Raw genomic sequence first — 144,179 nt, 5'->3', positions numbered from 1 at the left:
GGGGAGCCAAAGCCAAAACAGCCAGAATGTATCTGCAGCCTCGACTTCTTTTTAAAAAATGCTTTACTTACTGTTTGTTTATTTATATATGCACACACACACAAGCCTCTGTGTGTGTGTTTGTGTGTGTGTTCATGTATGTACATGTGTGTATGCCTCAGTGTCAGCATAGAAAGTAGAGAAAGCTTGTGGGAGTTGACTAATCTACCATATGGGCCTTAGGATTGAACTCAGGTCGTGAGTCTTGGCAGCAAGCGCCTTTACCTAGTGAGCCAACTAGCCAGCCCTGCCATCATATTTTTTTATTCTACTCTAATCCTATAGAATTTGAGTTTTAAGATTTTTTTCAACATCGTCATCGTATATTGGTGATCATAACACCGTGTGTTAATAATATATCGTATTAATATTTATTGATATAGTTTATTAATGAAGTGTTTTAATATTACTTGATATGTTATATTCATTAAAGCACACGGAGCCATGAGACTGCATCACAGAGGTCCCAAAAGATGGACCGGGCTTCCGTGTCTGCTGGAAATTTGCTTCTCTATTCTCTTGGGGACTATATTTCCCAGTGTCTTTGTAGTACAGCGGGGCTGACCCCTCTGAAATCATGGCTGGTCACATGACCTACTCCTGACTAATATGTGAATATTTTCTTTTTTGTTTAACTTTTCTAAAGGATGAATATTTTCTTATGACCACAGTGATTGATTCAAAAACATCCCATGCAACTCAAGCTAGGCCAATGAGAGAAAGTCAGAAATCACAGAGCAGAAGGAATCACTTCTGCAGAAGTCCAGCTGAAACAGCTAGTTTCAGTCCCTCGTGGGACTGAGCAACTACTAGATCCTTGACTCCCCATCCTCAGCTGACCATTGTTGGGGTAGTTGGACTACAGACTGCAAGTCATCAGAACAAATTTCCTCAAGGTAGAGAGACATTCCATAAGTTCTGCGACTCTAGGAGTTCCAGGTCATCCTTGGCCACATAAAAAGTTAGACTGACCCAAAAAAAAAAAAAAAAAAAATGAGTTCGGTCCCCAGCTCCAGAAAAAAAGAAAAAAGAGAGAAAAAAAAGAAAAGAAAAGAAAGTCTGTGAACATATTCATGGGCACTATCAGGAAAGGGCGTAAGAGCGTTAGTGCTCTTCTGGGGAGCTTGGCTCTAATTACCTAGGTTAGGCGCTCACAACGCCCTGTTAGTCTGCTTTCTATTCTGGCCTCTGTGGGCAGCCACACATAGCATACACTCACACAAACACGTAAACAAAGTGTTATTTGAATATGATACTAATCTTAAAATTGTAGATGTGAGAAAGCACCCTAGAGAGGGGGAGAGGGGGGAGGGAGGGGGAGAGAGGGAGAGAGAGGGAGAGGCAGAACAGGGTGTCAAATGCTTGAGGAAACTGTCCTTGAGGCCTGAACCTGACCTGGACTCTTAACAAGCTACAGCGCCGGAGTTGCAGTCGGCTACCCTGCTGAGTCTCTACGGCCTTCCCTGGAGGCCTGCAGCACCTTCCTGCTCACCGTTAGCCTGGTCACCTTCTCCTTATCCCTGGGATGTCTCTCGATGGTTTCTGTGAAAAGCAGGATGACGTGGAGGCATCCGGCCTGCCAGGGCCTGCCTGCTTGCTGGGCATGGAGGTCTCACCCACCACCTCTTTATCTCTCTCAGACACACTTAGAGAAGAAGCTGCTGGAAGGGAGTTTGCTCTGCCACCTCACAGGAGGCCCTTGGCCCGGTGCACCCTGGGAGCCAGCCCAAGCCCACAGCCAAGGCAGAGAGCCGGGGAGGAGAAACTTGAAAGGAACTGGGATGTGGTTCAAGGGTGGAGTGTGGGCTTATGTGTGAGGGTCCCTGCTCAATTTCAGTACAAAAGAAAAAGAAAGGGAGAGAGAGGGAGAAAGGGAGGGAGAGGAGGAGGGGGAGGGGGAGGGGGAGAGGGACAGGGACAGGGAGAGGGAGAGGGAGAGAAACTAAGGAAAGAGAAAGAAAGAAAGAAAAGAAAGAAAGGACAAAGGGAAGAAAAAGAAAGAAAGAAGAAGGGACAAAGGAAAGAAATTAAAGAGGAATGAAGGAATTAAGGAAAGGAAGAATGGAAGAAAGAAAAGGAAGGAAGGAAGGAAGGAAGGAAGGATTAGGCAAGCAAGGCCAGTTTGCAAATCTTCCCTGGTACCAAGTTAATTTTCTGAAATCATCACAGACACACGTAAGTTATTTAGTGTAACCAAAATAGACTGAGCTCGCTTTTAAATTCACGGCACTAGTTTATATTCTCTCACTATTCAGTAATTACTACCTCCTTTCCCACCCAACACAACCACGGTCCCCCGACTTATTCTTTCACTGAATTTATGTTACAGAGTAAACATAATTAATGTGGATTTGACACATTTCTTCTGGTGTTTGTAGGAACAGCTATAAATGTAGAAGAAAATGGTAGATAATGGATATAGAACCCTCTCCAGGCTGAGTGTTCCAGAAATAAAACCCCTGATGGAAATTAGTACCCAGAATCTTTACCAGGGGTCTCAGGACTAACACCTGAGGGAGACTAGGGGGGAAGCAGGAGACACCCAGCAGCCATACAGGGTCTCAAATTGACCCTACAAGTGGCCCTTCAGGGAGGTGGCTGTCAGGGTTGTCCAGAGCTGAAGACTGAGAGGAGAGCCTAGACTTTATCTTCTAACATTTGTCAGTCACTGGCTGCAAGCCAACTCAAAAAGGACAGGGACTTGAGAGATACAGTTTTTTCCAGAAGCCAGGGGTCATACAGAGGTCAACCTCAAGGTTCTCGGCAGTCAGGGGGATCACAGAGGTGGCTAAGACCTTCATTCCTGACACAGGATGTAGGCGGAACATGCCTGTCCCCCGACTGCAGCTCCAGGCACAGTGTGACTGTCCTCGACAGCAGCTCCTTAAATGTAACTTGTCTAAAGTGTAAGAAAGGTCCCCTCCCTTCCTCACCATATTTCACTGTTCAAGTCAGGAGAATTCCCCCGAAACCCCCAAATCCCTATTTAATTATCCTGAGATTCCGGCAGGGTGGAGCTCATCCCTGAAGCAGAAGGAAATGCATTTAGCTGTTATGTTTAACGTATGGCCACCGCATGAGACATAGAAGGGTAGACCAACGTGCAGAAGGACAGAAGACAGGACTGGACAGACGCTGCACCAGTCAGCTTGGGCTGCCACAGCAAAGGTGAACTGCAGTTCCGGAAAGAAGCTGACTCCACATCAAAGACCCGGCAGGCCTTACCTGAGAGGGACACCAAGCCCCCAGAACAGCAGTCCTCAACCTCTAATACAGGTCCCATGCAGTGGTGACCCCACCCCCACCACCATAAAGTTATTTTCATTGCTACTCCATAACTGTAATTTTGTCACTGTCATGAATTATAATGTAAATATCTGATGTGTGCCCCCCCCCCAAAAAAAGAGGTCACAACGCACAGGAGAGCCGCTGTTTGACAGAAATGGAGTATTTTGGTTGAGAACCAAAATGATCTTGGACTATCCTAGGCATTTTAAAAACCATTTATCTTAACTTTTACACATGATTTAATGGTCTCCTGACTTCTCAGATTTCATTAGGCTTAGCAAATCTGTGGTCTCCAACCCCCAAGCTAAAAGACGCAGTATGGGTGTAGTTTGGGAGGTGGTTCAGTGGTTAGAGCTCCTATTGCTCTTGCAAAGGACCCAAGTTTGGTGGCCAGAATGGATATGACACCTCACAACCATTCATAACTCCAGTTCCAGGGCATCCGACACCTTCTTCTGGTCTTCTTGGGGACTGTATACATGCAGACTAGCACTCAGATACATAAAATTTAAAATAAAAAATATCCCAAAAGTCAGTAAAGCCCCTAAAAGAGATGTCCTCACCCAGCCATAGCCTACCTACCTGTCTGATGCTCTCACCAAGTAACCGGGTAAGTATATGGATTTACAGCTTTGTCACATGACAATAAATATCCCACAGTCTCTTCCCGGCGACACACATCAGTAAGGGCGCCTGGGCCGTGCTCCCTCATACCTGGCTTAGAATGAACCATGCTCTTCCTTAAGGAAGAACTATTTTACGTTACTATAAAATCCTACACAGGGAGATGTGGAGAGATGGGTCAGTGGCTAAAAGCACACACTGCCCTTCCAGAGGACCTGGGCTTGATTCCCAGCACCCTCACGGCAGCTCCCGTTTGTCTATACCTGTCGTTCCAGGAAATTCGATGTCCTCTTCTGCCTTCCATGGGCACCAGACTCATGGACAGAACCCACACTTCCCTACATGCAAGGGAAACACTCACACACATAAAACAATAGATAGGTCTTTTATAAAATTCTACAGAACTTGATCACTTGGTGTGGATGAGGGGAGGTGCCTCCTTCTGTGTTCCCCCTGATTCCAACCTGAGGAATGACCTAGGTTTTAATGGAGTGGGAATCAAACCAAGGCAAGGGCAGAGTGAGCAAATGGCCAAAGTGTTTGTGGTGTGTTCGTGTGTGTGTGTGTGTGTGTGTATACACACGTGCACCCTCGGAGGCCCGAGGAAAACAAGTGTCTATCATATCTCACCCCTTGAGACAGGGTCTGCCATTAAACATAGTGCTTCCTTTGTAGTTAAGCTGATTGGCCACAGAGCTCTTGGGATCTGCCTCCTCCCTCCACTCCGTGCCCAGCACTAGGGTTCTGGCATGAGAGGCCATGCCTGGCGTTTTGTGACATGAGCTCTGAAGCTTCTAACTCAGGCAAGCCTCATGTTTGCCTAGCAAGAGTTCTTACCTACTGAGCCATGTCCCTAGCCCCTCAAGTTTAAGTCTTAGTGGGCATCAAAACATGCTGAAAGGTCAGACTGAGCAGAGCCTACGTGGACTCCCACCCCCAAGGCAGTCCAGGATCTTCTACCTGGAATGGGTGGAGGCCTTCTCAGACGCTGTTCCTACCCACAATTTAGCCTGTTGTAATGAGAAACACTGCATGCAAGAATATGTGTAAAGGTGTAACTCCCTATAAAGTTCACAAGTTGACTAGGAGAAAGGGCAAAGTTGCTGTTCAGTGAGGGTCGGTCTGTGGAAAACAGTGTGGTTGTTTTCCAGAAGTCCTGTCCCTCCTCTTATCTGGCTATCTTGTACCCAGCTGCAAGCCCTCCTATCTGCCCCTGTGTTCCCAACCTTGCCCTTTTAATTTACACTTTAACACACAACCCGAATAGCCGAGTCTTAGTTTTCACAGTTCTGGATGCCAGAAGGCTGAGATCAGAACGGGGAGGCTCTCCTTCGGAGGCGCCTGTCGTTGGCTTGTAGGCAGCCTTCTCTTTGGATCTTCATATCACCTCTACATCGGAGCCCAAGCCTCCTCTTCTGATAAGGGCATCAGCCATGTTGGATTGGGGCCTATCCTAAAGACTCCATTTCAATTTAGTCACTGCTTTAAAAATCCTGTATCCACAATTATGTTCTATGGTGTTAGTAGCTAGGAATTCAGGCGGGTATGTTTGGTTGAGACAGGGACCTAGGATTCAAGGCATAGCTGAGGATTGCCTAGAATTAATTCTTTCCTTCCTTCTCTCGGGTTTCTCTGGGTAGCCTGGGCCTCCTGGGGCTTGCTTTGTAGATCAGAGATATTCACTTGCCTCTGCCTCCTGAGTGCCAGGATTAAAGGTGTACTCCAACACTGCCTGGCACCCTAGAATTTATCTTTCGGGCTTCTCTGTCCTTCCTGAGTGCTGGGATTAAAGGCACCGCAGATTTACCAGGTGCTAGGATGAAACCCATGATCTGCGCATGCTCCACAAGCATTCCACCAAGGAGCTACGTTCTCACCCCGTTTCCTGGGTTTCGTTTTTGCTTTTTAAAACAAGGTTTCAAGCAGCCCCGGCTGGCCTCAAATTTGATAGTACCTGGACTAGCCTTGAAGTCCTAATCCTCCAGCCTCCACTTCCTAAGTGCTGGGATTACAAGATGGCGCCACCACACCCAGCCATGCATACATTTCGTGGGAGCACAGTTCATCCTTTAACAGTGGCTTTAACCCGGTCTTTTTCAAAATGTGACTTTTTGGTATGTTGGTATGCTGAGGTGGAGAAGTAAGTCTTAGAATCGAGGTCTGCCTGACCTCGTCCCTGACCTACCTGCTCTCAAGTGTTTTTTTTTTCTTTTTTAAATTTTTTTTTTACATTAAAAACATATATGTATATATGTGTGTATTTACTTTTTGTTTTCCCAAAACAAGTTTTCACTGTGTACTCCCTGGCTATCCTGGAACTCACTCTGCAGACCAGGCTGATCTTGAACTCACAGATATCTGCCTGCCTTTGCCTCCCAAGTGCTGGGATTAAAAGTGTGAGCCATGGGGCTGGACGGACAATTTAGTGGTTAAGAGCACTCACTGCTCTTCCAGAGGTCCTGAGTTCAATTCCCAGCAACCACATGGTGACTCACAAACCATCTGTAATGGGATCAAATGCCCTCTTCTGGTGTGTCTGAAGACAGCTACAGTATACTCATAAATAAAAATAGTTCTTTAAAAAAAAAAAAGCACACGCCACCACTGGCTCAATTGTCTTCTATCATATATATGCAGAGAATATATATTGTATAAATATATTGTATTCAAATACAAAAGATACATTCTCTACCTCTCTTTGTTTCTCTTTCTGTCTTTCTTCCAAAGGTGGTCTTACACTGTGGCCAAAGCTAGCCTTGAACTCATGGTGATTCTCCTGCCTTGTTTTCTGGAGTGTTGGTATTAGAGGTGTGAGTTCTCATGCTGACTGCTTTTTTTCTCTTCTATAACTGAGAAAACGCTGCCCATGATCAACCTCAGAGTGAGAACACCACAATGCCTGGCAGACTCTTCAGAGACCCCTTTCATTTGGAACACATTATAAATGTACAGTGGCTGTAATTATAACTACCGTTTGTCCTCTGGGGGGTCCTCTCCCTCATTATCACTGGAATACAGCTGTTAGGCGGGAATCCCTGCTCATGCCCTGCACAAGCTGGGAAGCACCTGCCCTCCTTCCCCAAGCCCCGCCCACTTGGAGACAACCCCCCTCCCAACATGACGTCATTCCTCGTGTTCCTGTTTCCGGCAACCCACCAAGTGTGCCCTTCACAAGGGCACCATCCCAGCCCCTAGCCCGCACGTCATCACTCCTCGCCTAAACTCTGTAAGACCCCCTTGCTTTAGTCCGGATTTTACTGTCTGACTTCACCGAGCTCCGTCTGTGAGAACCGTGAGCCCACCTGAGAGCTGCCTCCTAATAAACCTGCCTTTATCTACTTTAAATCTGGTCTAGTCTGGCCTATATCTGTGTCGCCAGGAAAGAGAAAACACCTATCAGAAACAGCTGCCTGCAACTGGGCTGGAGCAATGGCCCGCTGGTTAACAGCAGTACTGCTCTTACAGAGGGCGGACCCCACTTCAGTTGCCCTCCACTAGTGCTTCATAACTGCTTGGCACGCCAACTCCAGGGGACCTCTTCAGAACTTTTCTAACTCCTGCACCTACATGTGCACACATATATTGGCAAACATAATGTCTTAGGGTTTCATTGAAGAGACACGGCCAGGGTTCTAACTCCTGCACCTACATGTGCACACATATATTGGCAAACATAATGTCTTAGGGTTTCATTGAAGAGACACGGCCAGGGCAACTCTTTTTTTTTTTTTTTTTTTTTTTGGTTCTTTTTTTCGGAGCTGGGGACCGAACCCAGGGCCTTGCGCTTCCTAGGCAAGCGCTCTACCACTGAGCTAAATCCCCAGCCCCCAGGGCAACTCTTATAAACGAAAACATTTCATTGGGGCTGACTCACAGTTTTAGAAGTTCAGTCCACTATCATCATGGCGGGATGCATGGCAGCATCAGGCAGACATGGTGATGTGGGAGCCAAGAGTTCCACATCTCGATCTGCAGGCAGCAAGGAGAGACTTTCACACTGCGTGGAGGTCAAGCATAAAAGACTTCAAAGCCCGCCCCCACAGTGACGTTCTTCCTCCAAAAAGGCCAAACCTACTCCAACAAGGTCCTAATAGAGCTACTCCTCATGGGCCAAGCCTTCAAGCACGCGAGTCTGTGGAAGTTATACCTATTCAAACCATCACACATAAGCACATAACTTAAAAATAAAAGTGGGAATGAACACAAACTTGTGAGGATACATGTTGTGACTTTTTTTTCCTTATTAATTTTATCTATTGTCAGTTCATCACAGTGACTTTTCAGAAGGGAAAGGAGAAGTTGTCCCTTTGCCTTCACAGCAGAAACAAGTTTATCTAATGTCAGGGAGCAACAGTACACAGGCAAAGGTGGGGTAAATTGCTATGTAAAGACTGGGGAAAGCCCGGGAGGATTTTGGGTTTCAACCTAGGACATTCTGTCTTTCCACAATCACGATGCTCTGGGCAGCCAAGGACAATAATCTGCACGTTACTTAAAACAAATGCAGCTTCACCTCGAAACTTTGGATCATAGCAGAATCCCAAGATACCTATTTTTTTAAGGGTTAATTTTATTATTATTAATTATGTGTATATACATATACATGCATACATTTATGTATACACATGCATGTTATATACATATACAATTAAATATATTACAGTCTGCCTGTGGTATGTGCATACAATATGAGTGTCTATGAAAGCCAAGATCCCCTGGAGTTAGATTTCTAGATGGTGCCACCTGAGTCACACTCACGTCCTCTGAAAGACCCACATGTGCTCTTAACAGCTGAGCCATCTCTCCAGCCCCAAACCCCTAGTTTTCAGTGACAAATACAGCTTCCAAATGGAAAAGGTATGAAAAACTGCCTTGACCAGAGTATGCTGGATTTTTTTTTCCTCTTTTCGGAGCTGGGGACTGAACCCAGGGCCTTGCGCTCGCTAGGCAAGTGCTCTACCGCTGAGCTAAATCCCCAACCCCGAGTATGCTGGATCTTAAAAAAAAATACATCTGTATGAGTTAAATCAGAAATTAACGGTGAATGAGGAACTAGAGCAGGAGACATTAGCTAGCTTTAAACGGTAGTCCCATCTTTAAAAAAAAAAAAAAAAAAGGCACGTGTCTATCAAAGGCACAAGCAGCTATCTGAATTCTACAGGTCCCCTCTGTGAGGTGTGCCCTTTTAGATGCTCAGATATGATAGCACAGTACCCATGTTAGTCACTAAGGAGACAGTGATGTCCACATCCTAGCCCAGTAGCCATGTCTGGGCGTTTTTCCCACTTAGACAATTGCTATCTAATAGTCAAGCATTTCAACCCACTCGGACCTTAGCCGCCTGGCATTTTCCTTGGGTCCTGGCGATCTGGACTCAAGTCCTCTGATGTGTGCCCCCCACTTCGCCCATGCCACCATCCCCTCATCCTTTACACGTGTACTTCTTTTATGTGTTTGAGTGTTTCATCTGCATGCATGTATGTGCACCACATGCATGGTTGGTGTCTGGGAGGCCAGAAGACATCGGATCCCCAGAACTAGAGTTGTACAAGCTTTTTAAGCCATCGTGTGAGTGCAAGGCACCAAACCCGGTTCTCTGCAAGGCAGGCAGGCGCTCCTAACCATTAGGCTCTCTCTAGCCCCCTCTACTCATTAAAATCTTCCACTACGCAGAACGGAGAAGGGCTGTATAGTGAGAAACTGGGCACAGCCAGATGTCAACATTTTGCTCATCCTTGCATTTTGCATTATTTACTTTTTTAAAAAAAATCTCCTGATTTTTAAACTTTAGTGTGTACCCGTGTCCCTGTCTTGTCTGTGTCTGTGTGTGCATGCCCGTTCACACCGTGACACTGGTATGGAGGTCAGAGAGCCAGTTCTTGGGATCAGTTCTCTCCTTCCAGCTTTACATGGGTTCAGGCTTGCAAAAGAGCCACCCTTACCCTCTGAGCCATCTTGCCGGCCCTGCGGGTAGTATTTTAAATATTTGAATTAATTACTCCTAATTAAATGTGAGGAAATTTTTTAAAATTTCGTATTTAAGGAAACATACCCAACTGGTCGAAGGGATAGGAAGTGACTGTTGAAATGGGGTATCTACATCATTCCCTCTAAGACTCAGGGAGCATCATTAAAGGGGGCAGAAGGAATTGGAGAGAAAGAGAGTCGTACATGCAACACTGTCTTCCGGTAATGACATAGAACTGTGGCACTCCCAGGGACGCTGATAAAGCCTACTCAAGATGGCAGCACATTGGTATCCTGTCATAGAGTGAGGGGATTCAAGAGGCCCCATATGTGCCTGCTGTAGTCAGTTAAGATGGTGGAGGGAGAGACATTTTCTTCAGTGTAGCAACTGAAATATGCCCATGCAGCTGTAAACCACCTCTCTCCCATGTCTGTCACACCACGGCTTAACCAAGCCTAAAAAAGCCAACTAGGGCATTAAAAACAGTGATGAGAAGACATGAAACATAAAGACACAGAAAGGAGATTATCTGGGAAGAAAATGGATGAAGGGTACAAGAGAAAGCGATGGGAGTCGAATATGATAAAAATACATTATATAAACCAGGTTGGGGGCGGGGCACACCCTTAATCCCAGCATTCAGGAGGCAGAAGCTGGCAGATCTCAGCAAATTCCAGGCCAGCCTGGTCTACAGAGTGAGCTCCAAGGCAGCCAGGGTTACACAGAGAAACGCTGTCTCAAAAAATGAAACAAACAAACAAAAATATTATATACATGTGTGAAAATAAAAGCCATTTTGTATAACTAATGCATGTTAAAAACATGTGAACCCGTACACCCATGAGGCAATTATTTGTGGGACTAAGAAACTTCCGGCAGCTCAGCTAATGCCTAAATCTGACTCTTCCCTAAGCTCCCCCTTTGCTTCTTTCCACGGAAGTTGAGGGATGGGCCCTGTTATCAGCAATCAACACCAGGCGTTCATCAAAGAACTCTAGGTATGGGCTCACTCAGTGAGAACATGATAAGAACATGATAAGCTCTTCAGAGCATAGTGATGGCACAGATTATGGAAGGGAGAGCTGTCAAGGATGACAGTGGGCACGTCTCAACAGTGTTTCTATGGCTGTGACAAAACGCCATGACCAAAAGCAAGTTGGGGAGGAAAGGATTTATTTGGCTTCTACTTCACATCACTGTCATCACTGAAGGAAGTCAGGACAGGAACTCGAACTGAGGAGGAACCTGGAGGCAGGAGCTGATGCAGAGGCCATGGAAGGGTGCTGCTTCCTGGCTTGCTCTCCATGGCTTGCTCAGCCTGCTTTCTTGTAGACCCCAGGACTGCCAGCCCAGGGGATGACCCCAGTCATGATCTGCACCAATCACTAATTAAGAAAATACCCTACTGGCTTCCCTGTAGCCTAATCTTAGGAAGGCATTTTCTGAATTAATGCTCTCTCCTCGACAGTATGTCATCATACTTGTATCAAGTTGACACAAAACCAGCCAGCATGGGACATGAGTGAGAGACGGCAAGGACTTCAGACTGCAGCCTGAGGTCTCTTCTATGAGGTCTAAAGGAGGTGGGGCTGGCTACTAAAGGGTAGAGTTTTGATGAGTCCCTATTTTGATTGATAAAGCAGGTCATAATCATTTTACCTATTGTTCCTGTCCTTTCCCATAATGCATCCGTGCCTTAATCAAAGGCACTCCGAATTATGCACAGACAAAGTATGGCAAATAAGATATTCCAGGCTAGAGAGATGGCTCAGTGGTTAAGAGCACTGACTGCTCTTCCAGAGGTTCTGAGTTCAATTCCCAGCAACCACACGGTGACTCACAACCATCTGTAATGAGATCCGATGCCCTCTGCTGGTGTGTCTGAAGACAGCTACAGTGTACTTAGATATAATAAATAGAAAAAATCTTTTAAAAAAATTCATCCTGGAAGTTGACTAAAGATTTAATTTTTGTTTCTTGGGCATTGCCCCAAACCAGTTCAGGTCAGATAGCCCCCTCTATTTTTTACATCAGAATACACCTAAATGGAAACTGTCTACATTTGATTGCCACTAGGGTCAAGGAAACTCTTACTGGTTCATAGATAGAGTGTGTGTACCCTGATGCAGGTCGGAGTTTAAGGGAGTTCTACTGCAATCTGTGCAGGTGAAAGTACTAGGCTGTCCTGTATGTTGTTACAAGGCGGGCATTCATAACCCAAACCGAATGGGCCCCTGTGTTGTACTATCTCCCTGTGTTGAATTGTCTCCTTTGTCTGTTTTCCTCACTATTGTGTATATATGGTGGTGGGGTTTTTGTTTTAAGATTTACTTATTTTATGTATGAGAGAAAGACAGAGACAGACACTGATATAATTATTTTTTGTTTTGTTTTTCAAGAGGGAATTTCTCTGCATAACCTGGGCTATCACTCACTCTGTGGTCCAGGCTAGCCTTCAGTTCACAGAGATCTGCCTTCTGGTGCTGGGACTAAAGGTACATACACCACCATCTGCCTAGCAATTTTTACTTTTTGAACTCTCGTGATGGCCTCAGTCTCTTAAGTGATCAGATGAAAATCATCACCTGATAGCCAGCTTGTTTTTAATTGTGATAAAATGTACATAGCATAAATGTAACCATTTTAACCTTTAAAAATTTTTTTAACTTTTATCTTATTTTCAATGTATAAATACCTTGCCTGTGTGTATGTGTGCACATGTGAACCTGGGTCCTTTGGAAAAGCAACCAGTTCTCTTAACCACTGAATCTTTTCTTCAGTTCCTTGACTTCGTTCTAACCAGGCTGACTTTGAATTCATTCTGTAGCTAAAGATGACTTTGAACTTCTGATCCTCCTACCTCCTCTATCTCTCCTTCAAGTGCTGGAAACACTCTTGACTGCTTCTGGTTCTAGGGCCACATGCATGCCAAGCATGAGCTATAAAGATAGATTCTTTGTCCCATCATTTGTATAAATGGCATGGCCAGCCTCATCTGCGACATTTTGAATCTGCCTGATTTCATTTCTCCTTGAACTTGAACTTCTTGCTATACCTGTGTAACTTTGGCATCACTCACTCTTACCAGTTCTTTCTCCTCCTCCTCTCCCTCCCCCTCCTCCTCCTCCTCCTTCATCCCCTCCCCCTCCCTCTCCTTCACCCCCTCCTCCTTCTCCCACCCCTTCCTCCTCCTTCTCCCTCTCCCTCCTCCTCCCCCTCTTCTTCCTCCTCCTCTTCCACATATCTCTAAAGCCACACTCAAATCCTGTCACTCGTGTAATACCCGATTGTTTGCATCTGTTACTTTTCTAATTTTTAACTTAGAAATTTTAAATGCAGTTATAAATGGGTCTGGAGCTATGGCTCAGCAGCTAAGCACACTGGCTGCTGTAGCAGAGGACACAGGTTCAATTCCCTGAACCACACAGTGACTGACAAGCATCTGTAACTCCAGTCCCAGAGCACTTGATGCCCTCTTCTGACCTCCACAGTCAGCAGGACACAGAGACAGACATGCTATCGAAGCACTAATACACACAAAATGAAAATATATTTAAAGTCAGGCTTAGTGGCTTGTACCTTTGGTCCTACTGCTCCAGGGGCCAATGCCGTCCACATAGCAAGATCCAGCCTAGCCAGAGTTACATGGTAAGACCTTGACTCAAAACAAACTTGTAAATTCCTGGGTTGGGTGACGCACCTTTAATCCCAGCATTTAGGAGACAGAGGCAGGTGGATCTCTGTGAAAGTCAGGCTGGCCCGGTCTACATCCTGAGTTCCAGGACACCTGGGGCTATAAAGAGATCCTATCTCATATGTGTGTGTATCGTGTGTATGTACATGCATATACATGCATGCATGTATGTATGTATGTATGTATACATGTGTACATGTATACATATACATGTGTATACATATATACATATGCATCATATACACATACACTGTAACCAGTCAAATTAATAACTTTTAAAGTCTATTTTAGTTATTATGTATACAACGTTCTGCCTGCATATATGCCTGCAGGCCAGAAGAGGGCAACCAAATCTTATTAGAGATGGTTGTGAGCCACCCTCTGGTTGCTGGGAATTGAACTCAGGACCTCTGGAAGAACATCCAGTGCTTTTAACCTCTGAGCCATCTTTCCAGCCCCAGTAATAAAAATGTTAATAGACATGTGTGTGTGTGTGTGTGTGTGTGTGTGTGTGTGTGTGTGTTGTGTAGAGAAAGCAAGAAAGAGCTAAAAATCAGAGAGACCCCTGATCAAAGAATGGTCTCACCCACAATTAAGATGAGTCTTCTTCCTATGTCAATTAACTTAGTCAAAACAATCTGTGTTAGATTTTCTCAGACGCCAACCTCGATCTAGACAATCTCTCACCTGGAACCCTGCCTCTCGGGTGTCACGCTGAAAATTCTGTCATATACTCCACCTATTCCTTCTGAGGCAGGGTCAGCCCTGGACCTGGGGCTGGCATTTTCTCAGCTAAACTGGCACTAAACTGTGCTCCTCCTGCCTCTGTCCTTCTTTGACATAGTATTACAGTCATTTGTGGGATCTGAACTCAGGTCTTCATGATTACATACCAATCAGAGGCAAAGTTAAATGCACAGTGGAAACAGGCCATCAACTGATAGAACTGTGTCAGCTTTTGGTGCTGCCTTTTCTCTTCAGAATAAAGATGGTTGGGCTATCTTCTCTGTTGAAGTCATAGATACGTGCATTACATACGGCACTGAGCTGCAGAGCAATATATTTAAAAGACAGCAGGGAGCCAAGAATGATTTAAAAAGATAACAAAGGAAAGCAACTAAATGGATCTCATAAGACATACTTGGGCTGTCTCTCTTAATTGCGACAACAAAGGCATATAAACTTTGGGTCACTAGACAAATCAGTCTTTAGAACTAAATTTCAGACATCAAACTTCAAGATCTCTTTCTCCTTAGAGGGGGAAAGGACCCTCTTAGAAGCACCCTAGATACCATCATAGCACTTGCATTCAGGGTTGAGTTCAAATGAAGGTCTTAGGGACCCAAAGAATCTCACTGAGTCTCCAGGCAAGTCACGCTTCCTCAAAGTCAGGCCAGACTTTGGAATGCTCACTTTAGGCTGGCTCGTGATCCTCTCTATCCGGCAGTCAACTAACTCCTTAGCATTTTACAGAGACCATATTTTGATACTGGAGATGCTGATGTTGTCCTTTCCAGGTCAGGACCTGTCAGCATCCCTTAAAATATGTTAGACAGATAGACAGACAGACGGACAGATAAATGGATGAAGCTGAGTGTGGTGGTACACACCATTAAACCCAGCACTCTGAAGACAGAGACAGGTAGATCTTCCTGAGTTCAAGGCTAGACTAATCTACACAGTTAGTTCCAGGGCAGCCACTGTCTCCGATGGCCAATGATGGCATGTGCCTTCAGTTACAGCAGTCAGAAGGTAGAGGCCGGCAGATCTCTGAGTTTGAGGCCAGCCTGGTCTAGAGAGGGAGTTTCAGGATAGTCAGGGCTACACAGAGAAACCCTGTCTTGAAAAGAAAGAAAGAGAGAGAGGGGGGGGGGAGGGAGGGAGGAAAGGAGGAAGAAAGAAAAAGAAAGAAAGAAAGAAAGAAAGAAGGAAAGAAAGAAAGGAAAGTCAGAAAACTCATATGTGAATTAAATACCCTTCCGTCTGAGTTAAAGTATTCCCACACCTCAGTGCATGCATTTTTTCAGATTCTGTTAACCAATATGAAATCCTGATTTACTCATGTTTCTGACTTTGTTAGGAGACCAAATCTCTTAGAAGCATCGTGGGATTCTTTCCTACCAACTAGCTTCTTCTGCTTGGAGAATGGATATGCGCTACCTTTTCGGAGGTCATGGCTTAAGGTCTAGGGCTCATACACACCTGGTTTCGGATTCTGTTCAGTTATTGACAGCTCCTGTGACCTGGGGCACGTTACTTAACCAGTGTGAGACTTGGAGTCTCCTCTGTAAACCTGGACTAGAAATGATCCCTGCTCCACAAATCTGCGAGTGGAATTTTAATTATTTAATTATAAGTGACCGCATGACAAAGCTGCAAACCTAGTGACTCAAAACAATGTATTTGCTCGCAATTCTGTGTTCTGGGCTGGTCTAGGTTGGGTGGTTCCACTCATTGCGGGGTTCCCAGGAAGCTGCAATGGCTGGATGGTCCTGGTTTGTTCAAGCTGAGATGGCCAAAATACCAGGGGGCTGGCCTGGTATTCTCTCTTTCCAGCTGGTTTCTCCAGTGGGGTAGCATAGCAGATGAGGGTTCCCATGAGCGGAAGCAGAAGCTGCTGGGTGTTCGAGGTCTGACTCTGGAATTTTACACATTAGTTTTGTTATAATTTATTATCCATCACAGGGTCATAGCTTTCTCAGACTTCCTGTCTGTTGAAACGACTGAGTGCATTGGCCACCACGCTCATCCTTGTGATACAGAATTGCGGTCATCCACAGTGACACAGCCAAAGGGCACCTCCGCCTGGCACTGCACCGTGATCTTCGGACTTTCGGACTTCAAATTTCAAGTTAAAAAAAATCTTTTCTTTATTAAAAAAATGTTTTGGGTTGGGGATTTAGCTCAGTGGCAGAGCGCTTGCCTAGCAAGCGCAAGGGCCTGGGTTCGGTCCCCAGCTCCGAAAAACAAAAATGTTTTAATGTCAGGCTGAAAGGTCAGCCCAAGTTCAGAGGAGATCTCACATACTATGCATGTATTATTATTTTAAGGATTCATATAATTTTAATCGTATGTGTGTGTGTGTGTATGATCCTGTACAGGTGGGGTTAGGTGCCCTCAGAGGTCAGAGGGGTTTGACCCCCGGGAGTTGGAGTTACCTGTGGTTGTGAGTGCCTGGCCTGCATGCTGGGAACTGGAATCCAGTCCTCTGCAGGAGCAGCCAGTGTTCTTAACCTCTGAGCCATCTCTAGACCCTTACCTGTTATTTCTTCTAGAAGAGGGTCTCATGTAGCCCAAGATGGCCTTCTTTCCATGTCACCAAGAGGGACCAGAACTTCTGACCCTCCTACCTCCACCTCCCAAGGGCTGAGACTGCAAGCCTGTGTGTGCCACCATACCCAAGGCCTTAGGTTTTCAAGGTCTTTGTTTCGTTTTGTTTTGAACCATTGTCTGCCATTGTCTGTGACTTTTTATCATCTTTTCAAGGACAGATGCTGAAAGGACAGGAGGTGCTTCTCTCACTGATTCTGTCTTTTCTCCTTTCACAGGAAATCTCAGTAACTGAAACGGCAGTTAACGGTGTCTCACAGTTCAGTGCACACCGGCTGGTTAACTTTGTAATGGCCATCATTAGTTTATTTAAAACCTTTTTTTTTTGTTTGTTTCTCAAAGTAGACACGGGAGAACTGCTGTGTTCTGTATGAAGCATAACCCCCATTCTAGTCCTGCTTTTTTCTCCTTACTCTGGTGAATCTGACACGTGTTATAAAATACTTGTGCGTTGTTCAAGTGAGGGTCTGGCTCCTGAGTGCAATCCTAGGACCCATGGGTTGGAAGGCAAGAACTGACTGTCAAATTATCTTCTGACCACACAAAAGCTCGAGGTAACACACACACACACACACACACACACACACACACACACACACTAAACTAGTAAATGTGATTTTTTTTTTCAAATGGTGGATAACCAGCCTTGTGAAGCATGCAGGGTCTCTGTTTCATTGTTTGTTATTTTGATATGGTATCTCATGGAATCCAAGCAGGCCCCACACTTGCTTTGTCACTGAGGCTAACCTTGAACTGTGGAGTCTCCTGTTTCCACATCCTGAGTTCTGAGATTACACATAGCTTTGTACTGTGTTCTTAGGTATTTTAAGTTATTCAAATGACATTTCCTACGTGTTCCATGGATATACAGCACTCAGAATATGTACCTGTGTGTTCTGCTTTCTTTTCCCCCAGAACCCCGTGTGCATGTGCGTGTGCGTGCGCATGTGCGTGCGTGTGTGCGTGTGTTGGCTCTATCTGAGTAGCACTCCACAGCACAGATACCAATTTTATATGTCTATCCCTTCAATAATGGATACCTGGTTTGCCTACGGCTCACCATTACGATGAACAGGAGTGACTAACCTTGTGTGATTTTCCTTCAGGCTATACAAGAAGCTCTCTAGCATCTATAAATAAGTCAGAGCTATGCACTAGCTTTCACTGACTCTGGCCAGAGCGTCCACCAGAACCCATACACCAGTCCCTCTCCTTCCTGTATCCTTACCACACTCAAGCACACCACTTTTCGAATTTTTGATAATCTGACAAGTGACAAATGGCACACATTCTGAAGGCAGAGGCAGGTAGATCTTCTTGGGTTCAAAGCTAGCCTAATCTACACAATGAGTTCCGGGCCAGCCAGGGCTACACATCAAGATCCTGTCTTTACTGGCCAGTGATGGCACATGCCTTCAGTTCCAGCAGTCAGAAGGTGAGGCCGGCAGATCTATGGGTTTGAGGCCAACCTCCTGGTCTATTGAGGGAGTTTCAGGTCAGACAGAGCTACACAGAGAAACCCTGCCTCAAAAAGAAGAGGAGAGAGAGAGAGAGAGAGAGAGAGAGAGAGAGAGAGAGAGAGAGAGAGAGAGAGAGAGAGAGAGAAAAGAGAAGAGAAGAGAAGAGAAGAGAAGAGAAGAGAAGAGAAGAGAAGAGAAGAGAAGAGAAGAGAGAAAAGAGGGAGGAGAAAAGCAGTTTTCAATTTGGGCTGGACAGATGGCTCTGTGGTTAAGAGCACTGACTGTTCTTCCAGATGATCCTGAGTTCAAATCCCAGTAACCACATGGTGGCTCACAACCATCTGTAATGAGATCTGATGCCCTCTTCTGGTGTGACTGAAGACTGCTACATTGTACTTATATAGAATAGATAAATAAATCTTTTTTTAAAAGAATTTTCGATTCCTATCTTTGTACTAGTTTTTTTCTAATTGATTTCCAATTCTATTCTTATTGATTTTCAAGCGTTCTTTGTATATTGCACATCTAGCATCCCATGAGTTTACTCATTGCCAGTACTCTCCCAGGCAGTTATTGAGTCTTTATGTTGTCCTGTTGAATGGAAAATGTTCCTCACTTTTCATTTATTGTTGCTATTTTATTTAGTAGTTTTAGGAAGTTTGGCCCCGGGTTCAGAAGGGTGGATTCTATACTGTCATGAGCAGTACAGTCTGCATTGAGACTGCTCTGCAGATGATAAAAATGCCAGGATCCAGCTTGCTTTTTCTCAATAAAACTGTAAGGGAGTGGTGGTGCAAGCACTTAAATCCCAGCACTCGGGAGGGAGCCAGAGACAGGTGGACCTCTAAGTTCAAGGCCAGCCTGGTCTACAGAATGCATTTCAGTTCAGTCAGCACTATACGGACTGTCTCAAAAGACAAAAACAAGCCAGCCATATTTCTCATGCTATGAAACAATGAAATTCGAAGTTCCTCTGCACGTCTGAATTCTTTCTGTTGCACTGGACTACAGGACTTCCACCATAAACTCTTCATTTTCAATGGTTTATTAATTATTTTCAAGATAAAGTTTCTCTATGTAGCTGGGTATCCTGGTATTTGCTCTGTAGACCAGGCTGGCCTTGAACTCAGATCTGCATGCCTCGGTTAAGAGCACTGACTGCTCTTCCAGAGGTCCTGAGTTCAATTCGCAGCGACCACATGGTGGCTCACAACCATCTGAATGGGGTCTGATGCCCTCTTCTGGTGAGTCTAAGACAGCGACAGTGTACTCACATACATACATAAATGAATAATTCTTTTTTTAAAAAAGGCATGCGCCACCACAGCCTGCTTTATTATTATTATTATTATTATTATTATTATTATTATTGTTGTTATTATTATTATTATTATTATTATCATCGTCGTCATCATCATCATCATCATCATCACTTTCACTGTGACTTTGGACCAGTGTGCTTAGCTTTACATTTGTATTGTGTCTGATTACTCTTGCACATTTCTCTTTACATTTGTATTGTGTCTGATTACTCTTGCACATTTCTCTTTACATTTGTATTGTGTCTGATTACTCTTGCACATTTCTCTTTACATTTGTATTGTGTCTGATTACTCTTGCACATTTCTCTGTAAAGTTTTTTTTACAGATTTCCTTTTCACCTTTGCGGTATGAACAGGTCACCTTATGCACAGGGGCACATGATTATCAGCAAGATTTCTGTAAGAACTGTAGTGGCAAGGTTCACTATGTCTAGGTATGGATCAGGCTTTCTCTTAGGATTCTGGGTGGAAGCTCAAGCCACACTTCCCTCAGGTTCCACGAAGTCCTGTGAACCTCTGAGGTGAGAGCTGAGCCTGGGCTTGAGCCCACGGCAGCCCCAACATTCATACATTGGCCATCGCCTTCCGGAAGCCAGGCCTGACGGCCTAGCTGCAAACGCTGCAGCCCGTGTGCCTGAGTGCTCTGTACTGGGACACACACTGGGCCATGCCATGACTGGAGGCTTCAATGAAGGCAGGAATGCAGAGTCTACAAAACTGCTGTCACTTACCAAGAAGCCGAGCAAGCTGGGGCAGTACAATAGTGTCAGTGAGGCTAACCCTTGCATTTATGAGATAAAACAGTGTTCAAGTGTGTGCAAGCCCAACGTGACACTAAGCTCTGTCAGGGTTTTGGTAAAGTGCTCAAGCATGCAGACATGCAGATAGATTTGCCTAAATGAGAAATTCAGATTGAAAACATGGAAAATTGTGGCTGGCAGGACGGCTCAGCAGGTAAAGCACTGACGACCGGAGTTTGATCCCTGGGATCCTTGTGAGTGAGAGGAGATGTGCTGGTTTGAACAGGTAGGGTCCCCCACAATGAAGGAGGGGCCCCACAGTGAGGAGAGCCCAAACGGGCTCATCATAAGTTTGAACGCTTGGTCCCCAGTCGGTGAAACTTTTTAGGTAGGATTAGGAGGTGTGGCTTTGTTGGAGGATGTGTCACAGGGGATGGGATTTGAGGCTTCCAACATTCACATTCTCTGCCTCCTCCTTGTGGACCAGGATTTGAGATCACAGTGTTACAGATCACAGTACGGTGCACTTTCTCTGCCATCATGGACTCCAACCCTCTGGAACTGTAAACCAATGAAGCACTTCCTTTTATAAGTTGCCTTGGCCGTGGTGTCTAATCACAGCAATAGAAAAGTAAGAAGATGAAAAGGAATCAACCCTGTAAACTGTCCTTTGACCTCCATACACATACATGTGGCACATGCACACTTACATGTACACCACGGACACATATGTAATACATTTTTAAAAGCACTTTCTTTAAAGTTTGTAGGTGTTTTGAGTTTGTTTTGTTTTGCATTTTAGATTCTCTATCTAATTATGTGCATGGGGGTGGAGGTGAGGCCCACGCATGTGAGTACTGGTGTTGGTGAAGTCCAGACAAGGCCTCAGATCTCATATTGCTGGACTGACAGGCAGTTTCGAGCCACCTGACGTGGGTGTTGGGAACCAAACCCAACTCTTCTGCAAGAGCAGCGTGCACTCTTAGCCACGGCCTTTTTGTCTCGTTAAAAAGTACTTCCTGGGCTGGAGAGATGGCTCAGAGGTTAAGAGCACTGTCTGCTCTTCCAGAGGTCCTGAGTTCAATTCCCAGCAACCACATGGTGGCTCACAACCATCTATAATCAGGTCTGGTGCCCTCTTCTGGCCTGCAGGCATACATGCAGGCAGAAAGCTGTATGATGTATACATAATAAATAAATGTTTAAAAAAAAAAGTACTTCCTACTCATTGTGCTTTCTCACTGGCCCCAAATTCCCTTTATATTATTATTTTTTTATATCTGTGGTTCTGGGAATCAAATCTAAGGCTTTGTGTGCTGGATCATTGTTCTACTGCTGAGCAAAGTCCTTCAAATAATACAAATTCTTATTCCTTATATAAAACATAGTAGTTCTTATTGTAGCCTATTTCCATGCTAAAGTCCAGATCCGTGTTTTCATATTCAAATCCAACCAAATGTTCCATAGGACAAAAAAAGTGTTTTTCTCAGTCTCTATACACACATCTTCAAAAGACATTGTGATTGGCAGCTTCAGGCTAATGAACTTGAGGTAGGGCTCAATAGTAAAGTATATGTGAAGGCCTATGTTGGACACACACACACACACACACACACACACACACACACACAACCCTTCAATGTACAAGTCGATAGAGAAAGTGAGATTTATAGGAAGTTACTCTGAGGAACACAAACTGGAGAGTAGGGCATCCCAAGGCAAGGGGTTCACCTTCGTAGATCACGTGTCTTAAGGAACATGGTAGTTTCAGGCTGGGGGCTTCAAACTGAGATAAATCTAGTTTGTAAGGGATGAGGCACACTGAAAACGAGCACTGGGAAGGAGAATGTGCTGCTGTTCCTGTTTCTATGACCCAGTGAAAGGAGAAAGAGTTCAGTTTGGATCACGGTCTCAGACGCTCCCGTCCAGGGTTGTTTGGTGCCACCTCTCTGGGCCTGAAGTCGACAAAGTATGTCATGGCTGTGTTACAGTAAAGAGTGCAATCTGCCTCTAGGTGGAGACATGCCGTTGTCTCCTCTTAAAAATTCATCCTGGGCTAGAGAGATGGCTCAGTGGTTAAGAACATATACTGTTTTTTATTTTTTGTTTTTTGTTTTGCAGGGGACCAGAGTTCAATTCCCAGAACCCACAGCATCAGGCAGCTTACAACTGCTTTTAAATCCAGTTTCATGGGACGCCCCTACCTCACACACGTATATGGGGGGCGGGGGTGATGTATACCTTTAATCCCAACTCTCTGGAGGCAAAGGCAGGTGGATCTCTGCGAGCTCAAGACCAACCTTGCACTATGGGGTGCTCACAAAAAGGGGCCTTTCATGATTGCCGTTCAAAAGACCCAACAAGCAGCTGAAAGAGTCAGATGCAGATATTTGTACCTAACCAATGAACAGAAGCTGCTGATCCCTGTGGTTGAATTAGGGGAAAGCTGGAAGAAGCTGAGGAGGAGGGCAACCCTGTAGGAGGACCAGCTGTCTCAACTAACCTGGACCCCAGGATCTCCCAGATACTGGACCACCAACCAGGCAGCATACACCAGCTGAGATGAGGCCCCCAACACATATACAGCAGAGGATTCCCAGGTCTGGGTTCAGTCAAGAAGATGCACCTAACCCTCAAGAGACTGGAGGCCCCAGGAAGTGGGGAGGTCTGGTGGGGTGGATGGGGTTGGGACATCCTTGTGGAGACTAGGGGTGGGGGGATGGAGGAGGTATGGGATGTGGGGTAATTGGGAGGTGGACGGGGAGGGGAATAAAATCTGGAATGTAAAAATTAAAAAAAAAAAAAACAAAAACAAAAAAAACAGCATCATCTGCAGAGCTAGTTCCAAGACAGCCAGGGCTACACAGAGAAACCCTGTCTCAAAAAAACAAAAAATAAAAAACCACCACCAACAAAAAGAACTAACCCAGTTTGACAAGTTAATCACCTGTCCCATAGGACACCTCTCTCAGGGAGCCAAGTCCACCTTAAGCTACGGTACAGAGATGAGAGAACTCATTAGCCTTTTAACAAGACAATTACTTCCCAGAATCCCCAGCCCCAGCACAATCTCTCCAAACCTGCTTGCTCCCCCCTCCCTCCGTCTGTCTGTCTGTCTGTCTGTCTGCCAGCCTGCCTGTCTGGCCTGGAAAATATCCCGCTCTTCTTTTTTTTTTTTTTTTTTTTTTTTTTTTCCGGAGCTGGGGACCGAACCCAGGGCCTTGCACTTGCTAGGCAAGCGCTCTACCACTGAGCTAAGTCCCCAACCCCAATATCCCCCTTTTCTATTTCTTCTCTTTTGGCCTTTTCTTTGGGGCTCTGGCCAGAGCTTAGGCATGCTTTCCCCACACCATGGTTTCTTCCCTCCTTTCTTAAGGACTCCCCCATGTGACTGCTTTTGCTCCCTGTGGCTGCTCCCACTCCCGCTTAACTCAAATGGCAGGCCAATTTCTCTCCCTTATATCCATGTTCCTCCTTTAAGCAGCTGCTGAGACTTATGGCTTGCTGCCCTGGGGGTTTTCTTCTTAATTTTAATTTTATTTTATTTTATGTGTATGGGTGTTTTGCCTGCGTTTTCTATCTGTGCAGCACCCGCATGCCTGGTGCCCACAGAGGTCAGAAGAAGGCTTGGTATCCCGAAATTGGATTTACAGACCTTCCCCCACCCCTTTCTCTCTCCCTCCCTGTCTTCCTTCCTTTTTTTTTTTTTTTTTTTCACTTTTCATTTTATTTGTATGAGTGCTTTGCCTGCATGTATGTCTGTGTGCCACTTGCTTGCTTGCCTGATAATCTGCAGAGGCCAGAACAGAGCATTGTCTCCTCAGGTACTGGAGTTAGATGGTTGTGAGCCACCCTTTCCTGTACTCTCACTCTCCCTCCTCTCCCTCTCCCTCCTCTCCCTCTTCTCTCTCTCCCTCCTCTCCCTCCCCTCTCCCTCCTCTCCCTCACCCCTCCCCCACACGGTACATGTGCACTGGACACTCAACAATGGCTTTAGAGATTAAGCTTCACCTTAGTCTCCGCACACTAGCCAACCGGCTGCTGACTACTTCCAGTAACTTTCACGCCCCCTCTAGTCAAGTGTGACTTCTTCAAACCCCACACTGGTCTCTCTGGGACTCTCCTAATAGGCAAGGCACCCTCCCATGATCACGCTTGACTCCGCTGAGGCTTTTCTCAACGGTTCAGGCAGCTCTTGGCTGCCCTCTTCTGGGGTTAGGTCCCCAAGCCACCCATTCCTGTAGATCAGCCACCCACCCTCACCCCCCAGCCCCCCTCCCTCACCCCTACCCCCAGTCCAGGCTCCAAGGGAGGAGGCTGGTGTAGTGAGTAGAGCTGTTTTTTACTTTCTGCAGCTATAGGGTCCAGGCAGGCCTATTTTACCCTGTTCTCTGTTGGTTTATATCTGCGTTTTTGTTTATCTGTGTTTGGAGACAGAGTCTTTTGTCTCTAACCAGGACTAGCCTCAAAACTCTCCATCCCTCTGTCTCAGACTCCTGGGGGGGTGGGGGGTGAGGCTGGGATTAGTTTTTTTGTTTTGTTTTGTTTTGTTCTGTTCTTTTGTTTTTTGTTTTTTGGTTTTTTTAAAATCTCATACTGTAGCTATTTTTACCCACAAGGAAGGCTGGAGGAGGGAAGCCGTGCTAAGGCCTTTCAGATAACAAAACTTGAAGTGGATTCAATGAAAACAGATAGGGCCCGGAATACACAGCCATTAACCCAGGAAAGCCAGGGCTGCAGTAGGAGGTAAGAGTTGAGGCCAGCCTTGGATACAAAGTCAATTAAAGAACAGCCTAGGAAGAAACTTCATGATAAAAACAGAAACAAAGGCCACAGAACTGCAGCAGCAAAAAGAGAACAGATAACATTGTTTGGCGCTGTCTGTTAAATTGCCTTTCCTAAAATGTGAAGAAATTAAATGAGCTGACTCGGGCACTCGGGAGATGAAGGCGGCAAGACCAGGATCTCAAGGCCTCATCAATCTTCACCACCAGGACCCTAAAAAAAGATGAAAGAAAGAAGGAAGGAAGGGAAGGAGGGAGAGAGGGAGGGAGGGAGAGAGGAAAAGAAAGAAAAGAAAAAGTCGAGAAAACACTTCATATTGGGGAGATGGAAAAAAGAGAAAGAGGGTTTTTTGTTTGTTTGTTTGTTTTATGTGTTTGTTTATTTTGTTTTGTTTTGAGACAGGATCCCTCTCTACGTAGCCCTGGCTGTCCTAGAATTTGCTATGTAAACCAAGATGGCCTCAAAACCAGAGATCCTCCTTCGTCTGCCACCCAGTGCTGTGATTAAAGGCATGTATCTACATGCCTGGCCTTAGTATCATTAATAAAAGAGTAATGACACAGAAGAAACCTCAAGGACAACCTTCAATGCCAGGGGAGGCAGGCTCTCCATCGTACCGGCTGCCCAGAGGAGGAAAATGGGGAGGGCAAGGAAAAAAGTCCATGCTGTTCTAGTGAAGCTGGTAGGGAGGTCAGCCACCAGGCAGACAAGCAATCACACAGCGGAGGAGAGCATTAGAGAGGGAGTGAAAAGGCCCAGGGAAAGCATACTGAGGTGTGGCCAGCATCTGAAAGAAAAAGACAAGAGAGAAGGGAGCGGAAGTTATTCTCTCTAAGTCAGGACCTAGAAAGGCGGGTGGGACTAATAGAACTTGCTGGCAGCATGTGGGATTCACGGGACAGGAAAGCACGTGATCACATCACAGGGCTAACTGTTGCTCCTGTCTCTTTAGGGTGGCTTAAGCTGAACAGGCATTTGAAGGAGGGTGGTCCCTTAGCCAGGGCATCGATCTGTCTAACTAGACGATTAGGTTCCCAGCTGTAAGCCAGAGCACAGAGAAACCACCAAACTGCACCACTCTATGAGTAAAAAGAAAGGTTCGTTCTATTGAGGGTCAAACCACCAAGGCTTTGGAGGAGGGCAGAGAGAACATCAAAATGGCAGAAAAGCAGGCGGCGGATTTTATATGACGGTTAACAACAGGATGGAGGTCTCTGAGCTGATTCAAGCTTTCTGGAGCAAGGTTCTCTTGCTCAGTGTGGATGACCTTTGAGTTTGGATTAAGGAAGGCTCCTGGTAAACAGAAACCCACCGTAGGCCGTTTCCCAGTAACAATTCTTCTGTTTACCAAGCCAAAGTCCTGTTGTAGACATTGTCACCAGCACTGCCATTCGGGAGACCTCTTTGGACCTAGCATCAGCCAGACCATCCTCGTGATCAGTAGAGTTCTCCCTTCGTAGGTCTTTACTGCTACTATAATACGGTGTCAAAACCACGACAGAGAAAAAAAAGAAGATTAAATATTCCCAGATACGTTGCATTCCTTAACCATTAATAAATAGCTCAAACAACTATGTAGGGGTTGGAGGGGTTGGAGAGATGGCTCAGCAGCTAAGAGCACTTGCTGCTCTTACAGAGGGTTGGGGTCCAGTTCCTAGTACCCATGTCAAGTGGTTCCCAAACCCCTGTAATGCAAGCTCCAGGGATCTGACACTCTCTTCTGGCCTCCTTAGAGAGCCTCATGCTTCTACATGCGCGCACACACACACACACACACACACACATACACACACACAATTGTATTATTAAAATGTTGTTTGAGACAGGGTCTCATGCAGTGCAAGCTGTCCTTAAACAGAGGCTGGCCTTGAACTCCTGACTTTCCTATCTCTAACTCCCAAGGTCTAAGATTACAGGAGTAGGCTACCGAGCCTAACTCTAAGTTCTTTTTGAAAAATAAGTTCTGGGGCTGGAGAGATGGCTCAGTGGTTAAGAGCACCGACTGCTCTTCCAGAGGTCCTGAGTTCAAATCCCAGCAACCACATGGTGGCTCACAACCATCTGTAATGAGATCTGATGCCCTCTTCTGGTATGTCTGAAGACAGCTACAGTGTACTCATATACAATACATAAATCTTTAAAAAAAAAAAAAGAAAAATAAGTTCTAATATTATTCCAAAATGAGCAGACAGTATTTCTCCGTGTAACAGCCCCAGATGTCCTGGAACTTTCTTTGTAGACCAGGCTGGCCTCGAACTCACAGAGATCCACCTGCCTCTGTCTCTTGAGGACTGGGATTAAAGCTTCTGTACCTTCACACCGGTGGAATAGATGCTTTTAAAGTGCTTAAAGTCTCTAGTCTCCAGAAAATAAAATTAAAATGACTTTGAGATGTTAGCTCATGCCAGTGAGAATGGCTACCATCAAGAAAACAATCAACAACCAAGGTTGGCGAGGATGTGGGGAGAGAAGGCTCTTTGCTCACTACCTCTGGTAGTGTGAACTGGTGCAGCCACTATGGGTATCAGTGCAGAGGTTCAAAAGCCAGGGGGTGTGGCCCACACCTTTAATCCCAGCATTTGGGAAGCAGAGACAGGGGTATCTCTGACTTTAAGCCCAGCCTGGTCTACAGAGCAAGTTCCAGGACAGCCAGGGCTACACAGAAAACCTTGTTTTTAAAAAAGGAAGGAAAAAACAGGAGGAAGGGAGGGAGGTGCCCAGCCATACTACTCCTGGGCCTATGCTCAAAGGACCATGTATCTACTATGGAGACATCCTTGTTGGACGTTCACGCTCATGCCGCTCTATTTATAGTAATAAGGAAATGTAATTCATCTAAATGCCCTTAAGAGATGCGCGAGTTTGTGATAAACCACCACAGAATTTCATCCAGCCACAAAGAAAAAGAAAATTATGAAAATTTCAGAAAAATGGGCGTGGAAATGATACTGTGAAGTAACCTGATTCAGAAGGACAAATCTGATGTCCCTCAGAGACTTTAAATCTCATATATACCTATATGTGGGTGTCAGTGTGGGCATCAGTCATGAAATCAAATCGTAGAACCGGAAAACGGATGATCAAACCGGAGAAAGAAATATTGAGGGAAAGGTTCTAGAGCACAGTCTGACTTGAGGTGGAAAACCTTGCCAGGAGTAGAGGTGTACAGGGAGATGAGGAAAGGACCAACAAAAATAAATTATACGTGAAAAACAGCCACAGGGAAGCCTATTACTTTACATAATTAGAATGTACGGAGCCAGCCAGGTGGGGAGGGTACAGGGATGGTGGCCAGCGAACTGCTCTCTGGGTAAGCATAAAGGCTGGTTTTTGATTCCCAAGGACCCACATAAAGAAGCTGGGCACAGCAGTTCATGTCTGCCGTTTCAGTGCCATACGGCTGGGGGCGGGTCCCTGGGGCTCGCTACTCAGCCGGGCTAGGCAAATCCCTGAGCTCCAGGCTCAAGGAGAGAGAGAGAGAGACCTATCTCAAAGAAATAAAGTAAGGAATGAAACAAAGGGAGGAAGGAAAGGAAAGGAAAAGGGAAGAGAATAATTGATGCAGATACCTAGCTTCAACATCAGGCCTCTATACCTGTGCTCACATATGCGCATGTACACACATGCACAGAAGCACCCTCACATGCGTGCGTGCCACGCACACCCACACACACACACGCACACAAACATGTATATAAACACTAAACAAACAAACAATGAATAAATAAATAATCATGAAATGAAATAAATAATTATTAAAAGGATTTTGGATCAAGATTAGGACAAAAATTCCAACTATTTAAAAAAATGAGCCTAAATGTGCTTCTGCATTTTGGGCTTATTTACGTAAGGTGGCACTCTTAGCACTAAAAATTACAAAGTCAAAATATCAGCAAATATGGGGGTGGGGCTGCAGAAATGGCCCAGTGGTTAATGGCACTTGCTGTTCTTACATAGGATCCTGGTCCTAGCATCCCCAGATGGTGGCTCACAACCTTCTATAACTCCAGTTCCAGGGGATCCCTCCAATGCCCTCTTCTAAACTCTAAAGGCACCAGGCATACAGGCAATGCACACACATATATACACACACGCGCACACACACACACACACACACACATATACACACACATACATACATATATACACACACACATATACACACACACATACACATTCACACACACAGACACATACACTTACATACACACACATACACACACACTCACACACACATATGCACACACATACACACACATATACACACACACGCACACATACATAGACACACACATACACACACATTCACACACACACTCACACACACATACGCACACACATACACACACATACAGACACATTCACACACACATACAGACACATTCACACACACACACATTCACACATACACTCACACATACACTCACACATACACACACATATACACACGTACACACACACACACACATTCACACACACACTCACACACACACACACACACAGAGGCAACATTTTTTTAAAGATTTATTTATTTACTATATATAAGTACACTGTAGCTATCTTCAGACACCAGAAGAGGGCGTCAGATCCCATTACAGATGGTTGTGAGCCACCATGTGGTTGCTGGGAATTGAACTCAGGACCTCTGGAAGACCAGTCAGTGCTGGAGTGAGCCATCTCTCCAGCCCAAAAAAAATTTTTTTTTTTTTTGTTTTTCCGGAGCTGGGGACCGAACCCAGGGCCAAAATTTTTTAATTAAAAGTTGTAAGTTAAATTAAAAAGAATACTAAAGATGTGTTATGTTCTGTGTTAGTTAATATTTAGTCAATATTTTTTTCTGCCTCTCTCTTTAGTGTGTAAATGGTAAAGTTATAACACTGTTTTAAGGGGACGGGGATGAGATAGGAAGTTTATGGATGGGAAACCGGGAAAGGGGATAACATTTGAAATGTAAATAAATAAAAAAAAAATCCAACAAAAAAGGAAAAAAGTTATATATAAAAAAAGATATGAGCCATAACAACTGAGTATCTCTGAAGACATATCAGCCTTTCTCTATGCTTCATTAGAGAAGAGAGCAATAGCTCTTTTATAAAGAAACAAAACAAAACAAAAAGCATCGTTTTCTTGGGGATAGGGCGATTGCTCAGTGGTTAAGGTTAAAAGCATTGAGAGCGCTTCCTACTCTCATAGAGGACTGCAGCTCAATTCCCAGGGCCCACAGTGGGTGACTCATAACTACCTGTAACTATCTGCAAGTGCTCTGACACGCTCCTCTGGCCTCCTTGGCCACCTGCACACAAGCGTCACCCACACACAAATAAAAATAAAGCCAATCATTTAAATACAATGTGGTTTTATTTGCAATGCTATTCATAATAGATTTGTAAGTAAAGTTTAAAATATCCATAAAATGCATTTTTAAAGTACTTATTTTTATTTTACATGTATGAGTATTTGCCCGCATGTTAGTGTGTGTAACCACAGGCAAGCCTCATATTCATGAAGGCCAGAAGAGGAGTCAAATGCCTGGGACCTGGAGATGGCCAATTCCTGAGGAATGACACCTGAGGTTGTCCTCTGGCACCCACACGCTCATTTACACGTAAACATCTGCACCATTCACACGCCTGTACACAGACAAAAGCACACACACATGCCCTTACAACACAACAAGATTACTTTAAACTGAAGACACTTGATAAGCAATAGATACAGAAAAAAAGCTGCCTGTGACTAGGTTCTGCCGTAGAGCCCAGGCTGGCCTTTACCAGCGTGATTCTCCTGCCTCGATGCTGAGATTATCATCGTGCTAAGAAGTAAGGACTGCCACCAGACTGCTCTGCAGAGAATCTACTGCAGTAGGAGAAAGGTCAGAGTAAAACCAGGGAGTTTCAGGGCTCTGAAGGGAACAGAAACAGTACCCATACCTGCATGCTGTTAGCTAAAGCCGCTGGGCCGTGGTATGACCTATGTTGGCTCATTTCAGAAGCCTTAGTTTACAGTGAGGGAGAGCGAGGTTGTTGTGGAGCAGAGACGTTCACGTCATAGCAGCCAGGAAGCAAGGAAAGAGGTGGCTTCGGTGGGCTGTCTGTCTGCTTTAATTCCCTTTGGGATGAGAGCTGCCTAAATTCAGAGTGTGTCTCCCTTAACTGATGCCCTGATGCACTGTCCCCACAGAGATGCCTATAAAAATGTCACAGTATCTAAATCCATTGACGTTAACAATCAAAGCTCTCAGCACAGACATCTTCCTAGTCTTTTCTAATTGTCACTTGACCTGTGTGACTTGCTCTTGAGGCAGAGGACGTGAGCTTAGCCAGAAGGTTGAGAAGAGGAGCAATGGTTAGAGTTGCAGGCAGGCACCACTAGCCTTAGCTAAGAAGTTTTAGGTTTTATTTGTGATAGGCTGGCTTGCCACCACTTGGCTATACTAGCCCTGTATTTACTCAGCAGTATCAAGAGGCTAGAATGCGGCTCATTGGTCAAGTGCTTGATAGGTTACTGACATACAAAAATACCACCCTCCGTCTGTCTGTCTTCTAAACACACATAAATATACACGCACTCAAGCAACATGTTTAATGTAAAGATATCTACTTTTACTTCTTACCCTAGAATTAGGTTCACACCATTCTACCAAAGACTGTGATAGCTATGTTTATCCTGCTAAAGCTGGTCTGTTGGGCAAAAACCTTTAATCCCGTTACCCAGGAGGCTGAGGCAGGAAGATCACAACAAGTTCAAGGCCAACCTGACCTACACAGAGATTCAGGTCAGTGACAGCTACACATGAATATCTTGTGTCAAAAAGAAAAAAGAAAGCAGTACCTGATCTATGAGAACTGAAATTAGAGACCATATTTGTTTGTGGGCCAGCTGGCATGATTCTGGAATTTTCTACAGAAAAGTCCCCAAAGGTAGATAGAGATTCCCCTGAAAGCAAATCAAAGAATGGTTGGAAACCTTCTCATAGAAAATTGTTTTCCTTTTGATGCTGAGAACACAGCTCAGCGGTAGAAGCTTCCTAGCCCTAAGTCCATACCTGCTGGGACACTGTTGGGACTCCGGCCCTTGGGAGGTAGAGGCAGAAAGGTTAGAAATTCAAGGTCATTTTAGACTCTGTAGTGAGTTGGAGGCTAGCCTAAGACACCTGAGGCTGTCTCAGAATCAAAGAAACAGTAGAAACCCACCTGTAGAAATATTCTTTTTCAGCCACATTTAATCCCAGTGGCGCTTAGGAGGCAGAGACAGGAAGGTCTGTGAGTTGGAGGCCAGCCTGTCTACATAGTGAGTTCAGTCAGAGTTACACAGTGAGCTCCCATCTCAGGAGAAAAAGAATTAAAAAGCCAGCATTCCTCTCTCTGACTCATCAATATGGGAGCTCTCGCTCTCCCTGCCACCATGGACTCCGACTCTTTTATACTATAAGACCCAATTTTTAAAGAGAGAGAGAGAGAGAGAGGGGGGGGGGGAAGAAGAAGAAGAAGAAGAAGAAGAAGAAGAAGAAGAAGAAGAAGAAGAAGAAGAAGAAGAAGAAGAAGAAGAAGAAGAAGAAGAAGAAGAAAACGCTCTTTTTCTTTTCAGTCTCATAGACCAGGCTGGCCTGGAACTCCACGTATGTCTTGGAACTCAGTGTATATATAGCCCAGGCTGGCCTGGTATTTGTGATACTCTTGCTTCAGCTTCCAACATGTTGGAATTACAGGTTTGCCCCACCGCTCTACCCCTCTTTCTGAAAACAGTAACTTATAAAAGTGGGTATGTGGGGGTTGGGGATTTAGCTCAGTGGTAGAGCGCTTGCCTAGGAAGCGCAAGGCCCTGGGTTAGGTCCCCAGCTCCGAAAAAAAGAACCAAAAAAAAAAAAAAAAAAAAAGTGGGTATGTGAGTGGCCAGAGATGTTAGAGCATCTGAAATTCAGTCAAGACTTGGTTCCATGAGGAGGTGATCAATTTTCCTCTTCCTCCTCTTCCTCCCCCTCCTCCTCTTCCTCCCCCTCTTCCTCTTCCTCCTCCCCCCTTCCCCCTCTTCCTTCTTCTTCTTCTTCTTCGTTCTTTTGCCTTTGGTTTTGTGAGAAAGGGTTTCTCTGTGTAACAGTCCCGACTGTCTTGGAACTCACTCTGAAGACCAGGCTGGCCTTAAACTCACAGAGATTCACCTGCCTCTGCCTCCTGAGTGCTAGGCTGTGCCGCCACTCCTGTCCTGAGGTGGTCTGATTTAGTGATCTCAATTCACTAACATTTTCAAAGATGTATATAACCCAAAGTTTCCTTCAGCCCCAGGGATCTCCAGAAGTCTGAGAGGAAGAGATGGGTAGGAAGGAGAGATGTGAGGAAGAAGTGGGGGACCCCATGAGCCATAGTCCTACCTATTTCTAACCCTAATCCACTGCCCAAGAGCGATCTGGGAATTTTCGAGGGCGTTTCTGATTGTTACACAGATAGCATTTAGGGAGCCTAAACTCCCAGTGTTTCTTACAGGTTTCAATACTAAGAGCAGAAATTCTGATAAACTATAAGACTGTGCTTCCTTGTGAGGGAAACTTTACCAAGACACTCGCAGAGCTGGGAAAACAAAACAAAAACCAAAAACTCCACCAATAATACGTCAGCTAGTTTTACTTGGGTCAATACTTTATATCAGCTGCTTTTCAATGATCCCTACTATGATCTCAAGAGGACTGGAGGGATGGCTCAGTGGTTAAGAGCACTGACTGCTCTTCCAGAGGTCCTGAGTTCAAATCTCAGCAACCACATGGTGGCTTACAACCATCTGTAATGGGATCTGACGCCCTCTGCTGGTGTGTCTGAAGACAGCTACAGTGTACTCATATATAAGTAAGTCTTTAAAAAAAAGCAGCCCCGGTGTCCATGTGCTTTCCAGTGAGACTGGCAAAGCGTTTCCATGCTAGCTGAGTTTGCCAGCCAGCTCCAGTCTATTGTACTGAAGGAGTAGAGTCACACTGATCTAGAGTAAGGCCTTCTAGAGCCAGCCTAGGAGTACGTACCTGGAAACCCTACCCTCTGGAGGAGGACTGTGAGTTTGAGGCTAGCCTGTACTACATAGTGAAACCCTGTTTAATGAAGGAAGCTAGCAAACATACAAAAACAAAACAAAATGGGTTTCGATTTTGCTTTTGTTTGATTTTTTGAGACAATATTGTATACACCTCCCTGATATTGGCCTTGAGCTCCAGATACAGTCATTTAATCCAGGCTTACATTAAAGCTCTTTTCATTTCATCTCCACCTGCTGAGAGCTACTGTGACCTGTTCTGATTATTCTGGGAATGGCTCTCAAGGGCTTCAGCAATGACAGGCAATCCCTTTACCAACTGATCTACGTCCCAGGAATACCTCCTTTTATACAGAATTGTACATATTTTCTTTTCTTTTCTTTTTTTTTTTGTTCTTTTTTTCGGAGCTGGGGACCGAACCCAGGGCCTTGCGCTTCTTAGGCAAGCGCTCTACCACTGAGCTAAATCCCCAGCCCCTGTACATATTTTCATAAGCAGCCTGTGCTTCTTCTGAATGTGGGTTCACTCAGGAAGGCTAAGTAAAAGATGAGGTCAGCATTACCCTTCCTGATTGTGGCTCTTTAACCCCTGTGTGTAGAATGGCTCTTGTCTGCCTGGGACAAGCTCCTAGGCATGGTCCACAGTAGATTTGCTGTGAGATCATGAGATCCGCCAGGTGGGTGATCTCTATTCTGAAGGCCCACCATCTCCCATTCTCTCTTTTGAGTCAAGAAACCTATTTCAGGCTTTGTTTGTTTGTTGAGATAGGTTTTTTTCTGTATAACCCTGGCTGTCCAGCAAGTTGCTCTGTAGACCAGGCTGGCCTTCTGCTGCCTCTGCCTCCTAAGTGCTGAGTGATGAAAAGCACGTGCCACCTGTTTCTGGGTTTTAAAGCACGATATGGGAAAGAGATTTTTACCTATTTTTCTGCCCCAACCTCACTTCCAAATTCAAGGTCATATTTGTCTCCTGGTGTCTTACTGGGGAGGAGGGGAGAGAAAGAGGAGGGAGAGAGAGGAGGCAGGGAGGACATCGAGAAGGGACATAAAGGCTTACACAGCTGTAATCTGGTACAGATGCCCTCCAAATTGGACAGATTCCAAATGCTGATTCTTTTCTAGGGAGTGTGGGCTAGACACTCTTTCACTTGGAGACTTCCTGGTCCTAAGGATCTCTTTGGAGTCAGACGTGTGATGCTGCCCAGTTGTAATCCCAGCACTGAGAATCAAAGTAGAATTCGGCCAAGGACAAGTTGACACTCCACACAAGACCCTTTCTCCAAAAGCCAAAACCAAGCAGCAGAGAAATGCTATTTGTGCTGCACAGGCTTTGAGAACTGCCTGTCTGGTCTTTCATTGGCTCCTGGTCTTCAGGAGTTCCAGTGTCTCAGGCTATGCTGGAATCTTTACACCCTGGCAATCTTGGGGTTAAATTAAAAACTCATATCAAAAACTAAAACAAAATGACTAATTAAAAGGAAAACAAAACAGCAGGCATCCCTAACCCAACTTCTCCATGTAGGCCAAGCTTAAAACGAATCACTACAGTCTTGAGAATTCCAGGAATGATTTAGGCATCTCCTGTTCTCAAGGCTCCAGAAACAAAAGTGAGTCTGGGTTGTTCTGTTTATGCCCTTTGCATGGGTTTGAAGCTGACTCAGGGAGTTTTATTCCTTATGGACTGCCAAGAATAGATGTCTGGGTAGAAGAGAGGCGATCAAGGTATTAGCCACTTTTCTACTGCTGTGATGAAAGTCTCATAACCAGAAGCATTTTAAAGAAGAAAGTTTTCTTTTGCTTACAGTCCCGGAGGGAGAGTCCATAACGACTGGAAATAGCTTGCAGTAGCCGGCTGGAGTGGAATCTGAGATCAGATCGCAACCTGGTTTAGGAAGTAGAGAGTAGAACCGAAGAACCGGACGGAAATGGGACAAAGCTATAGACACTCAAATATAGCCCCACCCTCCACTCCCCACTCTCCGTGACATGCTTCCCCCAGCAAGGCTCCACACCCAAGAGGCTCCCTGCCCTGCCCCAAACAGCATCACCAACAGGTTCGAAGATGCGAACCTGTGGGAGATGTTCCTCATTCAAGCCGCCATCCGAATACCATTGCTGACAATTAATAGTTCTGTCTCTTCGCGCCCCCGCTAGAATGAGACTTTGACTTTCGTAATACAGTTGGAGACGTCTCCTTCATTCCCTGTTGAATTCTGAGCATTTCGCGTCTGGTTCCGATGAGTCGGTCTAATGGGTAGATGGATGGCTACACCATCACTGAATGAGCCATCTACATATTAAGGGAAAGCAAAGCAAAACAAACCAACCCCACAGAGAATCCCAGGTAAGATCGTTTGTTGGTGTTTACGCTTCTCTTCCTAATCCTTCCAGTTTTATTTCCCATTCCTGCTTTTCTCTCAGTCTCTAATCCAACAACTTCTTTTGCCATCAGCCTTGTTGTACCTTTTCACCTGTTGATTTTTCACGTCTAGAAGTTCCGCTGAACTTTTCCTGTACGGCAAAGAAGGATGTGGGGTACAGGGAGATTTCTGGGGTCTCACTCAGATTCCTTCCTGATTCTGCTAATGTGAAAGACTCGTGCCCTGGATAAATGGGGAAAATTGTGGAGGAGAAATTGTTTCTCGATTTACTTCCCACAAAAGGCATCCTGCTTTGAGGGGAAACTTCTTTACACACAAAATAAGTGAAATAATTGGCTTCTTCTTTCAAGTCACCATGCAGCTGAGACAAAAAGAAGAGAAAACAGAAGCATTGTACCCGCTTTCTGTTGTCTGAAATGACCAGGTCTGTTACCAGAGGCTCAAGGTCATCACGGATGAGAGAAGACATCACACAGTGTCAGCCACCTTCAGACAGAAGCTCTGTGCTCACAGGCTCTCCCTGAAAGGAGGATGACAGAAACTCACCGTGACGTCAGCAGATTTTATTTGCTTGGGTCCCTGTGAAAGTCCAGAGGCCATAGCTTCAGGAGGGACTGGATCCAGTAGCTCAAAAGATGTTAAGGTCTGATGGTGTCTGCGAACTGCGCAATGGCAGAAAGAGAACTCCAATGGGTTTTTCTATTAAAATTTTCACATTTGTATGGCTTTTATTTCAATTAGAGTGAGCCGGGTAGAAAAAGAATGGCCCCTCAGTGGCCTATCTGGCAATGCAATAGAGACAGCTCTAATTGGTGTAGCTCAGGTCACGTGCCTCCAAGAATGGCTCCTCAGCAGCCTATCAGGCAATGCAGTAGAGATGGCTCTAATTGGTGTAGCTCAGGTCACGTGCCTCAAGTCAACAGTGACCTGGAGAGAAGTCCTATTCGTGCTACATGTTCAAATACCCCTTACTACAGCTGGCGCCCAGGTAAGAGAAGTGGTCAGTCAGATGTGCTCAGTCCCACTTACCACATACAAATAAGTTCCTCAAGAAATTAGCATGTTACCTGGGCGTGGTGGCTCATTCATTTTTCATCTCAGCACTTGGGAGGCAGAGGCAGGTGGATCTCTTGAGTTTGAGGCCAGCCTGGTCTACAAAGTGAGTTCCGGGACAGCCAGGGCTACACAGAGAAAACAAAAATACAACAACAGCAACATCAACAAAAAGAAAAAAGAAAGAAGGAAGGTAGGAAGGAAGGGAAGAAAGGAACAAAGAAAGAAATTAATTTGCATGCTAGGTGCTAGGTGCTGGAGAGATTTTCAGTGGTTAAGAGATCCTTCTCGAGGATTTAGCTCAGTGGTAGACCGCTTGCCTAGCAACCGCAAGGCCCTGGGTTCGGTCCCCAGCTCCGAAAAAAAGAAAAGGAAAAAAAAAAAAAAAAAAAGAGAGAGATCCTTCTCTCTGACCTTCCAGAAGACCTGGGTTTTGTTCCTAACACCCAGTCAGAGCTCACAACTGCTAGCAATTCCAACACCCATTCATGTGCAGACACACACACACACACACACACACACACACACTTACATACACACTCACACTCATGCGTTAACTTAATAGAAAAATAAAAATAAATCTTAAAAAATTGGCACTCTAGGCTGGGGATTTAGCTCAGTGGTAGAGCGCTTACCTAGGAAGCGCAAGGCCCTGGGTTCGGTCCCCAGCTCCGAAAAAAAAAAAAATGTTTGGGATCTGCCATGTAGGTGTTTGGAACCAAACCAAATCAAGAACAGTACGTGTTCTTAACCTCCAAGCTATTTCTCTAATCTACAAAAAATTGGCACTCTAAAGCCCAGAGGCTCCCCACAAAATCATATCTGAGGTCTCATGGTACAGCTTAGTGGTAGAGAGCTTGCTTAACACATGTGAAGCCCCTGGGCTTTATATATATGCATATATATACACACATATATATAATATAATTTATATATATAGAGAGAGAGAGGAAGAGAGAGAGACTGTTTTTTATTTATAATAAAAAAACCTCTCGGGGTTGGGGATTTAGCTCAGTGGTAGAGCGCTTGCCTAGAAAGCACAAGGCCCTGGGTTCGGTCCTCAGCGCTGAAAAAAAGAAAGAAAAACAAAAAAACAAAAACCCCTCTCATACATTTCTTTTAGTTGATAGGATTATAGAGATATCAAACTTTTTATCTGCTTTCCTTTGATACAGATGTTACACTTTGCTTTAATAATATTCTGGCTTTAAAAGAGAGCAAACTAGAGAGAACAGGGACTAAACACAAGAGAGAAAAGGACACAAATAATTAGATACGAAATAGCTGTGCAAATGAAGGGTGCTTCTAAGACAGTGAAGAACGCCGGCTGTCACGGGGTGGACACGGAGTCCTGCTGATGAGCCATGAGACAGCACCTAGTTACTCTGGGAAACGAGAAACCAGATGCTGGACAGATGAAGAAAGCATTTCAGTATCGTCAGCCGTCAGCCTTCCTACTCCTTTCCCAAGCCTTTTAATCAACGTTGTTGAGAAGTAGTAAAATATTCTGTCTCAGTTCAACTCCTGTTCTTTCACCTGCCAATTCTGAAACAATTCCTGATAAAACTTGAAGTGTCTGCAATTGTAATAAACAAAGCAAGTAAAACCCAAGGAGTTTAAGTGTCCATCCAACAGCTCACGGTTGAAAGAAAGAACTACACAGAGAGAGGTCAGGTGGCTGGGAAAAGCTGCTGCTAAAGTGGGATCTACTCTACAGTTGTCTGACACATGACCAGGTAGGAGTGTTGTGCATACAACATGTATGAGAGTGTGCATGCTAAAAGAGTGGTCTTTTTACATTCTATTTTGCATGGTTGGGAGAGGAGATGGGAGTGGCTGAGGATGTGTGTACCAGGTATGTGGATCAGAGGACAACTTGTGAGACTTGGTTCTCTCCCTCCCCTCTTCGGGTTTCTGAGATTGAACTCAAGTCTTCCGACTTGGTGGCAAGCACCTTTACCCACTAGGCCATCTCGCTGGCCCCTAATTAGCTTTAATAACAGAAGATTGAAGACAATCTTTGTAATGATGGATAGCATAAATCATTTAAGTAAAATCAGAATACAATTGGATTACTGACCAAGTGGCTATTATATGTAATGCAGACTTGCCATTCCCAACCTGAAAAGGTAATCATAATTGCTAAGTTAATTTTTTTTTTTTTTTTTTTTTGGCCAAGCAATGGTGGTTTATCCCAGCACTAGGGAGGCAGAGGCAGGTGGCTCTTGAGTTTGAGGCTAGCCGTGTCTATAGATCAAGTCCTAGGACAGCCAAGGCTACAGAGAGAATTCCTGTCTTGAAAAACCACGCAGACAGACAGACAAACAGACAGAATACTAGACAGTGGGACATGGGCAGATGACCTAACACACAAGTAAAGTCTAATCTCTAGAACCCAAGTAAAAGCAGGCTGGGGAAGTGTAGGTAGCTACAATCCCAGCGCTGTTCTAGGGAGATGGGAATCAGACAGAAGCTCAGGACCAGTCAGCTAGAGTGCACAGAGGAAAGATAACACAGACAGTGTGGTGCTTTGAGTAGGAATGGCCACTCAGACTCATGTGTTCTGAGGGTTCGAACTCAGACCATCAGGCTTACGCGGCAAGTACCTTTATCCAATGAGCCGTCCCTCCAGGCCTTTTTTGTTTGTTTTGTTTTGTCTTGTTTTGTTTGCTTATTTGTTTTAATATAGCATCTCACTATGTAGTTCTGACAGGCTGGAACTCATTGTAGAGACCAGGCTAGCTTTCAGCTCACAGAGATCCAATACTTGGAATACTGTCTGGACCACCCCCCCCAACACCCTCCCCCCATTTTTGACTCAGAGCTACTCCAGGCTTGTCTTGAATTTGGTTTGTAGCTGAGAATGACCTTGAACCTTGATTCCTTATGCCTACACCTCCCAAGTGTGCCCCATGCTTAGCTCTTGTGGGCTGCTTATAATTCAGTCCATATGGGTTCCCTTGCTTTTTATTTATTCACTCATTCATTCCTCATGAAACCCAGAGTCCAACTAATAAGGTAGATATCAAGTAAATACATTTACACTCAACTTTTATTTTAAGCTATGATCGATGTTATAAGAGAAGACAGAGGAAACAGGGAAGGTTTAGAACCACGAGTTGGCATCAGTGCTAAGCCTTAAACATCTGTAAGCTGGTGTTAGAAAATGGGAGAAGAAGCCATCTGGGGCCAGAGATGGCTCTGTGGGTGAAGGTTCTTTCTTCAGAAGCCTGGTCACCTGACTTCCATGCCCAGAACATACATAAAGAAGGAAGAAGACACAACCGTTCACAGTTGTCGTCTGACCCTCACACTTGTACCATGGTTCATGTACACTTGTGTAACACACACACACACACACACACACACACACACACACACACCTACCTTTTTAAAAAGCAAAGGCCAAGTATATCTTCTCATACACCATGCCATAAACATACTACAGTAAGTAAGGGGTTAATTAGAAGAGGAAGAAGAAGAAGAAGAAGAAGAAGAAGAAGAAGAAGAAGAGGAGGAGGAGGAGGAGGAGGAGGAGGAGGAAGAGGAGGAGGAGGAGGAGGAAGAGGAGGAGGAGGAGGAGGAAGAGGAGGAGGAGGAGGAAGAAGAGGAAGGGGAGGAGGAGGGGGAGGAGGAGGGGGAGGAGGGGGAGGAGGGGGAGGAAGAGGAGAAACAGAGACAGAAACAGAGACAGAGACAGGGCTGGAGAGATGGCTCAGCGGTTAAGAGCACTGACTGCTCTTCCAGAGGGCCTGAGTTCAGTTCCCAGCCACCACAACCAGCTATAATAGGATCTGATGCCCTTTTCTGGTGTGTCTGAAACAGTGTACTCACACTAAATAAATACATCTTTTTTTTTTTTTTTAAAGAAAGAGAGGAGGGAGAAGGGGAGAGCAAGAGTGAGCAAGAGCAAGCACGGTAGCGTTCTTAAAGGAGAATTACGGTTTGTAGGAGAGGTGCAGACGTGGTCCCAGCCACGGTTGTTTTTCACCTAGATAGCTGCAAGTCCCTTACATTCGTCTTCCTCCTTATCTCCCTTCAGAGGATCAGAAAAAAAGTCCTTCCTCAAGCAGGAATCCAAAGCTCAAGGCTAACCAGCTAATCTCTCCAGCAGTATCAGGATATGATCTCTGTCCTCCAGCCCTGGTTCCGGGAGGACGGCAGTCTCCATGGCGGCAGGCACTTCTCTCCATCTGTGGAAGGCCTTTGCTCTAGCTCATTTCTGTCTTTGCAGCCTTAGTTGTGCAACAGCTTCTAATGGGAAGGCCCTTCCTGCCTGCTGGAATTCTTCTCAAACTGCCAGCCTCAGTGTTAAATCCTTCCTCTTGGAAAATCTGGTAGCCTTTACCGTAGCACTTGCACAGAGCATCCAAACTGTTTTACTCAGCAAATGTGGTATTCATCGAATGGCCTTTATCTCTGAGTACTAGAACATAGAGCAGTGAAGAAAGTAGGTATCATGTCTGTTTGCTCCTCAGGCCCTAGTAATTTAAAGGGTGAGACCTAGGTCTCAATCTTATTTCTGTATGCTCAGTAGCTAGCCCAGCACCAGCACCTAAGTCTGAGCTTAATAATAATTGGGTCTGGGTTGGGGATTTAGCTCAGTGGTAGAGCGCTTGCCTAGCAAGCGCAAGGCCCTGGGTTCGGTCCCCAGCTCCGAAAAAAAGAAAAAGAAAAAAAAAATAATAATTGGGTCTAAGCTCTTGTTTGTCTGCTTGGAGACCCACGCTCTTTCCACAGCTGTGTGCATCCAAATTAATCTGAGTCAGCATTAAATGTTGTAAAAGTACAACATTAAATGCAGGAACACATTAGTTGGGCGTGGCGGCACACACTTGGGAATCGCTCTTTGGAGTGACTGGAGCCAGCTTCAGAGTTAGAGGGGAGCCTGGGTCACATAGGGAGGCTTTGCCAAAACAACAGCCCAATAGCTCAGCATGGCGGCCAACTACAGGAGTGTGCAGCTGGAGGAAGGACCAGGACTCAGGGTTCTATTCAGCGACACAGGCGGAAGATGGAAGGTCTCTCAACAAACAAGCAAGCTCGGGGTGTGACTGCTGGCTGTAATTCTAGCACTGGGAAGGCTGAAAGGGTGTTTGCCAAAAGTTGTAGGCCAGCCTTGGCTATATAATGAGTTTTCGACCTGTCTGGGCTACAGAGTGAGAATCTCTATCAAAAAAAAAAAAAAAAAATCAATCGAGACAAAATAGGAAGCTCGGGAGGAAGGGACTGTTAGGGGAAGTGACAACTTGGAAACAATTTTATTCATGATGACTATAAAGCAAAATAAAACTTTATAATACGATGAGAACATGACCGCTCCAAGGAATGATTTAGGTTTGTACTGTAGATAGAGCACAGCCAGAGGCATCCGGAAGGATCCAGAGCAGGGAGGGAAAGTAGTGCTCTGAACATGTCTAGCAGACTGAGCCCTGACATGAGAGGAAAGAGGGAACCAAGAGAGCTAAGAGAGAGAGATTCAAGAGCCAAGAGAACCAAGAGATCGAATGGCTGGTGGCACGTGCTTTTAATCCCAGCACTCAAGGCAGCAGATCTCTGTGAGTTCCAGGCCAGCCTGGGCTACAGAGTGAGTTTCAGGATAGGAAAGGCTACACAAAGAAACCCAACCCTGTCTCAGAAAACCAAATTAGTGGGGGTGGGGGGTGGGGGGGAGAAAGAGAGTGAAAGAGAGATCCCATGGTCAAAATGATAGCTACATCGTAATGAGGAGTTGAGGGAAGATGACTTCGTTCATGTATGGAAAAGTTTATAGAGTAGGAGGGGCGGGGTGGGAAGAGATGGGGGAGCCACAGATACTGAGCGGCCCCGGAGGCCGGAAGATACTTGAGTGTGGGAGCAGGCACCACAGTTAGCCATTTGCCCAGGGTTTCTTTTGGACCCGACAAAAACACCGTAAGAGGGGGTGGGGATTTAGCTCAGTGGTAGAGCCCTTGCCTAGCAAGCACAAGGCCCTGGGTTTGGTCCCCAGCTCCAAAAAAAAAAAAAAAAAACAAAAAAAAACAAAAAACAAAAACAAAAACAAAAAACAAAAAACAAACAAACAAACAAAAAAACCGTAAGAAAAGCATAAGCTGAAAAGGCAATGACCTCTACAGTGAAAGTGACAGGACACAGGTGAGAAACAATGGGAAGACACAGAAAAATAAACAAACTTAGGATGCAATACAGAAGGTGTGACTGAAGCAAAGGCCTTTCACGTTCATGGACTGGAAGAACTAATGTCAAAATGTCATTACAGAGCGATCTACAGGCTTAATATAATTCCTTCTTTTGTCTCTCTTTATTTTCATGCTTTGGGTGCCGGGACACATGCCATGATGTCTGTGTGGACGTCAGAGGACATTTATGGGAGTTAGCTCCCTCCTTCTATCATGTGGGCACGGTGGTTGAATTCAGTTTCTCAGGTTAATGGCAAGAGCCTTGGTCTGTGGAGCCTTGTATCTCCCCTTTGATGCCCTTTCTTATCAAAATGGCATTTCTACAGGCATCCACGCACCACAGCTACTCCTAGAATTCTGACTAGCAAGAGCATAAAGAACAGACTAGGTGTACTGGCTGGTTTTGTGTGTCAACTTGACACAAGCTGGAGTTATCACAGAGAAAGGAGCCTTAGTTGAGGAATTGCCTCCATGAGACCCAGCTATAAGGCATTTTCTCAATTAGTGATCAAGTGGGGAGGACCCAGCCCATGGTGGGTGGTGCTGTCCCTGGGCTGGTGGTCCTGGGTTCTATAAGAGAGCAAGCTGAGCAAGCCAGAGGAAGCAAGCCAGTAAGTAACATCCCTCCATGGCCTCTGCATCAGCTCCTGCTTCCTGACCTGCTTGAATTCCAGTCCTGCCTTCCTTTGGTGATGAACAGCAATATGGAAGTGTAAGCCAAATAAACCCTTTCCTCCCCAACTTGCTTTTTTTTTTTTTTTTTTGTTCTTTTTTTTTTTCGGAGCTGGGGACTGAACCCAGGGCCTTGCGCTTCCTAGGCAAGCGCTCTACCACTGAGCTAAATCCCCAACCCCTCCAACTTGCTTCTTGGTCATGATGTTTGTGCAGGAATACAAACCCTGAGTAAGACACTAGGAAAAGCAAAAAGAATAAATCTTACTAGGTATAATGGCACACACCTTTAATCCCAACACTTGGGAAACAGAGAGGGGTGAATATCTGTGAGTTCCAGAACAGCCAAGGCTATATAGAGATACTCAGGATCAAACAAAACAAAAAGTACAGCTCTGGATGCGTTAAAATAGACTTCAAAGACAAAACAACAACAACAACAACAACACCTGGCTTCACAAGGAACTACAAAGCTAAACCTAGGCTGGAGTAGTTCTAACTTTGTGGTCAATCTTGTAAGCATATGCCTAACGTGTGGGGATTTAGGTTTGATTCCCAGTGCATGCGCGCGCGTGCACACACACACACATACACACACACACACACACACACACACACACACACACACACACAGAGCAGAGCAGAAGAAAGCTATAAAAACTGAAATAGTATGGCTTCAGTGACAGACAGCATGGGGGAGAACAGGTGCTTGTCAGTTCAATCTTGAGTTTAATCTCTGGGACCCACAAGGTGGAGGGAGAGAACTACTTCATAGGTTTCCCTCTGACCTCCATAGGTGTGCCCCACCAAAAATAAATAACTGTAATAAAAACTTTATTACCTGAAGTAGCATGATATTGGCATAAAAATACGAGCAAAAACTGAGGGAACAGAAAAGAAAATCCCCCAAATAAATCAATTTATTTACCGCCAATTAAGACCGCAGCAAAACACTTTGGAAAAGAAATATCTCTTTAATAAATGGTGCTGGGGGTGGGTGGCATGTGTGGCAAATGACTCAGCCAGCAAAATGCTTGTTACACCAGCATGAGGGCCCAAGTCCCCACCTCCACACAAAAAATGTCAGAGGCAATGGCATTTGTCTCTAATCCCAGGCTGGGGAGGTAGAGGTGTGTAGGCTCACTGGGCAGCTCCAGCTTCAGTGGGAGACAGACTCAAAAACCAATGTGGAGGAGACACTGGGTGCCAATCTTTGGCCTCCACATGTATGTGCACTTGAATGTACTGTACATGCACATCACATGTACACAAGTCTGTAGACACACACACAAAAGAAATAAAAATGATAAATTGTGCTGTGAAAGCTAGATACCCATATGTGGAAGAAACCAGATCTCTCTCGCTATATTGAAAAATCAACTCAAAATGCTTCTTTTGAGACAGGGTTTCTTCATGTAGCCCTGGCTATCCTAGAACTAGCTCTGTAGATCAGGCTGTCCCCTAATACGGAGATCTGTCTGCCTCTGCCTCCAGAGAGCTGGGGCTGAAGGTGTGCACAACCACTGTCCAACAGAATCAACTCAATATGGATGAAAGGTGTAAATGGAAGATTAGGAACCATGAAGCTATAAACACCAAACGAGCAAAGGAAGTTGATTTCTGACCATTGGTCTGGACAAAGGTTGTCTGAGAAGAGTCCAAAACACAAGTAATAGAACAAAAATTGACAAATGGGATATGTCACTTAACAAGCGTCTGACTGGGTTGGGGATTTAGCTCAGTGGTAGAGCCCTCGCCTAGGAAGCGCAAGGCCCTGGGTTCGGTCCCCAGCTCCGAAAAAAAGAACCAAAAAAAAAAAAAAAAAAAAGCGTCTGAGTACTAAGGTGCATCAGCACGCAGTCACCTTTGACAAAATACCTCACAGAACAACTCAAGGGAGGAAAGGTTTGCTGGGCTCCTAGTTTTAGAGGTGTCAGCTCATCACAGCAGGAAGAACTCAGCCGCAGAGCAGTTCACACCCTGGCAACTAAGAAGCAGAAAGAGGGGGTATAGGAAAGGGCAGGACACACTTCAGTGACTTACTTCCCCCAACTAGGTCCTGCCACCTTCCCTGTACCACCTCCCAAGAATTCCATCACATCAAAAATCCATCCAGGGTAGATAAGAACCTCCCGATCTAATAATAATCCTCCCAGAAGACAAATTATAGACACCCCAGAACTGTGTTTCAGTGATCTGCCAGGAGTTCCTTCATCTGATACATGATACTGAGTCAAGATAAATCATCATGGAAGGAACCAGTCAGCAGGGCAAAGACACAGCCAGTGAATGAGAAAAGTGATGTGTGCAAAAAAAGAATTAAATCCAGAAAATACAAGGCATGCAAACAAACAAGTTACCAGTTACACACACACACACACACATGCACACACACACACAGACACAGACACACACACATAGATACACACATAGAGACACACACACAGACACATAGACATACACAGACATACACACAGACACACACACAGACATACACACACAGAGGCACACACACACACACACACAGACACAGACACACACATAGATACACACATAGAGACACACACACAGACACATAGACATACACAGACATACACACAGACATACACACACACACAGAGGCACACACACACACATGCACACACACACACAGACACAGACACACACACATAGATACACACACACAGACACATAGACATACACAGACATACACACAGACACACACACAGACATACACACACACACAGAGGCACACACACACACACACACACACACACACACACACACACACACACACGGTGGCTGCACTTAGGAGGCAGAGACAGTAGAATCCAGGCCAGCCTGTACTATATAGTGATTTTCAGGCCAATTAGGACTATATAGTGAGAAACTGTCTTGAAAATTAAGAAGGGAAGGAAGGAAGGAAGGAAGGAAGGAGGGAAGGAAGGAAGGAAGGAGGGAAGGAAGGAAGGAAGGCAGACCACAAGGAGACATCACCTCACTCTGGTTAAATAGCTACTATTAAAAATAAGATAGCTGGGGTGGGGATTTAGCTCTAGCTCAGTGGTAAAGCGCTTGCCTAGGAAGCGCAAGGCCCTGGGTTCGGTCCCCAGCTCCGAAAAAAAGAAAAGAAAAGAAAAAAAAAAGATAGCTAAGGACTGTGCTGGCCCAGGGGTTAAGCACTGACTGTTTTTATAGAGGACATGAATTCTTGAGTTATGTTCCTAGCACCCACATCAGGCGACTCTCTCCCTCTCTCCCTCTCCCTCTCCCTCTCCCTCTCCCTCTCCCTCTCCCTCTCCCTCTCCCTCTCCCTCTCCCTCTCCCTCTCCCTCTCCCTCTCCCTCTCCCTCCTTCCCTCCCTCCCTCCCTCCCTCTCTCCCTCTCTCCCTCTCTCTCTCTCTCTCTCTCTCTCTCTCTCTCATATTTAATAAGGGTCTCACTATGTAGCTTTGGCTATCCTAGAAGTCACAACATAGGCCAAACTGGCTTTGAACTCAGATCCTCCTGACTCTGCCTCCTGAGATCTGGGATTAAAGACATGTGCCACCACCATAGCTAGCTTAATAAATATTTGAAAAGAAAGAAGGGGGGCTGGGGATTTAGCTCAGTGGTAGAGCGCTTACCTAGGAAGCGCAAGGCCCTGGGTTCGGTCCCCAGCTCCGAAAAAAAAAAAAAAGAACCAAAAAAAAAAAAAAAAAAAAAAAGAAAAGAAAGAAGGAAGGAAGGAAGGAAGGAAGAAAAGAAAGAAAGAAAGAGAAGAAAGATGGGACTAAACGGATGGCTGATCAGTTAGGAGCACCAGTTCTCTTCCAGAGGACAAGATTCAATTTCCAGTACCACATAGTGGCTCACAACCATGTGTAAAACTCCAGTTCTAGGAGAACTGACATCCTGGGGCACCAGGATATAAGTGTGTGTATATAAGGCATGGTTGAATACAGACATACTGCCAAAACGCTCATGCAGATTTTGGGGGAAAAAAGACGATTGGGCATGGTGGATCATGCCTGTAATCCAAGTAGTTTAGAAGCTAAGGTCTGAGGTTTATGAGTCCAAGGCTAGCCTGGGCTACGTAGTGAGACCCTGTCTCAAAATAGAGAGCCGCCTAGGCCAGGGGAGTGAAGGGACACACTCGGATTCTGCTGCATCATTTGCATAGTAAGTGCCCCGGGAGCAAACATGCAACATACCACGCTGGACATTGAGTAACAGCCTGCATAGATGAAGGGAAAGGAGGGGCAAGAGGAGGCAGGAAGGCCTCAAGCCCTCTGATTAGATCTTGGAGTAACTGGGAAACCAGGGCTGTTCTACTGGAAGGTAAAGCTGAAGACGAGGTTGCCTCCAAGGGAAAAAAGATCTGTAGGGCGTCCAGAGCTGTTTCCCAGAGGCTCGATCAGAGGGGCACTAATGGGCAATGTTTCCACATGCTCATGAGGTCACAGGACACAATCCCCAAATCAAGGGAAAGGAAGCAGTCAGCCCCCGTTTTTGTCTTTATGGAGACACTCTGCACAAGATCCTGGGTACAGACCCAAGGACAGTGATTTCCCAGGTCTCCTCTGTGATGGTACTGCTGACTTCCTGTGCACCAGATCCTGGACTGTGAAAGCCTCATTCTCTGTGGGCAGCGGCCATGGGCCCTGTCACCTATGATCACCACGGAGATCCTTTCCACAGGGAGTTCGACACCTGCCTCATTTCATGTTATTGACCTGGGAGACAGCAGCAGTGTTCAGCCTCTTACGGTCACCCAGCACCTCAATAAAGATGACATAAGCTCTGTTGTCTTCGCTGAAGAACCACAGACTTGTTTAGTGTTGTAACTGCTGGCTTCTTTTCCCCATCTCATCTGAGAGTGAAATGTGAAGTTAAATGAATGGTCCTAGAGAGAGGTAGGGGAGGAGAATGGGATTAGGGTTGTGGCTCAGTGCTAGCACTGCTAGTTCAAACATGCGAGGCTCTAGGTTCAATCCTCACCACTAGCACCAAAGGGAAGTAGAAAAATAATAAATTCTGGTGAGGGGAACTCTCATACTTAAATTTTGTTTTTGGTAGATTACTGAATTTTTTGTGTGTATATAAGTGTTCTGCCTGCCTGCATGTATGTGCACTATGCGTGTCCTTGGAGGTCGTAAGAGGATGTCAGATCACCTTGAACTGGAGTTATGGGTGGCTGGATGGTTGTAAGCTACTAAGTGGGTGCTGGGAACCACGCCCACTTCCTCTGTTAGAGCAATAAGTGCTTTCAACTGCTAAGCGGACTCCACAGCCTCTCTCACACTCTTGCTAGTAAAGCTAAATTAGTACCACCATTCTGGAAAAGGAATATGAAAGCTTAAGAAATTAAAGAGACAGGAGAGGAGTCACAGACCTAGAGTCCCAGTGCTTGGGAGGTACAAATAAGGAGGAACTGGAGTATGAGACCGTCTTTTATTACTTAGTCAGTTCAAGACGGGGTTCAGCAACTGGAAACCTTGTCTGAAAAACCACATCAAAACATGACAAAAACCTAGAAACAGAACAGCCACATATCTATCAAGCAATTCCACTCCAGGATATATATCTAGTAAAAATGAAGTCAGAATGCCGAAGAAACAAACATGAATGTATGTCTGTTTACTGAAGTGAAAACACAAAGGCCCTGGAATGGAAGCCACCTAAGCAGTGACGACGAACTGATGAATGAATAAAGAAAGCATGGCACTTATATACAATGAAATACGGTCGAGCGGAGAGGAGCGCTGTCCTGTCATTCAATGCTACTGGGTTGGAGACGGTCAGGCTAAGTGAAATACTCCAGACACAGGAAGACGTGGGACATCTCTCCCCTACGGAAGCTAGCCAAGTTGATCTCATAGAAGCAAAAGGGCAGTTATCAGGGTTGATCAATGGGGGCAGAAGGTGTGGCGTTCCACTTTATAGACATATATGGTTGGAGAAATGGCTCAGGGGTTAAAAGCGCGAGCTGCTCTTCCTGCCGATCCGCGTTCTATAGCAGCACCCGGGTCAGACAGCTCACGCTGTTTCACAGAGCGGTGAGTATACATAACTATGGAATATATATTACAAAGGGATTCTCATGGTTTCATCATAAAGAAAGGGTGGCAGCTGGTGAGATGGCTCATGGTGGAAAGGCACTTGCTGTACAAGTTAGGTAGTTTGAGCTTGGTCCCTGGAACCCACATAATATTAATTATCCTCTGACCTCCACACGCACTGTGGCACATTCTCCCCCTACCGAAAAGTAGGACGCTCATTGGTTTTTTTGTTTTGGGTTTCTGTTTTTTTGTTGTTTGTTGTTTTGTTTTGTTTTTTGAAACAGGGTTTCTCTGTGTAGCCCTGGCTGTCCTGGAACTAGCTCTGTAGACCAGGCTGGTCTCGAACTCACAGAGATCCACCTGAGCCCTGGTATTAAAGCCGTGTGCCACCATCACCTTGGAGTTTTTAGAAGAAAGGAAAAGGGAAACAGCAAAGGTTGGAGGGGATGCTGACTTGCTTTGAATAGCACAGTGTAGACATGTATTAAAACGCCACTGTGTTCTACATAAATGTACACTCGCCACACGCTTTAAAATATATACATATATGGTTGGAGAACTGGCTCAGGGGTTAAAAGCACTCTGCTCTTCCTGCGGATCTGAGTTCCATAGCAGCACCCAGGTCAGACAGCTCACAACTGCCTATAATTCCAGCTTCTGGGGCTCCAATGCCTTCTGCTGGCATCTGTATGTAGCACACATGTATGTAGCAGACACAAAAACACATACACATAAACTAGAATAAAATAAGCAATAAAAATATATATGATGTGTTGACTACTCCCAGTTGTCAACTTGACTATATCTGGAGTGAACTACAATCCAGAAATGGAGGACACACCTGTGATCCAGATCTTGAGGTTGGAAGACACAGGTTTTTGATCCGGATCTTGATGTGGAATGACACATGGTTTTGATCAGGATCTTGAGATATAGTGGCCATGAAAAGTTTAGGCCCAGGTAAGGTAGTACATGTCATTAATCCCAGGAGACAGAGACCAGATCTCTGAGTTCAAGGCCAGCCTGGTCTACTGAGCAAGATTCAGAAGAGCCAAGTTTAGGCAGTGAAGGAGTTGGAAAGGCTTTAAAGTCAAGAATAGAAGGGGTTGGGACAATCCTGAAAGATACTGGTGAAGGGAAATCTTCACAGTGGGTGAAACTTCAGACAGTACATATGATATTACAGTTCGTTTGGAAGAAGAAATGGCCAGATGTACGATTGTTCACTAACTCATGGGCTGTAGCCAATGGATTGGGTGGATGGTCAGGGACTTGGAAAGATCATGATTGGAAAATTGGTGAGAGAGACATCTGGGAAGAAGTATGTGGATAGATCTCTCCAATGGGCAAAGGATGTGAAGATACTTGTGTCCCATGTCACCAAAAGGTGATTTCAGCTGAGGAGGAGTTCAATAATCAAGTAGATAAGATGACCCGTTCTGTGGACAGTCAGCCTCCCCACCCCCACCATCCCTGTCACTGCTTAATGGGCACATGAACAAAGTGTCCATGGTGGCCAAGACGGGGGTCAACAACATGGACTTCTACTCACCAAGGTGGACCTGACTACAGCTTCTGCCGAGTGCCAGATCTGCCAACAGCAGAGACCAACACTGAGCCCAGGTATGGCATCATTCCTCAAGGTGACCAGCCAGCAACCTGGTGGCAGCCTGACCATATTGGACCACTTCCTCCATGGAAAGTGTTGGTGTTCAGGAAATCAACACTCAAACCATGTGTATACCATCATCTCAGTTAAGCAAGAACAGATTATTGAATGTATACCACAGTACTGTGGTACTAGTCTGCTCTCAGGGTAGGCTTTTTATAGGAAAAACTAGGTTTCAAAGTTTAAAGGGCAAGGAGGGGGAGCAGTTGACTTATTAGTCAAAGTATTATCCCTAACCTTTAAGCTGATTGGTCCTGAGTAAGTTAAGGGGGGTGGTAGATGGGTGGTGAACAGGGGAATTTCAGAACATTGAGATAGATAACAGAGTATTATAATCATAACTTTTTGGCTTATTATTAGCATTCTTCAGTGTCTGCCACAAAAACCACAGTGAGCTCATACGTAGGTGCAGGAAGGGCTGCCCAGTGGTCAGCTCTGACTCAAGCCATTTTAGATATAACAGTTCATATTGACAGTTGATTTGATGAGTCCTACTTAAAGCTTTGTGGAATTTCTTAAGATTATCAAACCTCATACAGAACATTCAGAACATATAGAACAAAACAGGGGTATGTGGTCCGCATGTCCTTGAGGAGAGTCACTTCTCTGTGTCAGTGACTGGCAGGCATGGAACAAATAATAGGGCGGCGGGGGTCAGACCATAACAGAAAGGGCGTTTTGTTCTTACTGGAGAAGATACTTATTCTGGTTATGGATTTGCCTTTCCTGCATGTAATGTGTCTGCCAAAACCACCATCCGTAGACTTACAGAATGTCTTATCCACCATCATGCTATTCCAATGAGTATTGCTTCCGACTAAAAAATTCATTTCACAGCCAGAGACGTGTGACAGTGGAATCCACTGGTCTTAGCATGTTCTCCACCATCTGAAGCAGCTGGCCTGGTAGAAAGATGGAATGGCCTTTTGATGACGCAGTTATGGTGCCAAGTAGGTGGCAGCAGGGTGGAGGGCTGGGGCAGGGTTCCTCAGACGGCAGCATATGCTTTGAATCAGTATCTCATCTGTGGTACAGTTTTTCCCATAGTCAGGATCCACAGGTCCAGGAATCAAGGGATGGAAAGGGGAATAGTTCCACTCACTGTCACTCCTAGTGACTCTCTAGGAAAGTTTTTGCTTCCTGTCCCCACAACTCTAGCTTCTGCTGGCCTAGAAATTTTGGTTCCAGAGGGGAGAGTGCTTTTACCAGGAGCTACACCAAACATTTCATTGAACTGGAAGCTCAGACTTCCCCCTGGTCATTTTGGGCTTCTAATGCCATTGAACAACAGGCTAAGAAAGGAATAACGGTGTTAGGAGGGGTGGTAGATACAGATTACCATTGGGAAATTGGACTGCCTCTCCACAATGGAGGTAAGAAGGATTATGTCTGAGTGCAGGAGATCCCTAAAGGGATCTCTTAGTACTACCATGTCCTGTGATTAAAGTCAATGAGAAACTGCAACAACCCAATCCAAGCAGGATGGCAAAGGACGCAGACCCATCAGGAATGAAGGTATGGGTCACACCTCCAGGAAAAGACCTGCTGAGATAGATGCCTTCAGAAAACAGAGGAAATGCAGGAGGGGTAGTAAAGGAAGGTAGTTATAAATACCATCGAAGACCACATGACTGGTTGCAGAAACGAGGATTATAAGTGACATGAGTGCTTCTGCTTTATTTTGTTACTAAAAAGGCTGTTTCGCCAGGGACATTGACCTATTGTAAATTTACAATGCAGTTATATGAGAAACAGTTTTATGGTAGGTGTTTTCTGACTATTGTTTTCATTTGCTCATGAGATATGATTTGTGTCAAGTTGACAAGGGGTGGATTGTGATGGCTATTCCCAGTTGTCAACTTGACTACATCTGGAGTGAACTACAATCCAGAAATGGAGGAGGGCTCACCTGTGATCCAGATCTTGAGGCTGAAAGACACAGGATTTTGACCTGGATCTTGACACATGGTGGCCATGAAAAGCTTAGGCCCAGGCAAAGTGATAGGCACCTCTAATCCCAGGAGACAGAGGCAAGCGGATCTGTGAGTTCAAGGCCAGCCTGGGCCAGAGCAAATTCCAAATAATGTTCCAAATAGGGGTAGGCATGGTGGCACACACCTTTAATCTGGGCCATACCTTCAGCTAGAGGCCTATATAAGGACGTCAGAAGAAGGCAAGTTTCTTACTTACTTGTTGGAACCTACTTCTTCAGGTTTCCAGCTTATGCAGAAGACCAGCTAAAACATCCCGCCTTGTGAACTGAGCAACAATAGACTCTTGGACTTCCCATTCCCAGCTGCCCATCATTAGGTTAGTTGGATGGCAAGACTGTAAGTCATTCCAATAATTTTTCTTAATATATAGAGACACTCTGTAAGTTCTGTGATTCTAGATAACTTTAGCTAAAACATATGGAAAAATCCAATTGCAGAGTACTTGTTGTATAGAAAATACCCCAATGTTACTAAAATATACATGTGTATGTGAATGGCATATATCCGCTTGAGAAAAAAAAATCAGAAGGGTCACAACAAACTTAAAAAATATTCAGTTCTGAAGTATGTACTAAGACCTTACTCTCTTACGAATATTTTTAACACTGTTCGAATTTTGAGCTAGAATCTCGTGTGGCCTGGGTTGTTATGCAACTTTTCATTGTTCTGCCTCCCCAGGGCTGGGCTTTTAGACATCTCTACAAGATCCAACAAGTTCTCACGAACCTGTAACAAAAGCCGGTTAGTGGGCCACGAGATGGCTCCTGTGTAAAGGTGCTTGCCACCTTAGTCCAGTCCCCAAGACTCACAGTGTGACCACAACTCCTATACTCACTAATGTTGGGGTGACCCATGACTACACTAAGTCAGAAACAAGGCAACCTGAATACTGGGCACCAAAGGAGAGACTCCTAGTCTTCCTTCTGTGGTTTCCTTTAATCATGTCCTTCGGCCTGTCCGTTTTCCTACACGCTCATTAGACAATTGATCTTCTTGATGTTATAAGGAATATGAGTTTGTTTGAGGGGAGTAATTGGGAGGGTTTCCATGTATTTGCTATGGGCAGCCACTTTTCTCATGAAGTTTGCAAAGCTCCGTGTGTGTGTGTGTGTGTGTGTGTGTGTGTGTGTGTGTGTGTGTGTTGTCATTTTAGATCCTGTCAAGTTGCAATCTTTTATTTATTCATTTTTAGACATGATCTCATTCAAGGAATCCTCGTGCCTCTACTTTAAAAAAAATTATTTATTCATTTAAATATTATATATGAGTACACTGTGGCTGTCTTCAGACACACCAGAAGAGGGCATCATATCTCATTACAGACGGCAGTGAGCCACCATGTGGTTGCTGGGATTTGAACTCAGGACCTCTGGAAGAATGGCCAGTACTCTTAACCACTGAGCCATCTCTCTAGCCCCCTGCCTTCAGTACTAGGGATTGAACCCAGGGCTTTATGAGTGCTAGTAAGCAATTTACCAGCTGAGTCCCATCCCTACCACTAACTAAATGTTCAGCACCATAACAAGTGAATTATCCTCAGCTAAGAGGAGCTACTGGCAGTTGATGGCTGCTGGTGAAGGCAGATTCCCTTTTCTCTGGGCGAGTGGCCACTGGTAGGTTGCCCATACCACAGGGGATGACCCCACACTCATGCTCAGATAGGCCCTACTTCTTTGACTCAGTGGATTATTAATAAGAAAAAGGACGTGAAGTTGGGATGAGGTGTTGGGCGGCCTGGTGGGTGTTGGAAGGAGGGATTTGGAAGTAGATGCGATCAAGGTACCTTGTATGTATGTATACATTTTCAAGTAATAAATTGTAAAAATTAAAAGGGAAGCATAATGATTCTTTAACCAGGTTTCAGAAATGAAAAATCTGAAGACCCAGGGAAATTGTTTTTTTTTTCTTTTTTCTTTTTTTAATGTGTTTTGTCTGCATGTGTGTCTGTGCACCACATGTGTGTGAAGGCCAGAACTACTCATGAATCCCTCGTAACAAGAGTTGCGAACTGCCATGTGAGTGCTGGGAATTGAGCCTGGGTCCTCTAGACATTCAGTCAGCGCTCTTCACCCATGAGACATCGCTTTCGCCTTCTCACAGTGATAGGGAAAACAAAGCAAAACCTCAAAACCACAGGGCTGAAACAACGGTAGTTAAAACAAAGTAAAACCATGTCGCTGTATTCCTGAAACCGTTCTAAAAAAAAAAAATCTTGGGTTTGGAATATAAATTGGTACTAGAATATTTGCCTAGCATGTATCAATCCCCACTATGGCTAAATAAATAATACATAATGATGTTTATTAACCGTTCATTCTTTAGGATGTATTGCCTACTCTAGGCCAGCCTTGTACTGGGTGCTGGGGAGACTGTAGTGGATGGAGCAAGAGTTCTTTTGTGCCGTCCTTTGAGGAGTGGGACTCACTGATCAGCAGCGATCTGTGAAACTTGCCAGGAAGTAAGAGGGATGTGGATACACCAAGGAGAAACTCTCTGGTGTTTCTGATTTTTCTCCCAGTAAGACATTGGAGCTTCAGTGTGAGTTATGTGTGAAGGGGCAGGATCCTCAACAGTGAGAAGATGGGGAGACTTCTTCATGTTGTACAGTAGCCTTGAAATTGTATTACAGTAACTGTATTAGCAGTAACCTCAGAGTCTGGTCTGCCACGTACTGATGCGTCCATCGCCTGACTAGTAAGGGGGGTTCAAGCATCAATAAGCAGTAAAACTCAACTCGTACGAGCCATGTACAGGGATGGAGGGGTGCTTATGTCATGCTGGCTCTCAAGGGGCAGAGGCAGGAAGAAGATGAGTGTGGGGTCAGTTTGAGGTGCATAGGAAGACCATTTCCCCAAAACCTTCCTTTTATTGGAGTCTACTATGGTGTGAACACTGGTGGGGCAAAGCGGATGATTAGAACCAAGTCCCTGAAAGGCAGATGGCCATGGTGGAGCATGCCCATTATCTCAGCATTTGGAAGGCAGAGGCAGGACTGCAAAAGTTCAAGGATAGCTACAGCTACATAGCAAGGTCTTATCAGCAAGGAACGGGAGAGGGGAGAGCGAGATATTAAAAAAAAAAAAAAAAAAAAAAAAGAACAGTGTCCCAGAGACTATCCAGGAAGGTTACAAAGGAGGACAGATAAAATGTGCATATGGTTTCAGAGGTCAGTCAGGCTTTATCTCCAGGGTGCTGCCTCAACTGGGTCTTTGAAGATAGTAAGAATTTGAGAAGCGGACCAGGTAAAGGAAGGAATTCTTGGGGGAGAACTTTGAAGGATAACAGAAATCCCGAGTCCAGACAGTGTGTAGTTAACACAAAGTCTAAAGGCGGGTGTGCCCTTCTCTGCTGAAACCAGTGCCAGGCAGGGAGAGGGAAACTGGAACTGGGCACTGGAACAGAGGAGCTCATCATCGTGACTGGAAGCAAAGCAGGGGAGATGGGAAAAGGGCTAGGGCAAAATACAGCACACAGGGACACATCCCTCCCTCCTGCCTTTCACCGCCTCCTATGAATGGCATTCGTCATATTAATGAACTCCTCAATGGTTAATCCATTCATTAGGTCGGAGCCCCCTTGATCTCTGTGATTGCCCTTACAGACACCCTCAGAGGTGTGCTTTATTAATCTTGCAGGCAGTCTTCAGTTCAATCAAGTTGGCAATTAAAGTTAATCTTCACAGTGGGAAGCCATGCATTCAACAAACATTCCTGGGAGCTCATAGCTTGCCTGAAACTACTGGTTGCTGTGGATGAGCCTAGGGAAGTAACATTGTTTTTAAGGATCTTTGAGTCTGGCGGTAAAGTCAGGTAAAGACAGTTGCCATTCAGCAACCAGGAGCTACACAGAAACGGCTCAGAGGTTAAGATCCTTTACTGCTCTTGAGGAGACCCACTTTCCAGGACCCACGTTTTTTTAGGACCACATGTGGAAGTAGCTAAGGCTTTATAATGAGAACACCGAAGAGGAATACCAGATTTCAAAAATTTTTAAAGGTTCCCCACATAAATATTTCAAATGTGTACTTTATTCCTTAAAGTTGTTTCCCACTTTAGGAGCAGTTTAGTTATTTTACTTGTTTTTTGTGCTGTGCTCTGTGTGTGTGTGTGTGTGTGCGTGCGTGCGTGCGTGCGTGCGTGCGTGCACTCGCGCGCACATGAATGAGTTTGTGTTTTGGTTAGGAGACAACTGGTAGGAGGTGGGTTCTCTTCTTCCACAATATAGGTTTCAGGACTTGAAGTCAGTCTGGCTGCAAATGCCTTTACCTGCTGAGCCGTCTTACCAGTGTGGAAATTGTTTTAAATATTAACCATAAAATAGTATATTCAAATATATCCTATTTCATATATTCAAATATATGCACAACAGTGTATAAAACAAAAGTCCAGCTGTGAGGTCTATTCAAATTGTCATTTATTGTTTTTTTTTTGTGCGGTTGGGAGATCATACTGACACAGTGACTATAAAGGCCCATTAAGAGAATATTCGTTTCTTTATGGTCAAGAAGGAAGGTTCTGGAGTAGGTGGTAGTGCTGTGTGCCTTTCATCCCAGCACTCTGCAGGTAGAGACAGGCTGATCTCTGTGAGTTTGAGGTTAGCCTGGTCTAGAAGCAATTTCCAGGACCTCCAGGGCTGTTGTAACACAGAGAAATCCTGTTTCAAAACCAAACCAAACCAACACCACGCCCCCCCCCCAAAACAAAACAAAACAAAACACAACACAAAAACCCAATGAACTCCCCTCAAGAAAGATGGTGGGAAATTTTCCCTTTAATGAGATAATGCCCTTTTACTTCCCAGAATCCCCAGCTCCTGAAACTCTTTCCTACCAGCCCTGTGTTTCAGGTTCTGAGCATTCTAATTGTTTCTCTAGTTTCCTGTTTACTAGGCAGCTTAAGCCAAAGCCTTTCTCACCTATCAGTTCTCTTCACCTCTGGGCAGATGCTGAGAGTGACGCTTACCTGCCTGCAGGCTTTTCTTTAAACCCTAACTGACCTCTTTGAATAATAGTTGGCTTCCCTTGCCTTTCAAAATTCTGCCTTTTAAATCTGTAATTGGAGGAGAAAGCAAACCCATTTATTTCTGTGGCTCTAGAGAGTATCAGTACCCAGGGTCTTGCATGTGCACCTTTCCTTTTAAAAAAAAACTAGTTCTCAGTTTGTAGACTTTTCAATTTCCCAGTTTTTACTCTTACCTGTAAGTTGGGAAAAAAGAAATCTTAGCTTATTCAGTATTGTATATTTGGGCTGATATGATCTTGGGCTATATATATTGGTGGTATGTGGCTAATACATAGAAAGTTACTCTAAGAACTAATTTAAAATTTCTGGTAAATAAAAGAGAAAAATCTCAGAGAGCTTGGTTACAGGAGTGCAAGATCTCTTCCCCCAGAAGGTATAGTGTTGTGTTCACTTGTAATCTATTAGTTGATGTGCCTTGTGTAGACTTCCTTAACTGGGGAAAAGAAAACAATGGGCAGTCAGGAAACTGCTAACAGGTCCTTGTATTTACCTTGTGTTTTCTGAGATTAGACAAGAAACACGTGCTCTTAGCAGGTATAGAGCTGTAAAGATCCCCCCTTTACTCTGACATCTTTCCCTTAAACATTTGCAGTTCTCCTGTTCTCCTTACTAGCTTTTTGAAACAGAGTCTTGTGGTCTCGAGCTCCTGAATTCCAGTGTGCACATTCAAACCTGGCACTTTAAAATTGTTCTCTTGGTTCTGTAAGTGGTGCAGGGATAAGTTGACACAGCTCGCACTGCAGAACTCAGCTGCCAGGTTAGCTGTTGTGAGACTCCTTTCCAGGTAACTCTGGACCTTTGACTTCACTACAGAAAGAATTCCAGGACAAGCTGGTGTGAAGCAGGGTTAGAGTAGACTTAGAGATTGGTTTTTAAAGCATTGATTTGCTCACTCCAGTGGGTAAAACAAAGGACTCAGTGAAAGACCACCACACCCAGGAGCATGGCTGTGGGCCTTTCAAGTCCGGTCAAATTTCATTGTCTTTACAGTATCTATATAAGGTTTTGGTGTGCTTTGAAGTTAAGTTTAAAGGCTTGCTACAGAATTGAAGACCACAGGGTGGTTCTTGAGATACACTGGGCAGTTAACAGTTGAAAAGGTTAAAACCCAGATAGGTGGTGCTTGACTTTAATCCCAGCACTAGGGAGGTGGAGGCAGGAGGATCTCTGAGTTGAAGGCCAGTTTGGTCTACAGGATGAGTTCAGGACAGCCAAGGTTACACAGAGAGACCCTGTCTCAGACCACTCTCCTTGCCAAGTAAAAGCCTGAATCACTAGGGTTGTAAGGGAAGTTAGGATGTTGTTACTGTTTCTTGTTTCAAATTTCTAGAAAAATATCTGGGCATGGAGTAAGACCGCATGGAAGGTTACATGTTCTTACCTAGTCACAGTTCATTGCTATTTTAACATTCTTTTACATCTGAGCAGGGGTCTCATTTGTAGCCCTGACTAGCCTGGGATTTTGCTATATTGACCAGGCTAATGTGAACTCATAGGCAGTGCTGGGATTACAGGTGTTAAGCCATGACTCCAGGATATTTTAACGTTCTTGGAATAGTTTTCTATAAAAAGTACTCCTCATGGTAGGTGTTGTTCATTGTATTAAATTCCTGAAAAAGGGGCTCCTTTTTCTTCTCATGTCTCCATAAAGTTACCCCTCTTCCCGTTCTGCCCAGTTTGATATCAATTCTTAGAAATAGAAACCAGGTGGTGTGGTTTTTTAAAGGGATAAGGAGAACCTCAGACCAGCCTGGGCTACTACTACATAGCCGAGATCCTAGCAAAAACCAAAGGCAACCTGAGTTCTCTTTAAATATACGTTATTTTTATGGACACAAGCCTGGTGTGGTGGAAAAAGTTTGGATTAAGACCTAAGACAGAGCTAGGTGTGCTGGGGCATGGCTGCGATCCCAGCACTTGTAAAGCAGAGGCAGAAGAATCAGGTATTTAAGGTTTATCTACATAGCTCCTTAGAGCTGAGACAGCAACAGGAATCCTTGCCCCTCCCGCCCTCACTCGCTCCGTTTACAAACCCACCTAAAACAAACTGAACTTTAAACCTAGTAGTTACGTTGAGTAGCCAGGATCCAGGGAGTAATTGGAACACTTTAAAAATATGGAACCAGCTTATGTAAAAAAACGAGGAAAACATCTTGGCAGGATTAAAGTATCCTATAGTTTTAAGCCCTTTCTCTTTGTACCTAGGGGGGCATTTATTAATTGCCCAAGGTGGCAATCTCTAAGATGGGTAAAGGTTAAGGTACAAATTAAGGTGTTGACATTACAGTGGTGTTTCGGCGAACTTGTAGGAGCAACGCACTAGACTACAAACGCGATAATGCATATAAAAAGTTTTTAGGAAATGACGCTCCAATGGTTCGGTAGAAGGTAGAGGCGAGTTTTATTTTCCTTCTTTAGGATGCTTCCCCCTTGTTTATTCTCCTTTTATTCCTCTTGGAATGCCATCTTCACCCTTTCCAGAGTGAACCTTTGGCGACTAGTAGGGAGACTGAATACCGTAACATTTATTTAAAAAAAAACAAACTAATGTTTGTGCTTTGCGGATTCCCAGGATAACGCTGGTGAAATAATGCACCTCCTTTAAGAGTTATTAGAAAGACAAATTATAGTGCGGTGCCATCTGGCAGCCCTTTGCACTCGGGAGGAACCGAGGCTGCAGTCGAGCCTCGCGCGCCTCCTACCCCGGTTTCCGCGTGTTAACGTCCCGCACGCTCCGCGTGGCGCGCGATCGCGGCGCCCAATCACTCAGGCAGGGCCGGCTCCGCCCACGTAGCGCTGAGAGTCCGCGCTGAGCCGCCTGCGAGCCGCGGCTACAGGCGGAGCCGAGCGGCGCCCGCAACCGGCCGTTCCGGGCTTCGTGGCTCGGCAGACTGAGGAGCGCCGCAGGTCCTGCGAGCCCGCCTGCCCGCCCGCGCTCGTCCTCTTCACCCCACCGTCCCGAGCTCGGGGAGGGCCCGCGGCTGCAAAGAGGCGCTCCTCAGGGAACGGCCGGGAATTCCCCCTTCCACCGAACGTTCCGGATTGTTCACCGTCCTCACGTCAGCAGCAGGGGGTAATCCCCGGCTCCAGCTGCTCCTGACGTCACCGCGCCGAGCCTCCGCCTCCCCCGCCCCACGCCACCCCGCGCGCGGCCCAGCCTCCGGGTCCTCCTCAAAGCCCCGCCTCCGGACTAGCCCCGCCCCTTACCCTCCCCCAGGCGCCGACGTAGAGGGCGGAGCTTCTTTGACCGGGGCGTGAGCGGTTACTTGGGCCAGAAGGTTCTGTGGTGGAGGCCCTCCTCCTGCTGCCCCGCCCAGTGGGTTCGTTTGCACGGCTGCTTCTACACCCTTTCTTCCTCCTCTTTCCTCTCGCCCCGCCTTCCTTCTCTACTTCTCAACCTCTCTGGTTCCTTCCCCCTCCTCGCCACCTTCCACGATCTCGCGAGACTTGGCCCAGAACATTGCGGATCGGGTCGGCGCCATTTTGGGACTGAGACTGGTTGTGGGGGAGGGAAAAGCGGCAAAAGGGGATTATTCAAAGTACCGAAAACCTCCTCCCGGGATCGAGCGCAGCGGCACCCCCAGGCCAGGGGCACCTCTGGTGGGGCAGAAGGTAACACAGTCCCCTGGGCCCCGTACCGGAGTCCCGGGGACCAGAGGGTACCCGTGTCGGCGTTGGGGCTTGAGGGGTCGGGAGCGGCGTTGGTGGCGCGAGGCGTGAGGCTGCGGGCGGCCGGGGGGCGGCGTGAGGCGCGGGGCGCCCGCCCTCGGCGTTGACTCAGCTCGGCGGAGCGGAGGCGGCGGCTGTGGGGCGAGGTGGGCGGCGGGCCTCGGCGGCCGTGGGGGGGTGTTTGGCGGAGGCCGGGAACGGCTGGGGCGCCGGCGGCGTCGGGCTGCCCCAGGCCGGGGCACGCGCCTTCCTGGGCACCACCAAGCCAGCCCGGGGCGAGTCGCGGCCGAGCTGTGGCCTTCCGCCGTGTGCTCGGCGGAGCTTCGCCCTCCCCGCCGCGCCCGGCTCCGTGGCAGTTGCCGTGGTAGTTGCTCGCCGAGGCGAGCGCTACCTGCGCTCCGAAGTCGTGTCGGCTCCGAGTCCGACGGGACCTGTTATTTTTCGGGGGAGGACACCATCCTTAACGTGGTGGGCGAGTCGGACCCGCACCTCCCACTCCTTGAGTTTTGGCCGAAACCTGTTTGCTTAAAACAAGGAAACGGGAACGTACACCTTTAGCCCACTGCTGCTTTCTGAGGCTGGCAAGTCAGTCTCAGGCGAATCTTAGCCACTCTTCTTGCCACGCTCCCCTCCCACCTTCCTACCCAGCCTTCGTGGGTAAAATCCAGCTGCTCCATTCTCTCAGAGATTGCATTTTGGAAGGAGCGTCATTCTCCTTTTGCCTCTCATTCTCGGAGTTAGGTTTACTAACGCTCCGTGGCAGCACCACCTGTCCATTTGTTTTCCTTTGACACATGGGATAGAATTAGGAGGATCAGTGATAAGATCCTGTGCCAATTTCATAGTTTTAATATTTGCTCAAAGTTTTAAGTTTGGTACATAACAACCTCCAGTATTCTACCTGCACGCAGTTCCCAGTTCCAGTCGGAACTCTGTCCTCAATGATACCCACCCACAGTTCCCCTTCATTCAGTAGACTCTCAAGTGCCAGGAAGCGACTTTTTCCCCAGCTCTTTTTTTTAGGACTATGTAGATAAAAAAATTTCCTAGAGGTTAATTTTTTTCAAAGTGGTGGTTAATTTTAATTTGAAAATAAAAACTGACTTAAGTTTTTCTTTTATATACAACTTTTACAGGTGACTGAGTTTGGCAGATATGAAGATCATCATCTAGGTTTTGTTTAAAGGCCCCGGATATTTCAAGTGGCCATTTTGGAATTACAGTTTGTTTTTGTTTGGGGTAATTTTGCCCCAGAAGTTTATTAAAATTGGCAAGAATCATCTCTGAAGTGAATGATAGTAGTGAACAACGAGCTACTTAAAAGACCCAGCCATTTCTTCAGTATTTTGGTTCAAACGGATTATATAAGTGGTTAAAGTATTTCGTCTGGTGTTAATTTTGTCTCTTCCCCCTCTCCTGTTGGTGTTCTTCAGCCAAAACTGTAAGATATGTTTGATTTGTGTACTGAGTAGTTTCAGCAGTTTCAAATTACTGTTTAAATATTGCTGAAGTTTTGTGGCAGTTCTTTTTACCTTTATTAAAAGTTTTAGTAATTTTTGACTTCAGCTCTTTTCATATTACAATGGGACAGCTTTTCTAAATGAAGACATTGAAAGAATACAGAGTTTTTTTCTTCTTATCTTTTATTTACTTGGGAATGTAAGATGTTCCAGTTCCACAGCAGCATGGTAGTGTTGAGATAGCTCTTTGTTGTCTGTATACGCTGATGTTTAGACGTAATCTTCAGATGTGAAATTTTTCTTTTTGTTTCTGCTTTTTGGCACATAAATTGGATATTTCATCTGGATTGGATAAGTACAACAGTGACAAATACATGGAATAGTAAAGAAGACCTTGCTCTTGAATCCAAGGAACTTGGCTAATTCTGGATCTAGCCATATGAAAACTTCAAAATAAATATGGGTAGCTGACTTCAAGTAACTCTATGTCAAATAGTCATAGGTTAAGTATCTTCAAAGAACTTGGATATTTCAGAGGATACAAAATAAAAAAACAAACTGGAAAACATAAAGCTTATAGAGAAAAAATCAACACCTTCCTGTGCAGTCCCCTTGGAATTTGTAAGTACCTCTATGGTGAGCACATTAGATGTTCATTTGTAATCTGTAGTAAGAGTCAAATTGATCCTGTCTTATTTTTGGAAACCTTTCAGTTTCTTGAAAAAAATGTTTTTGATTAAATTTCTGAAGTCCGAAAATAGCCCGCCATTTAGCTATTAGTAAATTGAAATGGAGAAGATTTTAAGGTTTACAAATGTTTCAGATATTACAGTCTTTTAAAAGTTCTTGTATTTTTAAAGTTGAAAAACTTAAATGCCTCTGGTCAGTAATCACTACACTTTATGAGTAACAGAATGGTAGAAACTTAGAAAAAATCCTATACAATTCACGTGTCTGGTTGGTTTTACATTCTAAATGTCATGTGTCTTGATTCCCAGTTTCTTTTCTAAATGTGAGTTTAGACTGCATTACTAAACATACAGTTTAGAGATCTAGTTTAGAGGTAGTGTAACACAAAATAATGCAAGTTTGGCTTTAAATTTGATATCTTATGAAATAGTTGTTTTAAGGCACAACTACTCTATATATTTTAACCCATTACAGACAAGTTTTTGAAACAATTTATTGAAGCAGTTTGTATTCCATACTCTTCAGTTAAAGATTACTGGGGAAAAAGCATAAGAATTGAGCAAGTTGATTTAATCTTTAAACTATATACATAACATATTTATGTGTATTACTTATATGTATGTCATAATACACATATATGTATATATATAAGCTCTCTTCTGCTGGTTTAAGTTCATAGACAGTATTTTATTTGTTTAAGTTTGGATAGTAATTGCTGTAGTTGAAATCTTTTTACAAATGTAAGAATCTTTAGTGATACTATAATATATATTATTTTAATTATTGCTTACTTGAGTGGGAGGTTGGAGGGGTATTAGATCACATGGAGTTGTAATTATAAGCAGTTGTCAGCTGCCTGCCTGGAGTCGAACTCAGGTCATCTGTAACAACTGTATGTGCTCTTAACCACTGGGCCAGTTCTTCAACCTGGACTGGTTTTTATTTTCTATTAGTTATTACATTTACTTTTTCAGTGTGTTTGTGCATTCTGAAGGTGTTTTAATTCAACTATTAGAAAATAGATGAGTATAGCTGCATTTAGTTTACTTCATCCAAAATACTTTTTCTGAGGTAGAAAAATGTTATTTTTCAACACTTTCCCAACATTTTATAACTTGAGTAAATTGTTTATTTCTAAACAGTTTTGCTAACCTGTTGAATTATGTTAGTTTCTTTAAATCAAAAGATGTGATAGTCTAAAGTCAGTATTTGGATAGTCATGTTTAACATTTATTTTCTGCTCTGAAGTTGGAATTAGAGTTCAGTTCTCTATATTCCAACAGACTAGATTATATTTATTTTCTGTGTTGAAAGCTCTTTAGTTGTTCTTAAACATTAAAAAATATTGGCAGTTATGTATTGAGGGTGGCCTGGAACATGGTGTCCTCCTGACTTTTAAATATGCTGAAATTCACCTGTATGTTGACATGCCAGGTCTTGTGTGCAGTTGTTTTAATTGGTTTTGTCTTAATTTATGTAAAAATTGATGAGAACATCTATCACTTGAGAGAGTCTGTATTCTATTAATTGGCTTTTGAAGTTATTTGTATAATTGTATACATCTTAAATGTAAGAAACAAAGTAGGTCCTGTGAGCCTTTTATCCCAGCATTCAAGAGACAGTCATGTAGTGCCTAGTCTACAGTTTCAGAGTAAGGCTCAAAAAACTGGTGGGCAGAGGGGACCCCTCAAAAAAACCCTCCCTTTCACACTTTTAGTTCCCCTTACTCTTGTCTTTTTGAAGTAATTACAATAACTAGCAGTTGTAGATTATAGTGTTGTTTTGTTCCATACTTTCATATGATACCTATTTTTAATACTGTGAGGAAAGTTAGGAGAACTGAGATCACCTAATCTTTGTCCATAGAAAATAACAACATAACATTTGTTTTCTTGTGATCTTGGAATTTCTTCTGTTCCCGAGCACTGATACCAGGGTAAATTAACTCTAGAAATCAGCTTTGAAAATTTGACTCCTGGAGTAGTCTGTGAACAGCTGATGTACGGTGGCTGGGTGTAGTGCTTGGACCCCTTTAATCCTGGCAGGTGGATGGAAGAGGCAGGTGGATCTCTGGCAGGGAAACCTAGTCACAAAAAACAAAAACAAAAAACCAGTTGTAGGGGCTGGGGATTTAGCTCAGTGGTAGAGCGCTTACCTAGGAAGCGCAAGGCCCTGGGTTCGGTCCCCAGCTCCGAAAAAAAGAACCAAAAAAAAAAAAAAAAAACCAGTTGTATATACTTAAATTTTGTAAAGTATGTCAGTGCTTGTGGCATCCAGAGGAGAGAGTTATAGGCAGTTGTGAGCTACTCCACATTGGTGCTGGAAATCAAACTGAGGTCCTCTGGAAGAGCAGCCAGTTGTTATTCATCCCTGAGCCATCTCTCCCACCCCTGAACTTGTGTTCTAAGACAGGGTCTCATGTTGTCCAAGCTGACTTCAAAGCCGACCTTAGACTTCTGAACTCTTGTCTCTGTCTCTCCAGAGCCGAAATTAATTATAGGCATGGCCCTCCACTGAAGCTGGGCTGAACATAGGGTTTTGTGGAAGCTAAACCAAGTGCTAACCACTGAGCTATATTTCCAACCCATCTGAATATTGGCAGCTTTTCAGTGTTTTACTTTGAGATTGAACTGTATAGAATCACTAGTTAGTAATTAAAGTGCTGCTAGAACTGCTTCCCTCTTTCACTTCTAGTTCCTCTTCCTCTGGCTGTTTTTTTTTTTTTTTTTGTAATTATGATAACTAGAGTTATAGATTATGGTGTTGTGTTTTCCTCCATACTTTTACGTCATATCCATTCTTTTTTTTTTTTTTAAGGTTTATTTTATTTCATGTATGTGATACACTGTAACTGACTTCAGATATACCAGAAGAGGGCATCGGATCCCATTTCAGATGGTTGTGAGCCCCCATGTGGTTGCTGGGAATTGAACTCAGGACCTCTGGAAGAGCAGTCAGCGCTCTTAACCGCTAAGCCATCTCTCCAGCCCCGTCATATCCATTCTTGACAACTATGAGGAAAGTAGTGTAATTATAGCGGTATGAGACAGTTACGATTTAGAGAAGTTGAGGTGGGAATAGAGTTGCTTGCTTAGAATTAGAATCCAAGTGATCTGACTCTGCCCATACTTTTATCCCCTGCCTGATGGTTTTTTGTTTTGTTTTGTATTAAGGATGTGCTTTCATGCTAGACAAGTTCTCACCCAGAGTAGTACTCTCCGCTCAGTCTGTACTTTTAATTATTATGCTTTAAACTCGTTTACTCATCTATGGTAGACAAAGTCTAGCCCCAGCCCAGTCTATACTCTTAGAAATTATACTTTACTTATTCTGTCTTGTAGATACCATTCCTTCTATTTGAACATTTTCCTTGGCATTTATTTATTTATTTATTTTTCTGTATATCATTCCTCTTGGGTTAATCCTGATTATACTATAGAGATTGGAGAAGCTAAAAAAGAGAACCTCGTGTTTAGTTTTGCTACTCGTTAACTTGGACGATCTTTGCTTTTAGTTACAAATTGAAATGTGGTTTTCAACCATATAGTATCTTACAGATGTGGATCTAAATATTTGTGCTTTTCTTTCTGCTTTTGGACTGAGATTACTACATAGGTTTTTGTTTTTAAAGCTGCTGGTGAGATCCTCTTGCTTCTGCCTCCTCAGTTAGAGGAATTATAGGTCCACATCACCATAGTTGGCCTTGTCTGTATCACTTAGAATGAAAGACTGTATGTATATATTTATGTTTGGGTATACCTGTCTGTACACCTACATTCATGTGAAAGTCAAGACAGCTCTCAGAAAATGGGTTCTTTGCAATATGTGTATCTTGGCCTTCCAGCTTTTAGGTTCTGCAGCAAGTGACAATACCTGGTAATCTATGTCACAGGCCCTGATGAGACTTTGATATAATAGTTTAAATGCAGGTATGATGTAAGATAAGGGTAATTTTGAGGATATGAGGTATCTAGAAAAAGAAATTGTGATACTGTGTATTTACCATAATTTTTGCCTTAGTTCTTTATATTAAACTGATGGAAATGATGTGAATTGTGAAGTTGTATGTAAAGTTATAAAATTATCTACTTAATTCAGTTTATATGTCAAACCAGTGTTTGACAGTGTTTATATTTATTTATTTTTTTTAATTATTTATTTTTATGCATGAGTACACTGTAGCTGACTTCAGACACACCAGGAGAGGGCATCAGATCCCATTACAGATGGTTGTGAGCCACCATGTGGTTGCTGGGAATTGAACTCAGGACCTCTGGAAGAGCAGTCAGTGCTCTTAACCTCTGAGCCATCTCTCCAGCCCCCAGTGTTTATATTTATTACATTATCCCAAGCCATTCTATTTCTTGTTTTTGTTAATGGCATCACCTGGATTCCATTCATGCCAATCTTAAGTTGTGTTTTTTACTTCTTAAGACATACAACTTTGCTTCCCCATTTCAAAGTTTGATTTGCTATGCTAGAATTTTTTCCTTTAAGGAAGGAGCTAACCTGTTGCTTTTTATCCTATTCTGTAAAAAGTTTTAGAAACTGTCCCAAAATATCAAAAACAGCTTAGCTGATGTTTTGGCTCCCTTCAGGTTTTTCACTAAATACCTGCAATATCAGCTAGGACCACAATCTACTTGGATCTCCTAGAGCAGACATATTCTATATATAATCTCTCTCTCTCTCTATCTCCATATATATATGTATGTGTGTGTGTGTGTGTGTGTGTGTGTGTGTGTGTGTGTGTACTTTACTAACTTTCCAGCTGCTCTATGACTTGTGGAGGTAAGGTATTTTTCTTTTTTAGGATGAATTTTAATCACACTGAAGACAAGTGCTGAGCTATAACCTCATCTTTGTTTATTGTTTATCAGTTAGCATAGTAAATAAATTAAAAGATTTTGTTTTTTATATGTATGAGTTTTGCCTGCACAGTAGTGTCACATTTGTGTCTAATGAGAAGAGGGCATTGTTTTTTGTTTTTGTTTTCTTTTTACGCTTTCATGATAAGCTTTATTTTTTCTCCATCTTTTTTTTTTTTTTTTTTTTTTCTTTTTTTTGGAGCTGGGGACCGAACCCAGGGCCTTGCGCTTCCTAGGTAAGCGCTCTACCACTGAGCTAAATCCCCAGCCCCTTTTTTCTCCATCTTTATTAACTTGGGATTGAATTCTTTGGAACTGGAGTTAACAGACACAGGTGGACTGCCCTTGTGGATGCTGGGAACAGAGGACCCAGGTCTTCTTTTTTTTTTTTTTCCCCCGGAGCTGGGGACCGAACCCAGGGCCTTGCGCTTCCTAGGCAAGCGCTCTACCACTGAGCTAAATCCCCAACCCTGAACCCAGGTCTTCTTGAAGAGCATTCAGTGCTCTTAATTGCAAAATCTCTAGATCCACCCTCCCCAGTAACATTCTTGAGTTTTCTTTTTTTTTTCCGGAGCTGGGGACCGAACCCAGGACCTTGCGCTTCCTAGGTAAGCGCTCTACCATTGAGCTAAATCCCCAGCCCCTATTCTTGAGTTTTCTAGACAGGATTTCTCTTTCTAGCTCTCTGGCTATCCTAGAACTCTCTGTAGACCATGCTGGCCTCTGCCTCTCTGCCAAGATACCCTCTTCCTCCTCTTCCTCCTTCTCCTCCTCTTTTTTTTTTTTTAAATCGTTTGTGTGTGTGTGTTTGTATGCATGCTAGAGGCCAGAGGCACCAGATCCCATGGAGCTGGTTACAGGCAGTTGTGTGTCTGATGTGGGTGCTGGTAATCTATCCTTTGCAGCAGCAAGAGCTCTTACCAACCAGTTGTCTTTCTAGCCCCTAGTTGCCCCTTTGTAAACAGTTTTTGATATACTTTCTCTAATGACTAATAGGATATTTTTATATACTAATTGGGTCGTTTGTATATTTCCAGAGAAGTATTGAAGTATTTAAGAATAAAGATAGCCACAGCTGTCCTCTTCCACCCCTTCTCCCTTCTCCCACTTCCCCCCTCCCCTCCCCTCACCCTTCTGCATTCTTTGCTTTGTAGCCTACTCTGGCTTGAAATTTACAAATCCTGCCTCAGCCTCCCTAGTGCTGAGATCACAGGTGTATTTCACTATACTTGGCATATTTATCCATTAAAACTTTGTTGTTGTAGACAGTCTTTTATTTTAGATATTTTTGAGACAGGATCTTACCATATATCCCAGGCTGGACTTGAACTTTCTGTGATTTCTTGCCGCAGGCTGTTGAATGCTGAGATTACAAGGTATTCTTTCATGTTCAGCAATGAATGAATCCTAATATCTACTAAGTAATGTTTATCAGTGTTTATACCATGTTCTATGTTATTCTGAGCCTCAGGGATAACCCTGTGTTTTAGTCTCATGTGGGGAAGGCCTTCTCTGTGTGGGAAGATGTAGGCACAGGGATTTCAAATGTTTTGCCAAGGTTATACAACTAGTGTTTCTTCTGAACCCATATATTTCTTTATCAAGACTTACAGTTTTTAAGATGCTATTGAGAAAAGTAAAATACTACTCTGCCTCAAAAGATTTTGTGTAGCAACTAAATTTTATATTCTTAGGTGACTATGATACGGTTGCAGGTTGCTAGTCATCATTCAGGAACATGTGGGTTCTGGGAATAAAACACAAGTCCTCTACTAGAGAAGTAGGTGCTCTTAACCTCTGAGCCATCTTGAGTCACAAACAAATTCAGTGTACAATTAAATAATTGACCTGAGGGGTTAGGTGACAAGGCCAGAATTTGAATTTGTTTTTCTTTTTTTCCTCCTGCTTTCTCTCTTTTGAGTTGATGCTGGGATTGAATTTTGCCAAGTAATTTCTGTTCCAGTAAACTAGTAGTGGCTCTTATCCCAATTTTCCAGTTTTCCTGTCTACTAGAACTTTGTGATATGATTGAAATCTCTGGAGATCTTTCTCTCCCTACTTTTATCTCCCTCCTCCCTGTCAGTCCCTCCTCTTCCCTCCTCTTCATTTTTTTCCTCTTCCCCTTCTTCCTCTTCCCCCTTCCCTCCCTCCCCCTCTCCCTCCCTCTTTAGAATACAGGTCTCTGTAGTTCAGGCTAGCCCTTTGCCTTCCAAGTTCTAGGTATACAAGAAAATGTTATCAAGCCTAGGTATATACTTCATGTATTTTTGGAGTTGTAGATAGAGCCTAGGGCAACAAAAAAAGAGCACCCAGGAAAAGAATACACCACTGAACTATATTTTGTAGACTTTTGTTGTGATTAAAAACCTCAAGGAAACCATTTCAAGTAAGGAAAGATTTATTTTAGCATGTACCTTCAGTGCAAGGGCAGAGCAGATCTGCTCTCAAGGCATTAGCAAGTAGGGAGCAGAGAGGGAAGCAGAGAATACACTAGCTAACTCAACTGGCTCTCCCCCCTACTCCCAGTCTAATTGTCTAATTCTGTGGAAGTGCACACTTAGACAGTGTTTTATTAATCTCTTAGGCTCTTCTCAATCCAGCTTAGTTGATAGAATTAACCCATCTTTTTTGAAGCAAAATACCCTCTTTCATATTAGATCAAAATAATATATACTTAAAATAAGCAAGGTAAATGAATGGAATTTATATTAACATAATGCATTTGAATGTATATCATAAGTATGATCAATCTAGAATATAAAACATCCTTTTACACTTTGTGCCCATTATGTGTTGACATTGAACTCACTATATAAAACAGGCTGCTTTTGAATTTGGGCGTTACCTTGCTTCTACCTTCCCAGTGCTGAGATCAAAGACATCTACCTCTAGACAGTTCATCTGGTGTATTTTTTTTAAAGATTTTATTTATTTTATGTATATGAACCACCGTAGCTGTCTTTAGACAGTGTTGGATCCTATTGCAGATGGTTGTGAGCCACCATGTGGTTGCTGGGATTTGAACTCAGGAACTCTGGAAGAGCAGTCAATGCTCTTAACCTTTGAGCCATCTCTCCAGCTCTCATCTGGTGTCTTTTAAAAAAAAAATTCTTGGGGCTGGGGATTTAGCTCAGTGGTAGAGCGCTTACCTAGGAAGCGCAAGGCCCTGGGTTCGGTCCCCAGCTCCGGAAAAAAAAAAATTCTTGATTAGTTTTCACTTTTTAAAATATATTAAATTTTTTTAGAGACAGGGTTTTTTTGTATAGCTCTGGCGGTCCTTGAACTCTGTATTTACCATTTCATTCCATCAATAAAGAATATTTTTGAGACAGAGTATATCAGATTGCCCAACCTGGCTTCTTACTCACTGATCTTACTTCCATCTCCAAAATTCTGAGATTACAAACTTGCCTCACCATGTCTGGGTGTGATGATGATGATGATGATGATGATGGTGATGCTTATTAATATTATTAATATTATTATTTACAAACTTTCCTCACTGTGTCTGGGTGTGATTATTTCAAGAATTAAATCTTTGAATATTTGAAACTAGGATGTAAACTATCTTCAACATTCTTTCGTGTGTTAGTGATGATAGTGCTGAGAATGTCTATTTTGAGTACACTGCAAAATGGCAGTTATTTCTCATACAGCTTTTAGTGATTATTCTGGAATCTTACATCATGAATTGGGAGCATGTGAGCACATACTTCCAGTCATTCCAGGTCAGTCTCCACCCTTAAGATCCTCCCAAATAAGATAAAAAAAAAAATCCTGATTTCTGTTGCCTATATACTCACTGGAGAATGTGCAAACTCGTGGCCAGCCCCTTAAAACTGAGTTCTTCCCCCTCCTCCGCATCCCTGCATCCATGTCAGAAGCCATCAATTGTGAGAGCTACACTTCTGCTTCCTTATCACAATTTTTAAGATTTCTCTTTCATGGCTTTCTGTTTAGGCTGTTGTGGGGTTCCGGAAGGTGGGGAGTAGGGGTTTTCTGTCACAGAAGCTTTCTATGTAGACCTGCTTTTTCACCTGTGAGTAAGTAGTCATCAGCACCATGGCAAAAGTAGCTTCCTTTTTATCTGAGAGCACAGATCATGAACTTAACACATATTGGCAAAGGCATGTTTAAAGTCCTTTCAGAAATTGTTGGATAAGTCTGTCCTACTCTTAAGACAAAGTCCATTAAACAGTTAATTAAACTCAGCAGCCATGGTGGTGCATTCTTGTAATCTTGGAACTTGAGGATTCAGTTCCAAGTTTGGGGATCAGGAGTTTAGCTATGTAGTGAATTGTAGACTAGTTTGTTGTATGTGAAACCTTTTTAAAAAATACCATCAAAACAACAGAAACAACCAAAAAGCACCAAGTAAATCTTCCAATTTAGTTCTTTTTTTTTTTTTTTTTTTTTTGGTTCTTTTTTTCGGAGCTGGGGACTGAACCCAGGGCCTTGCGCTTCCTAGGTAAGCGCTCTACCACTGAGCTAAATCCCTAGCCCCAAATCTTCCAATTTAAAGCAAGCAAACAAAACCCCAAGTAACTAAAGTTGTTTGTTTTTCTTTTCTTTTTTTTTAATTTACCTACCTGACCACTCATCATTCCATCTATCCATATATTGTGTGTGTGGGCATAAGTGCCACAGGCTGCATGTGGAGGTCAGAGGATAACTTATTTTGGTTTCTTTCTCCTCCCATGTGTCCTGGGAAATCAAGTCTGAGCTCACCTCTTTAACTTTACTGACCTATTTTGACCCTCAAATAATGTTTCTTTTTTTTTTTCCTTCGGAGCTGGGGACCGAACCCAGGGCCTTGCGCTTGCTAGGCAAGCACCCTACCACTGAACTAAATCCCCAACCCCTTCAAATAATGTTTCTTAAAAATCATATTCTAACATAATACAATCCAAAGATTTGGTACATGATAACGAATGGTGATAGCAAAATAAATCTTTGTTTTCTGTGATTAAAGCATTATGTTTAAAAGAATATTTTGTCTAAAGTACTGCATTTGATAGCGTAGTATAGTCTTGATTAATATAGTTTTGAATCTGAGGTGTTTGAGGCAACATTTGTTTTTCATTTGTGTTAGAAGCCTGTGTGGTATGTATGACAGCACAGGCAGAGTGAAGTGAATGTTGGATTTAGAACATTGCCTGATGCAATGTTCTGTGCAGTGAAAGTGCCTGATGCAGTATGGGTCAATACTGTCAGAACAATAATGTCAGATTATTGTTTTTGGTTGTCAGGCATGGAGAATCCTTTTAATCCTTTTACTGCTGTCAGGTTTTTCACCACTCCTACATTCAGTTAGGTGATACCATTTGGGGTTGAGGTCTACAGTGTAAGAATTTGGGATATTGGGGCTGCTCGAGAGATGGTTCAGTGGTTAAGAGCACTGCTTGTTGAGAGGTCCTGAGTTCAATTCCCAGCAACCACATGGTGGCTCACAAACATCTGTAATGAGATCTGATGCCCTCTTCTGGTGTGTCTGAAGACAGTGATAGTGTACTTAAATATAATAAGTAAATCAGTCTTAAAAAAAATGAATGGAATGTTGGGTGATGGCTTAGACCTGAAATCTCAGCCCAGTGGAATCAGAGTCAAAAGGTTTGCCTACTCTGCAAAGCAAGGCTAGCCCAACTCTGGCTACATAGTGAAACCTTGTCTCAACAACTACCCCCAAACCAAATACAAAAACAGACAACTGAAAATGGGGTGTCTAGTACCATGGGATTAGCCAAGAAGGAGAGAATGAGTTGGAGAATGTAGGTAAATAAAAAAATGAAGGGACTGATTTGATCAATAGATTTTTTTTTTGATCAATAGATTTAGTGTGTGTGGTGATTCGAAATATTTATACACACATATAAACTTGTTAAGACAATGGATTATACTCTTGGATTGTTCTTGGGTATGATTACTTCGGTAATCTGTGGTATGGTATCATAGCTTTAAATGATACTTTTACATACAAGTTTTTCTTTTTTTGAGATAACATCTTGGTTGGCCTACAAACCTGTGTTGGTCAGACTGACCTTGAACTTGTGGCAGTCCATTTCTTGAGTTCTGGGTTATAGGTATGGATCATCAGGCCTGACCCTATTTAGATAACCTTAAATGTCCAGTCCAGATCTTCATATTATGTAACTATCTTTCATGATTTCTCTACATATAAAATTGTGATGTTACTCCATACCTTCAAGGCAACCCCCCCCCCCCCCCCCCAAATCTCAAAGAACTAGAGAGATCGGGCTAGACAAGCACACTACTACTATTGAGCTACAGCCTTGGCCTTTTGTGGGAAGGCATTGAATTTAGAGTCTTAAGCACTTTTATGTCTGCTGGGCAAGTGGTCTCATAAATGCTACTCTTTTTTTTTTTCCTCTTCATTTTTATCTCAGTTAATGTTTTCCTGATCTACCTTATCAAACTGAAACACATGGCAATCACCTTTAGCTTCCATTCTCCATGGACTCTTAGCTATTCTATTTGTTCCACCCCAACTCTCCAGTCTTTTATTCCATTGCTTTCTGCAATCGTACAAGAAACATCCTATTTTCATTTGAATGACTGCATTTGCCTCCTTTCTTTATCATTTGTACTATATAGCTTACTTACAGAGTATATGATCCTTTAAAAGTGGTGGTAATTGGGGCCATAGAGATGACTTAGGTGAAGTGTGGGGACTTTTGCAGATTTCTTAAGTTTGGTTTCAACCACCCTGGGCTGCACACTGCCTGCAACTCCAGTTCCAGGGGATCCTATTTATACCTCTTTATCCTCTCTGCAACTGTGCTAAACTTGGTAATGGACACATATTTAAAAACAAAGAAAAGGTAAAGTTTCTGCCTAAAAGCCTTCAGTGTCTTTCATTGGAACTAAACATGCTGTTGTGTAAGTCTTTACATTGTTTCTTATTTTTCCTCTGCAGCTTTATGATCTTAGTACCCATTGACCTTTGGCTGCCTTTCTTATCCTTGAAAACACTAGTTTTCTTATTGTGTAAGGCTAGTGATTTTCAGTCTTCTAATTCTAGAACCCTTTAATACAGTTCTTCAGGTTGAGGTGACCCCCCCAACCATACAATTATTTTGTTACTATTTCATAACTGTAATTCTGCTATTGTTGTAAATATCTGATAGGCAGGATGTATAATATTCAATCCTTGTGAAAGGGTTCTTCACCTCAAAGAGGTCACAACCCACAGGTGTAAGGGCTATGTTCTTTGTTTTTTGTTTTTCTCCCCCTCAGTTTTTATTAGCTCATCCATCCTCTTCCCTCTACTACCTTTCTCTTCCCTGATTTCCTTTCTTCGCAGGGAGAGTGCTTGCTGATTTGGAACTCGTGCTCCAGAAATTCTCTTGCTCTAACCTTTCAACTAGTTGGGTCTGTTTTTGTGCAGTACTGCACCTGGCTAGTTGTGTTTTAATTCAGATATGTGAGACTTTCTCTTACTACTCTGTCTTAACTATTGTAGGTAGTGGGCAACTCTCTATTTTTCATTTTAGCCTCATTTACCGTTTTTTTTTTTTTTGTTTTTTTTTTTTGTTTTTTTTTTTTTGGCCTGTCCTTATGTAAACTTTAAGGGCAAGGACTTTTTCTCATTTATTTACTGTTTATTGAGTGAAATTATAGAAAAGTCAAAGGATCACTCACATTATAGATATTTTATTCTTTTTTGAGGTTTAAATTTGGTATATGTAGTTAGTATTTTTATTATAGGTTGATGCTTAACTGCTTGGGGACTAGTGAATTTTGTTTTTATAGGATTATAGCCAAATTGATTTGTTGTCAGACCATACAGAAGCTGTTTTTCTTGCTTAAGTTTGCATCATTTGTTGTATGAACATCTACATTTGTTTACCTGATAAAGGCTGTTTTGCCATTTATCACTAAATGGCCAGAATCAACTTTGAGATAAAGTGGTAAACATAATTTCCAGCTCAGAGTTTCAGACAGGGAGACTGACATTTTTTATGTGTGTATGGAGTTAAGAGGACAAGTATGTTCTCTTATCTCACCTTTATGTGGCTTCTGGAACTGAAACTTGGGTTTCCAAGCTTGCATAGGAAGCATTATGTTTCCCCATCTGGCTGCCCCAGCTATGACTGTCTATCAAATAATGTCTAACAATTATATGTCACTATGCGTTGTATTATTTGAGAGGAGGGAATGAAAGAAGGTAGTATTTTCTTTCCTTTGTTTTTTCAAGACAGGGTCGATCTCTGTGTAGCCATGGTTGTCCTGAAACTCATTCTGTAGAACAGGCTGGCCTCAGAAATCCTCCTGCTTCTGTTTCTTGAGCGCTGGTGTGTGCTACTACTATGCCTGGCAGGAACTGAAGTATTTTAGTGTAATCTTGCTTTTTAGGGATTTACCAAACAGAGCTCTGAAAAAACATGCTAAGATGGAGCTTTGACAAGTAACTAATAGGTGAGTGCTGAGCTGAAGTGATCCTGGAGACTGTGAATTAGGTTGAGAAGTACTTGAATGTGCTTCAAAGACTTACTTGTGTAAGCTAGATGCAGCCCCCCCCCCAAAAAAAAAAAAAAAAAAAGAGAAAAGGTGAAGTGGGGAGTAAAGTGACTGCAAATGTTTTGTTCTTAGTCTAGTTAAGGAAAAACCTTACAAATACTTAATTTTCTAAGAAGATACTACCTGTTTGGAGCCTAAGGGGCCAGAGTTGATGGGGAGCAAATTTTGACTATATTGCTAATTTTTTCCTGTGTACACAATTAAGACCTACATTTTATAGTTTAATGTAGCTAACTCAATAAGCTAAACTAAAAAAAGATTATGTGATCCTAGAAAGTTGGTCTGTCTTGAATACATAATTATGAGGCCTGTTACTTTGTTGTAAATAGCAAAATTTCTTTTAAAACATTTATTGAGGGCTGAGGCAGCTCAGTGCATAATGGCCCAAGCTTGATAGTTTGAGTTTGATTCTTAGAACACCTATAATGTGAAAGAGATCAAAGTTCTCTAGTTTCAACACAAGCTGTTGCACACACATGCCTCTCGCCCCCCTCACCGCAGTCAAGTCTTTAAGGAGGCAGGGAGAAACAGTGATAAATATTATCTTTATGTATTGGACATCAAAGATAGTTTCATTTTCTGCTTAATTAAAAGTCTTGTGTATTGGGCTGTGGAAATTTGAAAATACTAAACAGTGGCTTCTCCTTTAAAGGATAGCTGCATGATAGCTATTGATCCTAGTGTATAAACCTTGTTCTAAAAAGTGAAATTCTACGTAATAAGGTAATTTTAGGTTTTCCAAGAATGTTTTCGATCATACTATTGCTATAAAGACATTTTGTTTTGTTTAGACATTTGTTTTGTTTAGTGTTGTATCATTGAACTAAGTCATCTGTGGAATTTCTTAAGCCTAGTAGAGTTAGGTGTAAGAAACACAAACTCGGGGCTGGAGAGATGGCTCAGCGGTTAAGAGCTCTGACTGCTCTTCCAGAGGTCCTGAGTTCAATTCCCAGCAACCACATGGTGGCTCACAACCACCTGTAACAGATTCTGTTGTATCTCAAGACAGCTACAATGTACTCATATACATTAAATAAAATATTAAAAAAAAAAGAAACACAAACTAAAGATAAATTAAGGTTTCACAGTTTATTTGGACAAACACTAAGATCTTTTAAAACAGTATCAAGACTATGGCTGTATTGTAGTGTAATGCAGAAATTTTTATACATTTATAAAATAAAAGAGGACTCAGGACTACTTAAAGAGTAGGCAACAGATTACATATTTTATTTAAATTTTGGAAAGGGCTATAATTCTAATTCTGCCCCCTTTATCCTTTTTATAGGAGTGCTACAATGTTGACACTTAAAGTTGGCCTGTAATTCTCTATATAGCAATGAATGACCTTAAGTTTGTAATCCCCTGCTTCCGTCTCCAAGTGCTTGGATTACAGACAGGTGATAAAATTCCTGGCTATACTTTTTTGGCTTTCTCAGACTGTCTTGCTATGTACTTGTAGCATTACTTGTAGGCTGGCCATGAACTTGTAGCATTACTTTTGCTTTAGCTTCCTGAGTGCTGAAATTACAGACCGTGGGGCCATGCTGTATCCTGTACTTTTCTAATAGTAAATACTTCTGAGGAAAAATTATTCCTAAAAGTCACCTGAAGGGATCTGTGGCTGTAGACTAGTTTTACAATTATTCATTAGCTTGTTGGGGCTTGACTGCTTTTTTTGTGCCTTGTATCTTTGTTTAGTCCAAATTGCTTATGTTGGCCATTCAGTAAATTGATTTGAATTAAAATTTGTCCCAATTAGTTCACACTGCAGTACAATTCTAGTTTAAAATTTACCATTACCAACTCTTAAAATACAAAAGTCCATGTAGACTGATTTGTTGAAGATTTAGCCAGCTTCAGTTTTGTGAGGAAACCCAGTAAGTATAAATTTGTGCACTTAATTGTTAAAATTTTTTTGAGATTATAATGATTTTTTTCCTTTTATCAGTCTTCCCTCTAAACCTTTCATGCACAACCTCTCCTTGCCCCTTCAAGTTCAAGGTCTCTTAGTCTATCAAAGGAGGAAGTTCATGAAGCTTCAACCTTGAATTTGTTCTGTAGGAACTGAGGATGTAGCTCAGTTGGTATTGTTTCCTGAGCATGCATCAAAGCCCTGAGATCCTGAGACTAGTACTCCAGCACCAAATAACCTGGCCTTGTGGAGGAAGACTGTAGTTTCAGTACTTGGGAAGAAGAGGCAGGAGGATCAGGAGTTTTATCAAGGCTCTCCTCACTTAGTTAATTTGAGGCCAACCTGCTGTAAATGACTTTGTCTTAGAACCAAAACTAGTAATTTTTTTTTTGGTTCTTTTTTTCCAGAGCTGGGGACCGAACCCAGGGCCTTGCGCTTCCTAGGCAAGCGCTCTACCACTGAGTTAAATCCCCAACCCCGTAATATTTTTTGATATTGAATTAATTGCCAGTTGCCAGCTGCCCAGTGTGGATGCTGTGTCCTATTAAGAGTACTTAATATAAAATGCTCTTAACTGGTGGTAGACATCATTTCTTTAGCTCTACATAAGATTTTGCCTATTTCCCCTCCCTCCCTCCCTCCCTCCCTCCCTCCCTTCCTTCCTTCCTTCCTTCCTTCCTTTTTTCCTTCCTTCCTTCCTTCCTTCCTTCCTTCCTTCCTTCCTTCCTTCCTGGTGAATTGTAGTTGAAACCAAGATCTCATATGATAAGGATCTCTTATGATATGGCTCTCATGATATGCATGCATGATGCTACTGAGGTCAAATGTTAGCTCAGCGTGAGCTGTATTCACAGCTTAAGCTATGTTTTCAGCCTTGTAAAGTTTTTTAAAGGTATGTGTTTCTATTGTAAGTATATTGTGTATTGCCCTCTAGAAATCTTTTTTTTTTTTTTTTTTGGTTCTTTTTTTCGGAGCTGGGGACCGAACCCAGGGCCTTGCGCTTCCTAGGTAAGCGCTCTACCACTGAGCTAAATCCCCAGCCCCCGCCCTCTAGAAATCTTAACATTAAATATTAAAGACATCCTGTTTCCAGAATATATTTCTTGTTGAAATTATAAATGGTGTTTCTTGGAGGGGAGAACATTTAGACATGTATTTGTGTAATCCTTTAACAAATACAACAGTTTTATAATATTCTTGTATGTTTTTCTTTTCATGTAAGTAAATTGCAGTAAATTTTGGTAAGTGGCAAACCTATGAGGTCTTATTTCTATAATCAGAGTTTGATATCAGGAAAAAAATGGTTCTTTGTTTTGTGTCCACACTCTTAAAATTAGCCAAACAGTAGAAGCCCCCTGCCTCTCTTTGGCTTTTAAAGGTTATGGTCCATGTTCATAGTGCTTTGTTTTTTTGATATAGCATTTAGTAAACAGGATCTCACCAGGCTTCAAGAACTGGCAGAGTAGTTGCAGATAACCTTGAGTTGAACTACTGATCCTCCTTCCCAGTGCTAGGGTCATAAGTATATATGCATGTTGCGTAGGCTACTTTAAAGATTTAAAAAATAAATACCTCTCTCTCTCTCTCTCTCTCTCTCTCTCTCTCTCTCTCTCTCTGTGTGTGTGTGTGTGTGTGTGTATGAATGTATGTATGTTTTTGCTGTCCTATCTGTCTGTGACCTTTGTGTGTGAGTAGTTGTAAGGAGTCAGATCTCCTGAAATTGGAGTTATTGACAATTGTGAGCAGCTTTGTGTGTGCCAGGTCCTTTAGAATAGTAATCACACATTTTTTTTTCTCTAAGACAGGGTTTCACTTATGTATATATACCAGGCTGGCCTCAAACTCAGTTTCACTTGTGTCTCTCAAGTGTCCAGATTAAAAAAGCATGTGCCACAACTGCCTGCTTTTCTCCTTTTTTAATCTCTTAATTACAACCACCCATAGGTTTAATATTCTTTAGTGGTATCCCCAGCTTGCCCTTCCTTACTGCTTTACCTACCTTGATTTTTCTCAAAATCAGTTCAATACTTATCTCTATCCTTTTCCATTCTACTTCCTTCCATTCCTACTCTTAGTAACTAAAATCCCAGTATACTCCATACTATTGTTGGTTGTTTAAACTCTTGACAGCTATTGATGTTAAAGGGGCCACTGTTGTTAGCTGGCAAGTATGACATTTGCATAGTGGTAATACCCATGGTTGCTGCTGTTAATATTCTACTGTCAGGTAGTAAAGAGACCCAGAAGGCAACCCAAAGTGGGGAACTATGAAAATGCAAGGTAACATATCCCTGTGCCCAAATGACTAATCATACAGTAATGGCACCGAGTAAGAGTCCCGATGAAATTCCAGACAGAATGCAAAAGAATGATTTTTTTTAAGTATATTCAAAAAGATGAAAGAAGGAAGTAAGAATCTGATTGAGAATAACAAAATAGAAAAAAAAGCAAGCCCATACAAGATATGAAACTATTGTTTTTTAAGAGATTGAAATATTTGAGAAAAAAACCGATCTGAAATGCTGGAATGAAAAGCATTGGAAGTTAGTAAAATTTTGTGGAATAGAACAGAATAAGTCAAGAAGATAAAATAACTGAGCTTAAAGGCAAGATGACTGAATGGAGATCAATGATAATGAGAAGCTACCAGTGGGAATTCCAACATCCATATTTCATTCTGAAAAGACCAGATTCATGAGTGGTTGTGGAAGTTCACTTATAATCCCATTGGTAGAAATGGGATCCCAGGAGCAATCTGGCTTAGTAGACCAGCTGAATTTTTGAGATTGAGGTTCAAACACTTATTCAGTAAATACATTGAGAATGGTTGAGAAAGACTTCAGTTCAGTGCCAAAGAATGAACATGCTTAACAGCTTATATACAAATTTATTTCTTGACTTTCGTAGCCTAATTTTTGTTTTTGAATTTTTAAATTATATTTTAATCATTTATTTTGTTATTCACATGTGTGCCGTAGTGCATGTGGGGAAGACAGTATGGAGGTCTCTGTTCTCTGCTTTAACTATGTGGGCCTGGGGGTTGGACTCAATTCATCAGACTAGGCAGCAGGCGCCTTTTACCTACTGAGCCATTTCTCCAGCCTTATAACATACCGTTCTTGAATTTTTTTGAGCTAGATTGCCTTTTCATGGGGGCATGGGCCTTTCACGATATCTTGATTTCCAGACCACAGTTTAACCTTTGAGAATTGACTCTCTTCTACCATGTGGTTTCTAAAGTTTACATAGTCAGGGTTGGCGAAGTACCCTCAACCTTGCATTATCTTGTCTGCCTAAGGCTCTTGTGTTTATATAGGAGCTAGGTATCTTTGGGGTAGAGTCAGGAGAGATGCTTGGTTTTGTTTATTGCTCTCTACTCTGTGAGACACAATGTTCTCAAATCGTTCATTACTAGTGAATTTCACTATGATCTGTTTATTAAGGTGGTGTTTGAGGCTGCTATATGCAGAGTTGTAATACATTTTAGAATGGGGGTGTACTTAAAATTGTATAGGGAAGCTATAGATTTATTATATTTTTATTTATCTTATGCATTTTATTATTTATTGTTATCGATTTATAGTTTATTGAATGGCTATAATACATTGTTCCTGTTGTTTGTTTTCATTGAAGTAAAACTTAACATTTAAGTTGTATGGTTTTCATTGGTAATTTAGTTCTATATCCATGAGATACTTCTAACATTTTTTTTTAAGGTTTATTTATTTCATGTTTGTGAGTGCATTGACGCTGTCTTCAGACACATCAGAAGAGGGCATTGGATTCCATTACAGATGGTTGTTAGCCACCATGTGGTTGCTGGGAATGGAACTTAGGACCGCTGGAAGAGCAGTCAGTGGGGCTATCTCTCTAGCCCTAGATTTATTTCTTAAGAGAGCTGGAGTCATGTGATTTTCTGTGGGTGTGCGCGCGCCCGCGCGCGTCCGCCTTTTTTCTAGTTAGCATGCTTATTATTGTTTTTTTTTCAAGGCAGTTTGTCTGTGTACTTCTTGTCCTGGAACCCTCTCTGTAGATGAGGCTGGCTTTGAAGTCAGATGTGACTGCTTCTGCCTCCACCTCCTAAATTCCAGGATTATCAAGGTGTGCTCTACCACTGCCGCCTGGCTAGTTAGCTTAGCTTGTTCATGCTCATAACAGTATTTAAGCTTTTAATGACTAACATTTCATTGTGTTTATTTTGCTTATTCTTTTGTCTGTTTATGGAAATTTGAGATTTTACTTTTTGATGATTGCGAAGTGCTGCTGCAAACATTGGTATACAAATTGCTAAGTATGATTTTTAGTTCTTTGAGCATACTGAAAAAGGTATTGTGAACAATAGGGTAATTATGTCTTCAACTTTTTGAAGGATTGCCAAATGTATAGTGGTTGTACACCTTAAATTTATAGCAGTAACATACAAAGGTCCATTTGTGTTTTTTTTTTTTTCTAGATGATTTCTATGTAGCCTTACCTGGAACTCAATAAGTAGACTAGGCTAGCCTCAAACTCAGAGATCTGCCTCTGTTTCCTGAGTGCTGGGATTAAAAGCTTGAGCTGCTACACCCAGTTGCAACTGATCTTTTTAATAACTAGAACTTCATTATGTGAAAAGAGAAAGATCTTACTGGTCTTATTTGCTCTTTTAGAAATTGGGAAATCTTTTTCTATAAAAGAGAGAACATGTCTAGATGGGCTGTATGTAGGCTTTGTAGATACAGGAGATGAAGAAGGAAACAGAAGAAAAAGGTAGATCAGGGAGACAGTAGTAGATAATTGCTTAATATCAGGTTACTCTTTTGGGGCAAGGATGAAATTGGAGAAAAACTTAATAGGGTGTTTTGAAACTGGTCTGTTTAGAAAGTTGGCTATTACCCCTCTTCCCCTTTTGGGGGGATGCAGGGTAGGATGGCAACAAGTAACTGATTGGTGATGTGGAATTTTAGTATGGGAAATTTCATCATATCCCCCCCCCCCCCCCCCCCCCCACACACACACAGTGTTTCTCTTTGTAGCCCTGGCTGTCTGTTCTGGAACTCACTATATAGACTGGGTAGGCCTTGAACTCAAGACTTCTGCCTGCATCTGCCTCTAGATGGCTGGATTAAGTATTGGGCTCAAAGGTGTGTTTACCACCCCTTGCTTGGCCAGGAAACTTCATTTTTATTTTAGTTTGGTCTGTTGGAGTCTACTTCAGGAACTTAGTTCAAAACAATGGCCTCTTATTATGATTTAGCAATTGCAAATGGAATCTTAAAATTTGTAATAGGTTTTTTTCTTGTCTTGAGACAGGGTCTCTCACCATGTAGCCTCAGCTGTTCTGAAACTTGCTATATAGATTAGGCTGGCTTTGAGTGCTGGGTTTTAAAGGCATGTGCCACCATGTCCAGCCAATTGTAATTTCAGATACAGCATAAGGATATAATTTTGGCCAGAAACTACAGATCTAATTTTTTCCATTTTTATGTGACAGGGACTTGCCATGAGGTGTTGAAGCCTTGTTTCACTGAGTTGGAGAGACTGGACCTAAATGGCGCAGCATGACTTTGCTCCAGCCTGGCTTAATTTTCCTACTCCTCCATCATCAACAAAGGTACTTTTTTTCCTGCATCTCTGCCTTTCTGTCTGCCTCTATTTTGCTCATGTTGTATACAAATGTAACTAAAATGTGAAGACTTGGGGTGGAGTGGACTGTGGCTCAGTGGTAAGAGTGAGTCTCTAACCTGTACAAGGCCTGGACTTACGTCACAATATAAGGAGAAAAGTGAAAACAGTTTTTATGCCCTATCTTTGTTCAAGGTGGCTTTTGTATTGTTGAGAGTCTGTATATTTTAATTTCGTTAACTTTGAACAGATCTTTAAAAAAATTGTATTGCTTTTCTGCTAAATAGTAATAATACCTTAGCATATACCTTAAAAGTTTGCAGAGTATTTTGCCAGATATTTAATTTGATCATAATATCATGAATGTTATGTTTCAGATTTATTCCTACTTCGTGTTTTTTGAATTTTAATTACTGACCTCTGTTATTAACAGAAGTCAAATGATTGTATTCCAGAGTAAAAAACATGGGCACAGTCATTCTGGGATAAGAAGTTTTTTAGGGGTTCTGTATTGTATACTGATTTCCCTGTAAAGCTGTCTGCTTCATTTGATATCACACCTCCTTCTAGGCTTCATTAATTGCTGGTTGGTTGCTGTTTTCAACAATGCCCTAGGGCATAAATTGCTCCTTGTTCTGACTCAGTTTAATTAGATAAAAGGTGGTTTTTGAGGCCTATCTTTGAAGTTTATTCTGACCTCAGAAGGAAGTCTCTTCTTAGTTGTTTGCCTGATTCTCTCTGCTGTCTGGTTTATTGGTTTAGCTTACTGTTCCTTGTTCAGAGTAGAGCAAATCTCTACTGTGTCTGAAGGGTACTGCTAGGCTTAAACTTGCTTATGTTGTGTTTTGAAGAATTCCTTTGAATACTACTTTAACATTATAAAAATCTTATTTCTTATGTAGCTGAGCTAAGAGAAATTTGGAACTTAATATCCTTGGCCTGAAAAATCTGAAATAGAACTTTCAGTTGTGAATGGGTTTGGGCAGAGAAAAAGAGCCCTGGTTTCATGACTACTCTCACTTGGAATATACCTTTTATAGTTGGACAGAATCCTTGTCTACAGTTACAGGGGGACTGGAGAGTAGGTGGTGGCTCGAGCGCTACATATGGTCATAAAACAATCAGTGGAGAAGTTGGTAAAAACAAAATAAACATGTAAAGTCTCAAATTTGTCCCAAGATGCATAGCAAATGAAGAGAGAGACATTGACTCAAGACATACACATTCTTACAAATTAGTAAGAATGGCCATAGTTTGTGGTATGAATTATGTTTATTAACATTCAAGACTTCACTGGCAGAAGTGGCATCTTTTTTCAAAATATGGTAAATTCTCCAGAGTGTTAGGAATCAACCTACCAAGTTCAGGGATTACAGGCATACACCATCACCCCTTTCTTTTCTTCTGTCTTATTCTCCGTTCTTTCTTCTTTGTGTTAACAAGAGAGTGGGGAAGAGCACACTTCTTTGTTCCTTTTTACTTGTAAATACAAAACATCTCTGACCAGATTTTTCTTTTTCTTATACACTAGTCAGTGTTTAGTGGTCACCAATTGGATAGCCTATAATATAATTATGATTGAGTTACAGAGGTTGAGAGTCAGCCTCATAACTGACTTGTTAGTGGTGTCTTTAAATGTTGTTTGTTGACTTATTGAGGCTATCTTACTTGGACAGGATGGCTTTGCATTTTCAATCATGCTTCTTTTTTCAGGTGGAATTTCTGGCCTGTGCCACCATATCCCCTCTGATTAACTGATCACAAACCAGAATCCCCACAGACCTCTTCAGTGTATTAGATGAACTTTCTAGGATGTCTTACAGAACTCAGAGAAGTACTTGCTTTGTTAGCCTTATAAAGGATATAGATGAATAGGATTATTGGGAAAATCCTTTCAGAAACTTTCTTAGCACCTGAGGATTTCTACAGCTTTTAGGAGGTTTGTAACAAGGTACAGGGACACAGACCAAAAATATTTCATTTACTAAACATACATATAGCAGAGATCAAATTTAATAACTTGTTTCTACTCTATATTTAAAGTTAAAGGATACCATTATTTTACCTAGTTTAATAACAGCTAACTTATTCTAAAATGCCCTCTTTAAATCCCACTAAGAAAAGTATTTTCAAATTAATCTAGATTCTAGATTGGACAGATTACTCCTTGCTAGAAGCAGTGCTTAAAAAAAACTATATTCTGCATTGTTTCTTTGTGGTGTAGAGGAATCCGTCCAGTCTTGATCATGTGCTTGCTTGTTAATCTGGGCCTTTACTATGGTCAGGTAGCCATCTAGTAGTACTTTTAGTATACAGGTAGTTTTTTATAAATGTTTATTAAAAATAACTCAGGAGAATGATTTTTATTTTGGAAAATTGTTCCCTTAAAATGTGTTATTTCCCTATACATTAGATTAGTTTGAAGATGAATCTTACTGATCATTTAAACTCTTTGTCATGTACAAATTTCTTTAGAGTGTTAAGTTGCTCATTTTTAGATACTATGAAACTTGACTAGAATTTAGACTTATTCTATGTTTTTGACATAGGATTCCTTTTGGAATTAGAGAAAAATGATTAACATTTTATTTTGTAGACTATAAGACTATTGAGAAAAAGACTTGAATTGTTAGGGAAGAGGACTTACTGGAGAGTCACTTATTTTTAAAATTTCACCCCCCCCTTTTTTTTTTAAGACAAGATTTTCACTTTATAGTCTTGGCTGTCTGGAACTCACTAGGTAGACCAGGTTGATCTTAGACAAACAAATCCAATTGCCTCTGCCTCCTAACTTCTGGAATTAAAGGCAAGTGTCACTACTATGCCTTACTTTTTTTCCCGTTTGTTTGTTTGTTTGTTTGTTTTTCCAAGCAGGTTTCTCTTTACAGCCTTTGCTGTCCTCGAACTCTGTAGATTAAACTGGCCTGCAAGAGATCCACCTGCCTCAGCCTCTCAAGGGCTGGAATTCCATGTGCCACTACTAATAATCATGGTTAGGGAGGGATTGGGTTAGGAAAAAAATTACTTCTTAACCCAAGGTCTCTAGTATTTTTTTATCCTGTCTTCCCAAGTGCTGGGATTATAGGTGTGTTCCATCATATCCAACCTAGATTAATTTTTGTTACTGTTTTTGTGCTTATTTCCTCATGCATAGTTAATAACAATCTGTGCTAGCCTTTTCTCAGACCGTATCCACTTTATAGGCAACCCCCCCCCCCCTCCAAAAACCTACTTTGGAGTTTGTACACATGGGTTTCTTTTACTCTTCTCTTTCCTTTTGCCATTTTGTGTAAAGTAATGTAAGGCTTACTCTATTTGTAAAAAGTCTTAACTAACAAAACATATCAATAAAAGCTATTTGGAAAGTCAAATTGCCATTAAAAAGTTTTTAAGTCTTATTATGTAAATATCAATAACCTAGGCAGAGGATTGTTACAGTGTAACTCCTCATCCCAAACCTAAGGTCTGACCATTCCAGGCAAGTACCAAACACTCTGGCTGAGCTAGTGCTCTTTACTAATTTTTGTTTATTTAAACTTTTTTTTTTTTTTAAAGATAGGGTTTTATGTAGCTCATATTGACCTGAATCTATGTGGTGGAATATGACCTTTGAACTTTCAAACATCTTCCATCACACTTCAGAATTCTGGAATACATATTTTTGACAGTGCCCATTGCCCTTTTTTGGGGGGATAGAATCTCATCAAATTGCCCAGGTTAGTTTCAAACATTCTGTGTAGTTCAGCCAGGTATTGAACTTGTATGATTCTTCTGTTTCTGCTCTCAGTAGCTAAGCTTATAGGCGCTTGACACCCAAGTTCAGTTCCAGATTTTTCTAACTAGATGTTCCATTACTTCTCAAGAGTAGTCATCAATTTAAGTGGTTGTCAATCTGAAGTAGTTAGTATGAGTCTTCTTTTTCTTATCCTAAAGCAGTGAGTGGTTCTCAGCCCTCCTAATGCCTACAGTCCATTAATGTAGTTCCTCATTATGTGGTGACCCCCCCACCATGAAATTATTTTTGCTGCTACTTAATAACTCTAATTTTGCTACTGTTATGAGTCATAATGTAGATATTTTTGGAGAAAAGAGTTTTGCCAAAGGGGTCATGATGGCCCCCTTCCCCACAAGTTGAAAACTACTGCCTTAAAGGGACAAATACAAGCTTTTGCTTTGTTTTGGGGATTTTTGTATGTTTTTGAGACAAGGCTCTATATGTCTCTGGCTGTCCTGAAACTCAGATCTGCCTGCCTTTGTTTGTGCCACCATTCTTCACTCTGGTAATTTTTTTTTTTTTTTTTTTTTTTTTTTTTGGTTCTTTTTTTCGGAGCTGGGGACCGAACCCAGGGCCTTGCGCTTCTTAGGCAAGCGCTCTACCACTGAGCTAAATCCCCAACCCCAATTTTTTTTTTTAAATTATAACTTCTCAGCTTCTTTTGGTCTTGTCACCAATCTTAGATTTCTGTTTGTCATTAACTGCTTGTTCTCTACTGAGATTTTTATTTTTCTTTGTATCATGTCTCTCCTTTTAATCTTGAGTACATAGAATAAGCATTACTGTCATGTTCTTTAGTTCAGTATAATGATAGTCCTCAATTTTTGTTTGGAATGATGTACAGATAAATTAAGGGTGATGTTACAGCTGGCTGTGTGCCTGAGATATGTAGTATTTTAGCTCCATCATGTGGTCAAAATACAAACTACATGTGTCTGATTATGCCTCTGCCTTAGGGCGGTTTACATAGTGTTTTCGCATATAGTTTGATGTAATTAAAACAAGTTTCAGTTGCCTTTTTACTAGTTCGTACTTTCTTGGTTCTTTTGTTCTTTTTATAAGCAGTTGCTTTAAATTTTTTCTGAATCTGTTAATATTTTCCCCAACTTTCTTATGTATGAGTGTACATGTGTATGCATGTATTGTGTACCATGCACATTCCATGGTGTCCACAGAGACCAGAAGAGGGGTATCTCATCTCCTGCAACTGGAGTTACAGATGATTGTGAATTACTATGTGGGTTCTCTGGAAGAGCAGTGAGTGCTCTTAACCAAGCAGTGCGCTCTCTCATGTGTCCCATCCCCCCCCCCCCAAAATCTCTTTCTTCACAGTGTGCATGTGGAGGTCAGGATAATTTGTGGAATTTGTGGAGTTGTCTCACACCACATGGGTTCCAAAGGACCCATTCAGATTTTCTTGGCAGCAAGCACCTTCACCCATTTAGCCTAGTTGGATCTGGCCTGCTGTAAACGTAACATTTCCGTAAGGTATAGTGACACATGCCATTAATTTCAGCAGTCAGGTAGAGGTAGGTGAATCTCTTGGGTTTGAGGTCTGTGTGGTCTGTATACCAAGTTCTGCTCCAGGCCAGCTTGGATACATGGTGAGACCACCTTAAACAATAATAATACAAACCAAACCATTTTGGGCTGGGGAGATCAGATATCTCTAGGTTAAAAAGACTTGCTGTGGGAGTATGAGGACCTGATTTTCATCCTGGAAAATCTGGTCTGTGCCTTTTTAATTCCAGCACTAGGGGAGAGTGAGACAAGGTCCCTGGGAATTCCCTGAGTCAACCCAGCTTAATTGGTGAGTTCCAGGTCAGTAAGGGAGTCCATCTCATTCTGTTACCTTGACTATAGAAGAGATAAACAATCCCTGTGAACAGGTTTCTGTAACTTTCAAAGTAGTAAATGTAGAAAAAGAAGATCCCAGGAGTGCATTGTTAGAAGGATAGATGAGCTAGCTAGAGCTGGACCTTGCTGGATGGCTGACCCTTTGTATAGTGTGCTCTAAGGCCCCTAGTTCAGTCTCCTGTATTGGAAGAAAGCAAGAAAAGAGGGCAAAAGGCTTGTTGGTTGTAGAAAATTTAAAACAAAACACATTACGATGACATTCTACTAGAGGTGAAAACTGCATATTTGTGTTTTAGTATTATGTGGCTATCAAGAGTATCATTGCCATTTTTAAATTTATTTTAAAATATAAGATCTTTGTGTATCTCCGAGTGGCTTCAAATTTACTTAGTAGCCCAGCTTGGTTTGCATTGGCTGATTTCAAATTTACAGTCTTCCTGTTTTAGTCTCCTAGTATGGTCCATTACATTGGATCATCTTGGTTATTTGTTCTTTCATGCCATAGTTAAAAAGCAGTGGTTATATTAAGACTATTTTAACACTTAACAATGTAAGCAGGCTTATATTGAAAATACCTTTTAATTGCATCTTTAGTAGGATAAAGGAATCCCAAAATTCAGACTGGTACTTCAGTTAATTGAATTATCCTTGTGGGACATAACATACTATGTAGACTTGTTTTCGTGTGTTTATATACATTTTTATTAAGGTATAGTAGTGTTCAGAGAAAATAGAAGAGACCATTTTTGTTTTTGAAAACAGACTGGTCTCAAACTCTTTTTTTTTTTTTTTTTTCCTTTTTTCTTTTTTTCGGAGCTGGGGACCGAACCCAGGACCTTGCGCTTGCTAGGCAATGGCCTCAAACTCTTTAGCTGAGAGATGATCTTTATTTTTTTCTGGCCTTCTTCCCTCTACTTCTTGTGTACTGGGACTGTTACATGTGCTGTCTGTTTTGACATGCTAGGGACCAAATCTGGTGATAAGTACTCTACCAACTGAGCTGTATCCCCAGTTCCTAGTTCTAGGAGTTAAATTTTTCTTTCATTAATAACCCATTTGTTCTATAGTCTTTGTTAAGATTTGCTTTGTGTTCTACAATATGGTCTGTTTTAGAGAACAGTTCTTGTGGTGCTGAAAAGACTATTTTTCAGTATTTAGGTCTAGTGTTCATTCTAGAGAGTCTCATTTTGTAAATAGGGATACAGGTTAGGAAAAGAGAAATAATTTCCTCTAAACTATTAGAGCTGTATAAGTTCCTGTAGATAACTCACTTTAAGATTTGTCCCTTTTTTTGGCCAGGCTGTGGTTGAGCATGCTTTAGTACTATTTCTCAGGAGGCAGAGACAGTCTGATCTCTTAGTTTCAGAATAGCCTGGTCTACAGAGCGAGTTCTCCGACAGCCAGGACTGTATGGTCTGTCTCAAAGGAAAAAAAAGTCCTTTTGGGGAGGGGTGGTTCTGGAGTTTGAGGTTATTATCTTATACATGCTAGCTAAGAAAGTACTGTCAGTTATTGGCATACCCAGTCCTGTTTTAATGTTCTGAAAAATACTATACACAAGTTTGTAACAAAATATTTAAGTATACAGTTACCTACAAGGTCATATCCTAAACATTTTGTCTTATTTGTATTACTTTGGAAATACAGCATATACACTTCAACATGTCCTTACTATTTACTTCTTCACAGTCCACTTCCCTCTTGTTGGGACGTTTCTGTGTGTGACCTCTTGATATCTTTTTCTGAGTTACTTTTCTTCTGATGGACTGGAGAAATATATACAGAGGTATATATGGTCTTGATTGTTTTCTTTAGTGTCTTTTAAGTTAAATTATTTTTCCATCCTTTATGTATTTCGCTAGATATAAATATAATACCTTAGTATATTTTAAGTAGTTTTTTTTAAATTAAGGTTTTAGTAGTAATATTGTATCTCAAGTTAGGTTCTATTTAGCATTCTTGCTTAGTCCATACTTTGTTGTGTGTGTTGCTGGTGACGGGGTATTGAATCCAGGGCCTATCAGGTGCAAGTACTCTGCTACCAATAACCCTGTGCCTTAGTCCATCTTGACATTTTTATATGGACAATGATGTTCTTTTTTCTCCTTTTTTTTTTTTAAGATTTATTTATTTTAGTTATATGAGTATACTTGTTGCTGTCTTCAGACACACCAGAAGAGGGCATCAAGATCCCACTACAGATGGTTGTGAGCCACCATGTGGTTGCTGTCAGTGCTCTTAACCACTGAGCCATCTCACCAGCCCGACAATTATATTCTTGAATACCAACTTTCTGTGTCTTGTTTCTTATTTGTATTTTACTACACTGGCAATTTTTCAGCAGACTTTGAAAAGTCCTGCATTGTATTATTATTATTTTTTTTGCAAGCAATTAAACATAATTCTACTGTTTTGGGTTGTTAGTAGAAGACTAACGATTCTAAAGATCCTTAAATGGGAGACAAGTATATGACTGGTGATTTAGCAAACAGTAAAACTGAAGGAGACAGGTACTGGTTTGTCAGGCTTTCTGAGGTCTTTGGAGGTTCACAACAGGAGTGAGGGCCTGGGAACGTGCTTCCTTTGCATCTAGTTTATAGAATCATCTGCATTTATAATAAACTTGTTTTTGCCAGGTGATGGTAGTGCACACTTTCAATCCCAATACTTGGGAGGTAGAGGCCAACTATGAGTTTGAGGTCAGCCTGGGGCTACAAAGCAAGTTCAGGACAACCAGGGGTGCATAGAGAAACCCTGTTTTGAAAAACCAAACTTCGGCTGGAGAGATGGCTCAGTGGTTAAGAGCACTGACTGCTCTTCCAGAGGTCCTGAGTTCAATTCCCAGCAACCACATGGTGGCTCATAACCATCTGTAATGGGATCCAATGCCCTCTTCTGATGTGCATGAAGAGATCAACAGTGTATATGTGACATAAATAATTAAAACAAAACAAAACCAAAACTCCAAACAAAAAATCATTCTCTTTGTTTCAGAGGAGGTTGCTACTTGGTGTTCATTCATGCAAACATGACTATAAGAAATGGTCCATGGGAAAAGCAATATGGTATTGGCATTTTTAGCACTTAAAAAAAATTGAATGGGGATGCACAGGGTGGGCACATGGTAGATTTCCTTTTCCAACTACCTACCTACTCAGCCCCTACATACTCTTGACTAAACCTGAATTTTCACATGATGTTCCACTTTTGTTAAATGCTGATTAATTGATGCTGAAACCAAATTCATTTAATTTGTCTGGTACAACATGTAATTAAGGTTACTGTCAGTATTCCTAGCAGCAGCAGGAGGTGGCCAGAATTCACCAAGCTGTGGAAAAGTGCTGGATGGTAGAGATATGTGTAGGTGATACACTTTCTTTTTCTTGGTCAAACAAGATAACCTTGGAGTCATGTATTACCAAGTCAAGGCAGCTTAAAGTAACCTAACATTTGGTGTTACTGTTGCACAATATAAACCCAAAAGTTGTATCTACATGAGCCTATGGGGGGAAACTAGAGGGAGAAGGGTTAAGAGATTGATTCCCGGATCCCAGCATGTAAATACCCTACTTAGTGGACACTTGTCACTCCAGTTTTGTTGTTGTTTTTATTGTTGTTTTGTTTTGTTAGTGATGGAGTAAATGTCCAATAGGTTTTTCTTCTGTTCTTTACCTTTGAGAAAGACACAAGTTTGAACAGGCTCTGGTATAAAATGATTAAGACCTTGTATTTTGGGTGGGCTCAGCGAGGAATGTACAGACTTTTGGTACCAAAGAAGATTGTCCCTCACAATAGTTGTGACTCATAGCACATAGCTAAATGTAATTGGTGATGTTAAATATCTTGTCCTTTAAAGTAGGCGTCCTTAATAGCAGCTCTTCTTTTCATCCTAGCATGCCAGATTTTTTTTCTTTTAGTTAAGGTGCTTTTAAACAGTCACAAATAGGTAATGTTGAGTTTGTTAAAATGCTTTTTCCTCCTTTTGTGGAGGGGATTGTTTCCCAACCCTTCAGAAGCTATTTGAGGGGCAAGGCTCAGCACTCCAGGGGCAGAGGGTAGTGGGCCAGGGCGGGCAGGGAATGCAAGGCCAGCCTGGTTGAGTTCTGGGACATCCAGAGCTACATAATAGACTGTCCGAAAGCAAACGACCTAACTAAAATGTTGAATATACCTGAGTTTATTGTACACCTGTTATCTGACGGATAAGGTGAAGGAATTTCCAGCAGGTTCAGGCCAGCTTGAATAATCGTAGAACATGACTCTTGAATGTTGAGTGAAAAATGGATAGAAAATTTATTCTTACTATGGATGTGAATGATAAATTAATATCAGCCCTCAAGGCTTAAGGGGACATCTTGCAAGAGAGGACTGAAAGCATCTAAGAAAGGAAGGAGTGGAATATTGCCGAATGCTGCCTTCCATGCATGGCATGGCTGGTCACTCCTGAATTCATAGCAATTGTGAAACACAACATTTTGCCTGCTCTCCTGGTGTTAGGAATGGTGAGGGACTCACAAGTTCTCACCTACCCCTCCCAAGAATGTATTGGTAGCCAATGGTTGCTGGACAAGCAGGCATTTTCTTCAGTGGTGTAGCACTGTTAAGATGCCCATGGTGCTGTAAAAAGCCCTCACTCTGGTACTCTAAGCAACCTTAATGAAATGCATTGGGTCAGCACAACAACAAAAACTGTAAAAGTAGAAACATAGGAGTAGACAAGAGAGTGATGGGAGTGATATCAAAATTTAAGGGTAAGAAAGCTATAATGAAACTCATCATTATATAGAACTAATATATGCTAATAAAAACAAAGGATGAGTCCAAAAATCACTTTTTCCTTTAAGCATATATATGTAAATGAACTTTTTGTGAAGTTAAGAGTTAATGAGTTTTATTATGGGGCATTCATGTACACAATGTCACTTTAATTTCTTATTTCTCTGTAGGTCGACATTTAATTTGTTAATGGAAATAAATAACTCATTAATGGAAGTAAATTAAGATTTATAAAACATTCCATCCCTTTTGGGAGGTGTGTCATTAAAATCTTTTGGCTTTCTGTGTGGTGGTTGTAGTCCTTGCTTCCCCTCCCATGGGTATGGCTGAGTGTGGATGTGCGAGACTAGGAATTTGACCACGGACGGGCCTTGCATATGATCTAGGCAAGCACTAAATTAATGAACATCTACTTCAAGGTTCCTTGTTTATAATTTTTCATCTAAACAAGTAATGGCTTATAAACTTTTTTAAAAAATATTTTTGAGGGGTTGAGGATTTAGCTCAGTGGTAGAGCACTTGCCTAGGAAGCGCAAGGCCCTGGGTTCGGTCCCCAGCTCCGAAAGAAAAAAAGAACCAAAAAAATATTTTTGAAAATTTTTTGTGTATGAATGTTTTGCCTGCCTGTATGTCTGTATTTGCCACATGGTGTCTGGTGCCCATGGAGGTCAGAAGAGGGGGTCAGATACTTTAAACTGGAGTTAAAGTTACTGTTTGGTTGCTGGGAATTACACCCTGGTCCTCTATAATAAGAGCAGCTAGTGCTTTTAATAGCTTAGTCATCTCTACAACTAAATCTCACCACCCCCACCTGCTATCCTGGACTTAACAATCAGACTGGCCACAACTCACGGATGGTATCTTCTGCCTCCTAAACACTGGGAGGTGTGGAGTACCATGCCTAACTTGATAGATACAGTTGGTTTTGATATTAAGCGTATACTGACTTTAGATTTTTTTCTGTTTGAGATGAGATCTTGTTATATAATCTCTGCAGGTTTTATTTTCACCACACAACCCAAACTTGTCTGCTCCAGTATCTGTAGTCTTGAGATTACAGGTGCTTGTCACCACATCTGGCTTTTGCTTCAGTTACTTAGTTTCTGTTTTTCCCACATCTCTTAAATTGTATCTTTGATAATTATTTGTAAAGAACATAGATTCTTCACCGTGAGTAGAACAGTCATCCCTCTGTGAGTCAGTTTAATTAAATATGAACCATTGAAGTTTAATTTGAACCAGTATTATTTCAGGTGCCTTATAGCTACATGTATCCAATAGCAGTATTAACTAGCTTTAGATTTTGTTTTGTTTTCTCTTGAGACTGGTTCTCCCTGTAGCCATTGCTATCTTAGAACTCAGATCCCTCTGCCTTGCTAGTTACTGGGATTACAGGCTATACTACCACTCCTGAGTGTTACTATAGTTTTTTTTTTAATGTCCTTCTTATATGTCTGTGTGAGGGTGTCAGATCTTGGATTTACAGACAGCTTTGAGCTGCCTTGTGGGTACTGGGAATTGAACTTGGGTTCTTTGGAAGAATATTGAGTGCTCTTAATCGCCAAGCCATCTCTCTAGCCCCTGTTACAGGTATTGATAGATGATGTCAAATAATTTTTGTTGGAAAGTCATGATACAGGGTTTTATTGATGCTTGTTAAGTGTTCTGGTGGTTTTTATCTTCACCTTCTTTAGTGTATTAAGGCTGTGTTAAGGAAATTGAATAGTTTTGTACTTACTGTAAAAACATTACATAAGGATGGGGACTGTAGTTCAGTTGGTGGAGTATGCTTAGCATACATGTTCATTCCCCTACCGTATAGACACGGCATTGGTGGCATACCCCTGTAGTTTTAGGTGGAGACCTTGAGGCTTCACTCAGGTGGTCAGAGATACGGGGTATCTAGGAACCTTGCATATATGTAAGCACAGAGTTATGATGTCCCTGCGAATTTTTTAAAGAGGTTTGGTTACCTTTTCATCCTCATTAATCTGAGGAAAAGAAAAGAGATTGTTGGGGATTTCATTGTCAATCTTTACAGCCGATTTAGGATAAACATTTCCTAAATGACTAAGATATCTATGTGGATAGTTGAGCAGAGATAAAATTCAAAGGTAAAGGCAGCAAAGGAGGTGGATACTGTGAAGGCAGAGGTGCAAAGTCTTCTTGCCCTGTTTAGTTACCCATAGGATATCTATAAGGCCAAGTACAAGTTTTGCTTTCAGCAAAAGATTTCAAGTCATTGGTAAGTCTATGGAGCCATTATAACTCACATGTCAGAGGTATTCTGTATTCTGTCTGTTAGTAAAGGTGGTCTTGCTCAGCAGTATGGTATTTCAGTCATTTAAAATAAGGTCTGTTTACATTTTTCTTCTTTAGAAATAGAAAGGACTGAAATAGTTTTTCAGTCTTTCTTCGTTTCTCTAGACCTAGACAAGCCTTTTCTTGTTTGTTCATGGATTTTTAAAAAAGATTTATTTTTTATTCAGACCCACCAGAAGAGGGCATGGGATCCCATTACAGATGGTTGTGAGCTACCATGTGGTTGCTGGGTATTGAACTCAGGACTTTCTCAGAGCAGTTAGTGCTCTTAACCACTGAGCCATCTCTCCGACCCTTGACAATTTAATTTCTCTTGCTGTAGAATAAAACAATGAAAATGTTTATATCAAGTAGAATGAAGTACATAGAATATTATACTTTGTTACAAGAAAAGCCAGCACATTTTAACTTGCTTTTCTTGGAGTATTGTATTGTTACTATTGCTGCTATTATTATTATTATTATTATTATTATTATTATTATTATTATTATTATTGGACAAATAGACGTAGTTCTTGAAATTTTCAGGGAAAATTAAAATTTCTTTCCTGTCAAGCAGAAAAAGAGAGACTAACAATGTTTATTTTCATACATATTTCAAATACCTTGGAAGTAACTGCATGTATTCTTAACCTTTTATAAACTTAGTGATAAATTGGTGTGTTACTGATTTTAAAATTTAGGTTTAATAAATAAATGTATTTGTATTGCAGTCATCATTGAATTTTGAGAAGCATTCTGAAAATTTTTCATGGACAGAAAATCGATATGATGTGAGTCGTCGACGACACAATTCTTCAGATGGCTTTGATTCTGGTATTGGACGTCCTAATGGAGGTAATGTTCTAAGGAATAATAGAACTCATTTTTTTTCATAATCTTTAGGATGTTTTGATTGCTATTCAGTCATTAAGTGTAACTATCTTTGAATTTATATTACTTTACTGTTATCAAATAAAGGTAATTTTGGGAGGAAAGAAAAAAATGGATGGCGTACGCATGGCAGAAATGGTACAGAAAACATAAATCATCGAGGGGGATACCATGGTGGAAATTCCCGTTCTCGTAGCAGTATTTTCCATTCTGGAAAAAGCCAAGGACTACATGAAAACAACATCCCTGACAATGAAACTGGGAGGAAAGAAGACAAAAGAGAACGCAGACAGTTTGAGGCTGAGGATTTTGTAAGTTTTTCACAATTTTAATACAAATGATGTTTCTGCAAGTGCCATTTAGTATCAAGGCACTCCTAGGCTGTTTTTTAAATTAGTACAGGTAATTTTCTGTAGGGTCATCCTAACAGGTGCTTGTCCAGTTGTGGGTGTTTTGTATTGGTTAAGGGTTTCATGCCCAGGCTGAGTTGAATTCAAGCATGAGTCACTGTTACTTAGTTCTTTATTTTATATGGAATCACAGATTTTTTTTTTTTAATGCACTTGTATGTGTGTTGGTGCAGGCCACAGTGTGTCTGTGATTGTGGAGGTCAGACTTTGACTTTTATTGAGACTGGGTCTTACTATGTAGCCCTGGATAACCTAGAACTTGTCATATAGACCAGGCTGCCAGTTCCAAAGCGGATTAAGATTAACTAAGGGGCCATACTCAACCTAAAAGTGTGGCCAGGATGGGGTCCAAAAGAATAAAAGGAACTAAAGGAGAATGTAGTACAGTCAGACACCCCCTTCTTTTTGTTTCCTGCACCCATGATGTGAGTATCTCTGTTCCACAATGACCTCCCTACAACAGTGAACTGAGCTTTCTGAGACCCTTGCTTCTCCTTGTTAATTTTTTAACCTATTTAGTCATGGCCACTAATATAAATTCTAGTACATATTTGTCCTTAATACTAGTATTTTGAGATAGGGTCTTACCATAGCTCTTGCTACCCTGGCATTCACAGTGTATACCAAACTGGCCTTGAATTCACTGCCTCTTCCTTCCAAGTACTGAGATTTAAAGGCACGAGCCACTTCACACAGCCTCTAGAGGATAAGTTTTGGGAGTTGTTTCTCCTTTTAGAATGTGTATCCAGGTAATTGAAGTCAGGGTGGCAGGTCGGAGGCTATGTGCTTCTACTACCCTCTTTCAAGTGGTTTTTGTTGACCAGTGCTGCCTTAAACTAATTCCCTTCCTCTTCTCACTTCTTCCAGAATCTTTTGGCATATTTATGTTGTTTTCATTCCTTATAGAAAAGTGAATACTTTACCTTAGACCTAGTAGCTTCATATAAACTCTCATTCCTGTGTGTGTGTGTGTGTGTGTGTGTGTTTACATATATAGATACATTCATACACACACACACACACACACACACACACACACACACACACACATATACACACACACAAATGTGTATTCATGCATCATCTTGAAAAGGCATTTTGCTGGTTGATTTGAGACATGAGTTGCCCAGGCTAGGCTGGTCTGAAACTTAAGGACTCATGTGTTAGTGAAAGCAGATTTTTCATCTTTTTCCTTGTCTCAGTATGTGTTTTCTCTAAACACTCTACTTTTTTTTTTTTTTAAGATTTATTTATTTATTATATAGAAGTACACTGTAGCTATCTTTAGACACACCAGAAGAGGGCATCAGCTCTCATTACAGATGGTTGTGAGCCACCATGTGGTTGCTGGAATTGAACTCAGGACCTCTGGAAGAGCAGTCAGGGCTCTTAACCGCTGAGCCATCTCTTTAGCCCCCAACACTATACTTCTTAAATTACAGAAAAATGACCTTCTTACTTTTGGGATTTTGTTGTTTGAGTGAGGGTCTTGTGTAGCCTAACCGATCCTTCTGCATTTAATTCACAATTGCTGGGTTTATAGCTGTGTGCTAACCACTGTTCTTGGCTCTCAGTTATTCCTGATAATTTAAATTTTACATACATTCATTTATTATTAGTATTATTTGAGTGGCTGTATGAGATTGTTGTTGCTCAGTTATACAGTTTAATGTGACAGGGGAGAACTGTTTTTATTGAGCTCTTACTCCTAGTGGAAAGATTCAAAACATTTAATGAAAAAATAAATTTGTATTTTGTAGAGAATATGAAGAGGAAGTGACTGAGTAGCCACCGTGGTTGGGGAAGTCAAGAGTCTTCTATGTAACATTGAATCTGGGACTTAATTGATCAGAAAGAACAAGCCTCGTCAGCACTATGAAACTGGGGAGAATATGTAGCTCTGTGATAGGACATGTGCTGCTTATGTAAGAGGTCCTGGTTCAGTCCCCAGCATCACTAAAATTAAAAACTTTTGAAGAAGAAAGGATGAGTCTAGTGTAAAGGATTTTACTTTCTAAATGTAGTGCTTTGATCTGAAGCTTTGATAACTCAAGATTGAGGTATTTGGATAATTTTTGGCTGTATTTCAGGTAGCTGAAGGGAAAAGGTGGACATAATTGGACGTGAGACAGGGGGTGCTTACAAAAAATGAATAGTCATAGATTTGTTTTAGATATTATTACCAAGTAACAGTGGAAGTTTCTGTACCTTAACCAGTTGAGTGGTCTGTTTTTCTACTTCACCATCACCAGAAAATTTAATTTACATAATCAGACTGGGGATACTAGTGTTCTCTCACAGTGCATTAAACAATATAGTGAATTAAATACGTAGCACAGTATAAACTCTTTAAAAAAGTGTGTGTGTGTGTGTATGTATGTATGTGTGTGTCTTATGGGATCATAATAAAATTATGTAATTTTCTCCCTTATCATCCTATGTAAACAGTCTTCTCTTTTTCATGTTAAGACGTTTTTGTTGTGCCTTTCCTTGAGAGAGGTGTTGGGGAAGGGAGGAAAGGTTGGGAGAGAGGAGAAAGAGTTTCTTAATATGCAAATACATCCTGTTCAGCCCTTATAATGTTACTTGTACCATTTGTTTATCCAATACTAATGGTTAGCCTTCAAAAATACATAGAAAGTAATTAAGCTCTTAGTAAAAGCTAATGTCTGCCTGGCATGGGAGCAGAGACAGACTCATCTCTCTGAGTTTGAGGCCAGTCTTGACTACATAGTGAGTTTCAGGTTAGCCAGGGCTACAGCGGAATGAGACCCTGTTTCAACTCCCCACCATAACACCCCACCCCAATTGCTATTATTTTATTGTCTCTCACCTCCAGTTCTAAGATAGTGGTAATCAGTTACTCTACTTCAGACCTGAAGTATAGGCATAGTTTTTTAATATATATGTATATGCATATAAATGAATATATTTATAAGCTATATAGTTTATTGTGTATTTAATGCTATAGTATAATTAAAAGGATATATAGCCAACAGATAAACTTAATTCTGTTTTGTTTTCTGTGAAGGAATTAGTTATACTGGTATACATAAACATTCTTACGGACTTTATAGTAATGTTAATTCCGTGCTAATAAGTATTCATCTCTGTATATTTAAAAGTATTTGTACCTGGTTTCATTCTATTTTTCATAAGTATCTTTCTTAAGGAAAGAAGGCTATATTGCCAGGTAATACGAAAGCAACCTAGAATAATAGTATCAGTCTTAGGGTTCTAGAGTTTAAACATCTTCCAAGATTGGAGTACTCATTAATGCTTTTCTCTTTTGAGTAATCCCTAAAATTCCTTGAAAAGAATTTCATGCTTTGCTTTGGGGGAATGTGTGTGTTTCTTTCTGTTACTTTATTAAGACAGGATTTATTTATGCAAGTTACAGAAAAAGTTGACTAGCATACAATCCTTTTTTTTTTCTTTTCTTTTCGGAGCTGGGGACTGAACCCAGGGCCTTGCGCTTCCTAGGCAAGCTAAATCCCCAACCCCATACAATCCTATTTAGTTCTATTATTTCTTTGAGACAGGCTCTCTCACATAGACTGTCATTGAATCTTACTGTGTTCTCAGGATGGCAGTCTGAATTATCTTGCCTCATCCTTCCATGTGTTTAGAATGGGTGTTTTAACAGAAGCAGCCCATTGAGACATACAGCACCTTATAGAATTGGCAAATAGTATAATTTTCATCTCATTGTTCATAATTTTATAGTGTAGAAAGTATTATACTTTTGTCTGGGGTTTTCCATTTACTGCTGTGTTGATCAGCCTCCCTTGAACTACTTGACTGTTACTGTTTCCTATGCTTTCTAAATAGCAGCTGCTATAGAGGCCAGGCTCTGAGTTAAATATTCAATCTGGGATCTTTGGTGGTTTTGTCTTTTGGTAGTGTTGAATATTTAACTAAGGGCCTGGCATGTATTAGACCAGTATTCTACCATTTTGCTACATTCTCACCCCTGTGTCTGTGTTCTCTTTATTATAAATATTTCTCAGACATTAGAGGAAGATAAAGATTTTCTTTGTCTACAACTAGCAATGGAGAGCTGAGAAAATTGAATGCAAAAATTTATGGAGAATTAGTTAGAGCTATTTCATGTTCCTCAATTATTAAATATATAACTGATTGTTTTAAAATATCTTTGATATGTGAAACTCTTACATACTGTTAAATTTTAAAATTTAATTTTCTTTTAGCCATCTTTAAATCCTGAATATGAGAGAGAACCAAATCAGAATAAATCTTTAGCTGCGGGCGTATGGGGTAAGTAATACTTTATTTAATTTTTGAGGGACAGAATATATTGTATTTGTAGGTTTTCTTTTTTAAAGAGTACCAAATAGGATACAGTAAAGCTCTTTAATAACTGCACTTGATGTGCTAAGCTACTGAAGTAATATCTTTAAAAGGGGAAGACTTTGGGGGTATAAACTTGATTTGAAATAATTTACACATGCTAGTGACATTATGTATTTGATCTTTTTGAGAATGATTCCTGGTTAATGAAGTTTTGAGTGGCCTAATCTCAGACAATTCAATATATAGTTAAATTCTTAGTTTCTTATTTTTAAAATTTGACTAACTTGGAAAACAAGTACTTTTAGTCATATTGTAATATGAAATTAATCTTTATGTATGAAATTGGTTGTGTATAGACTGTTTAATTGTATAGATTTCCTTTTGACTAGTCTATATTTGAAGTTACTTGATTTAGTTTTTTAAAGCTTAATGAGTTTCTGGCAAATAACTCCCTTTTAAAACTGTTGAGTTTAATTTGATAATATCTTATAGAAGAAACTGCACTCATAGTACAAATTAGAAAGCTTTTAAAAGATTTAAGTGAAGTTTAAAATAATGAAGTTTTTATAAGATTTCTGGAAAATAAACGAATTTGATACCACGTTAAACGTGCTATCCATTTTAAAATTTGTAGACGTGTTCATTTGTAGCATTTAAATTGAAAACCAACAACCTACTTTATAAAAGGATTGTGGCTTATGAGAGCATGCTAGTCCTAATAATAATGGCATTATTTTAAACTTTGCCACTTTCCGTACTAGTCTTAATTGTATTTATGGAGTAAAATTGGGGAATTACTTTGTTTTCTTTTGCTCTCCCTCTTAATTTAATGTCTTTTGAGTGTGGGGGAGGGGGTGGTCAGACATTTTTGTTAGAACCATGTGAATGGCATTGTTTTTTCTGTATTGCAAATTAGTATTTCTACCACTCTCCCCAGGCCTACACGCCCAGACACACACATACCCAACCAAAAAAATCTCCCAAGCTCCTCTCTTAGGTATGTTTCCTTATTATTCAGTTTTTCTGGGAACAACTGATTGCATAAGAATATAGAATCACCTTTAAAGTGTTAAATAGACTCTAAGAAATTAGGGATGATTTGGATTTTAGTAAAGTAAATTTTAAAAATCATGAATGTCAGCATTTGTCATATAAACTATAAGATAATATTGTGGTACTGTCCTTGGTTGACTTCATCTTAGATATGATTTAAAGAAAAAGACAGTTTTGAAGACTAGACTAAATGTATTAATATAAAGATTTTGGTTCTGTTGTTTCTAAGTTGATTTAAGGATTTTAAGTACTAGTTGAAAAAATATTTAAAGGGGAGGAAAACTGTTTATGTAAACTAAGATATGTGTCTGCATTAGTAATAAAACAAAAGGTTAATTGTGGAATGGTTAATGGTTAAATTTTGAGTGCTTCCCATAGGAATACAATGAAACTCTAAATTGTATCACAGTACACTCTATTCCTTTCTCATTTAACACCCTGGGTTCCCAAGTATGCTTTTCCTTATTGCAACATTTAGAGTAGCTATGTTCCTGAGGAAGATGAAAGGATTTTAGCAAAGACTTCAGTAGAACTTTTCTAATGATACTACCAGGTAAGCAAAAATTTACTAAAAAAAATTTAGTACTTGTAAAGTGAAAATTGTTTCCCAAACTATGACTTTGTCAATCACAAATGGGCTATTCTTAATATGATACTCAAATTTAAAAACAGTTCGAGGGAAATTAAGTTATTTAAAATAAAGTTTATTTAAGTTTATTTAAGTTTATTTTTACTTAGGATTTAGTGGCTTTAATTGGGAACATCTGCATCCAAGCTTGTATGTATAAACCTGGATCAAAGCTATATTTGGTTAAAAAAAAGTTAATGATTATTAAGTAATCTCTATGTAATAACATGATACTGAAATAGCAATTCATGATACTTGGCAGTGTGTAACTGAGAATTTTAAAATGATTTTGTTGCCTTATTTGAGGGTTGAGGAGCAAGGAGAAAGAAGGCTGAGTGTGTATGTGTAAGTTACTGAGGGAACTTAACAGAAGTCCTAATGAGTGCTATAGGCCAATAGCATATCACCATGATTGTTCTTAAGTTAGTGCTTAAGATATAAAGTCATGGAAGAATAATTTTTGAATTAATAGAATCTTCTGGTCAGCATTTATATTTGTATGTAGTATGATGATGGTCTATGATTTTTGCTTATAACTGGTATAGTACTTTTTAGTATAAGGCACATACATTAATAAAATCTTTTTGTTTAGCATTCTGAACTAAAGCATATTAACAACCAGTCTCACCACCACCACCACTTAAAACAACGACAACCCCCCCAAAACAAACAAACAAACAAACAAACAAACACGCAAACCGAAAACCCAATGCATTTCTCATTAACTAGAGAACTGGAACATAGTTAGCCCTAACTGTACGGATTGAAAAATGAAATAGTATTATGGTGATGGATCATTTTGTTTGAGTATTGAAATAACATTCCTCTACTGTCTGTCTTATGTAAAAGGAGTGAAAAATTTAACATTGTAAGAAGAAGGGAATCGAGCAGTTTTAAGACTGAGTAGACAACTTGAAAGTAAATCTTTTGTCAGGAACATAACTTGCTTAGTTGGGTATGGTGCACACAATTGTAATTCTAATATCTAGGAAGCACAGGAAGATTTTAAAAAAGACATTTCAATCGCATCCCCTTTCCCCTTTTCCCATTCTTTACTCTTCCCTACTTACCTTGATTCAGGGTCTTACGGGCTTGACATCCGCTGATCTTTCTGCCTATATTTTTGAAACTCTGTAATTATAGGCATATGACATTGCACATAGCTTGTGAAGCATTCTTTATATGAGTAAAGCAGTAGATCTTATTAGAGGACAGTCACCCATCTCTGTTGATACTTACTAAATGTACACCTAACTGATTAAACAGCTGCAGATCCAAACAGATTTCTTAAATAAGAACATTCAAACCTAGCACAACCCAGTGTTTTTTTTTTAAAGGAATAATATTTAGCAGATTGTTTTTCTCTGTTAAAATAAGTTCACAATAGGAATTTAATTTCATTGGTTGATATAGATTCTTTTGAATCTGATATATTGTCAATATTGTTATAGGAAATTTTAAAATTCTTTTGAAAATGTATTTCAAATGATACTTTTCTACTTGGTTATGTGCATATATACATTAAAAATGACCCTTCTGTTAAGACAGGACTCTAAAGTAGCCTCAACTCAGTGCTAGCCTTGACTCAACTTGGAAATAAATACATTGCAAGTTTCTTATTGGACCATTCAGATAATATTTTTAGTTAGGGATACTAACCATTTTGTAAAATACACCTGTCTGGATTTCCATTTTCTCTATCAGTATAGTTGTTAAGACCACTGCCTTTGGAATCAGCTAGGTCTAGGTCCTAGTGTCAGATCTTTTATTAGTTATTTAGATACATGATAGATAATTTATTTTTTGAGTGAATTCTCTTATATGAGAGATGAAGGTGATCACAAAACACAAAATTACTGCTTTTCCTTTTTTTTTAAAAGGTTTATTTATTATATATATGAGTATACTGTAGCTGTCTTCAGACACACCAGTTAGATCTCATTACAGATGGTTGTGAGCCACCATGTGTTTGCTGGAATTTTGAACTCAAGACCTCTGGATAAGCAGTCAGTCCTCTTAACCACTGAGCCATCTCTCTAGCCCCTTCGTTTTCTTACTCAGAAGTCTTTTATTATGACACAAGTGTTTGGTCAATATCAATTGCTTTGTTCACATCCTATAAGTGAAAGGAATTACAGAATCATTAAAAGGTAAAAATGAAACTTGTAGGTAGTAGGCCAGAAAGGCAGTAATAAATACAGTGATGGAATCAGATTATGTGCAGTGGGTAACTCTATGAAGACCATATTGAAAGACAAAAAGATTTGGTCAGTGAATTGAAATGTTCAAGGTCTGTAGCCAAGATTGCCTTCAAATGCTCAGTCTTCCTGTTCTGAGTTTGTTATTTGAAGCAATGTTCTGATTTTTCTTATGTAGCCCGGGTTAGTTCCAAAGTTGGCCACAGAGACCAGAAGAGAATAGGGGTTTCTGCTTTGATATTCTCCACATTATTTGAGTCAGGTTACCTCACTGAATCTGGAGCAGTGCTGGCAGCCAATAAGACCAGTGGTCCTCTTGTCTCTGCTACCCACAGTGCTGGGATTATAGGCATGCATGGGGTCACATCAGCTTTGATGTAGGTGTTAAGGGTTTGAACTTTGGTCTCTATGGTTGCCCAGTGAGCTCTCTGACCCTAGGAAAACTTCCTTTAAAGAATTGCACTTTTTATTTATATAGTAAACAAAAAATGCTTTATTTTGTGGTTTGTGGGTAAAAATGGCAGTGGTGCACGTAGAGTTTAGAGAACAGCTTGTGGAAGACACTTCTGTCTTTCCAACATGTAGACCCATGGGAATTAAAACTTAGTTTGTCAGGTGTGGTGACAGATGTCCTTACTTGCTGAGTTATTAACTCTCACTGGTCTCAAGAAAATTTTCTTAACTGGTCAGCGTTTGTATAGTTTATTCAGACTAGCTTTATAGGATATAAGTAGGCCTTTACATATTGATTGATTGATTGATTGATTGATTGAGGCAGTGTTTCTCTGTAACATTCCTGTCTGACCTCCAATTCACAGTGATATGTCTGCCTCTGCCTCCCAGGTGCTGGGATTAAAGGCATGTGCCACCAACACATGGCCTTCTTTTACTCTTACATGTTAACATTAAGTACTAGGAAAAGCATACTTTTTTGAGTTACTGTTCTGAAGATAGCATATCCCTTTTTGTGAGTATTTTGTATAAATTATTTAAATACCAAAAATTTATTTTATGAAACAAGACTGTTTTTTATAAGTGAAAGACCAACTCTATAAAGTTGAACAGTAAGGTTAGAACGACTTAGAAGTTAGTATTAGATTTAATAATCATGTACAAAATCCCATTTTTCTCTGCATCATGATACTTAATATAAATTCATAAAACATAACACAATATTTGCTTCTCTTCACTCCTTATCAAGGAATTCCTTATCTTCTGAGACTTTTATCATCTCTTTCTTTTTGCTACTGAGTCTTCTGAGAGTGATTTCTTAGGCTTCACCTTTCTTCTTTATAGGACAGTCCATCATTCTTTGCACTGAGGACCTCATTGAAGAAACAGCCAGAGTATTTCTTGCTTCAAGGAATCCAATTTTAGGAAAGGTGAAATTTGTAGTCAGAATTAATTTGAGGCTCAAAACTAAAACAAAACAAAAGCGAACTTGTCTGTATACTCTGTCTTTTCTGCCTCCTTTTCATATGCCACATATTCCTTTTTTGAGTTAGGGTCTCAGTAGGCAGTGCAGGCCAATGTGAACCTTGTGACTATTCCCTCAACTTCTCAAACTTTGGGTATGCAGGCATGTACCAACACCACATCCATCTTGTTTGTGCTTTTAAATGCAGTGATGACATATATTTATAAAAATTTTATTTGTTCATGTTTTCAACCTTTGTCAAACCATTTTCTTGATGTTTAAACAGAGAATAGGTTATGAATTACATAATTTCGGCTGAAAAAATTCTGTTTTACTTCCATCAAAAGTTGACATTTTCATTTCATTTCATTGCTTCTGAGAGTCTACAGGGCAGATTATTAGATCATTCTCAGCTGTTAAACTTCTCAGTGCCCATTCTAAACCGAATCTTTTCCCTTCACATCTTCCTTTGGCAGTGTCTATTGATCACCCTATTGCTGGCACCTCTACTTCGATATAGCTTATTTACTTACTTGGTCCATTACAGTAGCGTAATGTAAAAGAATCTGAGGGAAGGAGGATGAACTTAGTTGCTTAGCCATATTGAACAGATCTTATCAGTCATGTTTGTGATGTACTGATTGAAATGTTCCTGTTTCAAAGCCTGATATCTGATTCCCTGAAACTCATTACCTTTTGTATTTTGTAAACATCAGTTATGCCTCACATTCTTTGATGTTATTTAAAATTCTAGCCTAAGATATTGTCTTATATAATTCCAACCTCTTTCTCCCCTTTTGAGAGCACTGAATCTTAACCATGGACTACCATGAATTTTCTTCCCCCTGTTTTGACATTACTGTGTTAAATGAAACAAGTTTGGTACTCCTATCTCCTTTTTTTTAAGTGCTAGGACTATAAATGCCACCACGACACTCTTAAGGAACCTCTTGGTAGGAGGAATCAAGCAGTGTCTCAGTTTTAGCATAAGCAGGCCAAAACTGCCACCAATCATACCCAGCTAAGAGCCTGGATTTTTCTTAATGTTTATTATTAATAGTTTATTCATGCTATTACCTTTTTTCTAAAAACTGCTAAAACAGTTGAGTGTCTAGTATTTGTTATTCTATATTTCAGATCTTCATTTTTATTTTTGGTTTTCTTCATTGTATAATAATATACTTAGTTAAACTACTTTGACAGTTTTCTTTGTGTTATGTGTTTGAAAGTTATTTTCAAGCTATTAGGTCTTTTAGGTACCAAAACTTATAGGATATTTTCCCTAGTAATTAAATATATATTTGATTTTTGGTAAGATTTCTCATTTTTTTCTAAGCTCTCATTTGTCTGTCAGCATGGCAGTAGATGAAATGTCAGTTTGATCTTTTGGAGAGTTTGGAGTCTTAGATGAACTGAGTCTTTCCAAGTTTTCTTTTTTCTTTTTTTTTTTTTTTGGGTTCTTTTTTTTCGGAGCTTGGGACCGAACCCAGGGCCTTGCGCTTCCTAGGCAAGCGCTCTACCACTGAGCTAAATCCCCAACCCCTCTTTCCAAGTTTTACAAGGAGTTCTTACAGTTTTATTACCATGATAGGAAGTTGGTAGTTTGGGGACAGGGTATCAGCACAAATGTCCACCTAGATTATCAATTCATAAAGTGTGTCATTAATATTCTGAGCTAATTTTATTTTAGATTTTCTTCAGAGGTTTTGGTCTAAGTGAACTATTGTATCTAATTATTGTAAATTTTCTAATTGTGAAACATAACTTTCAGAAATTTTTATAAGGCATGTAGAATATACTTTATAATGGTAATTATGCATAATACCTGTTTGATTATACATATAAACTTACTAAATTCCAGGGAAAACGTTTCATATTTTTAGCAAGTCTTGAGAAAAAAATATTTATCTACTAGTTATTCCCAGTACTAGCTTTAGAAAACAGATTGAGTTGGTTGCCCTGACCTCACATGATGTGACGTCTTATTTTATAAGTAGACGGACTGTTAAATATTTTAATGAATTGGTATTATGAAAATAATCTTTTTATTTTTAACTTCTAGTTGATTAATAGACATTTAGAAATATTGGGACTGTTAGTCCTCACTTATTGATTATGAGTTTACTAGTATAATAGAAGGATTTAAAAAAAAGAGATTTTGACAAAAGTTTTAAGACTAGCATAAGCAGAAGCTAGAGCTTTCGTATTGTAAGCCTTGACTTATTAGCATGGAGAGTTTACAGATTTTATTTTTAAACAGGTGAAAATTATATAAATTTTAATTCTGGTTTTTCATTTATATCTTTTAACTTGTAGTTATCTGTATTAGTAAGAATTACCCATTTCTTACATTTTATAAGATTTTAACTTTAAGCTGGAATTTGATTTACTCAGATTAACCCCAAACCAGCTGATATTACTATTTTTTAAAATTCTGTTGAGGTTTGCTAGGGTGATTTTATCCTAAAATTTGAAATTGTATATAACACTTTTTTGTGCTTTATTTATGCAGAATATCCCCCGAATCCTAAATCTAGAACTCCAAGAATGCTGGTCATTAAGAAAGGTAATACAAAAGACTTACAGCTATCTGGATTCCCAGTAGCAGGAAACCTCCAGTCACAACCAGTTAAGAATGGAACTGGTCCGAGTGTTTATAAAGGCTTAGTCCCCAAACCTGCTGTTCCACCTACAAAAGTAAGTCCTATGTGTAAGCCACATTTGTTATAGATGTGCCATTTGTGAACTGGCACACATACACTCAGTTATTTTGTGCACTTTGACCAGTTGCTGTTTTTTTGTAGTAGTCTCCATGTATTTTGTAGTAGGTTCATGTATACAAACACTTTATTTTTACTTCCTCTGTATTTTAAGAGAAAGTTAAACTTAAATTTTCTGCTCTCCTGGATGTTGTAGGATATATTTGCGTGCTACATGCATTACACTATTTATTTGGAGCTACGTTGTAAAGTTTTGAATGAGTTTTATTGTGAGACAAAGAGGAAAGTCCTTTTGAGTTTTGGAAATAACCATAATTTAGATTAAAAAAAAAGATGTATTTAGTTTACAAATCACATTTTTTTTGTGTGTAGTTGATTAGTTAACATGTGCTACAGCGTACAGGTGGAGGTCAGAGGACAGCTTTTAGGAGTCTTCTACCTATAGTCCCCAGGGATTAGACTCAGGTTCAGAGACATGTACCTTCATCCACTGAGCATCTTCCCAGTTCCCTTTATCATTATATTCAGTGTTACTTGGTTTTATTTTTGAAACTGGTCTCTATGTAGCTCTGGCTGGCTTAGATTCTGTAGATTAGGTACAGAATCTTCAGGCAAGCCTCTGCCTCTAGAGTGCATGTGCTTGCACACCTGGGTTCCTTTTATTACTTTTAAATCATGTGTATGGGTGTGTGCCTGAAGAGACCAGAGGTATGACAGGTGATTGTGGAGTTGCTGGTTATTGTGAGCCACCTGAATTTGATACTTACTGGGAGCTGAATTTGAGCTGTCTGTAAGAGACACTGAACCACTGATCTGCCCCAGATTTAGGTGATTTTTTTTTTCCTTTAAAAAATTGTGTTGTGGTTTGTGCCTGTAATCTCAGCACTGAGGGGCCTAATTTGAGTTTTAGGCTAGCTAGTGGACTACATAGATAAAACAAAAGGCACAAAGGTCAAAGGACCATGGAGAGATGGTGGAACTTTTATGAGCTATATGTCGTCATTGCTTAGTGTGTTCCCATTATCTCTGTTTTCATAAATTTGTTTTTATTAAGATTGCTTCTTCTGTTTTTCTTAGCCTACACAATGGAAAAGCCAAACTAAAGAAAACAAAGTTGGAACTTCTTTTCCTCATGAATCTACATATGGTGTTGGCAACTTTAATACTTTTAAGTCAACGGCCAAGAATATTAGCCCATCAACAAATTCAGTGAAAGAGGTATGCCACTGAACATGTCTTGAGAAATGTATTTAAAAGTAAAAGGACAGGATTTTGCTGTGTTGCTCAGGTTGGTCTGAAACTCATGTTCATAAATGACCATTTTTCCTTAGCTTTCTGACATAGGTTGTGATTCCCTGTTACTAAATCCTTATGGTTTAACAATTTAGTAGGTACATCAGTTCATTAAGGATGAGATGCTCTCATTTTTTTCTTCAGTGAATTTAGTTCAGACAACTCATTTTATTTGCATTATTATACTTTGAGGAATAGAAATTAAAAATGTAAATTCCTAAGCGTTCTAGACAACAGAGAAAATAGTGGAACTCCCATTTATGTTCATTTATTACAAATAATTGTTAAAGTGTTAAAATAATTGTAGTTTTATTTGATACTTATGGAAGTTTCACTGTAGGAGTAATCTTGACACAGACGTGGATTTGTATAGTCTTGTTTTGGCAGTGACGGACACTTAAATAGTAGTAATTGTTTTAGAGAGAGCAGTGGGAGGAAAGGTAGATGTGAGTATGTGGTAGCTCAGGTAGTTTTATTTTTGAAACCCAGACTAGGGAGTTTGTCCCATATTGCAATATCAAAGCCATGTATAATTTATGTTTTTATCTGCAGAATTTCGGATCTGTAAAATCTACTGTTAAAGTAGGATCAATGTTTCCAACTGGTTTATTGTTCTTTATTAAATATTCACTCTAGTGCAAGTAACTAAGCCTTATTATGATTTATTTCTGTGGAATTAAAGATTGCTGTCCCATAGTTAACCCATTTAATGTCAAACAAATACACATTGTTAGAAGTTTACTTTGAACTATATTTTAGAATCATCAGTTTTACTTTATAAATGAATGTACAATGAGAAGTTGTGATAATAGTGAACTGTATTTTGATGTTGATTACCTTATTACATGTTCATTAGCATTTCTGAATTTCCCATTAGTGTAATCGTTCAAATTCTTCTTCGCCTGTTGACAAACTTAATCAGCAGCCTCGTTTAACTAAACTGACACGAATGCGCAGTGATAAAAAAAGTGAATTTTTGAAAGCATTGAAAAGGGACAGAGTAGAAGAGGAGCATGAAGATGAAAGCCATGCTGGCTCAGAGAAGGTAATCAGCGACTCTTGACAGCAACGTGTTTACAGTATGTGGGTATTTGGACCTTGACAAACTCTAGTTAAAACTTTATCTTTGGTTTTCCTCCCGCTAAGCCTATGCTAGCAGGTCTTCTCTGGGTGGATATTCCAGGGGATAATGTATAGTCCAGGTTTCTCTGTGTAGTCTTGACTGTCCTGGAACTCATTCTGTAGACTAGGCTCTTCTCAAACTCAGAGATCCACCTACCTTTGCCTCCTGAGTTCTGACCAAGAGTCACCAGTCTCCTGCCACTGCAGCAGGCAGCCTGCCTCTGCCTCTAGAAAACTGGACAGACATACATTGTCAGACCAGCTCGGGCAAAAGTATTTGTGATGGGTGGAACAGTGATGTTTTAAGGGTACAGGTCTGTACAATTTTAGATAAACTTAATGACTTTTTTTATTATTCTGTTTTAATCATTGAATTCCTTTGCAAGATTAGAAATGAGCTCTGCTTTGCATTAGATTCAGCTTTGAGGAGCCCCAGCAGGAAATAGAAAGATAGTGAGATCAGAGCCCCCAATCCCTAGTGTCCCTTCCTGTGTGTATCCTCAGCAGGCTACTTCTTTGATTCCTTCCCTATTGATTTCTCGTTTTTTCCCCCTTTTGTCTTCAGACCTATTGGTGGTAACAGATTTCTACTCATTCAATCTTGTCACCATCCCTAGTGGTGCCCTTACATTCACACTGTTGTAAATAAGCCCACAATAAACCTATTTTGAAATTGAAGCTTAAAAAAAATTATCTCCCTATAAAGAAAACCAGCTAGCTTGGAGGGGCCGGGGCTGTCCTGGTACTTGCTAAAGCATGCCATTCTTGAACTCGGAGACCTTTCTGCTGCACTGCTGCCTCCACCACCACTTCTCCTCATGCTGCACCACCGTCGCATGGCTAGCTTGTTTTTTCAGAAACTTTTCTCATTTTGTGTTTTTCAATTTTTATGCAAAAATATGCAGGTTTTATTGGTTTGGTGAATTTTTTTGGAAATTGACATGTATTTTATGATCCTTAGCCTTAGCCTATTAGTCAGAGGCTGAAATTACAGGCATGTACATGTAATTTATACAATTCCTAGACACAAATCTATACTTTAAAAAAAAAATTCTGTGCTGGGCACTGTGGCACATACTTAGAATTAAAAGAATTGTAGACTGAAGCAGGAAGATTGATGTAGGACTGAGTCCAGCAGGGATATTCTTTTCTTTTATATCTTCATCTTTTTGGTCTTAATATATTCACTATATAGATTTTAAGGCTTTGAAATTTAATGACAATGAAATAGTTTAGATTTGTGTATTTCTATGAGAATCTAAACAGTATCTGTTACTTGTTCTCTAGAACTCACTGTTTATTTTTTAAATTCTCTAAAAATCAGGATGACGACTCATTTAATTTGCATAACAGCAATAGTACTCACCAAGAAAGAGATATAAACAGAAACTTTGATGAAAATGAAATCCCACAGGAGAACGGCAATGCCTCGGTGATTTCTCAACAGATCATTCGTTCTTCGACTTTTCCACAAACTGATGTTCTTTCCAGTTCACTTGAGGCAGAACACAGGTTAGTGATTATTTCTACTTTTTAAAATTTATTTCTACTTCTGGCATCATCTCTGTTCAATGTTTTATTACAAGTTTAAGTGATTGATAGGTTTATTTTTATGATGCTGGGTTCTGGCTCTTAGAGATGTCTGGCACTGCTTCCTGAGTGCTGGGATCTAAGTAAGGTATGCACCACCACACCTAGCTCTAGTTTATTTGCTTTGAATGTGTTTGTTAAAAAGTAAGTTTCACTTATTTTTAAACGGGCAGGTGATTTTTATTGCACTCACAGTTCTGTTTGCATTGTAGTTTAATTATTTCACTTTCATTTTGGTAGTCACTGGTCTGTTTATAGATTTGACTTAGTGGAATTATATCTTTGCTTTTTTGTGTTGTTTTAATCTTATTTTTATTTCTCTTGTAAGGTATATCAGTATTTTGTTCTTTTTAATTGCTGAGTAGTATGGCTAATTGACCATTTTTTTTTTTCAATGTGCTTAAGCATTTGCCTGCACTTAAGTCTGTACCACATGTGTGCCTAGTGCCTACAGAGGTCAGGGAGGGCATTGGATACTCTGGAACTGGAGTTACAGATGGCTGTGAGCTGCCATGTGGATGCTGGGAATTGAATATGTTGTGCATATACGTGAACATTTGTACATTTTGTGAGCATTAAAAAATATTAGGAATGCTTATCTTATAGACCGTTTGTCTAAATAAGTTAGATTGTTCATAGAGAAAGGAAAATACTGAATGGTGCACAGGGACAGGTATATGAACTAGTTATATGAAGATATTGTTGAGAGGCCGAAAGTGAGAAGCTGTGTAAAGTTATTAATAGCAGAATGTGCACATCCTATATAACATCCTTTAAAACACGGGGTAGAATCTGTAAAACTAAGCACACCTAGTTGTATAATGAACAACCTCTACGTGGGTGCAAGTTACATGCTAGTGATACTGTCTGTGTATCATCACAGTATGTGAGGAAAAAAGGAAAAAAGTCCATGTGCATTACTGAAAACATTTGTGTATGTGTATACATACAGAAATGAATAAATGTATACATTGAGAGTTCTTTGATGATTTTTATACTTGTATGTCTTTCATTGACTATTTTTTGTCTCCTAGATGCAAGGTTGATTATTTAGTGTCTCAAAATCAGGAAATAGTGTAATTAGTATTTAAATTTAGGAAATCGAATTCTCAACTGGAACTTTGTAAGCATTTATTCACTAGGCAGATACATTATGGTCACTCTTAACCGCAAGTTCGGAGTTGGAGATTGAACCTAGGACCTCATGTTTGCTAGGCAGCGTCTAAGCACTGAGCATTCTTTCCTAAGTTCACAAAGCTTCAGCTTTTAGATTCTTTTTTAAAATGAAACTGATATTTCTTTCTTGAAGCTTCAGTTTTCACTTTGCAGTTCTTAATTGCATATAATCTTAGAGTAAATGCATTTATCAGTTATGAACAACAATTTCTAATGATAATTTGGTTTTTTTAAGTAATCAATCATGTTTATTTAACAGCTGGAGAGTTAAGAATACTTGGTTCCTTCCCCATTTTCTTTTAGTGTTGAGGATTGAACCCAGGGTGTCACAAATGTTTTGTCAGTTATTAACAATAAAGTAAGTAAAAATGTGGTCATAGCAAAAGCAGTAAGTTTTATTAGTCTTAGTTTATGAGATTTGGGTTAAATGATATCGAGTGATTAGGGTTAAGTAAAAATGCCACTCTTGGGGCTGGGGATTTAGCTCAGTGGTAGAGCGCTTACCTAGGAAGCGCAAGGCCCTGGGTTCAGTCCCCAGCTTCGAAAAAAAGAACCAAAAAAAAAAAAAAAAAAAAAAAAGCCACTCTTAAGGACGGTCATCTACGTTATAGTCAAGACAGTGTATCAGAAAAGCCAGTGGATAGAGGTCAAAGAATTAATGTTTACTTTAACATACTGGCTTTGAAGAAATAGTTCAGAATGGTACATCATAATTTGGGAGTCAGAAAACTAAAATGTTTTTCTCATTTGCTGTGAAATAAGCAAATTATTTTACTTAAATGACTTGTAATTCTTATTCTCTAAAATATGAATAGAATGTTAGATACTATTCAGGACTCATAAGTAATAATAAGTTCTTTGAGACCTTCCTTGAAACATAAAAAAAAACTCTGAAATCCATAACAACTCGATATTCAATAGATGCAAGTTGAAAGATATGCAAATAGAAATATCAGAAATACCTAAGGAGTGAAGAGCAGTGTTTAAAAATTGCCATAAAAATTGGCCTTAAAAGAAGCAGATAGAGCGCTTACCTAGGAAGCGCAAGGCCCTGCGTTCGGTCCCCAGCTCTGAAAAAAAGAACCAAAAAAAAAAAAAAAATAAAGAAGAAGAAGAAGCAGAAACTTTAAAGTTACTGTCTCATGTGTTGCATGCTTGTCCAGGTCAAAATGGTTAGTTCTGTTAGTATTTTCCTAAAAATTGAAGAATTTTGTAAAAAAAAAAATTACGAAGAGTAAAACTGTTGTTAGCCAATATCCACTACTTAGCTGTAAGTTGAGAGCTTTGAAAAATCATTTTTCTGTTACTGTTGCACATAATGCCTCATTTTTAGATTGAGTTGTGTACTAAGGATGGTGACATACACTCAAGGCATACCTGTAGCAGAATGAAGTATAAAGATAGAACAAGCTTTTGCAGTCTTTCAAGTAGAAATCCTAATGAGCCAGTCTAGAATATGCTAGATTGTGGTGATATTTAAGAAGAAGCAAAAGTGGCATTATTAATACTCTCGCTACAAGGATTTGCCACTTACTATTTTTGACTCTTCCCGTTGCAAGTTTCCAGCATAGAGGACCCTGTCCCTAAAGATCCACACAATTAGGCAGTTCATTTACTACCAGATATGGTTTACTTGATCAATTACTCATTTTTAAAAAAATAAACTCTGAAGGCATTTTGTATCTTGGGGACTATATATAATAGATTGTGGATCATGTTTTCTTCTATATAGTATAAAGGTAATAATTGCCCAACCTAGGTGAAGCTGTAAATTAAACATACTTTACTTTTCAGATTATTAAAAGAGATGGGCTGGCAGGAAGACAGTGAAAATGATGAAACATGTGCTCCCTTAACTGAGGATGAAATGAGAGAATTCCAAGTTATTAGTGAACAGGTAAGAAAATCTAAGCTCAACCAAATTATAGGGAAACATTAGTGGTGGGGAAGTTTAAGTTTTATTTGTTCTAGCCATCACGCCATAGGCTAGAATTCCCTTTGAGACAAATCTGCAGCAGTGACTTTTTGTGTATTCAGTATCCAGGTAAACACTATGCATCCAAATTTTTGTTGTCTAAACTTTTAATTTGGTATTGATTTGATATGGGTAACATTTTAGTTAACTCTGTCTTTGATCCTTTCAAAAAAAATAATATTTTAAACTATCTTTCTTTTGGTTTTTGTATCTTTCTTTCTGAAAGAATTAGTAGGAAATATTTGATAGAGCATCAAAAAGTTATTTTTTATTCCATAATAGGTTAAAAAATTACTTTCATATATGTATAATTGATTTTCATTTTTTAAATATTTATTTATTCAAAGTAAATGAGTACATTGTAGCTGTCTTCAGATACACCAGAAGAGGGCAGTGGATCCTACTACAGATGGTTGTGAGCCACTGTGTAGATGTTGAGAATTGAACTTGGGATCTCTGGAAGAGCAGGCAGTGCTCTTAACTGCTGAGCCATCTCTCCATCCTGTAACTTATTTCTATATAGAAATATTATGGTTGGTACTATGACCTTTAGAAACATTGCCGAAATACTTTGGAGTCTTTCATGAAGCAGCCATAATAACTTGAGTGTGGACTTTATTCTCATTGTACTTCCAAATTGTATAAAAAAAAAAACCACATAAAATTTACTAGTTTACCAGCCTCCCCTCCCTTACCACCCCCCCATACTCACTCCTGCAACCAAACACACATATTCTCATTCTCTCTGTCTCTCCCTCCTGTCTATCTGTATGTCTGTCTCTCTGTCGCTTAAATGTATTTTCGCTGTTGGACAACTATCACTACTAGCCATCTCTACAATTTCCCAACAAAAAAGTTGGGCCCAGGTTATGATAGTAGGTGAAGGGATTTACCACCAAACCTGACAACCTGCCTTTGGATACTCAAAATCTACATGGTGGTGTGCTGGAGAGACGACTCAGTAGTTAAGAACATTGGCTGTTCTTCCAGAGGAACTGAGCTCAGTTCCCAGCACCTACAAGACAGCTCACAACTGCCTATAATTATAGTTCTGATTTCCCCACACAAATACACATGCAGACAAAGCACCACATAAGAATAAATAAATTAAAGAAAAATCACATGATGGAAGGATATAACTGATCACAAGTGAATTAACAAATGTGTTGTATACATGTATGACACACAGACTGAGAGACACAGTTTAAAAAAGTAAAGGTCTAGGAGTTACGGGATGGCTAAGTAAATAAAGGTACTTGCCACAAAGCCTGACAGCCTGAGTTGGATCCCTAGGACCTACTGGGTAGGACAAAACATGTCCTCTGTCATCACATGTACATTTTATGGTCAATAGATTTAGGGGCTGGAGAGATGGTTCAGTGTTAAGAGCTTCTTGCAGAGGACCCATGTTCACTTCCAAGTACTCACTTTGGGTGGGTATCTGACATGGCCTATAGGCATGTAACTCCAGTAATGGGATCACATTGCCTTTTCTGGGGACTAGGCATGTCATAGTGCACAAATGTACATGTAAGTACTCACACGTGCACATTAAACAAAATAAATCTTTTAGAAATACAATTTAAGAAAGCTGAGAGATCATTATGCTGTTTCCCTGTGGAATATATACCATTTTACACTTCCTGCTAATAGCACAAGAATTCTAGTTTCGCTTCATCATTAGGTCATTGTAGAGAAACTTTCTCTGTGTCTTCTCTTACAGTATAAGTTGGTAACTCAGTAGTTTTGGTGAATGTTTCTCTAATGACTAGTGTCTTAGTTATTTTTCTGTTGGTGTGATAACAACTATGACCAACTACACTTCACGGAAGGGAGAGTTTATTTGGAACTCATCCTTTCAGGGGTTTAGGGTTCATGATGAGGATGGTAAGGGGCATGGTGGCAGGTAGGCATGGTTGTACTGGAGCAGTAACTCAGAGCTTACAGTCTTAGACTAAAATAGAAGATGGGGAGGGGAAGAGGAGGGTAGAGGGGCAGAGAACGAAATCTCAAAACCCACTCCCAGTGGCACATGTACTCCAACAGTGCTATACTTGTTAATCTTCAAACTCAGCTGGGGACTTTAAAATTTATGAGTCTGGGTACTCATTCAATTCACCACAGTGTAATTTGATCATCTTTCATGAGCTTATTAATCCATTTGTGTAACTTCTTTGCGTAAATTTCTGTTCAAATGTTTTTTTTTTTTAAAAAGCTCACTCTTCCATCCACTCCATGCTGGAGATCATATATAATAAATCCAGCCTATGTCATATCACTGAAACATCCTCCATTCCCTTCTATCTGTGTGTGTGTGTGTGTGTGTGTGTGTGTGTGTGTGTGTGTGTGTGTGTGTGTGCGCGCGCGCGCTCGTGTGCTTGCAGTTGGTGCCTATAGAGGTCAGCAGAGGCATGGAATCCTTCAGAGATGGAGTTACCTATGTTTGTGAGCCACCATGTGGGTAAATTAGAACCTCTGTCTTCTGGAAGAGCAGCCAGTACTTTTAACCATTTGAGTCATCTCTCCAGCCCCATTGCCAGTTTTTAAAATCAGATTTTTTTGTCATTGAGTTGTAAAAGTTTGTTATATGCTGTAAACATTTAACTTCTATTACATACTTGATTTGCAAATATTTTTTCCCATTCTGTGGGTTGCCTTTTTATCCTGATTGGAGGGACGGGTGATGGTGGCAGGATCAAGACTGGAGCTTTGTGCTTGCTGGTCAAACACAACCTAGCCTTTGATTGTAGCTCAGGTTACGAAAACATTTTGATTTGCCTGATTTATCTTTTTTTTTTTTTTTTTTTTTTTTTTTTTTTTAAAGACTTTAAGGGGTTGGGGATTTAGCTCAGTGGTAGAGTGCTTGCCTAGCAAGCACAAGGCCCTGGGTTCGGTCCCCAGCTCTGGGAGGAAAAAAAAAAAAGACTTTAGGTGCTTGTACTTGTGATGAAAATTCTGAAGTTTTTCATCTGTATCTTTCAAGTTTTAGATCTCCGTGTTTAGGTTTTCTGTTAATAATAGTATACAGTAAAGGTCCAACCTCATTAGGGATTAAGTTACTTTTTGTGTGTTAATATGACCCAGTGCTAACCGAAGCAACTTAGGGATGGAAGGTGATTTTGGCCCAGTTTTGGGTGGTTAGGCATGGTGGCATGAGTAATTTGATTGTGGTAATGACGAGGAAAGGGAGGAAGGAGAATGCAGGTATTCAGCTGGCTTTCTCCTTTTCCCCTTTATTCATTCACTCTCAGTTCATGGAATGGTACCACCAATATTTAGTTATTCCTCTCTGGAAACATTTTCATTAACAGTCCAGAACTATATCTCCTGGATGATGTTTAATCTACTTAAACAAAGATGTAACAGTCATAAGTATCCTTTCTCTAGTACTGTTTATTGAAGACTGTCTGTCCCTAACTTCTGGTCTGGGCAGGCCTAGTGAGATAGAAGGCTCATCAGATAGGTACAGTTGCCATCAAGTCTGGTAACTTAAGTCTGACCCTTTAATGGACAGAGAAACCAAACTAGCTCTTTAAGGTTGTCTGATGCCCCTCCCTCTACCAAGTGCTATAAACATTTTAAAGTAAATAGATAGGTAACAGGTACCCAAGCTAAGTATATATACACATAGGTTTCTTCCTGGGCTATTTGTTTGGTCCATGTCGGGTTGAGTCATTTTCTTTTTAAGACAGTCTTTAGCACTGGTTGCCCTGTAACTCCTGTAGTTAGGGAGAATGACCTCAAATTTAGTTAGGTTTCTTGATGTGCTGAGATAGCAGGCTTATTCTGTGTACCATGCCTAGTTCATGCAGTGCTGAGGATCACTAGGCAGTGCTGGCTAGGCAAATGCCCCACATCTGTAAGTTCTGTCTAATTGTTTTTATAACTATTTTTGTGGTGAGTTTTGAGAGTCAAGAAGGTATGGTCTTTTAACTTTGCTTTAAAAGATTGTTTAAAAGATTATCTTCCATGAAAATTTTATAGGGAATTTTCTTTTCTCTTTATATATCATTTCTTCCCCTCCCAAGACAGGGTTTCTCTGTTAGATCCCTGCTTGATCTGTAGAGTCTCCAGACTGATCTAAAACTCAGATATCCATTTGCCTCTGCCTCTTCCTCCAAGTGCTGGCATTAAAAGTGCATGCCACCATTGTCTCTGACTTCTCTATATCTATCTTAAAAACCTTTTATATTAATGTATGTAAATTACATAACTAGTGGTTTCATTGTTTAATTTTATACATGTATATAGTGAATTTGATCCCTACGCAACCCTTACCTTCTTTTGTCTGCCCTTCCCTATTCTACTAGAAGGTTGGATTTCCCTTTCCTTCTGCCCTTTAACAAATGCCACTGTTGATTCAAATGGGATTGCATTGGATCTGTAAACATTTGGGGTAATGTTTATATCCTAGCACAATTAAATCTTCCAAACTATGAGCATAGGATAGATGTTTTGGTGTGGGTTTAGAGTATATCAGTCTTTAAACCTCCTTGTGAACTTTAATCATTATATAAATGGAATTGTTTTCTAAACAGTTTTCACTGAGTTATCACTGTTAGAAACAGCTGACTTTTCCATGATGATTTTTATATACTATAACCTTGTTATATTAAATTCAGAGTATTTCTTGATGGGGAGGATGTTGGTTTTTGGATTGTCTGTTAACACTGTCTTCTACAAACATAATTTTATTCTTTTCTAGTTCTTTTTGTTGAGCATGTACATATTTTACATACAGAATTTCACTTCAGATGGTTGAGTGTTTTTGCCCTGTTGTATGAATTGATAGTACTCAAGAAGAACAGTTTCATCACCATCTAGAGTTTTTTTTTATTTGTCTTTATACCCAGTTCAGGCCCCTGGCATTCACTTACCCATCTAGTTTCTGTCCTTAGGACTGAGCTTCTTTCTACAGTGCATGCTACTAAGCTAGTGCTCAACAACTAAGCTACTTTCCAGCTTGGACAATTTATTTTGAGTTTAAAGAAAAGCATCATTTAAAATGTACTGAGTAGGGTTGGAGAGATGGCTTGCTCAGTGGTTAAGAGCATTAACTGCTTCTCAAGAGGTTCCAAGTTCAATTCGTAGCAACCACATGGTGGCTCACAACCATCTGTAATGGGATCTGATGCCCTCTTCTGGTGTGTCTGAAAACAGAGAGAGTGATAGTGTACTCTCATATATAAAATAAATCTTTAAAAAAAATGTACTGAGTACCCTTGCTATGAATAGTATTCTGAGGATAGTATATTATCAAGGTAATTGACTTTAAAACCGTGTGACAACTGAGGCAGGTAGCTAAACCTTTTTGATAATAAAATACCTAACTGTCACAAAAATACTATTTTTGCATACTATGAATTCGAGACCAGTGACATACAGTGTGACAACACAGCGTGCTGTTAACTTGCTCATAATTCCCACTAGGTACCATGCCAAGTGCTTCCTTAAAATGCTACCTTAAGTTGTTAGGATGTAGATACTATTATTAGCACTGCTGGATAGATGAGAAAACTATAGCTTCTGAGTTTATGAGTAGAACAAGTAGAATTTGAACCCATGTTTGGCTGGCTTACTTGCTTTACTTAACCCTTAATCAGAATAGGAAGGACTTGGATGTCAAATCAGGAGTTGGGTTGTGCTCATTACAGGTTCATTATTAGGTTCACTAAAGATTTCGTTAAGATAGGAGGTGGACTTAAAAAGTATACATTGTAAGTATAGATCCTGAGCGTAGAATCAAATTGTTAAGTTGGGAATATGTTGCAGCAATTATAGATTACACTAGAGAAATGTTAGGGGTAAGGTAAGGTGGTGTTTGAGAATAAAATTACCTGAATTACAAGCATCAGGATTTTGAAATACCGAAATGTAATAATATTTATAAGTAGGAGTATAGAAGGAAAAAGGAGTTGATTTAAATAAAAGGCTTTAAAATGTTGTTAGATGTCTCTGGAGGATGCACAAGCTTATAGAAAATAGAAGGAATAAAACGATAAGATTTGGAACTGAGGGGATGTAAAGTGATTGCTGTGCAAACATGAAGAGCTAATTTCTACCACCTCCATAAGAAAAAAGCCAGACATAGCAGTGCGTTCTTTTATCTCAGTGCTGGAGAGTGAGGCAGAACTCCAGGTTCAGACACCCCCCTCATTTTATTTATTTACATTCCAAATGTTGCTCCCCCTCTTAGTTTACTCTCCAGAGCTCTTCACCACTACCCCCTCTCCTTTGCCTCTAAGAGGGTCCCCCTGTCCCCATTCCCTGGGGGCATCAAGTCTCTACAGAATTAAGCACATCCTTTTTCACTGAGGCCTGACAAGGCAGTCCTCTCCTACATATGTGTATGGGGGTGGGGAAGGCGGGGTCAGCCCGTTTTTGCTGTTTGGTTGATGGCTTAGTCTCTGGGAGCTCCCAGGAGTTCAGGTTAATTGACACTATTGATTTTCCTACGGGGTTGCCATCCCTTTCAGCTCCTTAATCCTTCCTCTAACTCTTCCATAGGTGTCCCCAACCTCAGTCCAGTGGTTGACTGTAAGTCTCTTGCATCTGTTTGAGTCAGCTGGCAGTAGAGCCTCTCAGAGGACAGCCACGATACCCTCCTGAAGGCACAACACGGCATCGTAATAGTGTCAGGATTTGGTGCCTGGGCATGCAATGGGTTCTCAAGTTAGCCTGGTCACTGGATGGCCTTTTCTTTATTCTCTGCTCCATTTTTAGTACCTGCATTTCTTTTAGACAGGGACAATTCTGGGTCAGAAATTTTGAAGTTGAGTTGGTGATCCCATCCCTCAAACTTAGGGGCCCTGTCTTTTTTCTGGAGGTGTTCTCTTCAGGTTCCATTCTCCCCACTGTTGGGCATTTTGGATAAGGTCATCCACATTTAATTCATTCTCCTGGCCCTCTGGGCATCTTTTCTGTCTCCCCCATACCTTATCCTGTCCTCTCTTTCCCCTTCCTCTCCCCTCTCCCACCCACATCTCTCCCTCCCTCTGCCTTTTGTGATTATTTTGTTCCCCCTTCTGAGTGTGATTGAAGCATCCTCACTTGGGCCTTCCTTCTTGTTAAACTTCTTTCAGTCTGTGGGTTATATCATGTATTTTGTACTTTTTGGCTAATTTCTTTCAGGGTGTACATACCAAGAAAGGCCCTTTTAAAAAAGAGAGGAATTGAGGAAGGTGCCTGGCATCATCCTCCACCCACCACATCCATTGAAATATAGGCACACCCTTGAGCACACATGTGAGCCAGTAACAAAAAAGATAGATTTGTTGGCAAGCTGAGTGTTTATGAATGAATGGGTGGATAGATGATGGATTAATTGATTAATTTATGTGGTTGATAGTATCTGGATATAGCCCATTCAGCTATAGGTCTGACTTGGTAGTTCAGGTTGGCCTTAAGTTCACAATCTTCATTTCTTTGCCACTGCATGTTACAGGCAGAACTTGTAGTTTTTATAGGCCTCATGTTCCATGAAGGAATGAATGTGGAAGAATTGAGGAGGATACTTGATATGCACACCTGCCCCATGCATTGACATATATACACACACCTGTACACAGGTGTGTACCAGCATACTCAGATTTTGTTTTCATTGGAGTTCTTTACAGATGATTTTTTTAAAAAGACTTATTTGTTTAATGTACTTAATTTTTCTCCGTGGAAACAAATGCAAGCCAGCCTTCACAGATCTCCCAAACTCTGTTTTCACTTACAGCAGACTAGAGAATTCTGAAGACAACTTCTTTTTTTTTTTTCTTTTTTTCAGAGCTGGGGACCGAACCCAGGGCCTTGCGCTTGCTAGGCAAGCGCTCTACCACTGAGCTAAATCCCTAACCCCTGAAGACAACTTTTTTTAAAGATTATTTATTGTATATATGTGAGCACACTGTAGCTGTCTTCTGACACACCAGCAGAGGGCATCAGATCTCATTACAGATGATTGTGAGCCACCATGTGGTTGCTGGGATTTGAACTCAGGACCTCTGGAAGAGCAGTCAGTGCTCTTAACCACTGAGCCATCTCTCCAGCCCCCATGGATGATTTTTTGGCTTGTGACAGATAAGATAATACTGACTCATAAATTGTGTGAAGTAAAAATAGAACTTTGATGTATAGAGAAGAAACATTTTTTTCAGAGAGGGACCAGACATAAGTGTCATGGTGGCTGGGAACATTAGAAATGGATGTGTTCAGTGGTGGGAGGCGAGTGACAAAATTAAATCAAGATAGAAAATGCTATGAAAGAAAAAGAGAATCAAACGGGAAGGGAAACTTTCCCTTCAAGCACTTCCCTCCCTGTATTCCCCCCACCGAGTGTGCGTGTGCGTGTGCGTGTGCGTGTGCGTGTGCGTGAGAGAGAGAGAGAGACAGAGACAGAGGCAGAGAGAGAGAGAGAGAGAGAGAGAGAGAGAGAGAGAGAGACTGACTGACTGACTGACTGACTGACTATAGCTCTTTGGATTTGAATAGAAATTCTTACAATTAACTTTCTCATCCATAAAACATATAGACAGTGCCTATATGTGTGTAGCTGAATTTTATCTCTAGAAACTGTGTATATGAAAACTAGCCTAATGTCTTTCATGAGAGAAATTCATAATTTCTGAGTTAATATGTGTTGTCATTAGTTTTATAGTTTTATGTTACTTTTAATTTAGGGTGTCTTTTTCCTTTTTTGAGAGATGATATTTGACTCGGTGTATCATCATCATCATCACCACCACCACCACTATCATCATGTTCAGTTTTCCCCCCACAGTTTGGGTATTAAGACTTTTTTCTTAGGTCTGAATTTGCTTGGTTAGTCATAGGACTCACACGACTCACACTTTGTATGAACACTTAGTGTTACTTATTCTATAAAGCCGAAAAAACCAGCTGCTGGGTTTGTTAGTTTAGGTCTGGTGGCTGGTTTATAGCACCTGACAGTGTTTATGGAAACAACAACAGTTTGGAAAGGTTTACAGCTTTAGTGTAACAGTTTTGAGTCACACCTACTCTTTGTATTTCCAATACCTCTGTTCTTAGTGTTTTATAGTAGCTGTTTGTTTGGCAGGTCATTAATGTTTGTTTTACTCAAATAATGGATTTTAATTTCCATTTTGTGATCTCCCTCTGCCTCCTTCAGCAAATCCTACCGGCTTAATTTCCATTTTGTAACAAGGTCTTGCTATGTTGCCTTACTGGCCTGGAATTCTATGTAGCTAGAGTTTACCTTGAATTTAAGATCTCCATGTCTTTTATAAAGTGCTAGCAGATTTAGGCTATCATGCTCAACTAAGACTAGATTAATTTTGTTAGAGATATTTTTTAGAATACATTGGTCAATTGTTACTATTGAAATATTTCATTATGGGCGTTTGATGTACTTCTGGAATTTTCAGGATAAGATACAATGAAAACTTTATTATGATCATGATTATGTTTATTAATGTAGTAATTTTGGGGATAAAATTAATTTGCTTGTTTTTGACATTTTAGTTACAGAAGAATGGTCTGAGAAAAAATGGTATTTTGAAAAACGGCCTGATCTGTGACTTCAAGTTTGGACCCTGGAAAAACAGCACTTTCAAACCCACAATTGAGAATGATGACACAGAGACAAGTAGCAGTGACACATCAGATGATGACGATGTGTGAAGGATTTCCTCACAGCTTTAGAAATTTTAGTGTGATACATCTCTCATGCAGTTTGGGGTGAATTGTAAAAATGAAGAACTATAATTTATGTAGTGAACCTACCCCATTAGAAGATGATTTTTTTGGGGGACTTCAATATGAAGAAAACCAAGAATGTTGTGTTGGGCTGTGTTGAACATTATTTCTTTGTAAATGAATGTTGTAGAAATGAGGACTTTGGTTGATCCAACATTGACTTTCTTCATCACTGCAGCATTTCTCTTGACTAGCAATGTGACGATGTAACAAATGAGATTTTCTCATTTAATAATAAAAAATTGTGTAATGTTTTGCAAAGCTTCTGTCTTAAAATGTTCAGGTCTTAAGGTACAAGGCAGCTTCCAGTTTTGCTTGCAGAGTCCTCTCTTTTTCCAACAGTGGAAATCTTCAACTCTACTTTGTGCACCTCCTCACCCCACTTCCCCCTAAAACAAAGCAACAGCAAAAAGGAAAATGTAGCATGTTGGCTAAAACTGGAGCAAAGTGCACTAAAACATTAACTTCTTGAACTCAACTCTTGTACTAAGCAAGTCACCTTTCAGAACAAATTTCTCTTTAGTCTTTCGTAGTGCAGTGAGTGCGAGAGAGGAGACGTGCCGGGCGTTCTTCCAAGCTTTAGGAGGTGCTTGTCCAGAGCTTTATTTGGTATACTGTCAGATCAGGATTTTCAGAGGTGATTGGAAAAGTTGTGGGAAAACTTATTTTGATAAATTATTACACATGCAGAAAACCTGATCACTGACTGGATCTGTCCACAACATGGAAAATAAACTGGATTTTCAGAATATTGTTGTTCTTTGGAGTGTTCAAGATACTGGTCTCTATACATGCTTTATTTCTTTGTTAAAATGCAATTCCTTTGAGCTTAGAAAAAGCTTACATTTTATCAGTTTCACAAAGATATTTGGAGAAAGTTGACTATTTTCATTTGCACATCAAATTAGAATCTTTTTGTTTAGATAGTATGTTAGAGCTATATGTTTGTAACTGATTTTCAAGCTTGGTTTACTCTCAGGTGCTTTTATTCCTCTATCCCAATCTCATATCAGTATATTCTGCATATGAGGAGGCAAGGTCCCCTGGAGCTGGAATTGCAAGTAGTTGTGAGGTACCTGATAAGGGATGCAGTGTAGTATTATTATAAAGACAGTAGTCATAGGCCAGATGGTTTTGGAGTTTTATGCCAGACTGGTCTTTTTCTAAGAACTTACTTTTATCTCAAAAGGCTACAATATTTTTATTTGTTTTCACATTAGTCCCCAGCTTTTACCATAAGCTAGGCTTTACTGTTTTCTTGTTTTGTTTCCTGCCAACGCTAGGGTAATGGAGAAATTAACCCCCCCCCCAAAAAAAAAAAAACCCACTACATTTATCTCTCATAAAAAATTTTGAGGATAAGTATGACAAAATACTAAACACAGGTTTTTAAAAATGGGCCTTTTATTTTGGAGTTTACCATAATCCATTCTAAATCGGAAAAGCTAAGTTTATCAGCTACAAGGGTACCTAATGGATAGTATGACAAAGCTGGTGAAATAGGGTAATGAAAACTTGTTTTGGGGCATTTTTGTATTTAGACAATTCTTTGGCTTTTATTTCAGTCTAGGTAGCTCTTAGCTAATGTTTATTGTATCTTAGTATAATTAGTGTTTTATAAATATGATGTTCTACCCATAAAGTGATGGCGTAAGCACGTTTGATTAGAGGATGGACACATATACATATAATTTAAGAGTATTTAGGCATCATAGTTTTAACTTGCTGTCTAACGAATTGGCTTCTAGTAAAAGTTTGAGTCAAAAACTTTTTAAAATCAGTTTGAATTAAAAAAAGAGAGCCTACAAATGCAGAATGGTTAAATTGTAGGTGTAGTGTGGGACTGTTGAACAGAACTTAGTTCATGGTTGTCAGGCTCGCACAGTTTGAATACTTGCCTTTGAATATTCATTTTCTGCAAAGCACCACAATCAAGGTGTTGAACAAAAACGCACTGTCCCAAATTTCTTTGGGCTTAACTTTTTCTAAGTGTTTGATTCCTCACTCTTGGATTTCTTGTATAAATTGTAATTAATGAGCAGAATCCTTATGGTAATCCTACTTAAAATAGCATTCCAAAAAATGTATCTTGTTTGAATTTAAGATATAGATTTAGAAAGATTGTAATTTCCATAAGTATATTAAATTCACCCAATAAGCTAATCCAAATCTCACATTAAACAATTTTTCAATTGTCTTTTCCAGCTTAGTTTCCTAGTTTCTGTCTATATTGTAAAACCTTTTATGAAGAGATTGTGGTATGCCCAAAGGAATTCTGACATTGGAAGCCTTTCTTCCTTTTTCTTAAGTCACACTCAAGATTCATTTGTTATCTGTAAATTTTAAACGAATTATAATAGCCTAACAATGCTTATGGATATTAGCAAAATTAAGGTTTAAAAACCACACATTCCAGCAGCCTAAATTTTAACATAAAACTTCTATCATAAACCAATCTTGCTATTTTTGAGTTTATACTTCTATGTTTATTTGAATTTAATATATTTATGGAAATTAAAAGTATCAGCAGTTGGAAACTGGGTGCTTGGCTTTTGGGAAGATTTTCTGAGCTTATGGTAGCAGTTGGAAAGGCCATGGGCAGAGGGCTTTGTAAGGATAGCAAAATCTGTAAAAGAACCAAGTAGTGCAGAGGCTTTGGTTCTTCTGTTTGTTTCCATGGGTGAGGTTGAACAGTAGCATTAGCCATAGCAGTGTATTCCAAGTAGAGCCGGGGTCATTTTAACCCGGAATCCTTTGTTCAGTATTTGGGACTGTATAGTTCATTACTTAGCCTAGGTAATAGATTTTATAATTATTAGTTTTTCTTTACTTAGAAGATGTAACCTATACAAGTTGAATATTTTATGATATTCAATACTTTCTATTAGGATATATTAGACATTATTTCATTATGACATTTCTTACATGAACATGATGTATTTTGGTCCTATTTCCTTCCTATTATTTCCTCCTCCTCTTCCATGTATTGTTAGTCTCAGTTCCCAACTAATACCCACATCTGTTTTCATCTGGTTTTGTATTTCTCTTCTCCCTTTCCCCTTCTTTTTACTTTTTGTGGAGTTTGTGTTTGAGTTTCGTTGTTTTGATAGTTTTTTGGTGACTCAGCGAATTTGTTGTTACTGTTTATGGAAGCATGGAGGACACCTGTAGTGGGAAATAACAAAAATGGATTTTCCATCCCATGCTAATGCAGGCTACTCTCTAGCTAGCCCCATGCAGCGACCACCCATCTTGCGGTTAGCTGTTAACAAATCCCTGTAACCCGGTAAAATCAAAACTTTAGAGGCTTGTAATTTGTCAGAAATAGTAAATTCTCAACCCACAAAATGACCACACCATAAACTCAGAGCCAGTTGATATTAATATAAGGTGCCCACTTAGATTGGACAAATTGCCCTGTAATCATCCCTTATATGATATTCATAGCTACCTGTGGCTCTTTAAAGCCCCATGGATCTGGGTCATCCTTCTCTTCCTCCATCTTCCTTCTCCCCTCTTTCCTATCTCTGTTCCCATCTCTAAAATTCTCAGCTCGACTTTTTCACGGCCTAGTCACAGGCTCTAGTCTTGCCTTTCACCTACCCTCATCTACTTACAGACAGCAATCAACAGACAACTCTACCAGTGGCTACAACACTGAAGAAAATGTCTCGTTCCCCTGTCAGTTATTTAGGGTATGTGTGTAATTATGTGTAATTGTTCAGGGAAGGGGCAGGACCCTATGAACCCCTGGGCCCTATCTTTGTAACCAGTATGGAGTTTTATTTTGTAGACACAATATGGCAGGAATGGTTCACATATGGTCTACTAGGACCCATTGTGGTGTGTCTTGTACAGCAGGGCTGAGTGCTGTGTAAGAGCGCCTTTAGTAGTAATGCTCAGAATTGTCTGCTAGTTTGTTGTAAGGACTAGCTTAAAGGCAAAGTTACAGCTGTGTCCGTCGTGGTGTCCCCACCCCACCCCCCCGGGCGCGCTTAGTTCTGTTACATGGTGGAGCCTGGGCTGTCAATTTTAAGCTCTTGCTAGAAATCCTCAATTATGGACAAAGTGTTAGAAATCCATCTAGGTTGGTTTTACTCTTTTGAGTTTCGATTTTAATCAAGATTCTTAACTCTAGGCATTAATCTCCATCCCACATTGGGTTATTGTGAGTTTAAGAATCATTTCATGTGCTTGGTTTGACTCCTAAACCATAGTGATCATTCCATAAAGTTCTGGCTGTTTGGTTGGTTGGGTGTTTTTGCTTGTTTTCTTTTTGAGATAGTTTCTTTGGGAAGATTTGGCTATGGTGGAACTAACCTTACAGACCAGGCTACATGGAGCATGGAGATAGATCCTCCTGCTTTTCTGACTTCTGAGTCTAGAATTAAAGGTGTGTGCCACCACTGCCAGGCTCTACCTGTTCTACTGCAAACTACATTGTTACTGTTTGAGCCCAGGACTGTTCAGAATTATGTTTAAACAGACTCTGTTGTAAGGACATGAAGTAGCTGGGTTCTCAGTAAGATAAACAGCTGCCATCTCTGCTGTCTTTATTTGGCATTATGCTCAGTTGTAAGCTTGGTAGTCTGATCATCTTCAGTCTTTAAAAGACCGTTTTGACACAGTGTGATCATTGGATTTCAATGGTAAACCATTTCCTTGTGAAATTATTGGAAAGTTTGTCTTCCATACTTGAAGATACTTCAAAATTATTTTTGTTAGTCATACCACTCCAAACTTTGTATAAATAAGGTAAGTTCTACCATAAGGTAAGTTGGGTTTGGCATGCCAACTCATTTCTTTGAAATTTTATTGAAAGTTTATTGCTTTCTGGAGTGCTAATGGTATAAGGATAAGGAGCTAGAGAATCCACTTTTAGTGAGAGCCTTGGTGAACTCAAGCTCTAGATCACATGGTTGTTTTGAGAAAATTAGGTTGTAGGGTGCTCTTGACGCTAAAAGAGAAAAAAATCACTTTGATTCTAGTATGCTACTTCTCAGTAGGTAGAGTATGCTGCCCATATAAGCATGGCTGTGGGCAGAGGCCAATACACTGTTCCAGATCCCCTTGAGATGAGTCACAGGTGGTTGTGAATGTTTTGTGGTGGGTGCTGGGAACCTAATTCTAGTACTCTGCAAGAATGCTTAACCTCTTCATTTTTGTCTTCCCTTTATCCCCCCAGGATTTTAAAATTTTTAATGCTTTATTTTTTTGTCCCAGTAACCCAAAGCTGACTTTGAGCTCATTCTGTAGCTCAGAGTGGCTTTGAATCTACAGCTTCCCTCCTGCTTCAGAGGTTAAACTGTTGGGGTTACAGGTTGTATCCACATGGCACCTTAATGCCATGTAATAGTTTCTCCATTGTCTAAAGAAGGAGAGGGAAAGAAACTAATGAGTAAGTAGAGGGCTTCTTTAAAAAAATTGTATGTTTTATTTACATTTTAAATGCTATCCCCCTTCCCAATTTCCCCTCTGCAAACCCCCTATTCCATCCCCCCTTACCCTACTTCTGTGAGGGTGCTCCCCCACCTACCCACCCTCCTCAGCATCCTAGCATTCCTCTATTCTGGGCACAGGGACAAAGTGGAGCAGAGACTGAAGAGTTTTTTTTATAAGAAGTTAACACATAGTGAGGTGAAATGTTACTTAATTGGGTTCTCTTCAGTCTGGCCTTCCCTCCTCTGTATTCATGTGATCTGTTTTACAACATATTCAGTGGTATCGTTGTATAACCAAAGCAGCTATAGAAAATAAGTAGGTTGCTGGTCCCTGTTGGAAATACTAAGATTTAGGCTGCTAGAAACTTTAGAATGGAAGTTTAGGTGTGATTGTTTCTTTGAATGTTGTGCTTTTTAAAATTGTTTTTAAGCTTTGAAGGAAACAAGTTTATTTTTAAAGACTTATTTATTTACTTGAATACTCTGTAACTGTCTTCAGACATACCAGAAGAGGGCATCAGATCCCATTACAGATGGTTGTGAGCCACCATGTGGGTGCTGGGAATTGAACTCCGAAATCCTGGAAGAGCATTTAGTGCTCTTAACTACTGAGCCATCTCTTCAACCCCAACAGTTTTATTTTTAATTCATCTGTAAGGCTGTACTCAACCAAAGCTAAAATATATTTCATTCTAAATTAGTGAGATTTATCAGTGCAACATAAATGAAGATTTACTGAGAAAATGGGGAAACTGGTGAAATGGGACAGTTTTAAAGGATAGACCTATGTCCACCAAAAGGGAGATTTTAATTTAATTTTATTTTAAGACAGGGTCTTACCATGTAGCTTTTGCTAACCTGAACTCTAGACCAGGCTAGCCTTGAGCGCACAGAAAGCTGCCTGCCTCTGACCCTAGTTTATTGGGATTAAGGATTTGTGCCACTCTGCCCTGGTGTGAGGTAATTTCTTGGCTTCTCTGTAGTAGATCTCTTGTAGGGAATAAAATAGTAGAGTATTAATGGCCTGAGGGTAAAAAAGCAAGTTATAGATTACGTGTTCTATCCTAGAAGTATGACTTTATTGCCCATCAGCTAGGTGGGTAATGCAAGGTAGGGGAAAAAAAGTTTACTATGTTACAGCTCTCTTGCTTGGGCTTCATGAATGACTATCAAGGGGATGGATGCAAGAGTGGAAGGAATTTGTAGGCAACAGGAATGTCTGTAAAGGCATTCTATAGAGCTTTTGGGTTCAGAAGAAATGGTGCTTAAAAAGGTTATAAGGGTGAGACTGGTAAACTAGAGACAGGTGGTGGTGCGAATTCCAGCATTTGGGAGGTAGAGGCCAGCCTAGGTGATATGAAGACCTCTGGAAAAGGGAAGAAAAAGGTTGGTGAACCATATACAGCAAGGGTCCTATGTTAAAACTGGAATGCTAGACTTAAATGCGCTTTATCTGTGAGCATCTTAATTTCTAAGTCCTTATTATGTTTGCTTAATAACTGCCTTATGAGTAAGGAACTCCTTCAGGTGTGGCCTTTAGTAAAGTCAAATAGAGGAGCATGTATTAACTGAAAACTTCTTGGGATACTAGGACTGAGGAAAGGTTGAATAAGGACCTGGACTTCATTAAAGGAGCTGATGTAACTTTGCTGCATAAAGCCCTGGGTTTGATTCATAGTACATTCCTGCACTAAAGCTGAAGCAGAAGACTCAAAAAGTCCATGGTCATCCTTGTCTATACAATGAGTTTAAGACTATCCTGGAATTCACTAACAAAATAGCCAGCCAAAGCAGCCCCTCCTATACAATGGTTTCACAGTTTTTATCTCCTGGCACAATGGTGCGTATCTTTAATTCTAGCTCTTAAGGACAGGTGGCTCTTCTTGAGTTGGAGGGAGGTCCTGTCTTGAGGAAAACCATATATATATACATACATGTATATATATGTGTATATATTATAATGAATATATAACTATTATATGTATATATTTACATATAGTTATATAATACATATATCATATCTTTTTATAACTGTGCACTGAAGGGTGTGAATTCTTGAGAATGTAACTCCCCTGCCAGAGTGTGTATGTCTCATGCTGCAAAGGATGGCCTCAGACTTGCTACACAGACAAGGATGACCTTCAACATCTTACTTCCACTTGCAGGTGTCAGAAGTATAGATTTGGGCCACTAGGCCCAGCAGAATTTGGAAAATCAAAGCAAAAAAATCTTACGTGGGAAGAAAGCATGGAGCTCTAGTGCCCTCAAGTGTCGTAATGTTGCAAAACATCTTAGGAAGACTACATTAAAATTTGAGCATCCTCCCGCTGCTGACACGTTATTAATACTGTTGTTGGGAGATCATTCTCTTACTGGAAAAGTTAGTCCTAATTTTCAGCAACTGTCTTATCTATAAATGGCTCTTCTAAAAGAAAATTGAGCATCCTTTGACTTACATTGCTATTTCTATACACTAACACTTTTCTACACTTCAAATTATCTTGCATATGTACAATAAACTATGAATTACATTCCCGCCTCTTTTGTTTTGATACAACTTGAAATGGCCCTATTCATTGTAAGATAGTTTCACAATTTCATGACAAGTGTACTGTTTGTTCATTTCTTTTTTTTTTTTTTCTTTTCTATTTTTCGGAGCTGGGGACCGAACCGAGTGCCTTGCGCTTGCTAGGCAAGCGCTCTACCACTGAGCTAAATCCCCAACCCTGGTTTGTTCATTTCTAATTCTTCAGGAAACATTAATGACTTGCGATATTGCAGTTAGTTTCCTGGTTAAGAGGGTGAGTTCTATACTTGGTAGGGTTCTTGAGCTATCATGGGCCCTTCATCCCAATTGTTTGCTATTGTACTTTTCAATGACTGCCTTTCTTTTCAGAGTAGATATTTAAATCATTTAGAATGGTAAGGACATTTTTGCATTTTCTATTTATGATTTTGATATGCTTCTTACAAAATGCATGAACTTCTTTGTGTGAATTTGGGGTTCCTGTACTGCTAATTAAAAAAGTGAGGACTATTTACATGTAGCTCGTAAGTATAGAAAAATATGGGTTCTTGTCCCTGTTACTGTTTGGAATCTGAAATTTGAGAATATGCTGCACTCAGTCACTCTGATGGTCAATACAGCCAGCCCTCTTTATTGGCATGTATAGAGTCATGTATAGAGTCAACTAATCAGGAATTGAAAATATCTAAAAATGATTATGCAAATCTTTCTTTAAATTATTCAAATACTACCATATGATAAGTTACAATATTTACACTGCATTGATATAAATATGTTGAGATTATATACAATATTTGGTAGGATATGTTTAGGTTATACAATTGTATAGGTGACATTTGGATCTGGATTTTGATATCTTCAGTGTCCCTCAAACCAGTACCTCATGAATAGCAAAGGATGACTGAAGAGAGCTGCTTGTCCTATGGCCAGTTTAGGGCACTGTGGCCCTGGAGTTCACCAAAGTCACTGTAAGGAAGGATAGGAAGAATTTCAGTTCTATGACTAGGAAAATATGGAATTGAGATTTCGATCAAGTGCATCTGTGATATGGCCACTCTTTTGCACTTTGTGCTTCTTGAGACAGAGTTTAATGCAGCCCATTACTGGCCTCAGGCTTGCTATGTATCTGAACCAGCCTTGATTCTGCACCGCTCAAAGCTGAAACTGCTGGCATGTGCCACTACACCAAGTCTTTAACTTTTGTTTTTATTAAGTGGAAAGATTACTTAGGCCTAGGAGATGAAGACCAGCCTATGCAACAAATTCACTCTCCCAAAGACGTTAAAACAAAAACCAACCCAATAGAACATTTACATTAAGAATATTTGTCAGTCATGGTTTGGAACACCTTCAGTCCCAACACTACAGATGGGAAGGTAGATCTCTGTGAGTTCAAGACCAACCAGGGTTACATAGTGAGACTACGTGAGGAAAAAAATGTTTATTTAAAAAGTAGTGTGTGTGTGTGTGTGTGTGTGTGTGTGTGTGTGTGTGTGAGAGAGAGAGAGAGAGAGAGAGAGAGAGAGAGAGAGAGAGAGAGAGGAGAGAGAGACTAGAGCTTAGAGCTTCATGGAATTTGCTATACAAATTAGGCTGGCATTGAAATTGAGGCTGAGGTCCAACTACCTTTGCCTCTGTTTTGGGAATTAAAAAGTGTTTTGATACCTCTTATTCTTTGATAACTTTATACATGTATACAGTATATTTTGATCATACCTGCTTTTATGTTTCACACTTCTGATTACCTCAGCACATCCCTTTCCCACCTTCATCATTTTGCCGCCTCCTTGCAGGTAACCATAGGTGCTGTGAATTTATGAGTACAACCGGCATGTTATGTCCAGAAGACAACATTTCACAGCATCTTATTTATATTTTTCCCTTTTTATTCTTGTGTGTATTTTACTTGCATGTATGTATATATACCACATTCATGCCTGAATGACACAGAGCCAGAAGTGTTAGATTTCCTTGAACTGTAGTTACTGTTGAGTAGTGAGCTGCCTTGTGGGTGCTGGGAACCAATCCTGGATTTTCTGTAAGAGCAACAAGTGTTCTTAAGCGCTGGGTCACTTCTTTAGCCCTCTTATCTTTTGTTTTTTTTAATTAAGAAAAAACATTTTTTTTTTTTTTTTTACTTTTCCTGTAGTTCCCCAGCTAATAGGGAGGCTGGGCTAAATGTCAATGTAGTTTCTCACCCCTAAAAGAAAAAGACAGTCCATTAATCCATCTTTCCTCATCAAGTAATTTGTCTTTATTATTATTAGTAGTAGTATACAAGAATATCTTCTAGGCTTTGTTTGTTTGTTTGTTTGTTTGTTTTTTAAAAGACAAGGTTTCTTTGTATAATAGCCCTGGCTGTCCTGGAAAACTCTTTGTAGACCAGGCTGGTTTTGAACTCTCAGAGCTTCACCTGCTTCTGCCCCCAAAGTGCTAGGATTAAAGGTGTGAGTCATCTCATCTGACAGTATCTTCTAGTTTTAATCATTCTGGTTTTTTCTTAAGATTTACTTTTATTTTATGTATGTGAGTACACTGTCATTGTCTTCAGACAGACCAGAAGAGGGCATCAGATCCCTTTACAGATGGTTGTGAACCACCATGTGGTTGCTGGGAATTGAACTCAGGACCTCTGGAAGAATAGCCAGTGCTCATAACCTCTGAGCCATCTCTCCAGCCCTCTTTTTCAGTTTTATAGCTTATGAATTTCTAAAATTTTTAACTTTGAGAAAAAATTCCACCAAGTGTGTTCTATATACAAATGACCTTCTAATTTTAGGTAATTTACTTTTTTCTATTTTGGTGGCTGTTGTTAAGCAGCCTTTGAAGTAAGAATGCCTGTGGTTTGAATAAGAAGGGCTCCCAAAGTCTCATATGTTTGAATGCTTAGTGACCTGACTGAGGAGTGGCACTATATGAGAAGGACCTTGTTGCAGTAGGTGTGACCTCACTGGGTGAAGGGTGTCATCACTGGGAGTGGACTTTGAGACTTCAAAAAGCTGAAATGGCATATAAATTATATTTTCTTTGTTTAAACTGTTACCACAATTAAGATCAGCAGTATATTAACAATACCAAAAATGTCTAAATGGGTGAAGGCTGGTGAGGAGGTGTTAGAGAGTTGAGGTAAGGGCTGCAGAGGCCAAGAAGAGAGGTGGAAACATGGTGAAAACCACAGGAAATGTTAATGTTATTGATGCTATAACTGAATCCCAACTCCACAACTTACTAACCTAGAGAAGCAGGAAAAAACTTGCTTACAGCAATAGACCCATGTATGGGAAAACCAGTGACTCATGAAGAATTATAGTAAATCCACCTTAATATAACTATGTCCCACTCACACCAGGTTAAATATTTCCTTAATTCAACCTCATCTTTACCAGATCTCAAAACTGTAACTGCTCATTTAATAAGATGATGCTTCAGAGGATGTGAAAGATGGCCATAAAACTAGATTCTTGAAGCACATGTTCTACTAACGTATGCTTAATTGCCTTCTAATGCAGAAAGCTTAGCAACCCTGGGAGATTCTGCTTCTGCCTTCTGTGGACAAGAGCAGAGAAAAGGTGAGTTATAGGCCAGGCCTGGTCACACACCCATGGTTGGGGAGGAGTAGACATTTTGTTCAATGTTTATCACAGAATTTCAGGGGATAGGTAGAGGCTAGATACAGCTTCTAAAGGGTGAAGAGTTATGGTAAGCAGGATATGCTGGGTTGAGGTATCAAAGAGACAACAAGGGCTCGTCAGTTCACTCTGAAGAACCAGGCCTCATAATAAACTTGACCACAATTTAGCAAAGGCTGGCAGGTTATGCTTACCTTATCCCCTGCCCCAACTGATTATTTAGGCCTGTAGCTCAGGTCAGTACTCTGAATTTAGGCTAAAATACTTCATTTTCATTTTTAAAATGGCCATTTTAGCAAAAAGCCTTTCATCATTAGTTTTGTCTGCTTTGCTTATGGAGATTATTGTCTACAGAACTTTTCCTAGGAGACACACACATGTCTACTCACCCCTGTCAGGGATCTCACAACACACCTAAGTACGGATATCATCAAAGCCCAACTTGGTCAACCAATGAGTTTTATTGGGGTTACAGGAAAATGGGTGAGGTTAGTTACTTATAGGAACAGAAATGACTCAGACAGCTGCACCAAGGCCCACTTCAACACGGGTGACAATTTACAAAAGCTGAGAAACCCAGAACATACTGCACAGTCTGTAGGCAGCTCAACAGTTTGGAGAGTGTCCTTTCTAAGTGACTCTAGTCTAAACCTCTTCCAGTCAGTATAGTAGGTTTCTGTTTCTTTCAGGCAATTGGTCTGGTCTCAGAGTCTTTGCAACATTTTTCACTAACTCTGAAAAGGACTCGTGGCTTTCAGTGTTTACTCCTTCAGGTAAGGGTCTAGTGGAACTCATCAGTTTCAGGGACTTCCTGATGCTACTTTGAGTTATTTACTTTTCTGCTTAAGCTTCTCTGCCTGTTTCTATCTTAGAGAAAAAGGATTATATAACAGGGATGTGACTGGACTTACCGTGTTGGAGCCCTCAGAGTCCAGGCTGGGACTTTGGTTACACTAAGAAATATATTCAGGATACACATTCTGATAAAACCAAGTGTGTTTGAAGAGAGAACCAAGGACTAGAGTTGGGGAAGGAAAAATCCTACAATAATTTATTTAGGCAAGCATGAATTCAGTAAATCTAAACCCTGTTGTTGAGGAACAAGTCTGCTGCTGTGGATCCCAGTGCAGGGGACAATCTGTTGCAGCTTTTGGCAGCTCCATCTGGCTGACTTCAAAACAACATACTCGCTCCATGATCTCTAGGCTCCATATTGGAATGCTTTCTCCGACCAGAGTGATTCACTCTAAGAACGTCCAGTGGCTTCATACCAGCTGGACCTAGTATAACTACAAGATTTTTGATGGATGAATGAATGAACAAGGAAGCTGATCATATTACATCTGCTGTCAGGAAGCAGAGTAAATAGGAAGTAGGGCCAGATAAGTCCCTTCCTCCTCCCTTCTTATCTTCCTCTCTCCCTCCTTTCTTTTTTTCTTTTATTTTGTTTTAATTTTCAAGATAGTTTTTGTTGTTTGTTGTTGTTGTTGTTGTTGGTGGTGGTGGTGGTGGTGGTGGTGGTGGTATGTGTGTGTGTGTGTGTGTGTGTGTGTGTGTTATGTGCAACATTGTGCGTTTGTGGATGTCAGAGGACAACTTGCAGAAGTTAGTTCTCTTTTTCCACTAAGTAAGTCCCAAGGATTGATCTCAGGCCATCAAGCGTGAGTAGGTACCTTTTCTCCACTGAACTATCTCACCAGCCTGTCCCTTTGTAAGGAAAGTCACAGAGGTAAAAATGTATTAATTTTGGGTCATAGAGAATAAAAATTTAAAAATGATCTTAAAGATAGATTCTGTGGAACTGCCTTTATTTAATTTTGTGGCAATGCCTTTAAAACAGGCTGTACCAATTTATGTTTTATGTTTCATAACCCAAAGGAAGTTTTTAAAATTTTATTTTCTGTGTGTGTATGCATGCAGGTTTATGCTTCCTATATGCACTTGTGGAGGTTAGTGTCCAGGTGTCTTTCTTTATTTCTATCTTGTTTTGTTGTTGTTTGTTTTGTTTTTGAGGTAGGGTTAATTACTGTTCTGTTGCTCTGAAGAGACATCATGCGAAAGGCAACTTGTTAATTAAAATATTTAATTGGGGGCTTGCTTACAGTTTCAGTGGGTGAGCCCATGACCAGTGGGAAGCATGGCAGGAGGTAGGCAGACATGGTGCTGGTGCAGTAGCATCTTATCTGCAAGTTGGAGAAAAAGAGAATGGGCCTGGAGTAGGCTTTTGAAACTTCAAAGCTCACCATCTCATCCCCATTGTCAAAACCCCTCTAATCAGCCTATGCCTCTTAATTCTTCTCAAAACATTTCTATGAATTAGAGATCAAGCATTCAGATATATAAGTCTAAGTGTGTGGTGTGTGGAGCGCTTTTCATAGCATCTGATAGGATCTGGAACCAACACATAGGGTCTCTTACTGAACCTGGAACTTAGTGATTGGCTGGACTAAGTGGCCAGCAAACACAGGGATCCTCCAGTCTCCATTTCCTGGTACTGGGTTGTGGTGGTTTAAATAGGTTTGGGGCTGATCGAATGCTTGACCCATGGGGAGTGGCACTATTAGGAGGCATGGCCTTGTTGGAGAAAGTGTGTCACTCTAAGGGTGGGCTTTGGAGTCTCTTCTTATGTTCAGCTCTACCCAATGTGGAAGAGAGCCTCTTCTTGACTGCCTGTAGAAGACAGTTTCCTCCTGGCTGTCTTTGGATCTAGATGTCTTTGGATCAAGATGTAGAACTCTTGGCTCCTCCAGCACCAAATCTGCCTGGATGCTGCCATGGTTCCTGTCATGATGATAATGGACTGAACCTCTGAAATTGTAAGCCAGCCCCAATTAAATGCTTTCTTTTCTAAGAGTTGCCTTGGTCATGGTATCTCTTCATAGTAATAAAACCCTAACTAAGACACGGGCTTATAAATTTGTGCTGTCATGCTTGCCTTTTTATGTGGGTGGTAGAACAGGAACTGCTTACATAGTCAGAATTTTACCTACAGAGTTAGTCTCAGTGTAGCCATGTTGTCTTGGAGCTCACAGCCTCACTGGTTCTTGGATACATGCATGAGCTCTACTTGACTTGGAGGAGATTTAAAAAAGAATAAAGTATTGTATAGTCTTAAAGGCAACTGTATATTACATTTGTAATCTAAAACAGTGAGAATCCATAGGGTGCCTTGGAATTACCTATGCCCTCCAGATACATTAGAGACATTAGGTAAGTGTATTCTTGTTCCCCTGGCTCTCTTCCAGGACAATCCTCTGCTGAGCAGGAGTTGGAGAAGGTTTAGACTGTTGGGGTTTTTTGTTGTTTTTGTTCTTTTGTTTGTTTGTTTGTTTTGGTTTTAC

At 40.9% G+C, this 144,179-nt stretch overlaps 1 protein-coding gene across 17 annotated transcripts; it reads left to right on the top strand.

The window, feature by feature from the left end:
- The first annotated feature begins 62,734 nt into the window (after positions 1-62,734).
- On the top strand, positions 62,735-129,990 carry Gpbp1 (GC-rich promoter binding protein 1). 17 transcript variants are annotated; one of them, NM_001106410.2, is given in 13 exon segments: positions 62,735-62,887; positions 64,081-65,025; positions 85,889-86,008; positions 99,463-99,586; positions 99,710-99,933; positions 104,244-104,310; positions 105,284-105,343; positions 112,155-112,339; positions 113,440-113,580; positions 114,533-114,700; positions 116,102-116,289; positions 119,338-119,440; positions 129,008-129,990. In NM_001106410.2, coding segments are annotated over 11 exon segments (1,482 nt in total). In that variant the 5' UTR covers positions 62,735-62,887; positions 64,081-65,025; positions 85,889-85,945; the 3' UTR covers positions 129,167-129,990.
- Positions 129,991-144,179: the final 14,189 nt, after the last annotated feature.

Source organism: Rattus norvegicus, chromosome 2 (assembly GCF_021556685.1).
Source record: "Rattus norvegicus strain SHRSP/BbbUtx chromosome 2, alternate assembly SHRSP_T2T, whole genome shotgun sequence".
Taxonomy (NCBI): domain Eukaryota; kingdom Metazoa; phylum Chordata; class Mammalia; order Rodentia; family Muridae; genus Rattus; species Rattus norvegicus.
This window is presented reverse-complemented; position numbering and strand designations above follow the sequence as displayed.

Excerpts from the sequence above, each read along its gene's own strand:
- Gpbp1 (XM_087618076.1), top strand. The coding sequence starts at position 85,946 with ATGGCGCAGCATGACTTTGCTCCAGCCTGGCTTAATTTTCCTACTCCT. Across the intron at positions 99,587-99,709 it reads TATTGGACGTCCTAATGGAG|GTAATTTTGGGAGGAAAGAA; the intron begins GTAATGTTCTAA and ends TATCAAATAAAG. Across the intron at positions 112,340-113,439 it reads CTGCTGTTCCACCTACAAAA|CCTACACAATGGAAAAGCCA; the intron begins GTAAGTCCTATG and ends TGTTTTTCTTAG.